The following is a 144179-nucleotide window of genomic DNA, read 5'->3' on the forward strand; positions in this document are numbered from 1 at the left end:
AGAGTTAAGGCAAAAGGGCCAACAAGTGCTAAGCATCTCTGGGAACTCCTTCAAGACTGTTGGAAGACCATTTCAGGAGACTACCTCTTGAAGCTCATCAAGAGAATGCCAAGAGTGTGCAAAGCAGTAATCAAAGCAAAAGGTGGCTACTTTGAAGAACCTAGAATATGACATATTTTCAGTTGCTTCACACTTGTTTGTAATGTATATAATTCCACATGTGTTAATTTATAGTTTTGATGCCTTCATAGTCATGAAAAAAAAGAAAACTCTTTGAATGAGAAGGTGTGTCCAAACTTTTGGTCTGTACTGTACCTTCCTTCTTTAGTTTTTAATTTTGTAATTCCTTGTTTTAGTTTCCTTTTTTCATTTATGTATCTGAAGAATACCTTATCGTCTTTTTTCCCTGACTGAGCTAATTTCTCTTCTGCCTGTGCTTCAGAAGCTCTTATAACTTGTTTGGCCTCTCTCTGTCTAATCTTATAAATTTGCCTGTCATCCTCGTTTTTTTATAATTCCTAAATGCTATCTTTTTGTTTTTAATGATTTTGGCCACTTCTGCTGGGTACCACAGTGGTCTCTTCCTTTTTTTGCTTTTACTGACAAGCCTAATGCAATTTTCTGTTGCCTTCAATAGTGTCTCTTTTAAGTAGTCCCATTTCTCCTGGACTCCAATAAAACTGTTCCAATCTGATAGGGACTCGTATACCACTAATCTAATTTTAGAAAAGTCTGTTTTTCTAAAATCTAAAACTTTTGTTTTTGTGTGGTGTGACTCAGTCACTGTACTTATAGTAAACCACACTGACTGGTGATCACTAGATCCCAAGCTTTCCCCTACAGTAATATCATATACCAAATTCCCATTTGTGAATACTAAATCTAAAATGGCCTCCTTCCGGGTTGGCTCCTCAACTACTTGCTGTAGAGATAATCCCAGTAGGGAATTTAGAATATCTGTACTCCTGGCAGAACTAGCTATTTTGGTTTTCCAGTTTACATCTGGAAGATTGAAGTCTCCCATAATGATAACTTCCCCCTTCAATGTCATTTTAGCTATTTCCTCAACTAGTAGATCATCTAATTCTTTGACTTGGCTAGGTGGTCTATATATCACACCTACACGAGTTACCTTATGATTATCAAGCTGCAAGGTAACCCAAACTGACTCTAAATTGTTCTCGCTAACGTGTATCAAATTAGATTTTATGCTGTCTTTCACATACAGGGCCACCCCTCCCCCCTTTTTGCCTTCTCTGTCTTTCCTGTATAGAGAGAACCCTGGTATTGATATATCCCAGTCATTACTCCCCTTGAACCACGTCTCAGTAACAGCCACTACATCTATATTCTCAGATGCCATTATAGCCTCAAGTTCATTGATCTTATTCCCTAAACTGCGAGCATTTGTAGATAAGAATCTGAGCTTGTCATTTCTTAACCTTTGTGCTACTGGCATCTTCTGGCATTGTTCCGGGGGGCAGTCGGACTGCTGGATTATCACTCTTTTGTCCCCCTTTCCTAGTTTAAATGCTCCTTAGCAAATACTTGGAACTGTTCACCGAGGACATTCGTTCCTTTGAGAGAAAGATGCAAACCATCTTTCTTGTACAGTTCTTTTCCATTCCAACATGAGACACAAAGCCAAGCCCTTGGTTCCGACACCATTCACCAAGCCATACATTGAATTCCTTAATGCGCATCTTCCTGTCATGCTGAAGGTTATGCACAGGCAAAACTGCAGAGAATGAAATGGTTGATGCAACCTCCCGTATATCCTTTCCAAGTATGTGAAAAGCTTCTTTCACCTTTGAAACCTCATTACAAGCCAGATCGTTTGTCCCAAGATGGACAATAACATCCACTTCCCTTTCCTGCTTTGCTTGCCTAACAATATTAAGGATCCGTCGTCTATCCCTGCTAGCGGTAGCACCAGGGAGACATCTCACAACACCATTCTCCTCAAACTTCACACCTCTTATGATGGAATCGCCCACCAACAGCTGCTTACTATCAGTCCTCACCTTCTCCTTTTTGTCTTTGGCTGCAGTCTTGCATACTTTAGGCATGGGAGATGATTGTTTCTCACCTACTGTGCTTGAGCCATCCTCCATGTTGCTCTTGCACTCTGAAAGTGCTGCAAATGAATTATGGAGAGCCACAGACTGTGGGACATGTTTTCTATCCACAACTCTCAGTCTGCCAGAACCTACAGTAACCCATCTTCCATTTCTAGGGGGCCTCTGTGGCAGTGGCATTGCAATGTTCTCAGCCTGAGTTTGTTTAATGGTTAATTTACAAATCTCATATTTCAAAAAGGTAATTTCCTGTTGCATTATGGAGAGCTGTCTACAGATCAGACAGTATCCAAACCTCTGAAGAGTGGAACCTGAAATAAAAGCACAACAATTCCTGCACAGAACCAGGTCTGCCATTGTAAAGAGGGGATAGATTTTAAACATACAAATCTTACTTGTTTAGATTGTATCCACCTCCAGATTACCTCCTGAGTATCTCCTGAATATCTCCAATGCACTTGCAGACCAGCACTTGATTAGACCAGCACTTGATTAGCAGCAAAGATTTCCATAGACTTTGAATGAAGCAGCATTCATGAATTCAAACTAAGGATGAATGAACTGGTTTGGGATTCGTTCCAAGTTTCTCAAAAAGTTTGAATTCACAACCAGCAGAATTTTTGCTAGTTTGTTCTGGGCAAATGACAGAGAGACTGGTATACTGACCAGAGTTTCTCAGCTTTATATGTGCGTTGTCTAAGGGGTGCTCTTTCTCATTATGGAGAGCCTCTAGTATGCAGACTATGTTTGCGCAGTATCAAAGGTCAGACGATGTCCTTATCGGTTTCTGGGAAAGATATTCAAATTAGTTTTATTAAGCCTATTTAGTGCCAGCAGATGTTGGACATGATAATTTGCATATATTTTCCCCAGAAATCAAGACAAGTGATTTGCATATACTCTTCCTAGCAACCGAGAGTATTGTCACCTGGCATACAATACTCATGCATATTTTTTACTCTCCCTAATCAGAGTTTAACTCTCCCTATAGAGCATTGTGAAGAAAAGCCCACAAGGCCAGTTAACCAAGTAAGGCACATTTCACTTGAGAGAAGGTTGAAAGTACCTATAGGGAGGAGGACCTCCAATAGGAATTTCCAAAAAAGTGTTTGTATTTAGCACCAGTACTCTAATAAGGTTAAATACATTATTTAGGCAATGTGAGCCCCAAGTTTGTTTCCTTTTGAATATGTCAAAAAGGTAACCCCAATAAGTGTTGGGAGAATAAAGAAAATCAAGTATAAACACAGGCACCCCAAAAGGTCATAGTAAATAGGGTATAACAATTTAGAAGCCGCTGATGGTAGTAAAAACCTTAAGAAACGTAATAAAATAAACCATAAGGCCCCTTTCACACGGGCGAGAATTCCGCGCGGGTGCAAGTCGTGAGGTGAACGCATTGCACCCGCACTGAATCCGGACCCATTCACTTCAATGGGGCTCTGCAGATGAGCGGTGATTTTCACGCATCACTTGTGCGTTGCATGAGAATCGCAGCATGTTCTATATTCTGCGTTCTTCACGCAACGCAGGCCCCAAAGAAATGAATGGGCTGCGTGAAAATCGCAAGCATCAGCAAGGAAGTGCAGATGCAGTGCTATTTTCACGCATGGTTGCTAGGAGATGATAGGGATGAGCAACCCCGGACCCCATTAAAGTCTATTCACTGTATTATTTTCCCTTATAACATTGTTATAAGGGAAAATAATAGCATTCTTAGAACAAAATGCTTAGTAAAATGTGACTTGATCGCGCAGCCGGCATCGTCTTCTTTCTTCTTCTGTCAGGTCCTGCAAAAGGACCTTTGATAATATAATCGCGCTCACCACGTGGTGAAGATCCTTCTATCTTCATTCAGCAGAACCTGCGCTGACGTCACCACGCTCACCATCAAAGGTCCTTTTGCAGGTCCTGAAAGAAGAAGAAAGAAGACAATGCCGGCTGCGCGAACAAGTGGATGAGGTGAGTTATGTTTTTATTATTTTTTAAACCTCAATTGACATTATACTTAGCATTCTGTACTAAAGAATGCTATTATTTTCCATTATAACCATGTTATAATGGAAAATAATAAAATCTACAGAACACCTAACCCAAACCCGAACTTCAGTGAAGAAGTCCGGGTTCGGGTCTGGGTACCACATTCAGTTTTTTCTCACACGCGTCCAAAATGCATTGCACTCGGGTGGAAAAAACTGAACAACGGAACGCAATCGCAGACAAAACTGACTGCAATTGCGTGCCTACTCGCGCGGGTTTCCCGCAATGCATCCTGAACGCATCCGGCCCTCACCCGCGACGCTCGTGTGAAGGGGGCCTAAAAGTATGCACTCACTTTACTGGGGAGGAGGCCTGAAGGATAAATTCAAGACACCAACAGGTCCACCCCTCCCCCGACGAGATCGCATATAGAGTGTCAGAAACTGAAGTCACCCAGAAACAGTTTTTTGTTATTTTATCTTACTGTATTGCTCCTGAAAAAGGGGGATTTTGTTTGTAACCCCCGAAACGCGTTATTAAAGGAATCTAAAAAGAAGCATACTCAGGACAGTGATACAGTTGAATACTGGGGAGCAGATCACGGTATTTTGTGCTGCACTGTGGTATTTGGTTCAGCTGGGGAAGTATATTGCTCTGCACTATGGTATTGATGGCCCTGCTTACATATGGTGGCCCTGCCTACATATGGTAGCCCTGCCTAATTGTGTTGCCCCTTCTTCTGTCAGTTTGGACCCATTGTTACATGGGGCCCCTTCTACCTTTTTTCCAGGGCCACTTTTAGTTCCCAGTCAGCCCCTGTGCTACCAGTAGTTATTACTTCCTTTCCAAGTATGAAGGTGGCGATATTCATAAACTACTGTATCCTCCTACTAAACTCCACCCAGGAGGAGCAACTGTTGGCTGGTGGTTGAAAATGATGCATACTGAGATGAAATCTTTAAAATAAAAGCTTTACACATTTTGATTTGGCAATTCTCAGCCCTGTTATGACTGGCAGCCAACAAGGTAATCATCAGTGTATAGTGGTGCGATGAGTGGAGATGTGCCTCAACATAACTTTATGTTCTGTCCAGTTTTGAGAGCTTTGTCATACATTTTAATAAGCTTCATCAACCTTCCCAGGCCACTGGCATCTCTCATGTATGCAAGAGTTGATTTCCTAATCTATGAGAAGCTGGATTTTAGTGGTGTGAAAATATGCAGTGGTTAATGTTTATTTCATTGCACGTGAACAATTATAGAGTGTGATGCAACCATTATATTATCATTGTACCGTATTTTATAATCACATCTAATGTTTATCTGCTCCTCCTATATCATTATTAAATGGGCACGGCTGGGATTCTACACATCGACGTGTATTTAACACTTGCCTAATATGGGTAGAGATGGTTGGTCAGTAAGAGGCATGAGACATCATGATTGCAGAGATTTCATCACATTTGGATATTTCACATAGCACTGTACTCTGTATACACAACATTATATCATCTATTATCAGTAAATCTAAATTCCTTAGCATATGGTAAATTATTTTCCTTTGACATTTGTAAGAAATATGTTCTCTTTTGGCAGAGACACCGAATTTCCTGGATAATTTGCTTGTTTTGAGATACATAAAGTGACAATAGCACAGTTGAAATTGTGCTAGGACTTCCTTCTGGGAGAGGTGGAGAGAGAGCTGCTCCATTTGCAGTACGGACACAGAGCTGTTCATATTGTTACTACATCTATATCCACAAAATAAAACCAATGGGACTAACATGTAAAAATAATTACACACTTTATTAATCAAAAATAAATAGATAATCAATCAGAGGACAGAATACGACATGATGGAAAAAAGATACAAAGAGCGTAACCAGGGGCATAATACCAGGTACAGCGATATATGTCCAAAATGATCTATTATGCAGGTGGTACTAAGGTAAGCACAGTACCTATATATACCATATTGTAAAGCTATTCACTAATCCCTAATGCCTCGCAGAAGGGATCTGATTCAACTAATATATAAGAGCACTGCCAATGCCGAAGATATCAGAAATAACTGTACACACTGTCTCTCATTAACGATATCGCTAAACCATGTATTAATAAGGTTAATAATACTACACAAACAAAAAATAACTAGTTTGCATAGTTCACTTAATAGCCATGGTACTACAGCCACATCGCAGACATAGAGTGGCATATATATTGATGATAAATCAAACACCTGCACTATAAAGAGGGTATGTCTTAAAAATAACAAGAGTAACCATTATAATTCTTATAGGACACACCCAAAGACATGATCCTCTGACAAAACTGGAATGCTGCCCCCAGCACAGACACCTCGATGCACATTTCCCCTCAAAGGCTTTGTCAGGATTGTTACTACAGACATCACACATTTTCAAATGCAGGTAAGTGGAAAAGGAAAACAGTGCAGAACTAAGAAGCGCTGAGCACAGTTCCCCTAAAATTAACCATTACTGGGTTTGTCAATATAGTAGTGCTTTTACAGAGACAGCTAATGAACCCGCTAGATCACTATTGGATCAGGACAGACTTAACTGAGTCCTTGTCTATACCATGAACACCCTCATCGAGGTATGGTATTTTCTGCAGGGTACTCCCCTGATCACAATCATTGTGGCAATCATACTACAAGAGCCAGCAAGCAAAGGCAAGGTGGAAGCAAGCCAAGGCTCAAGTGGTAGGTGAGATGGCAGTGGTGCCAGGATGCAGACAGAAACACAGGCATGGCCAAAGGTCAGGATCGAAAGTCAGGATCCCAAACATCAATACCAAGAAGAGGAAGTCAGCATACAGGACATCAAAGCCAGAAACAGGAAGTCAACGTCCAAGACTTCAAAATCAAATAGAAGACATCAGTGTCCAAGGCATCAAAATAGAAATCACAGTTATCATAGCTGTCTTATCAATCTGATACCAGACAGCTATGATAACCTCCCGAGGAGTGTTCACAAAGCATAAGTCACAGAAAGAAACCACCCATAAAATGTAATATTTAATCAATGAAAATGAAAAATTGACATTAAAACCAGGAAGAGAATGTCAGCATTCAAGACATCAAAACCTTGAAGGGGAAGTCAGCATCAATTACATCAAAACCAGGAAGAGGAAGTCAGCATCCAATATATTAAAACCAAAAAAAAAAAGGTAAGTGTCCAAAATATCAGAGCCAGAAAAAAGAAATTAACATTCAAGACTTCAAAACCAGGAAGAGGAAGTCAGTGTCTAAGACAGGGGTCCTCAAACTACGGCCCGCGGGCCACATGCGGCCCGCCGAGGAATCTGATCCGGCCCGCCGGGTCTGTTTAACAGTTAACCTTTAAGCATGCTCAGGCTCTGCTCTCCTCCTCCTGCACCCTGGCCTCCGATGTCAGCTCTGCTCCGGCGGTACGTGACTGCTCACTGACGTCACTCGCCTGCTCCTCTCAGGCGACGCAGGTGACGCTGGTGCGTGACCTACAGTGAGCGAGTTAGCGCCGCCGCCGCCCGCCCGCTGTCTGCTTCTCATATCACCGCCCGGAGCAGAGAGAAGAAGCCTCAGGCTCAGGGACAGCCTGGACAACTGTGGGTGCGTCAGTGTGGCACTTAACATTTTAATATTAACAATGGGGAGACAGTGTGTGGTGGGCATTTTTTACAATGGGGGGGGTGGGTGGCGGGGCCGATGCGTGGGACATGAAAATGGCGGCCACTTGTCTGTGGGGGACATGAAAATGGTGGCCACTGTGACAGGGAAAAAAAAAAAAAACGGGCAGTTAGCTGGGTTGGCATGCTCTCATTTCATGCTCAAAGAGACTTGGATAACAAAATGCCAGTCTGCCTGTCAACAGGTGGGGGGGGGCAGAGGCCTGTAAGTGGGGGGTTCTGGTTTGGAATGGCTATATAAGCAGGAAGATCCTATTTTAGTGTCATGGTTGTCCCATGGAAAGGATCTTCCTGCTTATATAGCTATTCCAAACCAGAACGTCAACTGAAGTGTAAAATAGATTACTGATTAAAGGGGTCTCCTTGATAGAAATACTAAGATTTGATAAGCGTTTCCTTTTCAGTGTTCGGATTTAGAACGTATCAATTTGGCCCGTTATATAGGGAGATATAACAGAACCCCATCAGGGACTGAGCTGGTCTGCATAGAAAAGCCTGCAAGAGGTAACTGTCCACACTGCCCCCATTGTCCTATAGGTGCAGGTCCCACCGCTGGGACCCGCACTGATATAGAGAACAGAGCCCCGAAAGTGAAGGAGGGCGCACTGCGCATAAGCAGCTGCCGTCCATTCATTTCTATGGGGCTGCCGAAAATAGCTCGGCTATTTCCGCCAGCCTCATAGAAATGAATGGGAGCATGGGCAGTGCATGCGCAGTACACTCCCATTCACTTTCGGGGCTCCGTTCTCTATATAGGTGCGGGTCCCAGCAGTGGGACCTGCACCTAACGATATTCCCCTATTGTCCAAGATGGGAATACCCCTTTAAAAAATATAGTCCGGCCCTCCAATGGTCTGAGAGACAGTGAAGTGGCCCCCGGTTTAAAAAGTTTGAGGACCCCTGGTCTAAGACATTAAAACCAGGGAAAGGAAGCTGGTGTCCAAGACTTCAAAGCTAGGAAAAGGAAGTCATCTTCCAAGACACCAAAATTAGGAAGGATAAGTCAGTGTCCAAGACATCAAAATCAGAAAGAGCAAGTCAGTGCCCAATACATGAAAAAGAGAAGGAGGAAGTTAGCGTCCAATTCATCAAAACCAGGAGGTGGAAGTCAGCATCCAAGACATTCAAACCAGGAAGAGGAAGTCAGCATCCAAGATATCAAAATCAGGAGATGGAAGTCAGCATCCAATACATCAAAACCAGGAAGAGGAAATTAGCATCCAAGACATCAAAACCAGGAAAAGAATGTCAGCATCCAAGATGTCAAAACCAGGAAGAAAGAGTCAGTGTCCAAGATATCAAAACCAGGAGGTGGAAGTCAGCATCCAAGACATCAAAAGCTCAAAGAGGACGTCAGCATCAATGACATCAAAACCAGGAAGAGAAAGTAAGCATCCAATATATTAAAATCAAGAAAAAGAAGTCAGTGTCCAATATTTTAATGCCAGGCAGAAGAAGTTAGCATTCAAGACTTCAAAACCAGGAAGAGGAAATCAGTGTCCGAGACATTAAAACAAGGGATATGAAGCCGGTGTCTAAGACTTCAAAGCCAGGAAAAGTAAGTCAGCTTTCAAGATACCAAAACTAGGAAGAGGAATCAGGAACAGGAAGTCAGCATCTAACATATCAAAACCAGGGAAGACCAATTTAATGTCCAATACATCAGGACCATCAACGAGAAGTCAGCATCTAACATATCAAAACCAGGAAAAGGAAGTCAGCATCCAAAATATTAAAAACAAGAAAAAGAAGTCAATATCCAAGATATTAAAATCAGAGAAAGGAAGCTGGTGTCTAAAACTTCAAAGCTAGAAAAAGGAAGTCACCTTACATGACATAAAATCCTGGAAGAGGAAGTCAGCATCCAAGAGATCAATACCAGTAAGAGGAAGTCCAAGGCATTAAAGCCAGCGAGAGGAGGTCAGTGTCTAAGACATTAAAACCAGAGATAAGTACAGTAATGGAAACCAGGAATCAGGGCAAGAGGTTGGCCACAAAGACACTCAGGCAATGAGTGTCATGAACTGTAGGATTTAAATCCCTGCTGGGGTGAGTCACTGGGGAAGTATTTGTTGAAGTGAGCAGCTGGAAAAGCATGGAGCAGAGAGACATGGATAACAAGTGTGAGAGGAGAAAAGGACATGTGCAGCTTCCCAACAGCCATGAGTTCAGTGGAGTAGATATACAGTCAGGTCCATAAATATTGGGACATCGACACAATTCTAACATTTTTGGCTCTATACACCACCACAATGGATTTGAAATTAAACGAACAAGATGTCCTTTAACTGCAGACTGTCAGCTTTAATTTGAGGGTATTTACATCCAAATCAGGTGAACGGTGTAGGAATTACAACAGTTTGCATATGTGCCTCACACTTGTTAAGGGACCAAAAGTAATGGGACAATTGTCTTCTCAGCTGTTCCATGGCCAGGTGTGTGTTATTCCCTCATTATCCCAATTATAATGAGCAGATAAAAGGTCCAGAGTTCATTTCAAGTGTGCTATTTGCATTTGGAATCTGTTGCTGACAACTCTCAAGATGAGATCCAAAGAGCTGTCACTATCAGTGAAGCAAGCCATCATTAGGCTGAAAAAACAAAACAAATCCATCAGAGAGATAGCAAAAACATTAGGCCTGGCCAAAACAACTGTTTGGAACATTCTTAAAAAGAAGGAACGCACCGGTGAGCTCAGCAACACCAAAAGACCCGGAAGACCATGGAAAACAACTGTGGTGGATGACCGAAGAATTATTTCCCTGGTGAAGAAAACACCCTTTACAACAGTTTTCCAGATCTAGAACACTCTCCAGGAGGTAGGTGTATGTGTGTCAAAGTCAACAATCAAGAGAAGACTTCACCAGAGTGAATACAGAGGGTTCACCACAAGATGTAAACCATTGGTGAGCCTCAAAAACAGGAAGGCCAGATTAGAGTTTGCCAAACGACATCTAAAAAAGCCTTCACAGTTCTGGAACAACATCCTATGGACAGATGAGACCAAGATCAACTTGTACCAGAGTGATGGGAAGAGAAGAGTATGGAGAAGAAAAGGAACTGCTCATGATCCTAAGCATACCACCTCATCAGTGAAGCATGGTGGTGGTAGTGTCATGGCGTGGGCATGTATGGCTGCCAATGGAACTGGTTCTCCTGTATTTATTGATGATGTGACTGCTGACAAAAGCAGCAGGATGAATTCTGAAGTGTTTCGGGCAATATTATCTGCTCATATTCAGCCAAATGCTTCAGAACTCATTGGACAGCGCTTCACAATGCAGATGGACATTGACCCAAAGCATACTGCAAAAGCAACCAAAGAGTTTTTTAAGGGAAAGAAGTGGAATGTTATGCAATGGCCAAGTCAATCACCTGACCTGAATCCGATTGAGCATGCATTTCACTTGCTGAAGACAAAACTGAAGGGAAAATGCCCAAAGAACAAGCAGGAACTGAAGACAGTTGCAGTAGAGGCCTGGCAGAGCATCACCAGGGATGAAACCCAGCATCTGGTGATGTCTATGCGTTCCAGACTTCAGGCTGTAATAGACTGCAAAGGATTTCCAACCAAGTATTAAAAAGTGAAAGTTTGATTTCTGATAATTATTCTGTCCCATTACTTTTGGTCCCTTAACAAGTGGGAGGCACATATGCAAACTGTTGTAATTCCTGCACCGTTCACCTGATTTGGATGTAAATACCCTCAAATTAAAGCTGACAGTCTGCAGGTAAAGCACATCTTGTTTGTTTCATTTCAAATCCATTGTGGTGGTGTATAGAGCCAAAAATGTTAGAATTGTGTCGATGTCCCAATATTTATGGACCTGACTGTATATGGGGTGAGGAGGAGCAGATGCCTGAGAGGACCCCAAAGGTCTTATTACCATATAAGAAGACATGAAGGATATAAATGCCCCACTGCATGAGGCAGTTGTGTAAAGTAAGGGGTGTAACTTGAGTCAGTCCTTGCTATGGGTACCCTTGCAGCTATGCACCCATAGAATGTCCTTTAATGATACCATCTACTAGGACATCCCAGAAGTCACCATTTCCCTACGTATATTATATATTTCAGATGGTTGCTCAAGCGTAAATAGATGGGAAAACAACAACTAAGAAGTTTCACAATTACATTGGCAAATAATTGATTTTGTCAAAGGTCATCAAACGCTCAATGCAGGTTAGAAAAATAAGGGGAAATGAGGTGGCGACAGGAGGAAAGTGGAACAAGGTTTAGGGCCATACATTAGTGGGGGTCATACTGTCTCTTGTACTAATGGAAGCTTTGCCTAAAGTGCCATTATGCACATGGCAGAAACGTGTGCATGGACTTTCAAACAATGAACCACAAGGCTAGCGCTACTAAGCAACCTGGATTTCTTGCGACTGTCGTGGCGATCCTATTCATTTCCATGGGATCACCGCTACTCATGATCCTGTCTGCGACAGCTGTCGCACCACCAGTATCGCCGTTTAGTCCTTCTTTGACTGTCCAAAAAGTTGGGAGGTATGTATTCCTATCCTATATGTTGAGAAATCCAACACGCCAGATTCTTCCTTCTTCTTTACATCGTCTGCCATTCCCACCAAAATAAGCAGGTCCAGCTGACATCTAATCTGTATGGGCGCCCTGAAGATGTTTTCCAGCATTAAAAAAAATTGGTGGTGGCAGACTCAGACTGATATAAAAGCATAAAGGGACCGATATTCACCTGACCGATCCCCTGCTGCTGCCTATACAACAATGCCAGGCAGAACCTACTGTCAGCACTGAAACATGTCTTTCAGGCCTGAGAGGCCTTGGTGGGATGGAAGGGTGGAGGTATTCAGGTAACTGCCCCCATTGCTCATGCTTTGATCTGACCTGGGTGAACATGCTCACAGCAGAGCTTCAAGTTATACAGAAGACCATGTGTTTCACATTAATATGTGCTCTTCTAAACCAAGTGACTCATCTACCAATGTCAAACTCTATTATCTCTGCCAATTATTTTCTCACAATGGTCTGTCTGCAATCAGCACACAACTTCCCAGCCACGACTATAATATATGATAACAAGCGAACATTTCCAACTCCACCTACAAACTTTCCAGAACGGTTACCGGCTAGGACTGCAGCCATTTTATGTGAATTGTTGTTGTCATTGCTCTGCCCTGTTATCAGAATAAGGGTGTGTCCACCCAATGGATTTTGAAAATCCACTTACAAAATTTTTGCGTGGAATCTGGGATAGTTTTTTATGCTTTTTTTTCTGCATTTCTAGTTTGTAGTTTTTGGCCAAAAACAGTGTAGAAAATGCGTGAAAAACTTGTGGACACATACAGGGTAATTTTTGACACGTTCTTTTCATTTTAATAGGAGATTCAGAGTGGATTCTGCTCCAACATAGGGCATGCAGATTCTTTTTTCCACGTGGTTTTTTTAGTGCATTTTTTGACAAGTTTTTGATGCCGTTTTTTAACGTGCTGTTTTTTTTTCCTTTCAACGAATGGGTGTTTACTTCAACACAAGACTGTATTTCCAGCTTGTGGTTTTTAGACAAAAAATTGTGCACATACGGGGCGGTTTTTGACACTTCTCATTTCAATAAGAGATTCAGCGCAAATTACATCCCAAGAAAGAGCGTGCTGCTTCCTTTTTCCATGTAAAAAAAAAAACTGCTTCCTTTAGGAGCGTGCTGCTTCCTTTAAAATGAACGGGGTTAGTTTTGAAATGTTTTTGAGCTGATTTTGAAGCAGAAACATGCCAAAATCAGTGCCCAAGACCTTTGTGTGAACTGGGACATACATAATATTGAATGCTCTGAAGTCTACTTTGCTTGCCTGCAGTGAACAGTAGAACCACTTCACGACCCATTAGTACCATCAACATCAGGCTCCAGTTTGATATATAAACAGTTTTGAAAAAAAAAATATGATTTTATGATACTCAGTCAGGAGATGTCTATGCCATATGTGTCCTATGTGGTCACCTAGTGGTTGTAATGTGTGTTGCACCCTGTCAATGTGTTTTTTTTTTATGTCATGATAATGTATTGTGAGAAACTGAAATCTTTAAATAAATTTGTGGAATGGTAAGCCAGTAGGTTATGTAGCCCATCGCCACCCTAAAAACAGCTAGCAGCTTCCTACCCTCTATAAGATTGCACGTAAGAGGCTGAGCTAACGCATTTCACAGCTCACAATTACTGGCAAATTATTAGACAGCACTTTTTTAATGCAGTGTATCTTCTTGAAATTGATGTACCAAGGAATTAAAAAGGTTGTCTCAACATAGACAATGGGAGCATATCGCTAGGATATGCCCCCATTGTCTTATAGGTGCGGGTACCACCGCTGGGACCCACACCTATATCGGGAAAGGAGCCCCGCAAGGTGGTGGCTGGAGGATTCCGGTACGGCCACCACCAAGCTGGCTCCCCATAGAAGTGAATGGGACTGCACCGTGCATGACCGGCCACCGCTCCCATTCACATTTATGGGCTCAACGGAAATAGCCGAGCCAGCGCTCGGCTATTTTCGCCAGCCCCATAGAAAATGAATGTAGGGCGGCTGCACATGCTCAGTGCGCCCTCCTTCACTTTCAGGGCTTCGATCTCTATATACCGTAGGTGCCGGTCCCACACCTATAAGACAATGGGGGCATATCCTAGCAATATGCCCCCATTGTCTATGATGAGACAACCCCTTTAAGAGAAAAAAATACATAAGCCATTCGCAATAATGATCCAATGGAATTCAGGCCAGGACGACCGCCATGGTTATATGAAACAGGTCAGAGCACAACATAAACATCTGAAATCCTGAGTAGGCAAAGCCCTGGCTGTCAAATATTTCTGGAAAGATGTGTGAATACATTACTCTCTATTACAACATATGCTGTGGCTTAATGAGAAAAACTCTTGGGTGTGTCTGTATTTTCTTTCCAGCGGTAACAATTCAATTGGCTCCATCACTAGTGCAGTCAGCGCATGATTCATACAGCATATTATGGGGTCATTTATGAACTGCAAGGTATTCCAATGTATGCAAACAAACGAAAAGCTGATTTTATATGTAGGTATGTAAGATAATATCTACTATATAGTTTTTTAGGATTGGCTCGCAAAACATGCAGATTGTTACAGAATCTGTAGTACAGATGTGTCTTTCCTTACCTTTACTCTAGGCTCAGCATATCCCAAGATCCAAAGAAAACACAATTTTGTAGTTTTCAATGGTTTTTATAGCAGGTTGTGATATTGTGTTGAATTGGTTTACTGAGAAACCGTAGTCCTGAACCAAATTTTAGGTAAAGGTGGACACATCTTTATATCATTTTGAAGGACAGGGGGTACAGTAGAAGGCATAAAAAATTGATGTAATTTGATGTTTTCCCTAATGTGTCTACACAATTTAGCGTCAGACCGAGGTTCCTTTGGCCCACCAGAGGACATGACTCTGATGCCCACTCTCCATCTATACAGAATATGTACCCATTCTTTATAATCATGTAATCTTTTTAGCTATCATTGTACACACAAGACAGGCGTATCCTCGATAACATCTACTAGAAATAGACCCTAGTGGTAAGTGATTGCTCCAAAGTCACCTCCAAATGGGGTTGTCTACTGCTCAGGCCCATTATGGTGTGAGAGACTAGATCCAATGAAAGAGCATCTGGTGCTCTGGTGGCTCCATTTCCACGATCAGCTAGAGCAGATAGACAACGGCTGCTCTAGTCTCTTTTTCCATTAGAAACATTTACAGATCAGTCCAGATACAACATAAGCGCTACAAAGAGACCCAAAACTGTTCGACCCTGCTATATAAGGTGTAGCGATAGTAGTCTTACCCGGGCCCTGGTGTCTGAGAGGGCCCTACTGCCTCTCCACCACATGAGACCAGTATTATAAATGATACATAGGTGGGGGCCCTGAGATATTATTCGCTGAAAACTAATGGAAGTCAAATGTTAAGTTGAATTCTTAATGGGGAAAAATTGTCAGCTTGGTCAACATTGCTTGCCTTGTTGCCAATGGCCTTGTAATATATTGGGCCACCCAGAATGGGAAGATTGGTTGGCCCAAAGTGCCCTCTTGTTTTATTGTGTTTTTTTGCCATGAATCATGACAAAAAAACACAATAAAGCTACTTTGTGCAATGAGGCAAAGGACCTGCAGAAAGACCTGCACATGGTCACATGACCTCTGCTGGTCCTGAAGCCATAGGGATAGTAGCAAGGAGGCTGAATAGGAAAGTGTGAGCTGCATACAGTAAGTGTACGAGGTCTGGCCTTACTGTAGGTTAGCGTCTGTATTTAGAGAGCCTGGGGTCTGAATTATTTTAGGGGGTCTGCCCTGGTTCAACATTAAGAGGTCTGCATTTATTTAGGGGGTATGATATTTGTATCACTTTAGGTAGTCTGCATGGTTTTGTATTTAGCATGTCTTGTTTAGATGGGTCTGTATCTATTTAGGGGTTCTGCCCAGGGTATGTATTTAGGGGATCTGTGTTGGGGGTCTGTAATTATTTTGGGGGAACAATCAATGTCAGGGGTCAGGAACTGGGGACTGTAATAGTTTAGGGGGTTTGGAGCCTGAGTTTTTTTCAGGGGTCTGACCTGATTCTATAGAGGGTCTGAATTTATTTTGGGTGTCTGGGTCTGTATTTAGGGGATTTAGGGTCTATATTTGCTTGGGGCATCTGTCTTGGGTCTGTTTTGAAAACTGTGATAGTTTGGGGTTTGGAAATCTGTATTTGCTTGGGGGTCTGGGGTCTGTATTTGTTTAGTGGGGTGTATTTATTACTAGGTCTGTATTTTTTATGGGGTCTAATCTGGGGTCTGAATTTATTTGTGTTGCTATAGAAGTTAGGGATGGCTAAAAAAACAAGGAGCCAATGATGTCCCTGCAGCAAACTCGTCTGTATTCAGGAGAAGTTGCCATGGTGGTCTGTTCCAGAAGGAGAAGAAAAGTAAAGAGAATGCCTACAATCAGAGACAATATCACCTCTGAGGAGGAGCTGTTACTTTATACTTACAAGTGTGTCCATATAGCCCAGGCCTTATTGACAGCTGGATTATAGAATTTCCCTGTTCAAAAAGATGTGTCCCTACAGTTTGATATGGTCAGCATTGACTGAACACTGCCAGTATGTAGGAACAAAAGGGGTTGATGAATCTGAATGGGTACATTTCTGCAGCTAAGCATATATTTTTGCAAATGTATGGGGCAGTTGCTGACATTTCTGCAACAAATTTGGTGTGGGTGAGGAAGCTTTTTGATATTTCGGCAACAATAGTAGAAAAATAAAAAAATTTCAATAATATGAATTATCTGCACCATATAATAACTCAACCAAACCAAATTAGAACTGGAGGTTGTATCATGGTGTATACAGTATATTTTTATATATAATGTGTGCAGATGGCCTTCAGTCTAATGACATATGATGTGTTCATGTCTATAAGTAATCGCAAGGAATCACACATGGATGAATCACGCTTTCTTGCTCAAAGTAATGTAAAGGCTTCGCCCAGGGATGAATCATATGGGATTTTATGCATATACAATGCAGTGACAGATGGTGGAGATTAAAGACTGAACGAGCGAGACAAAGAAATGTGAATAGATCATCTCTTTATATTTATTATATTTCTCAAATTTCTCAAAATGGTGAATGTGGTGTAATGTATTTGGCACAGTTCCATAGGCATGCTATACACATTGCTCTCCAATTGTATTTTGCCCCTAAAATGTAACTTTTCGAAACTATCTAAGGCCATGGTCACAGGGTGGATTTTCCACTTGAATTTTGGCACCTTTTCCACACCAAAGTCCATGTGTATTCTGCTCTAAGGTTGCCTACAATTTTTTTGAATGGGAAATCCATGCTGTAGTTCATATAGAGCTTTTTTTTTGCTCACTGGTTGAAAATCAACATTGTGGAGGGAACAAATACTCTAAAGGTATAAAAACAAAAATAAACAATGCAACGGCACTCTGCAAACACAAATAATCAAGCAAATATAATCGTGCCAAACTCACTATAGAAAATATACTGATGCTAATGCTACATTATAAAGGTGAGACTCCTAGCAAATACATTTTGTCCAAAATTATTTGTGCCTGTCCTCCAACGACAAGGCGATCTCTGTAGGACAGGAACCAACACTAAATACTACCTCCGTTGGTGACGTACTGGCCTCCATTAAATTCAGGGAATCCAGGTTCCACTTGCATGCTAAGCCCACATTATATTAAACCTCTTTTGGTGCCACACTGGCCTCCATTATGATCAGGGAATGCAGGCTCCACATGCATGCCAAGCCCACTTTGTATTCCACCACTCCTGGTGCCAAATTGCCTCCAATAAATGCAGGGAGAGCAGGAGGACACAGCTTTATACTATAGGACAGACAGATTAGTTAGGCGTGCAAGACCAATGGAGTCCGCCACACCTCCAATGCAGACTGCAAAGGGTATTTTTACATGCTTATATTACCACACTGCAAATTTAGGCACAGAATCTGCATCAAAATTCAATTTTTTCTTTTGCCTTTTTGCATTTGAGACAGTTTTTGGTGCGGAATTTAACTCCGATTTTGATGTGGTTTTTAGGTCTCTCATTGAAGAATGAACATGCTGCTTTTTTCTGTAACACAGATTATCAATCAGTAGCTCCCTTCAGATATATGCAGGGGTGGGATTGGAATTTTTCATAACAGGTTCCCTACTCAATGGCGGACACACGGCGTCCTGACACGTTTACATATACATACACCATATATACATTACACACACATACCACCCAACTTTTAGAAAGCCTAAGGAGCTAAACTATGGAATGGAAGCGCTCATCTCCAGCTGCCGCCGCCAGAGCACCAGATCCTGATTCAGGCGGTAACATGGTTCTCCGATCCGGCTGTAATTTTAACAACGGTATCTGGAGAACCTGAGAGAACTGGCTGAATCCCATGCCTGGATATATGCCCCTACTACTTGAAAATGTAATTATTAACATCGCTCCTTAAAAGAGTCTTCCCATCTTCTAAAGCAATGGCATATCGATCTTAAGAACAATCAGGATCGATTTGGCAACATTTCCTTTGTAATGAAAGCATGAAGGCTGTGAGATTAGAGAGAAGGCCCATATTAGGCTGAGAGCGGTACCACCCTGGTTTGCTGGAATAAGGAACGTGCATCCCGCCTGAGTGTAGCCTGTCAAAATGTACTTTAGGCTGCCCTTTTCCTGGAGTCAATGGAATCTCTGGGGATGGTGCTAGCTGTAAGCTCTGCCCAGAGTGTTTTGGTGCACGGTGCAAATGAAGAGCATCAGAGAACAGCTCCTCATATTTACTGAAGGAGCCCTGCATTGTGCCCCGTCAAGTGAGACAACCTAGAGGATAAGGGGACCAACTAGATATCACCGAAGCTTACAAGTACCGGTTGATTGTACTGTAAATTTAGAAGTCTGTGCCTCTATTTTCGAGAAGAGGTTTGGTCATTGCTGTCTCCAGTAGCAGAGCAAGGTGCTAGTTTAGCTTGGGTGACAGCCCTGGGGGAATAAGATTTCTCTTTGTGGCCCATGGCCCATGTTGACCGGAGAAATTGCTGGGCCCTATAAGCAAACTTTTGAATCCACCCCAGAACATTGACCAGCCACATGTGAAATTTAGGATGTGGGCACAAGTGTCAACCTAGTCACATTAAAGAAGAGTATAAATGCATCATAGACAAGTCTAACAATTAATCCTACTGCAGTCCTATGTGCGCATAGAAATATACCATACCGACCCACATGTGCTCAATATAGTCTGTAGACCTTCAAAATTAAACCACACCCTAGACTCAGACCTCCAATATTCAGACTCCAAACTCAAAATTCTAATGTAATGTAGACCAGTGGCAGAAACCCCAAAGTATTTAAAATTCTGAACCACAAACAAGAGCCTAAAATTTATTCAGACCTCAGACAAGACACAAACAATGTTCTGGAGGTGCTGGCTTTAGAACCCTGTGTGATTCAGGAATCTGAAGGTGAAGAGCATCCAGAAGCGAGGGGGGGGGGGGGGGGCAGTGATACTAACCATTATATATTGGATCACATCCAATAGGTAATGGCCGCAACCTTGGATAAGTAGGTGATATTGCTGCTGTATTGACTGAGATGGCAGAACCTGCACCCTTGATCTTGGCTTTACTGTCTGAAAGAGCATGAGTCTCAACTGCCTTAGATACATAACGACTGTTGACAGATGCATAATTTCATCCTCTTATAAGGGTCTAAATTGCGTCTTTGTCACATGGGGAAAATGTTGTTCATCCAAGGAGGATGAGTCTTCTTCATGCGACTGGCGTCATAATAAACGATGGCAAGGATTTTCCATGTTTATACCGTGGATTAAAAGGAGCTCCGGGGAACCGGCATTCTTGGCATGCCTTTGGTTTATATCATCTTGAGAGCTCAATGTGAGGATGACTTTAATTCCTAGCAGTAAAGAGTGTCTTTCTTTAGCTATGGGAAAGTCAGATTTTACAGCCAGGGTTTCACAGCCCAGATTCTCGTAACCTGAACACATCAATTGTGCATGGGTAGAGTAAGGACAAATTGAATCGCAGACTTTAAAAGTCTGATAGACACAACTAAAACAAGTGTTGAATTCCCAAATGGAGGTAAATGATGATAGTGATAGCACAGAATTTTTGGAACGCATGGACGACCACAGAAAGTGTGCGCAGCCAGGAAAAAGGAGTGCCCCGACCTCAAAGATCCAACATTTATAGGAACAACTAAATATTTTCTTGGGTAGATCTCCAAACCAGAGAAACAAAATAACAAGGAGATTGTAAAAATTACAAAATGGACCTTTCACGCTATTTATCTTTTTCTCTGTTTGTGTGCAGGTGCAATTATCATGTTGCATGCACTTGTGCCATCTACAATGCCACTGGTTGTCAGTTTTTGCAGGTTTCCCTCATAACTGACAATTTTCAATTGTAGACTTGATTTGTGCTGTAAATTTGGCAAGTGTTGCAATCCTTAGATGGACTAATATGTCTATGTGCAGTCTGCTGGTTTCTAGGCAATTTGAACTAAAATAGAATCATGACAAAATCATGCACACATCCATATTATGGCTCCATATGTTACGGTGGATCCTCTAAGACTTCTAAGTCATAATCAGAATGATACCGCAGACTAAACTGGGGAGTAGAGTCTAAGGGTTTATGCATTCTTCACTCTATTTTATCATAGTGAATCTCCAGGTTGCACTCACCTGGAGCAGTCTTGGATTGGTGGTGGTGAAGTAGCATGGGTAGAAGAGTAGTCCAGAGGCAGAAATCAGCAAAAGGTAGATGACAGAATAACCAGGGACAAAGACATAAGTGAAGTCAGAAGTCAGAACCATAAAAGAACATGTACCAGGCAGAGTCTAAGAGGTAATTCAGAGGAGCAGTCAGAGGCAAATCCAGATCAATGACAGTAGTGAAGGAAGATCGAGCAGAATCACAATTAGCCATGCTTAAGTATATTGATATTTTACAAGTGAGACGCATGTTTTTTTTAAACATTTTTCACCTATAAAAATTGCCCAGCCAAAGCCTATTGCAAAACTGCAGTAAGCACATGTGTTTTCCATGCGGTAACTGTCCATGTGGCACACTAGTGCAGCGTCTAAACCTAACCTTAGGGTATAGCCACACAGCATGAAAGACTTATACAGCTATGGGTGGGCTTGGCTTTTGTCCGGTCAGGTGCGCCACGTGGCTATTCCTTTATACCTGGGCAAATGAACTCCGAACATCTGCTTAGCACAAAGCACAGAATCTAGGGGCACCCTACCACCTTCGAGTGGTACAGATCTATAATGTGGTGTAGATAGAAGTTAATAGGGCCCTACTGTTATGTACGAATAAACCTAAAATAATGCCGTGCTCCACTGGACACCATAATTGTTGAGCTATTCTCCCCTAGAAGGATTGCCTATTATACGGCACCATGCAGACGTACAGTAAAGTACCTATGGCTCTGCAGTATGGAACTGCAGGGATAATGTGTCCCTGTAATGAGAACCTGAATCAGAAAAGCTGATATCAGAAGTATGTAGATAATTAGGTAACTTCATGTAAGTTCTGACTGATGGCAGCATGTGCTAAGCACCATTTTCCATGCCCTATGTGTGCCCACAACATTTTGCAACAAAATGCTGGTTGTTAAGTGAAGTATGCTCTCGTAATGAAGTGGTTAAATAGGAACTGGTTCTAAATAATTTCTTAATCATTTATTAACAGAATCCATGTGCTTCCCAGTATGAGAAACAAATAACACTGCTGTAGATCTGGCAGGAACAAATATCAAGATTCACAGTTCCTGGGACCCGCCCTGCCAGTTCCGCTAATAATTAGCAAAAACAATTGCATTCTTGGAGGATTAAGACAATACACTGAGATTTACTGTAAAGTGTAGGGCTGGCCTGGCCTGTTAAAGTACTAGATAATGCTCCTGTAGAGCTATATGCACCTTTTAAGATACAAGTGGCACTGGCACTGCAACTCTGTAGGGGAGGAAGATGCCACCCACCCTTGTGATGCCGCTAGCATGTCACTCGTTTATAGATGACTAGGAGGAGCCATAATAAAAGGCCCTATCATGATGATTGTAAGCACATGCCAAATAGGCAGAGCGGATCCTCCCACTGGGGGGTTTGCATCTATGAGGCCTGCTGCAGCAGAGAAGAAATATATTTTATTAAGAACCACTGTATAAAATGGGCTAATCCACCCTAATCTGTGTTCAACAGTAGAGATGGCCTTGCGGTTCGCCCGGCGGTCGTTTCGCCTCGAACTTGCCTCGTTGTCCACCTGCGCCATATTCTTTTACATTGTGAAGAACTTTGACCCATGACACATCCATCAGGTGGGACAGGACAGCCAATTGAGACGTTTCAGCACATGGACATACCCCCTACCTTATAAATAAACCCGATCTGGCTGCCATTTTACATTCAGTCTTTTGCCAGTGTAGGGAGAGTTTGCTGTGTGGAGCAGGGACAGGCTGTTAGGGACAAAAACGCTGGCTAATAGGGCCACAAAAGTCATTTTAAGGTAGCTATCGATAGGTGTGACTTACTGAGGGGTGTAATATACTTATAATATACTTTCTAACATAGAAAGTATATTATAGTGCATTTGTATTGTGCAGCAGTTGTGTGCGGTTCTGCTGCATTTCTGCAGTTATACAAAGTGACAAACGCTATTGGAACAAATAATTTCTACTGGTGCGATTTACCAGTTGCCCCCCCAAAAAACGAATTGAAGCAGGGGTGTGATATACCAATAATATACGTTCTATATGGTAAATTTAAATAGTGCAGCATTTGTTTGCGGTTTTGCTGCATTACCTCATCTACACACAGTGACAAACGTTATTGGAATAAATAATTTCTACTGGTGTGATATACCAGTTGCCCCCCAAAAAAAATGATTGTAGCAGGGGTGTTATATACCAATTATATACTTTCTATATAGTGCATTTGGGTCGAGCAGCATTTGCGGTTTTGCTGCGTTACCGGAGCTACACAGAGCGACAAACGCCATTGGAACTAAAAATTTCTACTGGTGTGATATACCAGTTGCCCCCCCCCCCAAAAAAAAACTGATTTAAGCAGGGGTGTTATATACCAATATTATACTTTCTATATAGTGCATTTGGGTAGTGCAACATTTGTTTGGAGTTTAGCTGCGTTACCACAGCTACAGATAGTGACAAACGTCATTGGAACAAATAATTTCTACTGGTGTGATTTACCTTCTTCCACAAATACTGCTCTTCTATAGGGACTTTTGTCACAGGGTCATTTTGAAAATGACAGACAGAGGAAGAGGCAGGCCGTTCTGCAGGGGTGGTAGGGGTCGGGCAGGTGCACCAGGCCGGAGCCTAAGTGGGAAGTTGGAGAAGGTGCTTGCGATGACGTCAAAGGACGCACCAGACTTGGTTGAGTGGCTCACTCAGCCTTCCGCTTCTGCACCCTCCTCATCCTCTCTATCTGCACCCCCAAAGACACCACCACCATATCCCCTCCTCTTGAGTCAGAGGAATTATTTTCCCATCCATTGCAAGACCTTACCGATGCGCAGCCATTCTTGGCATCGGATCAGGAAGAGGAGGTATCAACGGTCGCCACCCAGCAGTCTGACGACAGTACCCAGATCAGCCCAAAGAGGGTGGTCCCCGCTGTTGCTGCCTACCCCGAGATCTCCAAAGTCAGTGGTGGTGAAGGGGACGATGATGACGTGTCTATGTCACGTCACGTGGGTGCCCACAAGAGAGGCAGAGGAGGGGACTTCAGAGGGAGAGACAGAGCAGCAGATAGGGAGGAAAAAGAGGACAAGCAGGCAGAACTTACAGTGCACAGGAGGCAAAAAGCAGACTGCTAATGTACAGTATCTGGAACGAGCCATCCACCATGCACGGTTACATCTGGCCAGGGCTGGGACAAGGCCATTTGGTGCCCAGGGCGAAGATGGCAAACTGCCCCCCCCCCCCCCCCCCCCCCCCCGTTTTTAAGAAAGAATCAATGTTGTTTCAAAACAAGAATATACTTAAAGCAATAGAACAAAGGACTGTGGGACTTTGAAAGTCACAGACACTATAAAGTTCCCCCCCATCATCATGTGCCAGTATAAAGTCCCCCCCATCATCATGTGCCAGTTTTGTAATAAGCCCCCCCAATGTGCCAGTAACACTATTGTAAAAAAAAACAAAAAAAAAACACTTATACTTACCTAAGTGTCAGCGATGCGATGCAGCCTCTTCCTGTGTCCCACGCTGTAATGTAAGGCTCAGGCGGCACGATGACGTCATTGCGCCGGCCTCTGATAGGCTGCCGGCCTAGTGCCTGCAGCCAGGGGCGTACATAAAAATCACTGGGCCCCATAGCAGGAATCTAAATTGGGCCCCCATTCCCCTTTTATAGCCCCTCCCTTTGTTCCATGAACTATTCTTGCTGCTGCGTTTTATAATTTATGCCATCAGGGCCGGAATGGGATTACAAAACAGCCCTGGCACACAAAAGAGGTATAATAGATGCAGATGTATATTATATACAGCAGTGTACAGTTATGTGAGGTACGCGGTATAATAGATGCAGTGTGTACAGGTATATAGTATATTCCCTAGTGTTCTGATATGTGAGGTACAGGGTATAATAGATGCAGTGTGTACAGGTATATAGTAAATACAGCAGTGTATTGACACCTCGTACCTCACATATCAGTACACTGCTGTATATACTATATATCTGTACACACAGCATCTATTATACCTCATACCTCACATATCAGTGCACTGCGGTATATACTATATATCTGTACATATTGCATGTATAATACTGTGTAATATATGCAGTGTGTGTGCATGTATGTGTGTGTATATATATATATATATATACACAGTGCAGTGTATTGATGTGACACATAGAAGGTATAATACTGTAGATGCAGTGTTTATAGAAATATGTGGTCAGTTATGCATTATAGTCACTGTGAGGTACATGAGGTAGTGGTAACTGTCTGAAGTAGTATACATGAGTGAGCAATGAGTAAAAACAGGGCATGGAGGGGGGGGGGGGTAAATGATGAAAAGTGGAGGACCTCCTCTTACCTCTCCATTCCAGTCTGTATGGATCAATACAGAGCTGCTTGTGAACTTTTAATACTTGCTGTTAGGGGTTGAAGGACCTGTGATGATGTCATCACAGGTCCTGGCAGATGTACCTTTGAAACCTAGGAACTACACCATTTTTGGTGCAGTTCCTTTGCTAGATTCTGCAGGACCTGTGATGTTGAAGATGATGTCATCACAGGTCCTGGCAGATGCACTGTTCTAACCTGGGAACTACACTTTACACTGTGCAGTTCCCTTACAGGACCTGTGATGACATCATCAAAGGTCCTTTAGCTTTAGAAAGGTAAACAGGAGTAATTAGGGGGCGGGGCCTCTCCTCCACTTCGGTGCCTGCCTGCAGCCTATCAGAGGAAAGGGAAGGGACACGCCTCTCCCTCCCCTGCACCTCCGCTGGCACAGACAGTTTACAATGGAGATGAGCGCAATGGAAGCGCTCATCTCCCTGTGCCCGGCGGCGGCTGCTCACTTGGGGGGGGGGGGGTCATTTTAGTTGGGGGGGCACATGGGGGGGCACAGCATGATGTAGGGGGGGCCGTGGCTGGCACTTCACCTGCGCCCCCCTCCTGTCCGCAAATGGTAGCGCCCAGGGCACCCGCTCCTTCGGCCCCTGCCTTGTACCGGCCCTGCATCTGGCGCTCCCAGGACGCCGGCACATTTTTTTACGTGTCCGCTGCAGATAATAGTGTTGCCATCTGCAGCCTGTGCTGTCAACGCATAAGTCGCAGTAAGCCCAACACTCACCTGGGGATGACCGCCTTAAGAAGGCACCTGGCCTCCCATCACTGAGCCCAGTGGGAGCAACACCGTCAGAACCCACAAAGACACACTCCTGGTACTCCACGTCCTGCCTCTTCTCCTTCCCCTTCTCCTCTCTCCTCCCATTTGTCCTCCACTCCACCTTCCACCGTGCCGTTGTCGCATTCATCTGGCAAAAGGCAGGCTTCCGTGGCCCAAATGTTCAAGCGAAAAAAGATGACGCCGGATAACCCTCTTGCCCAACGGATGACTGCTGGCTTGTCGGAACTGCTAGCCCGCCAAATACTGCCATATAAACTGGTGGACTTGGAGGCCTTTAGAAAATTTTTGGCCATTGGCACACCACAATGATAGATACCCGGAAGGAAATATTTCTCCCAGAAGGGCATCCCAGAGCTATATAGCCATGTTTAGCGGCAAGTGAATGTATCTCTGGCTCACAGTGTCGGTTCCAAGATACATCTCACCACAGACAAGTGGTCTAGCAAACACGGGCAGGGAAGGTACATAACTTTTTCCTGCCCACTGGGTGAACCTTTTTACGTCCGTCAGGCATGCAACCCGTGACACCCGTGTGGATTTGGTGTTACCGCAACGGATTGCATGCAGGCCTACCTCTTCTTCTCCTCCTCCTACTCCATCCTCCGTCTCCTTCTTGGCTGACTCTTCCTTTTCCACTACCGCCTCTTCCGCTGCACCCCCCCCCAGCTCCCCAGAACCTATTCGACGTGCCAGGTGAGACATTGCCATGCTGTGCTGCGTCTGTTGTGCCTAGAAGCCAAGAGCCACACTGGTCCTGCACTCCTTTCAGCTTTGCGATCACAGGCCGATCAGTGGCTAACCCCGCTCAATTTGACAGTTGGTAAAGTGGTGTGCGACAACGGTGCCAATCTGCTGTGCGCGCTGAAACAGGGCACAATTACACACGTGCCGTCATGGCACACGTCCTGAACTTAGTCGTGCAGCAAATAACCCGGGGTTCAGGACGTCTTGCGGCAGACCAGGAAAATCTCTGGCCATTTTAGAATATCTTCCACGGCCATGGCTCGCCTGGCTGACGTTCAGCGGCGACACCACCTGTCCGTCAGACATCTGATTTGTGACTGCCCGACGCGCTGGAACTACACCTTGTATATGCTTGATAGGCTGCTTCAGCAGAAACCTGCAGTTAACGACTATCTGTACGAAATCTGCGGCAGGACAGGTTCTGGGAGCTTGTTTTTTTTTCACCGCGCCAGTGGCTGCTCATGCGCAATGCATGCAGACTTCTGCGGCCATTTGATGAGATCACCAAACTGGTCAGTCGCAGCCAGGGCGCCATCAGTGACATCGTACCTTACGCCTTCTTTCTGGAGCGTGCATTGCATTGATCAAGCCATCGAGGAGCAGGAGCAGAAAGAATGAGGAAGTTGCAATGCTGGATGAATTCCCAGGGGGGGGCTGCTCCTTCTGAGACAAGTCAACAGGAGTCTGAAGAGGAGTCAGAGGAGGATGGTGTCGGGGCGGAGGAGGAGCAAGAAGAGCAGGCTTTAAACATTTCTGGGATCCCTGGTGTTGTCCGTGGCTGGGGAGAGGAGACTGAGGACGACATTATCCTGGCCGATGAGCAGGAGCCAGGACACTCCACCGCTTCCAGTTTAGTGCAAATGGGTGCCTTCATGCTCCAGTGTTTGAAGAGGGACCCCCGTATAAAAAACATAAAGGGCAAGGACCAGTACTGGGTGGCAACGTACTTAGACCCCCGGTACAAACACAAAATGGCAGACACGTTACCAGCATCAAAGAGGGCTGTCAGAATGCAGCACTTCCAGGCCTTGCTTCGAGAAATGCTGCATTCTGCTTTTGCGGGCGCTGGCAGAGGAATTTCCACTCACAGAGAAATAGTTGCGGGTATCAATCTATTCAATCAAAGTCCCTTTTAGAGACCCTCGGGATATTTATATAATTGTAACAATGGTCTGTTGAGACCTGAAATCCCTGTAGGGGTCCCTAACTAATGTTAAAATTTTTGTCTTTATTATTTATTGGACAAAACGCACTGTAAAGAAAACAATTCACTTTAAAATTATCAGTGTACCAGTGTATATATGGGATTGTGCCGGAGTAGTGTGATTTCGTTCGCAAGGTGTGATTACATGCACAGTAATTTGATGGGATCCCTTTATAGGGTGTACCTCATCCCACCATCTGGTATGGGATGGTATCACCACTGGCAGTTCTAGTTCGGATTACTAACAGTGGATCACCTACGGAGCACTGGTGAATATGTCTCTCCTGCCAAGGTTCTCTGCTATCTGGTCCCTATATCAAGGTTACCAAGCAGCTAGCATGATTGCTATTCCTCTGTATTTAATGGCTGTTTATCTCAGCCGCAGGGCTATCATAATATCACCAGTCTCCCTTGCCACTGTTTACCTCCTCTCTCACACTGAATTCAGACTGCACTCCGTCCTCTATTACTGTCTCATAGAGGCATCAATTACCGCTGTAGTCAGATTCCTATACTGTCACACTCTCCTTGTCTAGTCGGCTGCTGAACGTCGCGTGCTAGTATCAATTTCCCTTTCACTGAACACTGTGCTAAAAGGTGTGCCGCTCTATACCACCCCTCCCGACATGTTTCGCCACTAGTTGTGGCTTCGTCAGGGGATGCGGGGTATATGAGCGGGCGCGCTTCATAAGACCTTCCTTTATACTTCACAGGTCCCGCCCACCTGTCAAAGCCATCACCGGCGACCAATCGCAATCGCCTCTTCCATCCAGTCCTCCGTATGCCGGCCACGTCACTCCACTGACGCACATCCTGTGCGCCTCCCTCTGCCTCCTCGTCATCTATACTACCAGGTAAACACGGCAAATAGTATGAATGGGAAGACATTTACGATCAACCTGGATGGGTTTAACCGTAAGGTGTCTCCACCCCCATTGTTGATAAACACTCATTCTTCCTTCTCCGTTGGATTTGGATCCACTTATTATTCTCCCTAGCTGTATCAGTCCATCCATACTTTATGTTGTTATATATTAGTTATCTACACATAAAGGAAAATTGGAGGTCAGTCCCAATTGAGAAGAAATTACAAACCTTATTGGGTTAGTTTCTTATCTTTTGTGTCAAAGTTACTTAATATTATCTTTTGTATCAACATTGTCAGTGTGTGGTGTATATCACCAAGCTTAATACTATCCCATGGTAGGGATTTGTTATCCTGATGTAAGAATTGCCAATATGCGATGCGTCCACCATGCTTTATACCACCATGCTTTATACCACCATGCTTTATACCATGGACTGGTATATATCGCAAAGGTTGGAAATCAATCACACAGCTTTTCTGTTGTTATTATCTATTTTCTATTATTTATTTATTGATTAATATTCGTTGTTGTTATTTATCAAGGATATCCGGATATATACCATCCACCATGCTTTATACTTTTCACTGACAATGACACTACACTCGGTTTCTTCACCATGGGGTAGACAAATTGACAAAATTCCTTTATATATGGAGGGAGGTGGAATAAAGGAGGGGAGTAGGATTATCTTGACCATCCTCCAGTGGTACGGATGGGAAAAAGGGAAGATTAATTTGGCTATCCTATAGTTATATGGCGGTAATTCTCTGTAGTCCAGCTAAGGTCTATATTGTCGTTTCTTATAGTTTATTGTTTTGGTATACAATTTATCTTTATTGTTTCTAATACTTATCACTATTGCGCTATATTGCATTTAGATAAAAGCCGTATATGAGAATCCCTCATTTAGGCCACCTGGACTCAGGGTCTGTAGTCTGTATATCCATCTGGCCTCTTCCTGTAGGAGTTTTGTGTCTAGATTGCCCCTCCTTGGTCCCAAAGTTTTTTTCTCAAGTCCCCAGAATTTGAGGACCGCCAAATTTCCACCATGTGCATAGGTTATATGTCTGTATAGTGACGTGTCTTTGCCCGTGTTTATGGCACTGATGTGACCAGAGATTCTACGCCTCAATTCCTGTGTGGTTTTGCCCACATATAATTTGGGACAATTTCATGAGGCGATGTAAATAATACCACTGCTCCGACAATTAAAGGACTCTCTGATCACATAGTCACGTCCATCCATAGGATTTTAAATTTTTTTTACTTTGGGTAAGTATTTGCAAAAAGTACACCCTCCACAGGGAAATGAGCCGGTAATACTGGATTTTAACCAATTCGTATTTATCATTTGTCTTTCAGGAAGGAAACTATGGACAAGCTTGTCCCTAAGATTTGGTCCTCTCCTATATGTGACGCTGGGATAAGATGGCAAAACAGCTCTCAGTTGGTCATCACCTTCCAGTGCTTCTTTAGTATCTTCATCACCTGTTGGTTTCCGCAGTCGAAAGTCCCTATGCACCTGATCCTTTTGTCTTTTCCTTCTTGACTCAAATTGCCTTTATAATTCTGAGATATTAATTCATCCCTATTTACCCCCTTGACACGGTTGAATGCCTTTTTGAGGCATTTACTTGGGTAACCCCTGTTCCTAAATCGGTTATAGAGCTCATCAGCCTCTTTCTTAAAAGTCTCTTCCGTGGCGCAGTTCCTTCTGGCCCTCAAGTATTGCCCCACTGGTATTCCTCTTTTCAATGCCACTGGATGCCAACTCGTCCAGTGGAGAAGACTATTGGTCGAAGTAGGTTTTCGAAATATTTCTGTTAGGATTTGCCCATCCGTGTTCTTCTGGATCAGGAGGTCAAGAAAGCATATCTGATTGGGATGAATTTCGGAAGTAAAGTGCACACCTATTTCATTCTGGTTTAAACAATCAACAAAGGTGACAAACTCATCTTCCCCCCCCCCTCCCAGAATAACAAAACATCGTCGATGAATCGACCCCAAAATAAAATGTGACTGGTGAATTGTGCCATATTGTCCGTAAAAACAATTGTGTCTTCCCACCACCCTAAAAACAAATTAGCAAAGGTCGGTGCACACGGAGTCCCCATCGCGGTACCCTTCATCTGTTGATAGAAGGTACCGTTGCAGAGGAAATAATTGTGAGTTAGGATAAATCTTAATAGTGATAGGATAAATAAACTGTGCTCGTAGAAATTGGTGCTCTTGGTGTCCAAAAAATACTTAATGGCCTGGATGCCCAGCTCATGATTTATATTACTATAGAGAGCTTCCACATCCAAGCTTGCCAGGAATGTAGATGAGGATAGAGAGATTCCCCTGATTCTCGTTAGTACATCCGTTGTATCTTTGATGTACGAGGGGAGAGAAGACACAAATGGCCTCAATATCTCATCAACATACTCACTGGCAGGTTGGCTTAGAGAGTCATTACCCGAAACTATCGGGCGCCCGGGTATCGGATGCTTCCTCTTATGCACTTTTGGTAGTGCATAAAAGGTAGGGATTGTGGGGCTTTTGTTATATAGAAAATCCAATTCATCTTTAGATATAAGATTATTTCTTCTAGCTGTTCCCAAGATATCTTTAAGGTCTTCCAGATATCTCTTAGTTGGGTTTTCTTGTAGGATCTGATACACTTCTTTATCCCTCAGCAGCCTATTCACCATACCTTCATAGTCATCCCTGTCCAGGATAACTATGTTGCCCCTCTTGTCACTCGGTTTCACTATTATATCTTTGTTGGCTCCCAATTCATCCAGGGACACAAGTTCTTCCTTGGTTAGATTCCCAGGGGTAGCTTCCCTGTTTATTCTTACTTTATTGATGTCCTGGGATACCAACTGTACAAAAGTGTCAATCTTTTGAAACTGTGAGAAGGGGGGAGTCCACTTGGACCTTGGTTTGAGACCTGTTAGTGGAGGTGTGATTTCTACACTAAAGCCCTCACTTTCCAACTGTAGGCTCTCCAAAATATCCAACGCTAATTGTTCTTTTTGGATAAGTTTTCCAGTCTCTGTATTTGTACTGGAAAATTGCTTGTGCAGTGCCAATTTGCGTGCAAAGAGGTTGATGTCTTTTATCCAGCTGAATTTGTCAAAATTCGGTACTGGTGTGAAAGTTAGTCCCTTGGTTAATAAGGTGACTTGTGTTTCTGTGAGAGACTGTGATGAGAGGTTTATAATTTGGGTAGATTCAATATTTCCACTTGGGACTATTTTATGTTGTACCCCCACTTGTCCCTGTCCCTCAATTGGACATTGCTCTGCCCTAAAAAAAGGGGGGCTATGGGTGGTGTACCAAACAAATTTGGTTGTCCTGGTGCAATGGGGCCTTGATTTTGTGATGCCACCACATTTGTGCCACTCATGCTTACATGTGTGGGTACTAATGATGTTGTTTCCAGAGGGATCGTTGTGGCAGAAGGTACCAATCTAACAGCGCATGCAAAAAGAGGGCTGTTTGAAGATGTGTTGGTCACTTCGGATATGAGATCATTCTTGCAGCCAACCGGGTCCAGCCTCATGGAACGCCTAGACCGACAGGTGTCTGACTACATCGGGTTAACGGCCGATGTGGACGCTCTGAGAAGCGAGGAACCCCTGGACTACTGGGTGTTCAGGCTTGACCTGTGGCCAGAGCTGGCACAATTTGCCATGGAACTCTTGGCTTGCCCCTCGCCCAGTGTCCTGTCCGAAAAGACGTTCAGCACAGCAGGAAGGATTGTGACCGATAAGCGCACTCTCCGAGCTCGCGACAGTGTGATCTACCTCACATTTCTAAAAATGAATGAGGCGTGGATTTCGGAGGAATTCAACACCTGTGACATCCACATTTAATTGAATTTCCTCATGCCAGCCCACAAGTATCCGCCACCACCCAGAACAAATATTGGTCCCTGTCTTAGGTAAATACAGCGGCATAAAAGGCCTTTTCTGTCCGCTGAATGCCTAATGTTTTGGGCCTCGGAGGAATTCAACACCTGTAACGACCACTTGTTTCAACTATTATCATTAGGGTTTTTTTCAAGAGGGGGGATTTTGTTAGCCATGTTTTTAATCCAATTTTATAGTTTTAGTTCTTTTAAACATATGTATTTGACCTGTATTTGTACTGGCCTTCAGTAAAATTTATATCCATTGACCATCTAATAGACCTCCAGCCACATAATTACTTTTTTGGGGCCTGTAGTACACTGGCCTGCTGGAAGATTGATATCCAATGACCATGTAATCTACCTTCAGCCACATACTTACTTGTTCTATTATGTATGCTGAATGCATAATTTTGGGGGCCTGTAGTACACTGGCCTGCTGGAAAATGTATATCCAATGACCGTGTAATCTACCTCCAGCCACATACTTACTTGTTCTATTATGTACGCTGAATGCATAATTTTGGGGGCCTGTAGTACACTGGCCTGCTTGAAAATTGCTATTCAATGACCGTGTAATCTACCTCCAGCCACATACTTACTTGATTTTTTATGTACGCTATATGCATAATTTTTGGGGCCTATAGTACACTGGCCTGCTGGAAAATGTATATCCAATGACCGTATAATCTACCTTCAGCCACTTACTTACTTGTTCTTTAATTTACACTGAATGCATAATTTTTGGGACCTGTAGTACACTGGCCTGCTGTAAAATTTATATCCAATGACCGTGTAATCTACCTCCAGCCACATACTTACTTGTTCTTTTATGTACGCTGAATAAATAATTATTGCAGCCTCAGAGGAATTCAACACCAGTGACGACCACGTGTTATCGAATTTCAACTATTATCATTAGGGTTTTTTCAAGAGGGGGGATTTCGTTAGCAATGTTCTTAATCCAATTTTATATTTTTAGTTCTTTTAAAAATATGTAGTTGACCTGTATTTGTACTGGCCTGCAGTAAAATTGATGTCCATTGACCGTGTAATATACATCCAGCCACATAATCACTTTATCTTTTCTGTCCGGTGAATGCCTAATGTTTGGGGCCTGTAGTCCAGTGGCCTACAGTAACATTTTTATCCATTGACCGCATGATGTACCTCGAGTCACATAATCAGAATTTCTTTTATGTCAGGTGAATGCCTAATTTTTAAGGCCCGTACTCCCGTGGCCTAAAATAAAAAATTTCTAGGATCCAACAGGGCACATTTCACAGAATTTCCCTTTAAGACGCATAAAAATGTCCCCTGATTAAGATACATATTTTCTGTTGGAATTTTTGTCATTGATCCCCCTCTAGTATGTCACTGTCCATGTTGTGGGACTATTTGTACACTACTACTTCCTATTTGGTGCCATAAAAGTGAATGGGGCCCATTAGGCAGCAGGTGGAGTGCAGGTGGAGTGCAAGAAGCAGCAGATGGCAGAAGTAGAGCGGGTCTCCTTCCCACATGTGTGCCCTTCAGAGAGTGTCCACGCTGGGAATGCACAATAGAGGAAGGTCCAAGTCGATTACACCACTGATGCCCCTGGCTGAGAACAAGGATTGGTTGTTACTATGGCTGTGGAGACCAGGAGATGACCACTATGATGGAAAGCAGCCCACAGTAAAATCAATGGTGGGTGTAGAGGGAGTCTCCCACATGCAAGAGTGACACTGTGAGATGGGGAAACGGCTCTCCTTGTCTGAACACTGTTTGTGTAAATTAAATTAAATGATCTAGACTGACATTCTGTGTTTGGCCACAAGATGCCACTGTTTCCTAAACACAGCTAACAGACTGCATATATTTCCATATTCATGAGAGGTGGAGCTACACAGAGCCTGGAGAGGAAGAGAAAGGGAGCAGCCATCTTAAAGGGAGCAGAGACTGAGGAACTGTGTAAACAAAGAACCTGACGACACCCAGGTGTGAGAGCATACCTCAGTGACCAGATCAGCACCTAAGTGAAGCTGATTGTGTCCAAGACCCTGATCCTGTCCAGAGGAACGAGGATTGCTTTCAGGAACGCTGATGAGAGATGAGGAGCAAAGCGACATACATTGCAGGACCGCATGCTTGTTGGAGAGGCATTTGTTCAGTTCAGAGTCACCATCGGATGCAGAGCAGACTCGGGTCGGTAAGATCGTGCACACACCTCATTACAGTGTTGGCGCCTAGAGACTGAGACCAGCCCTGTAGTTAGTTAGTTAGGGTCTCTGTTTGTGTCAGGCAAGAAATGTTACTACTGTTCATTGCAAGTACTCCATAACTTAAAGTGACATTTCCCATTGGAGAGCTGATAAACTTCCCACAAACTCAAGCCAGACTGGTGTTTTTCTCAGAAGGAATACTCTGCCAGTTATGGGAGGGGAAATCCTGTAGAGCTTTGTAAGATTGTGAGCTGTTGTGCTGCACCGCAGGCTAGCCCACACCACGCACCCATACAGATATTCTTGTTTTTTCAGGGTAATAACAGGTAATGTGTGGCGGTTTAGTCATGCCCGCCAATCGGTAAATTACCACGCTTTCCTCCTGCATCCATCGGAGGGCGCCGCCCTGTGCAGCACAAGGGTCTCAGCTTTCGGGCTAGGTGTATGTAAATCTATTGGAGGTTCCCAGCATTTTCGGTTGTGTTCATTACCACGTTTAAGTAAAATTCAGTTTTGGCAAAAGCTGGTGTTGGAGTTGTTTTCCTCATTCGTGACATCGCTGTATCCTGGGGAGTCCACCCCGGTACACGGTTTACAACACCATGGTAGTTGACAGGAAAGGTCACAGACCAGAGAAGTAGTCAGCTTCAGATGTGGAGGAGCTGCCAAAGAGTGTGAGGGGAAAGGGATTTGGGTTGCCATGATAGGTGAGTGACCAGGTAGGTGTCTGAAGATAGGAGGGGACTCTAGAGTCATGTGCTGCTGGTTGCAAGGCTGATATGGAAAGGAACCCTGCTGCTGACAGCGTAATGGAAGAAGCCGTCCTGGGGACCAAGTGTAAGAGATGCAGGGGAGAAGTCTGATAGGCTATAGGTGCAAGCTCGTAGTGAAGAAAACATCACCCCTGTACTAGGGAGGATCCCCAAGGGACTAGTGGAAACTGTTTAGCTGATTGTGCCACTGTATTGCAGTTGTTAAGCCACAAGCTGTGTACCCTCTTATTGATAGGCAGCCTACAACCAGTACGAGTTTAAGTAAAGTTTTATGCGGAAACGAGCCTCCACCTGCAATTATTTATTTCTTTATTTTACTCACTTATATAGCGCTAACATATTCCACAGTGCTGTACAGAGCTTATCATTGCTTGTGGTCCCCAATGGAGCTCACAGTCTAAGTTCCCTATCAGTATGTTTACCCGGAGGAAACCCACACAAACACAGGGAGAACATACATCCTGCATGCAGATGTTGTCCTTGGTCAGATTTGAACCAAGGACCCCAGTGCTGCTAAGCATTGAGCCACTGTGCTATTTCCCAACCCCCCGCACCCCATCCTACATAACCAGGCTATATGACTATAATGAATCCCCAAACGTGCAGCAGAACACAAGCCCATTATGAGGTGACTTTAGAACACTCACTGCCATTGCAGTGACCCAGGAAATGGGGAGCGGAGGATGACAGAAGTGGTAATGTCTATGGTGGTGGTGGTGATAGTAGTCACAGTTCACGTTGGCAATCCCCCTTTTGGTTCTCCCTGGGGCCATGCAGTAAATAGAGGGAGCACCCTTTCTTCCCTCGGGGCACAACCTGGGTGGTAGTTGGGGTGCCCTTGTTGGTAAACAGTAGGCTGAGTGCAAGGCAGGAGTGCGGATGCATGCTGACCAGGGGAGCCACCCAGGGGTGGATTGGCCATAGATGCTAGAGGGAAAATGTATTGTGCGCCAATGACCTCAGCCTGTTATTGGCTATGGGTTTGCCTCACACCAGTGTCTCTGACCCCATTGGGTCATCTGTCATCCACACAGAGACTACTTCAAGAGGTAGCAGCCTCCCTGCAGCATTGGCTCCTCTGCAGCAAACTCTAGATCCCTGTATAAGGGTTAAAGGATGACTACCAGGGGACTGCTAGGATAATGCTCTTAGGATTAGTCTAAGGTCAAACTGGTTTCCACTCCCACTGCTCATAACATTAGCAAGACTTAGAATAACCTTCCTCACAACATAGCACATTGTGGAAAATGTGAAATGTTGATACCTAGGCACAAAATAGGTCTAGAATTAAGTATTAATCAACATATTCCACTAAACAATGTTTTATTTGTAGCACTGACCACTATGGCTATAGTACATAATTGGCACCACCTCTTGGTATGTAGAGATCAATTTTCAGCAGTCATCTCATTATCATCACAGGCAGGATTACCACATCTGAAAAACTTCTATATAAATAAAGCACAGGATCCAACATTCACTATAGATGATTGTCTCAACTCTCTGTACATGCCCACAGCACTCGTATAGAAGTTACTGAGATCCCTTCCTGTATCTATGGCCCATGTGGCTGCTGTAAATGCTGTTCAGAAAAGCTCAGGCAAGATGGCCGCCCCTATAATCATATTCAGGAAATAGAATGAAAAAATATACTATTAGAAAATAAAACCAGATTAGAAAAAAAGAAAAGTTTTTTTAAAAAGGGGTTGTCCGAGTTCAAAGCTGAACCCGGATATACCCATAATTTCACCCAGGCAGGCCCCTGTTATGAGCATTAGAACATTTCATGCTCCGACGCTCTTCCCTGCACTGAATCGCGTAGGGAACAGGCTTTTTATGGACTTCCAGTGACGTACCGGGCTCTCCATAGGGCTGCCAGGCGGAGGCTTCCCTTAGCAGTGAGCCTGGTGACGTCACCAGCTCTGATGGGTGGGCTTTAGTGCTGCCCTAGCCAGTATAATGGCTAGGGCAGCGCTAAAACCTGCCCATCAGAGCCGGAGACGTCACCGGGAACACTGCTGGGTGGCATCCTCTGCCCAGCAGTGAGTTATTATAAATAAATAAAAAAGCCCTTCCCCCGCACGATTCAGCGCAGGGCAAGGGAGAGCATCAGAGCATGAAATGCTTTGATGCTCATAACAGGGGACTGTCTGGGTGAAATTCTGGGTATGTACCTGGACAACCCCTTTAAGTGGCAGAAAAATACATAGCTGATATATTCCTTTTAAAAAGGTTTTCCAGGACCCTGAAAAATTTTGCTAAAGGCCGCAAATGTTATAAAATAAGAAAAAGAGGCCTTGAGCATCTGCTGAATACCTTGCTGCTACCGCACTGCTGCTCCTGGTGTGTGTAGTGTTAATATTCTAGGTGTTATCTAGGCCTCCTGCAGTATGATAGAGCTGTCAGCATGGGCGTCCGCAGAAATTTTTCCAGGGGGGGGCATAATTTTATTGACATCCATGCTCTGCTTGTTTCTGAGAATGTAATGAAGGGGAGGGGCATATTCATTATCACAAAGTATAATAACTCATGAGCTGTGCAGTGGCGGATCCAGAGCCTGGTCTCGGGAGGGGCACTTCCAGATTATTTTCTGTCCGCCGCCACAAAACAATGGTGCTTATAGAACAGACTCCACAGTGTAGCGGTATACTGTATATTGTGGGGCACAGTGTAGCGGTATACTGTATATTGTGGGGCACAGTGTAGCGGTATACTGTATATTGTGGGGCACAGTGTAGGCTATATACTGTATGTATAACAAACATATTTCACATGAAAACTTACAATTACTTGGCTTGGCCCTTGGGGGTCTCGGACACCACTTCCACACTTTGGCCGGGGGCTCGGTGGAGCTGATGTTGTGCTTTATCCTAATGAGAAAGATTTCATAATAAGGATTTGGAGAAGGTGCAGAGGAATAGCAGAACAGGGAGAGGCTGGTGCTGCTACTAGGGGGTCATACCATGGGGGAGTAATAAAGCCCACCATAATGCCCCCCAGTAGTAATGATTCTCCTTATAATGTGACAGTGCAAAAAATACCCCCTTGTAATGCCCCCAGTTGAGCTAATGTCCCCATAGTGCCCCCATAATGTTCCAGTATAAAATACCCCTATATAGTGCCCCCAGTAAATGCCTCCATAGTGCTCCTCTCCCCCTTCCTCCTAGTGCCCCCATAATGTACCAGTATAAAATTCCCCAGTAGATGCCCTCAGTGTCCCCCATAATTTGCAATTATAAAATACCCCTTCTTAGTGCCCCCGTAGATGACCCCATAGTACTCCTCTCCCCCCTTCCTCATAGTACCCACCATAATGTGTCACAGTATAAAATTATACTGTACAGAGGCCCCCATATAAAACACCCCTTCTTTGTGGCCTCAGTAGATGCCCCTATAGTGCCCCAAATAATGTGCCAGTAATAACAGCCCCACCATCATGTGCCAGTAATAACGGCCCCCCATCATGTGCCAGTAATAACAGCCCCCCAATCATGTGTCAGTAATAACAGCCCCCCATCATGTGCCAGTAATGACAGCCCCCATTATGTGCCAGTAATGACAGCCCCCCCATTATGTGCCAGTAGCCAGAGACCCCCATTATGTGCCAGTAATGACAGCCCCCCCATTATGTGCCAGTAATGACAGCCCCCCATTATGTGCCAGTAATAACAGCCCCCCCATCATGTGCCAGTAATGACAGCCCCCATTATGTGCCAGTAATGACAGCCCCGCATTATCTGCCAGTAATGACAGCCCCCCATTATGTGCCAGTAATGACAGCCCCCCATTATGTGCCAGTAGCCAGAGACCCCCATTATGTGCCAGTAACCAGAGACCCCCATTATGTGCCAGTAGCCAGAGACCCCCATTATGTGCCAGTAGCCAGAGACCCCCATTATGTGCCAGTAGCCAGAGACCCCCATTATGTGCCAGTAGCCAGAGACCCCCATTATGTGGCAGTAGCCACCAGTATTGTACACAAAAATAAATAAACACTTATACTTACCTCCTTGGCAGCGATGCGATGCAGGCCTCTTCCGGCCTGTGTCCCGCGCTGTACGGCTCAGGCGGCGCAATGACGTCATCGCGCTGCCTGCGCCGGCCTCTGATAGGCTGCCGGCCTAGTGCCTGCAGCCTATCAGAGGAAAGGAAAGGGAGACGCCTCTCCCTCTCCTGCCTCAGCACAGTCATCTGTATCGCTGTCCTGAGGACGGCGATACAGATGACTATGGAGATGAACGCTTCCACAATGGAAGCGTTCATCTCCCTGTGCCGGCAGAACTCAGTTCACAGATTCCAGGGGGGGGGGCACTTGCCCCCTCCTGCGGACGCCCATGGCTGTCAGAGAGCTGTCTAATAATAATGACATGACTCTGCTTATTCTGTCCAATTCTATACAGCAACACAGAAGCTTAAAAAGAGCAGCAGAGAGCAAGGAGTGTCAGACTAGTGTCTATGATCTAGTGAGCAATATTCCAAATCTTTTCCAAAGGTTCTGTTCACATCTGTGCTGGAGGCTCTGTCAGGACCTTCTATCTCAGAATCTGTAATATTCATGAGAAAAAGGTGATATTTTCCCCATCAAAGCAGCCACCACTTCAGTGAAACTTGATAGACCCAAGTCAGTGGTTACATCAGGCAATATTGGTGTACTTTTTACCCCTTCCCGACCAGCGCCGTACACGTATGGCCCTGGTCAAGTCTTTAAAGATTTCACCCACTGGAGCAGAGAATATAGCAGCCAGGTTTTTGCTGTTTCACATTAGCAGAGGCCTGGGTCTACTTGTGTGATCACTCCTTGTGGTAGCCTCGGTCTCTCTGAAAGATTCGAGGCCAGCACAGTAGTAGTTCCTATGGAGGCCTACAGGTGAAAATAAATAAATAAATAAAAAATAAAAAAAATCATATTAACCCCCCCCCCATTTTTCCCCTAATAAAAAATAAATAAAAATAATAAAAAATAAAGATCATTTACCGCCGTGTCTCAAAATGCCTATACTGATAAAATATAAATATATTTATCCTGTACTGCGAATGCTGCAATAGAAAAAAAAGATTTAAAAAAAGAATAAAAAGTGATCAGAAATTAATACACACATCATAATGGTATCAATGAAAACTACAGATCATCCAGCAAAAAATTTGCCCTCACACAGCTCCTTAGACATAAATATAAAAAAAAAGTTTTGGGGGACAGCATAAAGCAATGGAAAGAAATAATTAATTGTTTCCAAAGTTTTTATTTTTTAAGTATTAAAACACAAAAAAAACTATATAAATGCGGTATCGCTGTAATCATATTGACCCAGACAATGAAGGTAACATGTCAGTTTTGTCTCATAGAGAAAAAAAAGAAAGACAATTCCACACCATTTCCATTTTCCCACTACATACAGTTGCAAGAAAAAGTATGTGAACCCTTTGGAATGATATGGATTTTTTCACAAATTGGTCAATAATTTGTGATCGCTTCATCTACGTCACAACAATAGACAATCACAGTCTGCTTAAACTAATAACACACAAAGAATTAAATGTTACCATGTTTTTATTGAACACACCATGTAAACATTCACAGTGCAGGTGGAAAAAGTATGTGAACCGTTAGACTACTGACATCTCCAAGAGCTAATCGGAGTGAGGTGTCAGCCAACTGGAGTCCAATCCATGAGATGAGATTGGAGGTGTTGGTTACAGCTGCCCTGCCCTATAAAAAACACACACCAGTTCTGGGTTTGCTTTTCACAAGAATCATTGCCTGATGTGAATGATCCAAAAAAAACATTGCTGCACGTTTACAGTTTGCACAAGAGCACCTGGATGTTCCACAGCAGTACTGGCAAAATATTCTGTGGACAGATGAAACCAAAGTTGAGTTGTTTGGAAGAAACACACACTATGTGTGGAGAAAAAGAGGCACAGCACACCAACATCAAAACCTCATCCCAACTGTGAAGTATGGTGGTGGGGGCATCATGGTTTGGGACTGCTTTGCTGTGTCAGGGCCTGGACGGATTGCTATCATCGAAGGAAAAATGAATTCCCAAGTTTATCAAGACATTTTGCAGGAGAAGTTAAGGCCATCTGTCCACCAGCTGAAGCTCAACAGAAGATGGGTGTTGCAACAGGACAACGACCCAAAGCATAGAAGTAAATCAACAACAGAATGGCTTAAACAGAAGAAAATACGCCTTCTGGAGTGGCCCAGTCAGAGTCCTGACCTCAACCCAATTGAGATGCTGTAGCATGACCTCAAGAAAGCGATTCACACCAGACATCTCAAGAATATTGCTGAACTGAAACAGTTCTGTAAAGAGGAATGGTCAAGAATTACTCCTGACCGTTGTGCACGTCTGATCTGCAACTACAGGAAACGTTTGGTCGAAGTTATTGCTGCCAAAAGAGGTTCAACCAGTTATTAAATCCAAGGGTTCACATACTTTTTCCACCTGCACTGTGAATGTTTACATGGTGTGTTCAATAAAAACATGGTAACATTTAATTATTTGTGTGTTATTAGTTTAAGCAGACTGTGATTGTCTATTGTGGTGACTTAGATGAAGATCAGATCTCATTTATGACCAATTTGTGCAGAAATTCATATCATTCCAAAGGGTTCACATACTTTTTCTTGCAACTGTAGTATGCAGTAGTAAATGGTGCCTGTCGACAGTGCAACTTGTCCCTCATATGGCTATGTGAAAGGAAAAATTAAAAAAAAGTTATGGCTCTGGGAAGGCAGGGTGATGGAAAACAAAAAGTTCCAAAAAAAAAGAAAAAATCGTCCAGGCCTGAAATAGTCAATACTAACAGAAAATGCTGTTGCCTCAGTGGAGATGTGAACAGATCCTAAAGCCTGTAGTACACAGGCCGATTGAGCAAGCGATTGTCGGGAGGGAAGCGCTCCTCGTTCGTCGGGCAATCGGCAGCAGTATTACACTGCAGGGTGATTGTTAATACAATTATCGGAGGTAAAATCGTCCAGTGTAATACAGCCTTAAGAAATCTATTCAAAGCCTTAGGTGTGATTGTCTTCAGGGAGCTGCTTTTTCCTTGTTGCCAGCCAGATCCTTCTGGGTTCTTCACCTTACTTATAAAAATGATCCCTCAACGCTTCTCATTTTCGATATCCGAAACGCCCTGATTATAAATAAAAGACTTACCGGGATGTCTGCAGCAGTTGCTTAAACTACTAATTTCATCACTTGACCTTTTCGTTTTATTTCCACTGCAGTATTTTTAGCCTTTTTATAAATCTGTTGCATAAATGACTTATAATTCAGCTTGCAGCTGGTTAGTATGAGTAATATGCATGACGGGATGTTCAAAGAAATAACATTTATGACAGAGGAGACATAGACATGGAGCAGACTGTCTTCTGGTTGTCTTCATCTAAAAAATACCTCTGCTTCTAGGCCACATATTGGAGTATACAGGCTCATCCTGAGGTTACACACTTGCCGAGAAGCCATATATAGCAATAACATCATCATTATTATTTATGAGAGGATTATTTCATTATTACTACTATTATATTTAGAATTATTATTATGTTATAGACGTAGCAATTATTAAGAGGAATCTGTCAGCAGTGATGACCATGATAAACTGCTGACATCACTAGGTAGGGCCCAGGGAGAGAACTACAGACATACTTTTTCTGGAGTAGTGAGAATATGAACATTTATTCTGTCAGATTCTGTGCCTTAAAGGGCTTCTGTCACCCACCTACAGTCATTTTTCATTTTTTGGCTACTTAAAATCCTTATACTGCGATTTATCAATATATAATGCTCTTACTCTTTTTCGTTCTGTAGTTTCTTCAAAAAACTGACTTTTATAGTATGTAAATTACCCCTCTACCAGCAAGTAGGGCGGCTACTTGCTAGTAGCAGCCGCATCCTCCTTTCATAAAGACGCCCCTCCTCACGTTGATTGACAGGGCCAGCGAGCGCTCTCGTCCTCTGGCTGGCCCTGTCTGCGTTTTAAATCTCGCGCCTTCGCCGTACCGGTCTTCAGTCGGCGCAGGCGCACTGATAGGAGGACGCTCGCTCGGCCGCTCCTTCCTCAGTGCGCCTGCGCCGGGTGTAGATATGATGTCATCGGCGCAGGCGCATTGAGGAAGGAGCGGCCGAGCAAGCGTCCTCCTCTCAGTGCGCCTGTGCTGACTGAAGACCGGTATGGCGCAGGCGCGAGATTTAGAACGCAGACAGGGCCAGCCAGAGGACGAGAGAGCTCTTTATGAAAGGAGGATGCGGCTGCTACCAGCAAGTAGCCGTCCTACTTGCTGGTAGAGGGGTCATTTACATATTATAAAAGTCAGTTTTTTGAAGAAACTGCTGAACGAAAAAGAGTAAGAGCACTATATATTGATCAATTTTAAGTAGCCAAAAAATGAAAAATGACTGTAGGGGGGTGACAGAAGCCCTTTAAAGGCTATGTACACCTTCGGATGGAATTTTTGCTTATGTTTGCATTTTGCTCATTTTTAGCTAAAAATCATATTTTCAGTTGGCCTTTATTAAAAATATTGAGCCGTTCTATCACAAAGAGTTAACTGTTTTTCTAACTGTGTGACTGGTACTTTCACTTTCACTTTGTGCCGATTATCTAATAAATCTTATCGCTAAACTACTAAGAGGTCCAAGTGAAGTAGGAGGTTGAGGAGGCGGCAGAGGTGTAGGTGGAAGAAGAGGAGGTAGCCAACACTGTTCTTGTGGTTTTTTTTTTAGTTTTTTTATTTAAAAAAAAATATATTCTTAATTTTTATATTTTTTATATTGGGAAATGGCAAACAGAACAAACTGTGCTGGAGTATAACAATGGCTGGGTGCGGCCGGTATACATGTCTATTCAGCACAAGGTACGGACAGGTCCTGTGGGATCCAGGCCTGGTTCATTTTAATTGTTGACATTTAATTTTAACGTTGGCTGTGGACAGGTGGATGCTCCTGTATGTGATGACGCCCCCTGCCGTGCTAAACACACGTTCGGAAAATACACTGGCCACATGGCAGGCCAGCACCTCCAAGGCGTAAAGGGCAAGCTCAGGCCATGTGACCAATTTGGAGACCCAGAAGTTAAATAGGGAAGAGCCATCAGTCAGTAGGTGCAGAAGTGTGGACACATACTGTTCCACCATGTTGCTGAAACGCTGCCTCCTGCTAAGACGTTCCGTATCAGATGGTAGTGCTGTATATTGTGGCGTGCTGAAAAGCTTTTCCATATTTCGGCCATGCTAACCCTCCCTTCTGTGGTGGTGCCAGTGCCCTAGCTGCGTTAGCAACTTCCTCCTAAGCCTCGTTCTTCCACTGCACCCCTGCTGTTAGGTGGGAACGCCATCAGTAGCGCCTCTAACAGCGTTCTCTTGTACTCGCGCATTTACGCTCACACTCCAGTGACGGAAGTAAGGACGGCACATTGTTCTTATAGCGGGGATCTAGCAGGGTGGCCACCCAGTAATCAGCACTGGTAACAATCATGGCAACTCGTCGGTCTTTGCGCAGGTACTGCAGCATGTAGTTGCTCACGTGTGCCAGGCTGGCCAGAAGTAACGACAAGCTGTCTTCTGTGGGATGTGTATCGTCTGTTCCCTCTGTATCACCCAAGCCACTCTCCAGTGATGGCCATGAGCTGCTTTGGGTGCCACCCTGCTGTGAACAGGGATCCTCATCATCATCATCCTCCTCCTCATAAATGACCCCATTTTGGAAAGGATTTATTTTAATCAACTTTTCCTGTAATGCAGAAAGGGTTAACAAACCTCAATATTTATTACCCTGATTCTCTAGTTTATATATGTGGTCATAAAGTACTGCATGGGCACATGACAGGGCTCAGAAAGGAAGGAGCGCCATATGGTTTCTGGAGGGCAGATTTTTTTTTTAATGATTTTCGAGCACCATGTCACGTTTGACAATGAGGGACCCCTACAATAGAAACCACCAAAGTGTGACCCCATTTTGGATACTACACCCTTTTTATAATTTTTGGAGGGGTGTAGTGAGTGTTTCGACACCACAGTTGTTTCATAGAATTTAGAAACAAGATGTTATATAAATTACAAATGACTAACCATTTCTTTAGTTCCAGATTTTTCCAGATTTTCACAAGAGGTAAAAGAAAAAAATAGCACCCCACAATTTGTTACTCATTTTCTCCTGAATATGGCAACACCCCATATGTGGTCATAAACCATATGTCTTTTAGAGGGCAGATTTCACTGGAATAATTTTCAGACACCATGTCACATTTGAAAACCCCCCGATGTATCTCTACAGTAGAAACCCCAAAAAAGTGATCCCATTTTGGAAACTACACCCCCCCAAGGAATTTTTAAAGGGGTGTAGTAAGCATCTTCGCCCAATATGTATTCAGAAACCTTTTGGCTGTGAAAATGGAAAATTAAATATTTTTTTTTAAAAGGAAGACCCACGTTTTTCATTTTTACAAGGGGTAACAGGAGAAAATCACACCACAATTTGTTACTCATTTTCTCTTGAATACAAGAACACCCGATATGTGGTTATAAAGTGCTGTATGGGCACACAGCAGGACTCAAAAGGAAAGCAGAATCATGTGGATTTGAGGCTTAGTTTGGTGATTTATAAAGCATTGACCAACAACTGCAGAGGCTTTGAGGTTAAATTTAAAATAGACAATCCCAAGAAGTGACCCAATTTTAGAAACCACATCCCTCACAGAATTTATCAATGGGTGTAGTGGGCATTTTGCCCCAACAGGTGTTTTGAAAAATTAAAGGTCATCTGTCAGCAGATTTATAGCTATGAACCTGGCTGACCTGTTACATGTGCACTTGGCAGCTGAAGCCATATGTTCATATGTGCCCGCATTGCTGGGAAAAATTAAGATTTAATATATTCAAATGAGTCTCCAAGAGCAATGGGGGCGTTGCCATTACACCTAGAGGCTCTTCTCTCTCTGCAACTGTTACACCCTCTGCACATTAATTGGCAGGTCCAGGCAGCGTAAACATCATCACACCGGGCCCTGTCAATCAATGTACGAAGGGGATGGCAGTTGCTGAGACAGTGGAGCTTCTAAGTGTAATGGTAATGCCCCCGTTGCTATTTTTCCATAAATATTCCATTTCAGTGCCCAATATGTTGCGCTCATTATATGCCAGTGTTAAAAAAGCAAGGCCTCCTAGGCCCGGTTCTATTCACCATTTAGTTTTTCGTTCTTATGAGCCATACGCGGTAGGATTCGCTGAGCTGTTGTGTTAGACACACATCTGGTGCCTCCTGGTTTATTTTGGCACTGAGCTGCTCCCCTGTAGTGGGTCAGTCCACCCTTGTGCACCTTCGTAGCCAACGTTCACCTCTCACATCAATGGCACGTGGTGCTCTGCAGTTTACACGTTGCTTATTCACAATGGTGCCATCTGTCCACTCACCATACACTTTCACCCAGCATGCAAACAGTTAACACTGCGCAGTGTCAAAAATACCAGCACCCGAGGCCTGAAAGCCAATAATCATCCATTTTTGCAACTCTGATAAATTGCCCCTTTTACCTATGACAGCAATGAGGGATATGTTTGCAGACAGCCTATCACACACCTTATGTACCCACCGAGCCAACCACACATGACTTCCTTCATCGCTGTCATTGTCTGCCTGTGCTGCTGATGGATGTGCCAAAGTTATGTGGAGGCGCAGGCGTGTACGTAACTTTGGTGCTTCCTCCAGCAGGAGGTGCGACAGACTTAAATCTACACCAACTCCCTTGCTGGCGCAGATTTAAGCCACTTTCTATGCCAAAAACTGGCATAGAAAATTATGAATGAGAAGGGCCTGCCTGCCCATGCCCTCTTCTGCCCCCGCAACAACCCCTTTTCTTGATCAGTCAAAAAAGTGGCATCATATGCACCCTTGAAAAATTATGATTGATGGCCTGCTGGTGACCCTCAAAAACATTATGAGCAAGGGCCTGCTGGTGACCCTCTAAAACATTAGGGTCGAGGGCCTGCTGCTGATCTGACCATCTAAAAAATTAGGGGTGAGGGTCTGATGCTGATCTGACCATCTAAAACATTACGGGTGAGAGTCTGCTGTTGAGCAGCTTATTGGGCAGACTAGATGGGCCAAATGGTTCTTATCTGCCGACACATTCTATGTTTCTATAAAACATTAGGGGCGAGGGCCTGCTGCTGATCTGACCATCTAAAACATTAGGGGTGAGGGTCTGCTGCTGAGCTCACCCTCTAAAACATTAGGGGCGAGAGCCTGCTGCTGATTCGTCCATCTAAAACATTAAGGGTGAGGGTCTGCTGCTGAGCTGCCTCTCTAAAACATTAGGGGTGAGTGCCTGCTGCTGATCTGACCATCTTAAAAATTAGGGGTGAGGGTCTGCTGCTGAGCTGACTATCTAAAAAGGTAGGGGTGAGGGTCTGCTGCTGAGCTGACCATCTAAAACATTAGGTGCTATGGCCTGGTGCTGATCTGACCATCTAAAAAATTTGGGGTGAGGGTCTGATGCTGAACTGACCTTCTAAAACATTAGGGGTGAGGGTCTGCTGCTGAGCTGACAATCTAAAGCACGGGTGTCAAACACAAGGCCCGCGGGCCGAATCCGGCCCGCCAGACCTCGTCATGTGGCCCGCGCAGCCGCCGCTGGCCGCCAGCCAGGGGCGGCCTTTGGGGTGTGCTATGCGGCAGGCGAGCGAGCTGGCGGCGGCGGCTGGGCACAGGGAGATGAGCGCTTCCATTGTGGAAGCGCTCATCTCTAGTCATCTGTATCGCCGTCCTCAGGACAGCGATACAGATGCCTGCCTGTGCTGCGGTAGGGGAGGGAGAGGCGTGTCCCTTTCCCTTCCTCTGATAGGCTGCCGGCCTAGTGCCTGCAGCCTATCAGAGGCCGGCGCAGGCGGCGCGATGACGTCATCGCGCCGCCTGAGCCATACAGCGTGAGACACAGGCCAGAAGAGGCCTGCATCGCATCACTGACATGGAGGTAAGTATGTGTTTTTTTATTTATTTTTTATTATGTACAATACTTTTACTCGCGGGGGCTGTTATTACTGGCAAAGGGGGGGCTGTTATTACTGGCAGGGGCTGTTATTACTGGCAAAGGGGGGGGCTGTTATTACTGGCGGGGGCTGTTATTACTGGCGGGGGCTGTTATTACTGGCACAGAGGGGCTGTTATTACTGGCACAGAGGGGCTCTTATTACTGGGGGCTGTTATTACTGATACAGAGGGGCTCTTATTACTGGGGGCTGTTATTACTGGCACAGAGGGGCTCTTATTATTGGGGGCTGTTATTACTGGCACAGAGGGGCTCTTATTACTGGGGGCTGTTATTACTGGGGGCTGTTATTACTGGTACAGGGGGGCTGCTATTACTGGCATAGGGGGCTATTATTACTGGCACAGGGGGGGCTGTTAATACTGGCACATGATTGGGGGCACTATAGGGGCATCTACTGAGGCCACAAAGAAGGGGTATTTTATATGGGCTCTCTGTACAGTACAATTTTATACTGGGACACATGGTGGGTACTATGGGGAAGGGGGAGAGGAGTACTATGGGGTAATCTACGGGGGACACTAAGAAGGGGTATTTTATACTTGCAAATTATGGGGGACACTGAGAGCATCTACTGGAGCATTTTATACTGGTACATTATGGGGGGCACTAGGAGGAAGGAGGGTGTGGAGCACTATGGGGTCATTTACTAGGGGCACTATATAGGGGTATTTTATACTGGCACATTATGGGGGCACTATGAGGACATTAGCTCAAATGGGGGCATTACAAGGGGGTATTTTTTGCACTGTCACATTATAAGGAGAATTATTACTACTGAGGGGGGCATTATGGTGGGCTTTATTACTCCCCCATGGTATGACCCCCTAGTAGCAGCACCAGCCTCTCCCTGCTCTGCTATCCCTCTGCCCCTTCTCCAAATCCTTATTATGAAATCTTTCTCATTAGGATAAAACACAACATCAGCTCCACCGAGCCCCCGGCCAAAGTGTTGAAGTGGCGTCCGAGATCCCCAAGGGCCAAGTCAAGTAACTGTAAGTTTTCATGTGAAATATGTTTGTTATACACATATAGCCTACACTGTGCCCCACAATATTTTATTTATTTTTTTATTACAAAAAACAGTAATAATTGAATGCAGTGACAATAATTTATGATAATAAAGAGTGGACACATAGTCCTACAGATACAACCGGCCCTTTGAGGGTGACCAAACTGCTGATGCGGCCCCCGATGAATTTGAGTTTGACACCCCTGATCTAAAGCATTAGGTGCTATTGCCTGCTGCTGAGCTGACCATCTAAAACATTAGGGGCGAGGGTCTGCTGCTGATCTGACCTTCTAAAACATTAGGGGTGAGGGTCTGCTGTTGAGCTGACCATCTAAAACATTTGGTGCTATGGCCTGCTGCTGATCTGACCATTTAAAAAATTAGGGGTGAGGGCCTGCTGCTAAGCTGACCCATCTAAAAAATTAGGGGTGAGGGTCTGCTGCTGATCTGACCATCTAAAACATTAGGGGCGAGGGTCTGCTGGTGATCTGACCATCTAAAAAATTAGGGGTGAGGGTCTTCTGCTGATCTGACCTTCTAAAACATTAGGGGTGAGGGTCTGCTGTTGAGCTGACCATCTAAAACATTAGGTGCTATGGCCTGCTGCTGATCTGACCATCTAGAAAATTAGGGGTGAGGGCCTGCTGCTAAGCTGACCATCTAAAAAAATTAGGGGTGAGGGTCTGCTGCTGATCTGACCATCTAAAACATTAGGGGTGAGGGTCTGCTGCTGAGCTGACCATCTAAAACATTAGGGGTGAGGGCCTGCTGGTGATCTGACCATCTAAAAAATTAGGTGTGAGGGTCTGCTGCTGATCTGACAATCTAAAAAAATAGGGGTGAGGGTCTACTGCTGAGCTGACCCTCTAAAACAGGCATCCTCAAACTGCGGCCCTCCAGCTGTTGTAAAACTACAACTCCCACAATGCCCTGCTGTAGGCTGATACCTGTATGCTGTTCGAGCATGCTGGGAGTTGTTGTTTTGTAACAGCTGGCGGGCCGCAGTTTGAGGATGCCTGCTCTAAAACATTAGGAACGAGGGCAGCCGAATAAGCATGTTGATATGATGGAGGAGGAGGACGAGAAAAGGAAGATTGAACCATATTCCCTGTTTTGTGGTGGAAGGGGTGCATGGGAATACAGTGTATTCAATACACCATAAAAGCCACAATTAAAGTGCCTTTATGTTCATCCACTTTCCTCTGGTGGAGAAGAGAAGTCCGGGGCAATCCAGGCCTTGTTCATTTTGATAAGAGTCAACCTGTCAGCATTTTCAGTTGACAGGCAGATGCGCTTATCAGTTATTATGCCCCCAGCAGCACTAAATACCCGCTCTGACAAAACGCTGGCGGCAGGGCAGCACCTCCAAGGCGTAGTTCATGCCACGTGTCCAGCTTGGACACCCAATAGTTGTAAGGCACAGCGGAATCATTGAGGACGCTGACACGGTCTGCTACGTACTCCTTCACCATCTTCCAAAAATTTTCTCTCCTTGTGACACTAGGCCGCACATCAGGGTGAGGGTGCTGGCGGCGTGTCATGAAACTGTCCCAGGCCTTGGAGAGTGTTGCCTTGCCTCTGTTGGAACTGCTGTGTGTTCCCCTCGTCTCCCCTCCTCGGTTGCCCAGGGAACTACATACTCTGCCGCCAGCTTTGTCAGCTGGAAATTTTTTGAGCAATTTTTCCACAAGGACCTTCTGGTATTGCACCATTCCTCAAAGTTGCATAAAACCTCACAGAGGTCAGACATCCATGCCCACTCGTCGCTTGTGAAGAGTGGAAGCTGACTGGAAAGGCGACGACCATGTTGCAGCTGTAGATGACTTGCGGAAATGGGCACACACGTGGCGCACCTTCACCAGTAGCTCAGGCAAATTAGGGTAGGTTTTGAGAAACCGCTGAACCACTAAGTTGAACACGTGGGCTAGGCATGGTATGTGTGTGAGCTTGCCGAGCTCCAAAGCCACCACCAAGTTACAACGATTATCAGACACAACCAGGCCTGGTTCTAAGTTGAGTGGTGAGAGCCACAGCTCAGTCTGGTCTCTTATCCCCTGCCACAGCTCTGCGGCGGTGTGCTGTTTGTCACCTAAGCATATTAGTTTCAGCACGGCCTGTTGCCGCTTCCCCACTGCAGTGCTACACTGCTTCCAGCTACTGACTGATGGCTGACTGGTGCTGCAAGATGAGAATTCAGAGGTGGAAGTGGAGGAGGAGGTGGAGGAGAAGGGGGGGGGGGGGGTGCAGCCACTAATGTAGGTGCAGCACGCCAGACCTGCAGGGTATTGCGAAGTGAGGTCACGGTTATGGGCAATCGAGGGTTGCTCACTGTATTGGAGAACCCTGGGCAGGCATGCGGCAGTGAAGGAGAGGTAGACACAAGTTCCTCTGGGGCACACAGGTGTTTTGAGTGCCTGGGGCAAGGTCCCTTTAAGGATCGTGACGCCAGTGCCTGTAACGGAGGTAAGTCTGAATTTTCTGTTTCAGGAGGCAGCCTGCAGGCACTTGATAAAAAATATCTTTAATACCAGAAAACCCCTTTAAATCTGCACAGATATCCCTCTGCAGGCTTTGTAAAACCCCGTTCACTTGCACTGTACTGTACTTCGCTACATAGTTTTGTCACCACACAAAACCTGCAGTAAATCCACCATATGTGAACATGAACCTAAAGGGGTTATCCAGGATTTTACTACTGAAGGTCTATCTTCAGGACAGGACATCACTCTCCGATTGGTGGGGGTCCAGCACCCTCATCTACCAGTAATTTCAGGATAGTTCCCTCCGTAATGTAGTAGACAGAGCTGGTTCAGTTCAATGACAGCAGCGCTGTAGTAACCAGCATCATCCATTACACAACAGATGGAGCCGGAGCTACTGCAGGACAGCTGATCAGTGTGGGGTGTCGGACCTAGGGTGGCCAGAGGTCCGGTTTTAGGCTCCCTGTCCTCCGTCCAGCGCAGGACCTGGACGGACACAGGGATGTCCACCCTTTCAGTAGCTCACACTCAGACAGCAGCACTGCGCTGTCTGAGTGTGAGCTGCGGCAACTGACTGAGGCTTCTCCCACCCCCAGTCTGTCAGTAGAGCCGCAGACATGGCTCCCTGTGGCTGACTGACGGGGAGAGAAGCGCCCCAGCTGCCCCCAGCTCACCTTCCCCTCAGAAGCTTCTTTCCTCTCCTCCCCCCGTTTTGCCCCCGGCGGTGATGGGGGCGTGGCTTCACGGAAGCGGGCATTGGTTTATCGGTTTGGGGGCGAGGCCGGTGAGGTCCGGCTTTCTCGGGTGAAGCCAGTGGCCCCCCCTAGTCGGACCCCCATCAATCAGATATTGATGGACTATCCTGAGGATAGGCCAACAATAGAAAAATCCTGGACAAGCCCTTTAAGGGTACACCCACATGGGACTGAAATGCAGCAAAGCGGATTCGATTTTCCGTACAGATTTTTACATCCAAAACGTTTCAATTTCAGCTGCTGGAGGGCAATGAAATCTGGCGCAAAACTGCAATGGATTCCGCCAGCGGATGTATCCTGGATTTTTTTTTTTCCCCCGTGTGGACCTACCCTCAAGGCGTTTTTTCGTTTTATGTTAATAAAGCTTAGTCATTGTACCAAATAAAAAATTCTGCATCCGTATAATATACTTGGGGACATTTATCAAACCAGATACGTCAGGTTTTTGGTGTAAAAATGTCGCACGACATGCCAATTGCTACTTTTGTGCGACATTTAGGAGACTCGCCACTTTTCAAAGTGGTCAATGTGTAGGGTAGAAAAGTGAGATTAGACCTGGATTATGGGACAGATGGTGCCTCGTGCGTTGGGGACCACAAATTGTGGTCCCCAATGCACGGAACAGTTGAACAACGGCCGTGTGCATGAGGCCTTATACAGTCAGATCGGTCCTCGGATATGCGGCCGACAAAAGGACAATGTTTCACGGGCCGATCACGCTTCCGTTAGGATAACACAACCGTCTGCATCCGTTATGAACAGATCCGGTTGTATCATCTCTAAAATGGCCATGACGATCCGGCACTAAAACCATTGTAAGTCAATGAGCGCCGGTTGAGAAAACGGATCCGGCACCATTGACTTGCATTGTGTGTCATGTCTGATCCGTCTTGCTCCGCATCCCATGACGTACCATACACAAAAAGGCTGCTTGCAGCGTTTTTGTGTGCAGCACGGGAACGCATTCTGGTGCACTCGTTCTGTTCCGTTCAGTTTTGTCCCCATTGACAATGAATGGGGACAAAACTGAAACGTTTTCCTCCAGTTTTGAGATCCTATGATGAATCTCAATACCGGAAAGTAGCCTAAGGCCTCATGCATGCGACCGTTGTTTTGGTCCGCATCCGAGCCTCAGTTTTTGCGGCTCGGGTGCGGACCCATTCACTTCAATGGGGCCGCAAAAGATGCGGACAGCACTCCGTGTGCTGTCTGCATTCGTTGCTCCGTTCCGTAGCTCCGCAAAAAAAAATAGAGCATGTCCTATTCTTGTCCGTTTTGCAGACAAGAATAGGCATTTCTGCAATGGGCCGCCCGTTCCCTTCCGCAAATTGCGGAAGGCACACTGGCGGTTTCCATTTTTTGCGGACCGCAAAAAAACGCAACGGTCGTGTGCATGAGGCATAAGACTGGTGGCAAACTACGAACTCAGGACTGCTACTTCTATATTTTTCACCCAGAAGCCAGAAATGATGGGTGTAAATGTCTACCGCCAGGTCCCCTCCCCCAATGTCCGCACATAAGTAATGCGTATCTGCTGCAAATACAGAAGAATAATTGACAGCGGCCGTGAATTACTTCCTTTCATCTGCCGTGACATATTGCTTTGTCTTCTCGGCCCTGTGAGTAATCTCTGTACCAGGCAGCCGTCTACTAAATTCTCAGAAACGCTGAATGACAATCGCTTCCAAGAGACATTTCGCTCTCATTTGTCACGAATCTGGAAAGAATGTTTCCCAGTGACTGTGATGGGCATCACGACTTTCCCTATCTGCAATGTACTAGGAAATGACTGGCACTGTGTACTGTACTGGGTCCTACTGTATGGCGTGTACTGCAACGTGTCAATTATCTCGCCTGACAGGAAAGAGAGAATTAAAATCATATAATTATTGCTTTATTTTACTCATGGCCTCAGGGGGAGTTTCTCACGACGCATCTAAGCCCGGGCCGGGCCTTTAATATACACTGTCTGGTGCTCTAGGAACCAAAGAGGTCAGAAGATTTCTCTAAGGTCCCAGCGACCTTCACATAAGGCTTCAAAGGGATTCGTTCACTCGTTTGAGCTAAAGTTGTGATTTTATAGCAAGGACAAAAATGACGTCCCTTTCAGGAGCTGCTTGACTCTAGTCCGCTCCTGCGGCAAGGCCAGGAGAGGAGTGGAAAGGATAGGAGTGATAGTAGCAAGAATGGTGATTGTAGTTGTCAATCTGACGCTACTTTACTAATTGGTAAGCAAATGAACAGTTAAGTGCACCGAAGGCGGTCACAAGCCACTCTGTGCACCCTTGCTCCTCCTGCTTCCTCTACTTCTCTAGGTTCCTGCATAGTTTTCCTGGGTGGCCTTGTCAATAAAGGAGAGGGATGGGCTGAGGAGAAAGCAGGAGGGGCACGGGTGCACTGAGTGGCTTGGGCCCACCCTCGGTGCACTTAACTGCTCATTTTCATACAGATTTAAAGTACTCTTTTCAGCTGAGCTAGTGAATTTCCTAGTGACAGACTCCCTTTACCCTTTCCTGATATGCGGCATACATCTACACCGCATGTCGAGTTTTTATAAAAGGTGTCTGCTCCGCACCATAGCCGCCAGGTTCTGCTGTTTTACTACACAGCAGACACCCGGAGCTAATGTCTGTGATCGGCGCGGTTGTCGATCACAGACAATTAAGCCATCAGGTGTCATGTTAAATTTTGACCACTGCATCTGAGGACGCTTTCCCCAGAGTTCTGCGTTGCTGGGGCCCAGACAAGCTATCCTCCATCTAATTTATCCCGCTCATGACATTAAGGCCGTGAACAAGGTCTAGGTTAGACCGAAACATTGGCCATTGTCTATGCACCACTTTGGATGGAATTAATAAATTACTGGTACCTATATTAATTAACTATTGGAGTGCCGTGGTTTTGATATATTTCATTTAATGAAATATTTACCACTGAGCATCACCATATCGACTAAGAGTGCCGGCCGACCCTTCACCTACCTGGGGCCCAAACAGCATCCCTGTACTAAAATCAGAGGAGCAGTTTGTTCACTGTGGTAGCCTCAAACCTTCTATGGAGCCCTATACATTCCTATGGAGCCCAGTCACAGGCAGGGCTCCATAGGAATGTGTTGAATCTACCATAGACTGCAATGGTAATTCATTACAGTCTATAGGAGAAGCAATCAGACAGTTGCATGTTCAAGTCCCCTAGGGGGACTTTAAAAAGTATTAAAAAAAAAAAGTTTTCAATAATTTTGGTTTATATATAAAAAATATAAAAATTCTAATCACCCTAATTTCCTCATAATAAAAATACACAGTAATAAAATAAAGATCACTTGCACCACTTCCTAAAACCCAAAATATTAGAATATACTGTAAATGTATTCATCCAGTGCAGTGAACGCTGTAACGAAAAAAAATAATCAAAATGGCCGATTTACTGTTTTTCGCTTCACTTCCCAAAGCAATTGAATAAAAAGTAATTAAAAGGGTATGCATACTCCAAAAGGATATCAATAAAAACTCACCCCACAAAAATGAGCCTTTACAAAGCTCCTTAAACAGTTATGGGGGTCAGAATATGGCGATGCAAAGAAAAAAAAAAAAATTTCCAAGGTTTTTATTTGTTTCACTATTAAAACACAAGAAAAACTATATAAAGAATGTGGTATCGCTGTAATCGTACTGACCCGGAGAATGAAGTTAACAGGTCATGTTTACCTCATAGGAAACACCGTAAAAATGAAGCCATAAAACCATGGCAGAACTGCATGTTTTTTCCCCACTATATCGTATGCAATATTAAATGGCCCCATTAGAAAGTACAACTTGTCCCGCAAAAAACAAGCCCTCCTATGGCTATAGGAACAGAAAAATAAAGAAAGTTATGGATTCGGGAAAGCAGGAATAAAAAAATTAAAATGCAAAAATGGAAAATCGAAGTGTCACAAGGAGGTTAAGGGGTTTGTATTTGGGTGTTTTGGTATCCCTATGTCGTGCTCCTCCCCCTCAGGCCCTGGACTGGCATAGCACACTGTATCCGTTCTACATAGAATTGATGATCCGAAAAAAGCAGCGGATGGAGTTCCCTGTCAGTGATGGCCAGTTCGCCGTGTTCGCCCACAAAAAAAAATTATTTTCTTTACCACCATAGAAATGCATTCTGCTACAGGGAACAGTAAAGGCCAGCTCGCATTGTTCGCCCGCGAACTCATGCGAGCTGCCATCTTTTCTCACAAGTCCGGCGAGGCACAGGTAAGTCCTTACCTGTGCCTGTGCGCGAGCCGGTCTGAAAACAAATGCGGTCAGCGGGAGCAGGCAGTTCCGAGAACAGCCCGATGAGGGCCCCCGGCGGCTGTTCTCGGAACTGCCTGCTCCAGGTGACCGCATTTGTTTTCAGACCGGTTCGCGCACAGGCACAGGTAAGACTTGTGAGAAAAGATGGCAGCTCGCATGAGTTCGCGGGCGAACAATGCGAGCTGGCCTTTACTGTTCCCTGTAGCAGAATGCATTTCTATGGTGGTAAAGAAAATAATTTTTTTTTGTTGCATCATGTAATTCCCATGGGAGTCCTCATGTGTGCTGTCTGCACAGTGTGTCAGCGCAGCTTAGGTACTGCTACAACAAGTCCGCTAAACAAAGGGGATGTTTCATCCGTTTACATTTAGGTAACAAACAGTGAGTCACCCAGGAGGACAGCGGTTTGTTAGCAGTAAATATTTTACTTTCGTTAGAGGAAAAGGACGGAGGAACGTTTCACAAAGAATGCAGAGACGCAGACGAGGATTTCATAAAGTAAGCAAGAGGTTGACCCGGGGAGCCAAGTGGGCACCCACTAGTGACGAGAGGCGTTCCATTTTTCTGCTACAGAGCACCAAGTTCCCTTCAAAGGCATAGATAACATGCGACCACCATTTATTTATTTTATTTTATTTTAACTGTTGAGTTCAATGTATTAATAGTATACAGTAGGCTCCCTCTAGTGGTGGCAGACAGAATGTTAGCTTTTAACCCATTAACACAAAATACCTTAAAGGTATATTATTTACTTTAAGGATATGTATGGAGCGGGATCACGAGCTTAGCTTACGCCATACGGCAGATACCAGGCAGCCCCTGTGGTTAGATAGTTGGAGGGCGATCCCTCTGTCCTCCTGATCAAGGCCCTTGCGGAAAAATCTCATGGCTCTGATCCATTGCTATGACAGCCTGGGGTCTTGTGAAGGCTCCCAGGGCTGTCATACTAAGCGCCCTGCTAAACCATGCCTGTGGCAGGGGTTGACAGGCAAGCTGTAAAAATCCCATAAACTGCAATAGTATTATATTGCAGTCTATGGTACTGGTGATCAGAGGATTGCATGTTCAAGTCCCCCCCAAGAGGACTGAAAATTATAGTATAACAAATGTATTTATAGTATTTCAAAATGTTATTTAAATAATAAAAAAGCACTAAAATATTAAAACCATTGCCTTTGCCATTTTTACATATAAAATAAACAATAAAAAATAAGCAGAATGGGTATTGTCATCTCCAAAAATGTCTGAACTATTAAAATATGAAAGTATTTTTCCTTCACAGTGAATGCCATAAAGGAAAAAAAATGCTTCAGTCACAATTTTTGGTCACTTGTGTCCCTTGGAAAACTGAACAAAAAGAGATCAAAAAAGTCATATGAACCCCAAAATGGTACCAATAGAAACTACAGCTCACTCCACAAAAACAAGCCCTTATACAGCACAGCATCGAAATATGAATGATTTATCGGTGTGAGAATAGGGCATTAAAAATAATTTGTTTTACTTTTTCAAAGGTTTTTAATTTTTTTTGAAAAGTAGTAAAACTTTATAAAAAACTATAAAAATTTGGTATCGTCATAATCGTACTGACCTGCAGAATAAGGTTGCCATGTCATTTTTAGTACATAGTGAACACCGTAGTAACAAAGTTCAAAAAGCTATTCTGAAACTGTGGGTTTTTTTTTCAATTTCACTCCACAAAGATTTTTTTCTTATTTTCCAATACAAGATAAGGTCAATCAAATGGTGCCATTAAAAATGCAACTTGTCTTACAAAAATAGGCCCTCATATGGCGATGTGAACAAAAGAACAAAAAATGTAAAAGGTTCTGGTTCTTGGAATGCAAGAATGCAGAAGAAAAAATTGGCCCAGTGACAGCCCTTACTTAAGTGGTAAAGGATTTTTCCGATCTGCATTGCGTCTGGGTGATTACAACATTGGATTACATCTTGCAATAGAAGGGCATGCACGCAGCTGTGAACAGAGGCAATGTCTGTTAAGGGGGAAAGGAATTATGGGAACTGTAGTCCTGGCAATCCCACTTAAAGCAAGCCCTGGCAGTATAAAAACAACTGTTCTTCACACAATTGTATAAGATAATGTCAATTAAAAAGAACCACAATTCTGAGCTATGGTGGCTTCATCTGGTGAAACTTTAGACATATATTCTCCAGTATTTTATATGATTATGACTAGATGACCAAGCACAGGATTTGGCTCACAGATGGTTCCGCAAAAACGGAACGGATACGGATGCATTTCCGTATGTGTTCAGTTTTTTTTGCGGACCCATTGACTTGAATGGAGGCACAGAACGTGATTTGCGGGCAATAATAGGACATGTTCTATCTTTCAACGGAACGTAAAAACTGAGAAACGGAAATGGAATGCATACTGTCACTAGTGCCTGCAACGTCTCACCCTGCACTAAGGCTACTTTCACACTTGCGTTTTTCTTTACCGGCATAGAGTTCCGTCCTAGGGGCTCAATACCAGAAAAGAACTGATCAGTTTTATCCTAATGCATTCTGAATGGAGAGCAATCCGTTCAGGATGCATCAGGATGTCTTCAGTTCAGTGTTTTTGACTTTTCAGGACGGAGATAATACCGCAGCATGCTGCGGTTTTAACTCCGGCCCAAAAAACGGAACACTTGCCTGGATGCATTTTTTTCCATAGGAATGTATTAGTGCCGGATCCGGCATTCAAATTGCCGCATTGAGAGATCCGGTATTCCGGTCTGCGCATGCGCAGACCTTTGAAAATGTGAAAAAAAGAAATAAACGGATCCGGTATTGCAATGCATTTTTCTGACTGATCAGGCATTTTTCAGACTGATAAGGATCCTGATTAGTCTGAAAAATGCCTGATCAGGCAGAAAAAATTACATGCGTTTGCATACAGTTTGCCTGATCAGGCAGGCAGTTCAGGCAACGGAACTGCCTGCCGGAATCAAACAACGCAAGTGTGAAAATATCCTAAATACACTGGAAAATGGCGGAGAATGGGCATGAGGAGACATTTTATAGCGCTGTGACATCACAGGGGCTGGCTATCTGCTGATTGGCTGTCTGCATGGCATTATGGGTGCTCCCTCGTTCCCGGGCTTCTTACTTTTAGAAAAAATGTGATTCGTTACCACGAAGCGCGAGGAAATTCGACTTCGGGACGAATCAAATTTTTCCCGAAATTCGGATCGAATTCCACTTCGTCAACTTCGATTCGCTCATCTCTAGTCATATTCATTCATGCACGTGTCACCACTGAGGCCATTGATTTGCCGGCAGTGGTCATGTGCATGTATACAGTACATCACCGCTTCTGATCCAGTGGGAACTGGAGGAGGCAGGAACAAGAACCAAGGCGCGGAAATTGGGACACACAAAGGACACATAAGATGAATGTTTCTTTTCTTTTTCCAGCCTCTTCAGCCCCCTGCTGAATTCTTTCTGGTGTCGAAAAACCCCTTTAAGAGGTTCACTCCACTTTTAGTCATCACTCATAAACAAGTTATTGTAAGTAACAGTAATTGTCCGGTAGTTATGATGTTGAAATAGCTATGACTCATCTCTGGATACTTCTTTAATCCAGTTATATTTCATTTTACTGAGCAAAAACAGGTTTCCAGTTGCAAACATTCACGGTATATAGATGTCTTAAAGGGGTTTTCTGGGAATTGATCAATATTGATCGCCAGGATAGATCACCCATATCTGATTGGTGGGGTTCTAACTCCAGAAACTCCCACAATCAGCCGTGTGAAGAGGCCGCAGGGCTCGGCTGAGAACTGTGACGTCACTTTTATCGGTCACATGGCCTTTCTGCAGCTTCAAGTGAATGGAACTGATCTGCAATACCAAGCATGGCCACTATGGAGTATAAGGTGCTGTGCTTGTTCGGGCTCATGCACACAACTAGGGTTGAGCATATCGAACCCAACAAAGTGGAATTCGATCCGAATTTCAGGGAAAATTCGATTTGCCGCGAAGCTGAATTTCCTCATGCTTCGTGGTAGCGAATCGATTTTCCCTGAATGGCGGTAAAAATAAAAAAAACTATTCTTGCCTCATCCATTGGAGCACGAAAAGCCAGCCGCCTCCATCTTGATTGAAGATCTCGCACTAATCCCGTGCGCGGTGACGAATGACGTGATAATGGGCCGCGTAAGATTCACCGCTAGATCTTCAATCAAGATGGCGGCGGCCGGCTCTTCGCAATCAAATGGATGAAGGCAAGTATGATTTTGTTCATTTTTTTTATTTTACACTGTATGAACGCGGCATTTGAGGGGTACAATGACGGGGGGGCGGCACAATCGCGGGTCCCGGTCATTGCGCCCACTACTTATAAAGAAATGCGCTTTGTGACAAAGTAACTTGTCACAAAGCAAATTTTTTTTGTAAGGTTCGGTGAAGTAGATACTACACACAACCATTGGCTGTTTTGCGGTCCCTAAATTGCAGATCCACTAAACATGGATGTGGACAAGAATGGGACATGTTCTATAATTTTGCGGACGGCATGGAACGGATGTGCGGATGTGGACAGCATACGGAGTGTTGTCCACATCTTCTGTGGCCCCATTGAAGTGAATGGGTCCGCATCCGTTCGTGTGCATGAGCCCTTATACTGTGCAATGGAAGAAAGCTGTGGCCCCTTTAAACAACTGATCAGCAATGGAATTGTTCCCCTCCAGGCAGATATTGACGACCTCTCCTGAAGATATGGCAGGTCATCAATACTGAATTCCCAGAAAACCACTTTATTCGACCAATCAGTGGAGGTGCACCCCCTAATAACCTCAGAAACCTGAGAATGTGCTCACTCCAAATGGACTGTAGGGGGGGGGAACATTTTATATAACAATTTAGACAATGTTGACAATGATCAGTAGCTATTAGCAGGGAACGTTACCAAATATTCATCCACTTCCCTCGGTCACCTGATCTTGAGTCACTCCTGTAGCTGAGTGTGAAAACATTCATTTAGCTGTTTGCACAGTTTTTTGGGTATTTGCACAGGATCAGAGAGAAACACTCAGCATTTGGACCTGACCACGGATTACAACAGCTCAATGATGTAGGAGAAATGTTTGCACAATTTTAATGTTGTTTGCATTTTGTAATATGTTCATGTCGATACAATCAGCAGTATCTAACTGCACTTTTACCTGTTTTTTTTTTCTGTCCCCATGACTATGTTTTCTATGTCCCTTGTTACCCAAGAGAAGCCTCAGCAGAAGCAGGGCAAGAACTACTGGTGGCTGACTCAGGCCAGATTTTCAAAATTTGCCTAGTCCATGGTCAGGCAAACAACTGCAGTGCCCTGGTTTGGGGTGGCCTCAACACTATGTTGGGTCTCCTGGACATTATTCATGTGTTGGGGCTCTCCAACAAGGAATGGTAAGGTGCTGTGCACCCAAATGCAAAATAAGTCTAGAGAGTCAGGATTTGCAGTAAACCAGTGTGCTTCTTTTTTTAAGGAACTTAAGTGAAGAACAATACAGGCAAGGCAATGAGCTGGCTTCTCCAGTCTCCTTCCGGGCAGAAGGCTCAGAAAGCTGTCTTTCTGGTCAAACACTGGTTGCCCAGGGTCTGTAGCTCAGTCATCTGGCAGGTTCCCTGGTCACAGGGCTTGGGACCTAGGATTTGTGGCAGAGTATCCCCATCCCAGTGCCTTCTCCTGGTCACTTGTGGAGCCTGGCAAAGTCTCTTCTACTAAAGACTGATCCCTATCTGCAGACAACTAGGGGCTCTGACTGCTCTCATTGTATACAATTTCTATCTGAAATATAACCTTATAGTGGGAGGGGTAGAGTGGAGAATCACAGCCTAAACAGAAACAATGTTACAATTTCTGCCTATCATGGACTTGTATAGAGCGTCAATGCAAGTCTATGGGAATGAATAAGCAGTTTTTTCAGACATAAACAAGTCTTCAGACATAAACAAGTTAAACCAGACAGTCAGAAGGTCAGTGTGTCTGGATTTTTCCTCCAAAACTTTGCATAGGTAGAAAATCATAAAGTCTCTCAGTGTTAGCCAGCTGTGCATTAACTCTTTCCACAGTGCAGTTCACATATAGTGTAATAACAATGCAAATGAACAGGATATATTACAGTAAACATATAAATGCAGTTCAACAATATGAAACCATATAAGTGCACACAACAGCATAAATCACAGTGAAAGTTAACCTTTCAAAGTGCAATAAAGTAGGGAGTTGATGGCTTTGCATAGTAGCCATAAAGGCATAATCCAAAGTACCCTTACTCCAGGGCACAACTCATTTATTCCCTGGGGTCCCCTTCTAAGTTTGCTCTACACAGTAGCTCTTTCAACCTCCCAATTTTGTAGGGAACTGCAGCATGGCCCCATTTACTAGTGCTTCATCCCCTTCACACACCCCTTAAATGGTGAACCAGGCCGTCTTGTCTCAGCTCTGGGTTGCTAGTGAACTGACAACTGTTCTGAACATATCTCTTTTGGTTATCACAAGGCCCATTGAGAAGAAGTCTTTGTGAAAACCAATAAGATGAGACCTTGAGAAATGGTTTGGTAAGTCCTTTGTGGAATGGGACATGTAGTGACTCTGGCTGTTACAGTCAATCACAGTGGCTTTTCTGACACTGTTGCTCCCTAGGTCTGTGCAGGAAAAGGAAGGTTCACCCTTTCTTCCCTTGGGGCACATCCTGGTTCGTGGGCTCCCCTCGTGATGGCAGTTGAGGTGCCCATGATGTTAAGTGTTTGTATGGGTACAATGCAGGAGTGTAGGGTGCAAAGGCCAGCGCATGGTGTAGGAGTCAGTGACCAGGCAAGAATTAACAGAATACCTGTAATGTACTTTAATGCAACAAGAGGGTTGTAGTACTTCCAACAGTTTCAGAACATGGTTCCAGCGGTAAGATAGGTGTGTCTAAGTGTGGATGGGGTCTTAGAAGTATTCCACTCACTATAGCCATGGACAGCAGTCTGCCATACTGACTTCAGAGCCGTTACAGATTAAGGAATTTTCTTTCTTTCTCCAGAATTATTTCAGTGTAGAGATGGTTCTCTCTTGGTAAGTCATGCAGAGATAGTGAGTCTCTGCTTGAAGCCTCATACTGAGGAGGGGGGCACATGGACTTTGCCTCCTCTTCCCTTGCCTGCTAAAACAAGACTCTCCTAGACTAGACTAAACTTGGGGTAGAGCTAACAGTACACACCTCAGCTTCCCTAGGGGCTGTGCCAGAGTTGGTTAACTCTGTCACTCCTATACAATACCATACTGGGTATACAGAGCATAAAATCACATAGCATAAATGAACAAAACAATATTTACAAGTACCCCCTGATTTGGGTTACTGCATATGGAATATGGACTCACCTCTGCTTCCCAGAGTGCAAGTTGAGGTACTCTCACCTCTCTTCTTTCATTTTCTCTTTCATCCTTCAGTTATGTGATATTGCCTGAAACTTGTCTTGAAGCTTGCATTGGGGGCAGTGCGCCCCCAACCCACTGGAACCATTCTTTGTTCTTATTGGCGGTTGGGCCGCCATAATTTGTAATGGATATTATTTATTATTTTGCAAAAAGTAAAATAAAATAATTTGAAAAATAAAAACAAAGATAACATCGAGCAGACATTTGTTTATCGGTCATTGAACAGGATCTTCTGCAAGCTCCAGAAACAACCAGTGTCGTGGGAAATCCACCATAGAAGCAAGAGACATTATCTTCTTGGTGACCTCCATTTTTAACTGTTGTGGTAAAAAGGGGTGGGGGTTAATTAAAAATAGGAAGAGCTTATTATTTCTTGGCATACATTGCAGCTATAGAGCTGTTTCTGTATATTTCAGCCAAGAAAAAGCAGCCTTTTCTTATAGACTAAGCTCAAGAGAGCGGAAAAGGAGGGGCGGGGGGGGGGGGGGGATAAAAATGAATTGCTCCAGTGCACATTTTACACTGTAGGATGAAATATTTTCACACTTCCACTTCACTCAATTATTCCTCCTGCCACTTGATCCTTCATTACAGTTGATTATTACTGATGACATGCTGGATACTGCTTGGGGTGAGACTAGTGTTGGGCGAGCATGCTCGGTCGTGATGCTCGAGTCTCCTCCCCGCACGTTTGTTGGCTGCTACGCAGTCAATAAACATGTGGGGTAGTACTGGCACTCACTGTAATGCCGTAGCCATGTTGGTTACTGGCATTACAGTGATTGGCTGGCCAGAACGCGTCATCGGGTGTTATATAGCACCCGATGACATGTGGTTCGGTTCAGACTTAGTCAGGGCGAGCTGCAGCAGAAGGGACAGATAGTGTAGGGACAGGAATTGTGTTTATTTTTTTAGGGAGTTTTGAGTGTTGAAAGGTGTTAGAGACCCAACAGTCCTTTTAAGGACTATTGTTTTATCTGGCTGCGAAAAATATTAGCGCAACGTGCGCTAAATTGCGTGCAATTGTTTGGCTGCTGATGACAGCAGCGACATAACCTGCGCTACATCGCCTGTATAACATTTGCGCATTATAAATATCTGTGACATTCAGTTTATTTATTTGCGCATACACTTACAAAACCTGCGCTACTGTACGTGTGAGATACTTGCAAGCATATATACCATTTAATATGCTCATGGCAAGAAGTAAGGGACGGGGAAGTGGCCGTGCTGCTGATGGGACACACAGAGTTCGTGGCCCTGGGCGCGGTGAAACTGTGCCTGCTGCCAGAGCACAAGAAACACACTCATCCACGATACCTAGCTTCATGTCCCAGTTTGCAGGGCAGCGCAGGACACCACTCTCGAGGTCACACCAATGCGACCAGGTGGTTGGTTGGATTGCAGCAGATAATGCTTCCCATCGGTTAAGCACCACCCTGTCTTCCGCAAAGTCCAGTCTCAGTAGCCAAGAGTCTGGTCAACAGAATCCTCACCCTGATCCTCCTTTCTCCCACCATGGAGAGTCTTGGCAAACAAGTGATCCCACACTCGGATATTCCGAGGAGCTCTTTTTATCTCCATTCCTTCATTTGGCCCTCTTGACAAGCCCGCTTGAAGAGGGACATGAGAAGATCCTGTGCACTGATTCCCAAACTCTTGAGTATCCACAGTCAGAAAAAGATGACGGTAGGAAACGACAATTAGTGTTTCACGAGGTGGATGATGATGATGAGACATAGTTGCCAATAAGTCAACCGCAATTAGTGTCTCAAGAGGTTCATGATGAGGATGAGACACAGTTGTCAATAAGTGAGGTTCTTGTTAGGTCAACAAGTCAGGAGGATGACCAGAGTGAGGAAGTGGAAGAGGAGGTGGTGGACGATGAAATCACTGACCCAACCTGGGAGGGTGGCAAGCCGAGCGAGGACAGCAGTACAGAAGGGGAGAGATCCGCAGCACCGCAACAGACTGGAAGAGGCAGTGGGGTGGCAAAAGGGAGAAGGCGGGCCACACCAAACAGGCCCACAACTGTTCCCCGGAGCACCCCCTTGCAACAATCTCCCTTGCCAAGGGGTAGTTGTTCCGCAGTCTGTCGCTTTTTTGAGAAAAGTGCGGACGATAAAAGAATTGTCATTTGCAACCTGTGCCGTACCAAAATGAGAGGGGCGTAAACACTAGCAACCTCACCACCACAAGCATGAACCTCCACATGGCATCAAAGCACCCTAATAGGTGGGTCGAACGCCTGGGTCCACAATCAGTGTCTGCGGGTCACACCACTTCCTCCTCTTCCCCTGTGTTACGTGCTGGCCAATCCCCTGTCTAAGACGCAAAGCCGCATGCCTCCCGCCCTGCACCTGGACCTTCTCTAGCACCAAAAGCTAGCACATCCACTTCTGTGTCCCAGTGCAGCGTACAGCTGTCCATACCCCAGACCTTTGAACGAAAGCGCAAATACCCAGCCACCCACCCACAGGCCATAGCACTAAATGCGCACCTTTCCAAATTGCTGGCCGCGGAAATTTAGCCATTTAGGCTTGTGGACACTGAGGCTTTCCGCGGCCTGATGGTGGCGGCTGTCCCGCGGTACTCTGTCCCCAGCCACCCCTATTTTTCCTGGTGTGCCGTCCCCGCCTTACACCAGCATGTGTTCCATAACATCACCCATGCCCTGACCAATGCAGTTATTGGGAAGGTCCAAATTAACGACTGACACATGGACAAGTGCTTGTGGCCAGGGACGCTACATTTCCCCGACGGCACACTGGGTAAACATTGTGGAGGCCGGGAGCGAGTTGTACCCTGGGATGGCACAGGTGCTACCGACGTCAAGAATTGCGGGCCCTACTTCCATCAGGATTTCTGCCTACATTAGTGGCTGCAACCCCTCCTTCTCCTCCTCCACCTCCTCCTCCACTTCCACCTCTGAATTCTCATCTTGCAGCACCAGTCAGCCATCAGTCAGTAGCTGGAAGCAATGTAGCACTGCAGTGGGGAAGCGGCAACAGGCCGTGCTGAAACTAATTTGCTTAGGTGACAAACAGCACACCGCCGCAGAGCTGTGGCAGGGTATAATAGACAAGACTGTTTTGTGGCCCTCGCCACTCAACCTACAACCAGGCTTGGTTGTGTCTGATAATGGCCGTAACTTGGTGGCGGCTTTGGAGCTCGGCAAGCTGACACACATACCATGCTCAGCCCATGTGTTCAACTTAGTGGTTCAGCGGTTTCTCAAAACCTACCCCAATTTGCCTGAGCTACTGGTGAAGGTGCACTGTGTGTGTTCCCATTTCCGAAAGTCATCTATAGCTGCCGCCAGTCTGGCAATGCTGCAGCAGCTCTTGCAATTGCCAGCTCACCGACTGTTGTGTAACGTGAGCACGCTCTGGGACTCCACATTCCACATGTTGGCTAGGCTTTATGAGCAGCAGAGGGCAGTAGTGGAATAACAGCTAAAACATGGTTGTCACCTTTACAGTCAGCTTCCGCTCTTGACAAGCGATGAGTGGGCATGGTTGTCTGACCTCTGTGGAATTGAGGAATCAACACAGATCGTGAGCGACAATGCCGCTATTATCCACCTAACCATCCCACTTCTGTGTCTACTGAAACGCTTGCTGCTCACAATGAAGTCGGATGCTTTGCATGTGGAAGAGGTGGAAATGGGGGAAGACAGTACAGAGGGTGATAGCCAGACCACCCTCAGTTCATCTTCTCAGCGTGAATTGGATCATGATGAGGAGGAGGAGCAGGAGACGGTTGCCTCCGCTACAGAGGGTAGTACCCATAGCAGGTTTATTCCATCGGTTCAGCGTGGTTAGGCAAAAGAGGAGGAAGAGGATGAGGAGATTGAGAGTCATTCTCCTGATAAGGACAGCAAAGTCTTGTCTGTTGGGACTCTGGCACACATGGCTGACTTTATGTTATGCTGCCTTGCCCGTGACCCTCGCGTTATACGCATTTTGGCCAACACCGATTACTGGTTGTTCACCCTTCTTGACCCCTGCTACAAAGAGAACTTCTCATCTCTCATTCCTGTGGTGGAGAGGACTAGCAAAATGGTGCAATACCAGAAGGTCCTTGTGGAAAAATTGCTGCAAAAAATTTCCAGCTGACAACGCTGGCGGCAGAGTACGTAGTTCCTTGGGCAACCAAGGAGGGGAAACGAGGGGAACACACAGCAGTCCAAACAGAGGCAAGGCAGCACTCTCCAAGGCCTGGGACAGTTTCATGACACCCCGCTAGCACCCTTACCCTGATGCACGGCCTAGTGTCACAAAGAGGGAAAAGTTTTGGAAGATGGTGAAGCAGTCCGTAGCAGACCGTGTAAGCGTCCTCAATGATCCCTCAGTGCCTTACAACTATTGGGTGTCCAAGCTGGACACGTGGCACGAACTGGCGCTCTACGCCTTGGAGGTGCTGGCCAGCTTTATGCCAGAGCGGGTATTTAGTGCTGCTGGGGGCATAATAACTGATAAGCGCTTCCGCCTGTCAACTGAAAATTCTGACAGGTTGACTCTTATCAAAATGAACAAGGCCTGGATTTCCCCTGACTTCCCTACTCCACCAGAGGAAAGCGGCTGAACATAATGTGGCTTTTATGGTGTATTGAATACACTGTATTCCCATGCACCCCTTCCACCACAAAAAAGGGTATATGGTTCAATCTTCCTTTTCTTGTCCTCCTACTCCATCATATCAACATGCTTATTAGGCTGCCCTCGCCCATAATGGTTTAGATGGTCAGATCAGCAGCAGACCCTCACCCCTAATTTTTTAGATGGTCAGCTCAGCAGCAGGCCCTCACCCCTAATTTTTTAGATAGTCAGATCAGCAGCAGACCCTCACCCCTAATTTTTTAGATTGTCAAATCAGCAGCAGGCCCTCGCCCCAAAATGTTTTAGAGGGTCACCAGAAGGCCCTTACTCCTTTTGTTTTTGAGGGTCACCAGCAGGCCATCAATTATAATTTTTCAAGGGTGTGTATGATGCCCTCCTTTATGTGTAATAAAGGGTGTATTGGAGTGCCGATTTCTTGTAATTTCTGGCAGCCCTTTCACTTAGTGCATAGGCTTTATGAATGTAGTCCCACTACCTGAACAATTGTATCACAATGTGAAGGAGGCCCTCCTTTATGTGATATACAGGTTGTATCGGAGTGCCTCTTTCTTGTAATTTTTGGCAGCACTTGCACTTTATATACAAGTAAATATACAGGAAAAAACAGGGCCGGTTATAAATGAAATGGGGCCCTGGGGCGAAAAACAATAAGGCCCCCCCCCCCCCCCCCATGACACTTGCTGACTTCAACGTCCCGTATTGATTCTGGAGATTTAATTTGTGGATGTTCATACAGAAGAAACTGTATATTGTGTGGCACAGTGTAGGCTATATGTGTATAACAAACATATTTCACATGAAAACGTACAGTTACTTGGCTTGGCCCTTGGGGATCTCGGACACCACTTCAACACTTTGGCCGGGGGCTCGGCGGAGCTGATGTTGTGTTTTATCCTAATGAGAAATATTTCATAATAAGGATTTGGAGAAGGGGCAGAGGAATAGCAGAGCAGGGAGAGGCTGGTGCTGCTACTAGGGGGTCATACCATGGGGGAGTAATAAAGCCCACCATAATGCCCCCCCAGTAGAAATAATTCTACTTATAATGTGACAGTGCAAAAAATACCCCCTTGTAATGCCCCCAGTTGAGCTAATGTTCCAAATAGTGCCCCCATAATGTGCCACTATTAAATACCCCTATATAGTGCCCCCAGTAAATGCCCCCATAGTGCTCCTCTCCCCCCTCCCTCCTAGTGCCCCCCATAATGTACCAGTATAAAATGCCCCATATATAGTGCCCCAGTAGATGCCCTCAGTGTCCCCCATAATTTGTAAGTATAAAATACCCCTTCTTAGTGCCCCCCGTAGATGAACCCATAGTACTCCTCTCCCCCCTTCCCCACAGTACCCACCATAATGTGTCACAGTATAAACTGCTACTGTACAGAGCCCCCCATATAAAATACCCTTTCTTTGTGGCCTCAGTAGATGCCCCTATAGTGCCCACCAATAAATTAATGTGCCAGTAAGAAGTGCCCCCATAGTGCCACCCAATAATGTGCCAGTAAAATGTGCCCCCATAGATGCCCCCCAATCATGTGCCAGTAATAAGAGCCCCTCCATCTTGTGCCAGTAACAAGAGCCCCCCCATATCATATGCCAGTAGCCAGAGGCCCCCCATATCATGTGCCAGTAGGCAGAGCTCACCATATCATGTGCCAGTAGCCAGAGGCCCCTTCATCATGTGCCAGTAGCCAGATCCCCCCCATATCATGTGTCAGTAGCCAGAGCCCCATGTGCCAGTAGCCAGAGGCCCCCCATCATGTGCCAGTAGCAAGAGCCCCCCATATCATGTGCCAGTAGCCAGAGCCACCCCATATCATGTGCCAGTAGCCAGAGGCCCCCCCATCATGTGCCAGTAGCCAGAGCCCCCCCCATCATGTGCCAGTAGCCAGAGCCCCCCCATCATGTGCCAGTAGCCAGAACCCCCCCATATCATGTGCCAGTAGCCAGAACCCCCCATATCATGTGCCAATAGCAAGAGGCCCCCCATCATCTGCCAGTAGCCAGAGCCCCGCCATCATGTGCCAGTAGCCAGAACCCCCCATCATGTGCCAGTAGCCAGAACCCCCCCATATCATGTGCCAGTAGCCAGAGCCCCCCCATGTCATGTGCCAGTAGCAAGAGGCCCCCCATCATGTGACAGTAGCCAGAGCCCCCCCATCATGTGCCAGTAGCCAGAACCCCCCCCATATCATGTGCCAGTAGCCAGAACCCCCCATATCATGTGCCAATAGCAAGAGGCCCCCCATCATCTGCCAGTAGCCAGAGCCCCGCCATCATGTGCCAGTAGCCAGAACCCCCCATCATGTGCCAGTAGCCAGAACCCCCCCATATCATGTGCTAGTAGCCAGAGCCCCTCCCCCCATATTATGTGCCAGTAGTCAGAGGCCCCCACATCATGCCAGTACTAAGAGCCCCACCATCTTGTGCCAGTAACAAGAGCCCCCCCATATCATATGCCAGTAGCCAGAGGCCCCCCCATATCATGTGCCAGTAGGCAGAGCCCCCCCATCATGTGCCAGTAGCCAGAGCCCACCCATGTCATGTGCCAGTAGCCAGATCCCCCCCATATCATGTGCCAGTAGCCAGAGCCCCATGTGCCAGTAGCCAGAGGCCCCCCATCATGTGCCAGTAGCAAGAGCCCCCCCATATCATGTGCCAGTAGCCAGAGCCACCCCCATATCATATGCCAGTAGCCAGAGGCCCCCCCATCATGTGCCAGTAGCCAAAGCCCCCCATCATGTGCCAGTAGCCAGAATCCCCCCATATCATGTGCCAGTAGCCAGAGCCCCCCCATCTCATGTGCCAGTAGCCAGAGCCCCATGTGCCAGTAGCCAGAGGCCCCCCATCATGTGCCAGTAGCAAGAGCCCCCCCATATCATGTGCCAGTAGCCAGAGCCACCCCCATATCATATGCCAGTAGCCAGAGGCCCCCCCATCATGTGCCAGTAGCCAAAGCCCCCCATCATGTGCCAGTAGCCAGAATCCCCCCATATCATGTGCCAGTAGCCAGAGCCCCCCCATCTCATGTGCCAGTAGCCAGAACCCCCCCATATCATGTGCCAGTAGCCAGAACCCCCCATATCATGTGCCAATAGCAAGAGGCCCCCCATCATCTGCCAGTAGCCAGAGCCCCGCCATCATGTGCCAGTAGCCAGAACCCCCCATCATGTGCCAGTAGCCAGAACCCCCCCATATCATGTGCCAGTAGCCAGAGCCCCCCCATGTCATGTGCCAGTAGCAAGAGGCCCCCCATCATGTGACAGTAGCCAGAGCCCCCCCATCATGTGCCAGTAGCCAGAACCCCCCCCATATCATGTGCCAGTAGCCAGAACCCCCCATATCATGTGCCAATAGCAAGAGGCCCCCCATCATCTGCCAGTAGCCAGAGCCCCGCCATCATGTGCCAGTAGCCAGAACCCCCCATCATGTGCCAGTAGCCAGAACCCCCCCATATCATGTGCTAGTAGCCAGAGCCCCTCCCCCCATATTATGTGCCAGTAGTCAGAGGCCCCCACATCATGCCAGTACTAAGAGCCCCACCATCTTGTGCCAGTAACAAGAGCCCCCCCATATCATATGCCAGTAGCCAGAGGCCCCCCCATATCATGTGCCAGTAGGCAGAGCCCCCCCATCATGTGCCAGTAGCCAGAGCCCACCCATGTCATGTGCCAGTAGCCAGATCCCCCCCATATCATGTGCCAGTAGCCAGAGCCCCATGTGCCAGTAGCCAGAGGCCCCCCATCATGTGCCAGTAGCAAGAGCCCCCCCATATCATGTGCCAGTAGCCAGAGCCACCCCCATATCATATGCCAGTAGCCAGAGGCCCCCCCATCATGTGCCAGTAGCCAAAGCCCCCCATCATGTGCCAGTAGCCAGAATCCCCCCATATCATGTGCCAGTAGCCAGAGCCCCCCCATCTCATGTGCCAGTAGCCAGAGCCCCCCCCCCCCCCCCCCCCTTTTGCCTTAATGGAAGCGCCGGCCCTGGGAAAGAATGTTTCCTAACAATGTTTCCTCTAAAATCTATTTTATCTTCGGTTTGGTGCGCATTATTGTCAGTCTGTAAAAGTGGCGCACTACTCGGACAACATCGCTGCCAACAGCGACCTGGGAGTCCAAGATGCATCCAGACGTCCTCTCCATGCTGTTCCAGAACCATTTCAGTGGTGTTTCTATCAATTTCTGACCTTTTCCTATGAACCAGACACCAGGGGCGTTGCTAGGTTAAAACATTCGGGACCTGGGCCCCTGATGTTTTGTCCCAGGCCCCGAATGTCCTGCCTGCCTGTTAGATATAACTGTATTGCTGTCCTCAGGACAGCAATATAATTAAATCTAATACACTGCAAGAGCTGAAGGACCTGCGATGACATCACAGGTCATGTAATCAGTTCTAAATGCAGTAGCTGAAAAGGACCTGCGATGATCTCACCATCATGTGATCAGTGCAGCAGAGGACGGCTCAGCAGTGAAGAGAAGTCCTGGGAAGAGGCTGAGGTGAGATCTGCTACATGAGAAAGGGGTAGATTACTCAGTGTGAGATGCAGAGCAATGTTGGGAGTTGTAGTTATTTAACTGGGACTGTATGTTGGGGCTGAAGGGAGGGAAATTATTTACATGGGACAGTGACGTGGAGTGATGTTAATTACATGGGACTGAAATTTGGAAGTGTCTGGGGTAGGGTGATGTTATTTACATGGGACGGTATGTTGAGGGGTAATGTTATTTATATGGGACTGTATGTTGAAGGCAGCTGTGGGAGGGAGTGATATCATTTACATGGGATTGAATGTTAAGGGGTAATGTTATTTACTTGGGACTGCATGTTGGAGGTGGCTGGGGAGGGGGTGATTTTATTTACATGGGACTGTATGTTGAAGATGTCTGGGGGAGAGAGTGATGTTATTTATATGCGACTGAATATTCAGGAGGTGATATTTACATGGGACTGTATGTTGAAGGTGGCCGGGGAGGGGGTGATGTTATTTACATGAGACTGTATTTTGGAGGGGGCTATAGATAGAGAGGGATGCTGTTTACATGGGACTGTATATTGGAGGGGGCCGGAGAGATGGTGTGATGGTATTTATATGGGACTCTATTATGGAGGGAGGGAAATAATATTATTTACATGGGACTATATGGCGGAGGTGCTGAGGAATTATAATTTCTGAGGACACTAAATGGAGGAATATAACTACAGGGAATACTGCAGGCGGCATTATAAATACTTGGGGCGCTTCAGGGCGAGCATTATAACAGTAGGGGGCAGTATAAATACTAGGGGCACTGCAGGCGGCATTATAAATACTTGGGGCACTTCAGGGGAATTATAACAGTAGGGGGGCGATATAAATACTGGGGGCACTGTGGGGGCATTTTAAATCCAGGGGACATTAGGCGTTCCTATTACTACTGGGAGCTCTATAGGAGGGATCCGCATTATTTCTACTAAGAGCACTATGGGGGCCTTATTACTACTGAGGGGTTTGTAGAGAGCTTTATTACCACTGGGGGAACAATAGGAGGCCTTATTTCTACAGGGGGCTGAGTGAGGGTATTATTAATACTGGAGGGCTCTTCTACTAATGGAGGCACTCTTGGGGAGCACTATCACTGTTGGGTCCAGTAGGGGGCAGTATTACTAATGAGAGCATTCTAGAAGGGAATTACTATTGGTGGGACTATGAGGACTACTGTTACTATGGGGGGCATTTATTTTTCTTCAGGATAGTATTTGGGGGTACAGAAAAGTAAGGAAGCTAAGATGTCCGTTTGTCACACTCTGCAGAGACGAGGCGTCTGAGAGAAGTGTCCGGACCGAATGGAGAAGATGATGACAGAGAAGATCTACATCAGAGGAGACCTCACCTGGGAGGCCCTGGATGTGACAGGTATGTGCTGCTTTATAGCAAGTACAGTAAAATGTTCTACTCGAGCACTCGTGCACAGGCCCGTCGCTAACCGACAGGCAAAGCAAGCAATTGCTTGGGGCCCCGAGCTGGCCTGGGGCCCAGTGGCGGATTTCAATAGGGACGTTCGGGTCGGCAGCCCCGGGCCCAGCGCCGCTGGGGGGCCCAACGCTGACCCGAACGCCCACATACTGCGGCGGGGCACGGGAGCGCATAGCTCCCTGTCCGGTCACCGATCACCGCCATAGGCTTCAGGCCTTGTAGGCCTGAGGCCTATGCGGTAGTGAAATCCCGGCGCAGGCGTGCGTGATGACGTCATCACGCGTCTGTGCCGGGACGCAGCACTGTGATGCGCCTACCTCATCCCGCCTTCCTCTGCAAGCAAGCGCCTGGCCCTGGACATAGGTGAGTATTTATCTTTTCATTTTTTGTTCATTTTTTATTTTTTTATTTCATGTGCCTACTTTGGGGGACATGGGGGGGGACACACAGGAGGACATATTAGGGAAGATAAATCGAGTACATGGGGGGGAGAATGTGGGGGCTGTATGGGGCCAAATTATTATGGGAGGATATACTATGTGGGGGCAAATTACTAGATGGGGCAGTGTGGGGGCAAATTTCTGTGTGGGGGCAAATTATTATGAGAGGGACTACTATGTGGGGGCAAATTACTAGATGGGGCAGTGTGGGGGCAAATTGCTATGTGGGGGCTGTGTGGGGGCAAATTATTATGGGAGGGAATACTATGTGGGGGCAAATTACTAGATGGGGCAGTGTGGGGGCAAATTGCTGTGTGGGGGCAAATTATTATGAGAGGGACTACTATGTGGGGGCAAATTACTAGATGGGGCAGTGTGGGGGAAAATTGCTATGTGGGGGCAGTGTGGGGGCAAATTATTATGGGAGGGAATACTATGTGGGGGCAAATTACTAGATGGGGCAGTGTGGGGGCAAATTGCTGTTTGGGGCAAATTATTATGAGAGGGACTACTATGTGGGGGCAAATTACTAGATGGGGCAGTGTGGGGGCAAATTGCTATGTGGGGGCAGAGTGGGGGCAAATTATTATGAGAGGGACTACTATGTGGGGGCAAATTACTAGATGGGGCAGTGTAGGGGCAAATTTCTATGTGGGGGCAGTGTGGGGAAAACTATTGTGTGGGGAAGTTGCTATGTGGGAACAGTGTGGGGCAAATTACTATGTGGGGGCAGTGTGGTGGAAATTACTATGTGGGGGCAGTGTGGGGCAAATTACTGTGTGGGGGCAAACTACTAAATGGGGGCAGTTTGGGGGAAATTACTGTGTGGGGGCAAATTACTATGGGGGATTACTATGTGGGGGCAGTGTGGTGGAAATTACTATATGGGGGTGTTGCTATTGGGGAGGCACTGTAGGAGTAATTATATTATTTCTGGGGACACTATACAGGATGACACTGTGGGGACACCAGGATGAGGAGGTTGATGGAAAAATTGAGAAATCTAACGTGTCTGTGTTACAAACTGTAGAGACGAGATGCGGCTGAAAGAATTTGCCATGGTGGTCTGGGTCAAATGGAGCAGAAGAGGAAAGAGAAGGTCAACATGACAGGAGAAGTCACTGGATGTAAGAGGTATGTGGTGCTGTATTCTCCTCCATGTCTTTTTCATAAAAAAAAACAACTGTGGTTCCTGTAGGCTTTGCGTGCGTAAGGTGGGGAGGGCGTGGAGGGGGGGGGGGGCCTCCATGTCTATTTTGCTTGGGGCCCCCAAATTCCTTCAAACGGCCCTGCTCGTGCACTTTGGTGCTCGATCAACACTAGGTGAGACCACAAATACAGGGCTGCATTGACACAGCTTAGATGTGGGTGTATTCTGCATCAGCATCCAACCCCTACAGTGGTCTTACCCCCACAATGACTTCTAATTATTAATGCAAAGAAAATGTAGCAATCAGAAAATGAGAAGCAGTTGCTTTTCAGCTTATTTCATGTCAATCTCCAGAGATGTGCATTCAGAAAGTCTTCAGACCCTATCACTTTTTCACATTTTATGTTCGGTCTTGTGCTAAAATTTTTAAAAAATAAAAGTTTTCACCATCATTCTGCACTCAATACCCCATAGTGAGAAAGTGAAGAATTTTTTAGAAATTTTTTCTAACTTATTAAAAAGAAAAAGCTAAAATCTCACATTGGCATAAATATTCAGATCCTTTACTCAGGACTTAGTTGAAGCCCCTTTGGCAGTGATTACAGCCTCCAGTCTTCTTGGGTATGATGCTACAAGGTTTGCACACCTGTATTTGGGGATTTCCTGCCATTCAGGTTGTGTCAGGTTGGATGGAGACCGTTGGTGGACAGCCAATTTCAGGTCTTTTTAGAGATGTTCGATTGGGTTCAAGTCAGGGCTCTGACTGGGTTCTCCCTAAGTCACTCCTGTGTTGTCTTGGCTGTGTGCTTAGGGTCATTGTCTTGTTGGAATGTGAACCTTCAGCCCAGTCTGAGGTCCAGAGCACTCTGGATCAGGTTGAATAAACACCCTCACAGCATGATGCTGTCACCACCATGCTTCACTGTAGGGATGGTATTGGGCAAGTGATCAGCAGTGCCTGGTTCTTGAGGCCAAAAAGGTTCAATCTTGGGTTCATCAGACCAGAGAATCTTGTTTCTCACAGTCTGAGAGTCCTTCAGGTGTTTTCTTTTTTTTTTGCACACTAAGTAACTTTCTTGTGTCTTTCTGAGCACTTTGACATAAAGCGGAGATTGATGGAGTGCTGCAGTGGTGGTTGACCTTCAGGAAGTTTCTCCCATCTGCACACAGGATCTTTGGAGCTAAGCCAGAGTGTCCATTGGGTTCTTGGTCACCTCTCTTACCAAGGCCCTTCTCCCCTGATTACTTAGATTTGAATGGCCAGATCTAGGAAGAGTCCTGGTTGTTCCAAAATTATGGAGGCCACTGTGCTTTTGAGAACTTTCTGTGCAGCAGACATTTTTTTGTCCCCTTCTCCAGATCTGTACCTCCACACAATCCTGTCTCTAAGCTCTACAGGCAGTTCTTTCCACCTCATGGCTTGGTTTTTGCTCTCATATGCACTGTCATTTCTGAGATCTTATACAGTCCTGATCAAAAGTTTAAGACCACTTGAAAAATGGCAAGAAAATCATATTTAGCATTGTTGGATCTTAACAAGGTTCCAAGTAGAGCTTCAACATGCAACAATAAGAAATTCAATTTAATGAAAACAACGAATAAACTGAAACAGGCTGTTTTTCAGCTGATCAAAAGTTTAGGACCACACCTCCAAAAAAAAAAAAAAAAAAACAGAAATCCAACTTCCAAACATGAACTCTGTAATGAGTAGCTCCGCCGTTATTGTTTATGACTTCAAAAATTTGTTTCGGCATGCTTGATGCAAGCGTTTCCATGAGGTGAGTGGGAACATTTCTCCAAGTGGTGAAGACAGCCACACAAAGACCATCTACTGTCTGGAACTGTTGTCCATTTTTGTAAACTTCCCTTGCCATCCATCCCCAAAGGTTCTCAATTGGATTTAGATCAGGGGAACACGCAGGATGGGCAAAAAGAGTGATGTTATTCTCCTGGAAGAAGTCCCTTGTCCTGCGGGCATTGTGTACTGTAGTGTTGTCCTGTTGAAAAACCCAGTCGTTACCACACAGACGAGGGCCCTCAGTCATGAGGAATGCTCTCTGCAACATCTGGACATAGCCAGCGGCCGTTTGACGCCCCTGCACTTCCTGAAGCTCCATTGTTCCACTGAAGGAAAAAGCACCCCAGACCATTATGGCGCCCCCTCCACTGTGGAGCGTAGAAAACATCTCAGGTGGGATCTGCTCGTCATGCCAGTAACGTTGGAAACCATCAGGACCATCAAGGTTAAATTTTTCTCATCAGAGAATAAAACTTTCTTCCACCTTTGAATGTCCCATGTTTGGTGCTCTCTTGAAAAGTCCAAACGAGCAGTTCTATTGGCGTTCAAGGAGACGAGGTCTTTGAAGACGTTTTTTGTTTTTGAAGCCCTTCAGTCTCAGATGCCGTCTGATGGTTATGGGGCTGCAGTCAGCACCAGTAAGGGCCTTAATTTGGGTCGAGGATCGTCCAGTGTCTTGACGGACAGCCAATTAGATCCTCCGGCTCAGTGCTGATGAAAATTTTTTGGGTCTTCCACTTTGCTTTTTTGTTCCAAAACCCACAGGATGATTTAAGAAATTCCAAATGACTGTCTTACTGCGTCCCACCTCAGCAGCGATGGCGCGCTGAGAGACCCTGCTTATGCAGTTCAACAACCCGACCACGTTCAAAAAGGGAGAGCTTTTTTGCCTTTGCCATCACAACGTGTGACTACCTGACAGAAAATGACAATGAATCCACATCTTTGCACAGATTTGTCCTTTTAAAGGCATGTGGTCCTAAAATTTGGATCAGCTGAAAAACAGGCTGTTTCAGTTTAATCGTTATTTTCATTAAATTGAATGCTCAAAATGTTTTGTCTCACTCTCATTTCTTCTTGTTGCATGTTGAAGCTCTACTTGGAACCTTGTTAAGATCCAACAATGTAAATAGGATTTTTAGCCATTTTTTCAAGTGGTCTTAAACTTTTGATCAGGACTGTATAGACAGGTATGTGTCTTTCCAAATCATGTCCAATCAACTGACTGTAACACATGTAGACTCCAATGAAGGTCTAGAAACATCTCAAAGATGATCAAGAGAAATGGGAGGCCCCACAGCTAAATGTTAAGTGTCATAGCAAAGGGTTTTAGTTTTTCCATTTAAACAAATTAGCAAAAATTTCTAAAAGTCCTTTTTTCACTTTCTCATTATGGGGTACTGAGTGCAGATTGATGGGGAAAGTGAATTTTATACATTTTAGCACAAGGCCGCAAAATAACAAAATGTGAAAAAGTGAAAGGGTCTGAAAGCCAAATGCATTTTGTACACGTAGCACTTCATTCCTACAATATGGACCTTTCTTGGACACGGATTGCAACAGCAGATCATATAGCAATGTGCGGCTGCGCTGTGAGGAGTGGTCACCTCAGCTACAGAGAATGCACAGCGCTATTCACGCTGGACAGAGCTGCAGTAACCCAATATGGCCACTACACAGAGAATGGAGCTCTCTGCCTTCAGCTCCATACACCATGTTAGACCTCTTTCACACATCTGCGTCCGTGATGACATCAGTGACAGGATGATCCGTGAAGATGTCCTTGAAGAATCCATGTTTGGTCCGTGTGTTCGTTTTTTGCTCTCCATGTGTCATCTGTATTACATCGGCATTGTTACACCGAAAATTAGTTTCCAGAGCATCTCCTACCAATGGTCCGTGAAACCACAGACCAAACACGGATGGCTTATGTTTTGGGTCTGTGATTTTCATGGACCCATAGACTATAATGTTCTTGAGGGATCCGTGGTAAACCACTGTGTGAATACACACATTAAAGTCAATGGTCCGGGGAGACCACATTCAGCACATGTATGTGAATGACTTACGTGTGAAAGAGGCCTTAGTTCCAGCAGCTGTGGCTGATGCAAGCAGCTGATCATGGGGGAGCCAGGAGTCAGACCCCCACCGAGCTGATACTGATGACCTATCCTAATGAGTATCAAAGTCCTGGAAAATCCCTTTATTTCCAGTCTCTGACATCTTACCATGGTCAAATATTATAAAAATAGTTCAAAGCAGATGAACTTGAACAAGCAGTGCTGCACTGTAAAGAATGGGGAATTAATAGTATGTTAGCATTAGCTTACACTAAGGAGGTCATTTATGAAGACCGGCATTTAAGACATCAGTCTTAAAAACCCTTATGTTGGGCAGTGGATCCGCCGAAGTTATGAAAAGGCGCCGGCCTCTCCATAACTTCGGCGTATCCAGCACCGATTCTAAATGTAAGGCAGCTTCCTTGTTGTCTTACATTCAGACCATTTTCTAACCTAAAACAGGCGTGGAAAATGGTAAATGAGATGGGCCTGCCGGCCTGTCCCCCTCCCCGGCCACGCCATGCCCACAATTTTAGACCTGGCGTGATCGGGAAAAAGTCGCAGACTGCGGCGCGACTACCGTAACCAATCTGCACCAGAAATACGCCTAAGGCCCCATTCACACGACCGTATGAACGGATCCGCATCCGTTCCGCATTTTAGCGGATGGTATGCGGATCCATTCATTTCTATGGGCTCTGAAAAGATGCGGACAGCACACCGTGTGCTGTCCGCTTCCGTAGTTCCGTTCCGCGGATCCGCTAAAATAAACTCACATGTCCTATAGTTGTCCGCATTAAACGTTCCGTAGCCCCATTCAAGTCTATGGTTCCGCAAAAAAAACGGATCATACGGAAGTGCTATTATATATAAGTGCACGTGCATCATGTCATTTGCTTTTAGTGTACTTGCAGGTACTTTATTTAATACATTTTGAAATTGTACTGTGACATTAAAAAATTCGCACTATATTAATTTTTTTCTTTAATTAATTTTATTTAAATACAGTCAAAAACTTGAAAACAAGATGGCACTCTTGCCGTGATCAATTTCGGCGGGAGGAGACGTCAAAAAAAGGACGTAGTGGCGATAGTGGTAAAAAAAAAACATATCTATACACCCAGCAACTTCAGTTCCTGAAGCCCATTTTTGAAATGCGGCCGTAAGTTTATTTATGGTATTTAAAAAAAAAAATTATATATATATATAAATTTGAAATTATTATTTAAAAATTCTTATTTTATTCCTTATTAAGAACTGTCGACAGTCTGGATGAAGGCCCATCTGAAACACGGTCTGTGGATAGTAATCAGGTGATGTCACCTCCGGACCCCTGCTCTCCAGCGCGTACACCACCGCAGCCTTCTACTCCACCAGCTGACCTTCCGGATGAACCCCAGACTAGCAGAGCATCCAGGAAGAGGAGACGACAGAGTCCCACTCAGCAGCCTATTTCGGGATCAAATACTCGAGAACTGGTGGATACTCACGTTCTCGAGTATTTATCCCGAAACAGGCCGGAGTGCCAGGAGGACTCTATAATGCTAGGACTGGGACCATTTCTACAAAGAGTACCACGGTCAAGGCAGCATATGTGCGTGTCGTCATTGACTGCTGTCCTAGAATTATTTGCTGGGCCAATAATGCCCATGAATATTTTCAATTCTTTAAATGAGGCGAGAAAAAACCTTCATGTAACGTCTGACCAGGCAACGTTTGAGCCAGTATTGAGCCAGCCTCAAAGGGTCACACGAGTTTACCCATCCCCCCCCCCCCCCCCGGCTCTAGCTCCTCAACATGGGAGGGTTACTCTTTTACCCAAGACCTGTATGAGTTATGATTTTTTTTTTTTTTTATAAAATTTTTTTGATTCAAACACATTTATGTCTTTTTCATATTGTTTTATTAATTCAGGTAAGGCTCCATTCACACGTCCGCAAAATGTGTCCGCATGCTTTCCGCAATTTTGCGGAAAGGGTGCGGACCCATTCATTCTCTATGGGGACGGAATGTGCTGTCCGCATCCACATTTGCGGATCCGCACTCCCGCATCCGTGCTTCCGTTTCCGCAAAAAAATAGAACATGTCCTATTCTTGTCCGCAATTGCGGACAAGAACAGGCATATTCTATTATGTCGGCAATGTGCGGTCCGCAAAATGCGGAACACACATTGCCGCTTTCCGTGTTTTGCGGATCCGTGTCTCCGTGTATCCGCAAAACACATTGCGGACGTGTGAATGAAGCCTAACTAGATGAAATACACAACTAGATTGGAAGAGGTTGCACCTTACACACTTTAGTTTCGTTAATAACACGATTTATCTAACTGCGGCCCTTCAGCTGTTGGAAAACTACAACTCCCACCATGCCAAGTAGTAGGCTGATAGCTGTAGGCAGTATGGGAGTTGTAGTTTAGAAACAGCTGGAGGGTCGAGTTTGGCCATCCCTGGTAGCCATTCAATAATTTCATGGCCTCTCATTACACACGCCTATTGGGCTGCCATGGCTGTGCCTGACTACATTCAGCCGTGATATAGCATAAAGTTTGTTTCTATATCCCAATGAGGTATTAGTCCGTTTTTGGATAAATCATTGATTAAATGTTTTAATGATTCTCCAAAATACCTTAGCTCGCAAGCCAACGTCAAGGCTCCTAATTATATTGCGAGTCCCTAATCTAATCTAACAATATGGGAACTAAGGCTACTTTCACACTAGCGTTCGGAGCGGGTCCGTCTGATGTTTCATCAGACGGATCCGCTCCGATAATGCAGACGTTTGTATCCGTTCAGAACGGATCCGTCTGCATTATAACTTAGAAAAATTTCTAAGTCTGAAAGTAGCCTGAGCGGATCCGTTCAGACTTTACATTGAAAGTCAATGGGGGACGGATCCGCTTGAAGATTGAGCCATATGGTGTCATCTTCAAGCGGATCCGTCTCCCAATTAACTTACATTGTAAGTCTGGACGGATCCGCTCGCCTCCGCACAGCCAGGCGGACACCCGAACGCTGCAAGCAGCGGAGCGGAGGCTGAACGCTGCCAGACTGATGCAGTCTGAGCGGATCCGCCTCCATTGAGAATGCATTAGGGCTGGACGGCTGCGTTCGGGACCGCTCGTGAGCCCCTTCAAACGGAGCTCACGAGCGGACACCTGAACGCAGGTGTGAAAGTAGCCTTACTTGAAAATTATTTTAAATTAATTTAGATAACCATAACCCAAAAATTAAGGACGAGTACCACGGATGCTGTTCAGCTGCCATGATAATGCACCCTCTCTACTAATGAAGTAATCGGCAAAGAGTTCTCGAACTGCTAGTCCAGCAGATCCAGGTCTTCCTTGCGGATTATGGTCTAATCCAACAGATGTGGTTGTTGGAAAAGGGGCCACTTCAGGTTCAGAGGGTGCATCATGAATCCTGGTGAAGTTGTGCAAAATCACACCGGCCTGTATCACCAGGGTGGCATTTTGCGGACTCATTTGCAATGATGACAAGAAGACTCTCCATTTATTGGACAGTATCCCAAAAGCACATTCTACATATCGACGTGCACGAGACAGACGATAATTTAATACGCGTTTTCGGTCATCCAAATCGCGTCTAGGAAAAGGTCGCATTACATGTGGAGATAATGCAAACCCTTCGTCTGCCACGATTACAAATGGAGCGGCTGAAGCAGAAGATCCGGGTAGTCGTCTGGGCTCATTCGGGAAGAACAGAAGATGCGGGCGTCTGCTGTGCTTCCATAGGCCCCAATATCAACAATAATAAATCTATAATTACTGTCAACTAAGGCCAACAGCACTATAGAAAAATATTGTTTAAAATTAAACTACTGGGACCCTGAGTGAGGCGGTTTCTTAACACGTATGTGTTTGCCATCCAATGCCCCTAGACAGTTTGGAAACTGCGCAGATTGATAAAACCCATCAGCAATTCTAAGCCAATCTTCTGCCTTGGGTTGGGGCATCACCGCATCTCTGAGTCGCTGCCAGATAAGTTGACATGTGTGACAGACGATCCCAGATATCGTTGAGATTCCCAGCAGATACTCATAATGCAAAGATGCAAAAGAGTTCCCAGTTGCAAGGAATCTGTGAAGAGAAAAATGACATTATTAAGTTTCTGGTTTTTTATTTTATTTAATTTCAATAAATAATAAAGGATAGACTAATAAACTTACCTCAACGTGACTAGAAGTCTTTCTTCAGGTGAGATGCTGCGCCTCATGTTGGTGTCCTGGAAGGTGAGCCCAGAACGGAGAGACGCGAGCAACATATCAAATGTCTGTACAGACATACGGCAGTAACCCTGGAATTTATCAGGGTGCTGCCGTAAGTCAAAGTATAATTTGGGAAAGTGGCCCTTCTGTAGACGCTGCGAGACAATGGGATGAACCCACCGCCTCCTCCTCGGTTCTTCAGACAGCATTGCTGGCTGCTGTCCAAATCTGCGAGAAATTAGCCAGTACAGAAGAACCTCTCGATGATTAGCCATGATAGACCAGAAATATAGCGCGAAACAGATGCCGACCAAGCACAAGTCTCACACTGAGCTCTCGGTGCAATCAAAGCCAGACAAAATGGCTCTCAAGCTATCTGACAGGAATTATTTATATAACTTTTTTTTTTTTCTGCACAGATATCTTTATATAAAAATTACAAAGACACATCATCCGTTCCGGTTTTTCACGGAAGAACGGATCCGCATATTTGCGGATCCGCAAAACACACACGGTCGTGTGAATGGGGCCTAATATAGACGTATTTCTAGCTAATAAATGACTTCCTACGTTTCTGGAGCTCTTTGGGTGTCATTGATTTTATACATAGAGATCCATATGTAATCCATGAGAAAGCAGTATTTCCATACAGCACATTATGGAGGTACTCTATTGCTTCTAGTGCAGAACACAAGTCACCACCTGTATTTCCAACCCTCAGATTTTTACCACGCGTTTTAAGCCCCCAGCTGAACATCACACGCACTACAGCTAAACTCCTTGACAACAATTCTTGACAGGGTACTGGTTACTTACACTCGACCCCTTCTTCAGGCTGCTTTCCACCCCATCCCTCCTCTACTTCACCTCCAACCTTCCTCCAAATAACACACCGACACCTGGATGGATAAATTGGCCACAGCAGCCTTTTATTAAACAAAACATACATATATAGTTGTCACATTAACCTAACCCAGGGGGAGGTCCTTGAGGCCCGGAAACCTTGGAAACCATGCCGGGGTGGCCAACCTTACCTCCAGCCGTTGCACCTTAGCTCGGAAGCACCACGGTTGACACACCCCAACAATCCCGCCACAGCCGCCAAGCAACCATGGGAGTCCAGCCCCCACCGTGGGGCCCTCCCATCCTCGTCCTCTGATAAACCCACCGACTCCAAGGACCTCCCACCGCCAAACTAAGCCGCCGCGACAATAACCTTCCTTCTTCTTCCTTCTTCATTCTTCGCCTTTTCTTCTTCCCTTCTTTATTCTTCCCCCTTTTCCATTTTTTTTATTTTTTTTTAATTTAATTCTTTTTTTTTTTTTTTTTAAAGAACCCTCAATATGCAGACAGCACGCAACCCCAACCCATACCAACAGCTATTTCCAAAGGGGGGCCCAGCCCCCTCTCTCCCCCCCCCAAAACAAGGGTGGGTGGGCGGGGGTCAGTACGCACAAAATGGCCCCTGTCTCCTACCACGCATCCCCTCTTAACCCCTTTGTTCCCCTCCCACCAACTCAAACCTACCAATCCCTAACCATGACCAGGGAGGGGTCTCCTTAAACCACCCCCTGTCATGTTCGCCTCCCCCTATGCTACGCCCTCAGTCCGGCTTCTTCTTCACCACTGATATGCTGGTGAGAGAGCTGAGGACTTGGGGTCCCCAAACCTCTAATTAGGGGGTCCTTTGGTTCTAGCATTTCTCACCTATGATACTTTTAAAGGTACTTTCACACTTGCGGCAGAGAATTCCGGTAGGCAGTTCCGTCGCAGTCAAGTGATCAGTATTTTTGGCCGGAGAGAAAACTGCAGCATGTTGTAAGAGGGACTGAACTGATGCATCCTGAACGGGTTTCTCTCCATTCAGAATGCATTAGGATAAAACTGATCAGTTTTTTTCCAGTATTGAGCTCCTAGGACGGAACTCAATACCGGAAAAGAAAAACGCTAGTGTGAAAGTACCCGAACTTATTTGAAACATGGACTAGCAGGAAAAACTCGTTAAAAGGGTTGGTCACCTTTTAGGCTTCTTTCACACGGGCGAGATTTCCGCGCGGGTGCAATGCGTGAGGTGAACGCATTGCACCCGCACTGAATCCGGACCCATTCATTTCTATGGGGCTGTGCACATGAGCGGTGATTTTCACGCATCACTTGTGCGTTGCGTGAAAATCGCAGCATGCTCTATTTTGTGCGTTTTTCACGCAACGCAGGCGCCATAGAAGTGAATGGGGCTGCGTGAAAATCGCAAGCAAGTGTGGATGCGGTGCGATTTTCACGCATGGTTGCTAGCAGATGATCGGTATGGGGACCCGATCTTTATTTTTTTCCCTTATAACATGGTTATATGGGGAAATAATAGCATTCTGAATACAGAATGCATAGTACAATAGGGCTGGAGGGGTTAAAAATTTTTTAACTCACCTTAATCTACTTGTTCATGCAGCCCGGCTTCTCTTCTGTCTTCTTCTTTAAGGAATAGGACCTTTGATGACGTCACTACGCTCATCACATGGTCCGTCACATGATGAATCACCATGGTAAAAGACCATGTGATGGACCATGTGATGAGCGCAGTGACGTCATCAAAGGTCCTATTCCTCAAAGAAGAAGACAGAAGAGATGCCGGCTGCGCAAACAAGTTTATTAAGGTGAGTTAAATATTTATTTTATTTTCTTAACCCCTCCAGCCCTATTGTACTATGCATTCTGTATTCAGAATGCTATTATTTTCCCATATAACCATGTTATAAGGGAAAAAAATAAAGATCGGGTCCCCATACCGATCGTCTCCTAGCAACCGTGCGTGAAAATCGCACCGCATCCGCACTTGCTTGCGGATGCGAATACAGCGCTATTTTACTAAGCATTCAGTATTCAGAATGCTATTATATTCCCTTATAACCATGTTATAAGGGGAAATAATACAATCTACAGAAGACCGAACCCAAACCTGAACTTCTGTGAAGAAGTTCGGGTCTGGGTACCACATTCAGTTTTTTATCACGCGCGTGCAAAACACATTGCACCCGCGCGATAAAAACTGAACAACGGAACGCAATCGCAGTCAAAACTGACTGCAATTGCGTACCTACTCGCGCGGGTTTGCCGCACCGCATCCGGACCTTATCCGGACACGCTCGTGTGAAAGAGGCCTTAGGGTGTTTTAAAAAGTAACCCTCCTGGCCAAACCTGCAAAAGGGAAGCATACTTTCTCCATGCTGCTTGGTCCTTTAATGCCGCTGCAGTCAGTGACTTGGCTGCAGTGGTGACCTGATGCGACTAATTGACATGACGCAAAGGGGTCAGGTCACCGCTGCAGCAGCATCAAAGAAAATGTTTAATACGGGGGACCCAAGCGAGGCAACCGAGGGCAGGAGGTGGGGTGAAGGAGTCGTGACCGAGCAGTGGGGAGCAGGTAAGTAATCTTTCTTTTGGCTGGTCTGGCCAGGAGAGGGGGTTTGCCAAAACCCACCCAAAAGGTGGCCAACCCCCTTTAATTCATCTTACAGAAGAGAGTTTGTTATAACTGTGTCCAACCGAGGTAACAGATTGTTACCATGTAGACAAAATGTATCCACCTGTTCAACGATTGTCTAGACTGGACGCAGAATTTTGACAATGCTGTTTGTAAACAAGAATGTTTCTATTCACTGACTGCAAGCAGACATCTGTGCAATGTATATTTTAAAAAACATAATAATTTTGCAGAACGTTCCCTTTCAATCCCCATCATGGAAGCTAAGTTCCTGGTGTTCGCACAGCGCACCAGAGGACAGAAGCTCGCCGCGTACAGAATGCAAGCAGCATATAAATGAGGAATAATTATTTTACTCCGCGCCGCCTTTTTTTGCTCAGCAGCTTGGGCGAGAAAAACAATCTGTGCGCAGCAGCATCAATCATTTCACCAGCGCAGCAAACAATTCACAGAGAGCGATTGTGCTTGTGCAAGCGCTGCTGATTACATAGAATTACGAAACCTTTCCAAACATTAGAGCACAAAGGAACAAGGCCAGGATATAAATACATGATATTTTCTTTCTCAGGTAGGCTGATTTTGGAACTCGCCCTCCAGTGCGATGTGTCATGAATCCAGGAGCGGGGAGAGGTTTGCAGCTCTGTTGTGTCACAACACCACACCCCGTGTTTATCTGGATGTGACTCACCCCTCCACTTGGCAACTAGTACAAAAAAAAAAATCATCTTGTCTGACCTAAACTGCCCTTTGCCGATGCAGGATCCTATTTTCCCAGCGTCTGGTCCCATGGGTGCCAGTAGTAGGTATTGTAGAGGAAAGCACAGGTTGTGGGATGTTTATGTTACGCATTTCCTGGAAGTTTTTTTTTTTTTCTTACAGTGGAAAATCATGATTCTGAGAAACGAAGAGAATGCAAGCATGGCGTACTGCGCCAGGTCCAAGCGTATCATTCATCATAACCGAGATCTTAACAACTGAAATTGGACTTTAAAGGGGAACACCAATGCATTTTATGAAATAAAAAAAATAAAAAACAGGATCTGCCTTTTCTTCTAGAAACAGCGCCACTCTTGATCATAGGCTATATCTGGTATTGCAGCCCAACCCTGTTCATCTCATAAACCCCTTTAAAGGGGTCGTTCAGGGTTGGAAAAACATGGCTACTTTCTTTCAAAAACACCACCACCCCTGTCTGGAGGTCATGTGTGATATTGCAGCACTGTCCCATTGACTTCAATGGAGCTAAACTGCAATACTAGACACAACTCATGCACAGGGGTGGTGCATATTTTTCTAATTTTGGCCCTTTAACTCCTTAACCCCTTAAGGACTCAGCACTATTTCACTTTAAGGACCAGGCCATTTTTTTAGCAGTGGTGATAACTTTAAAACGCTTTGACTTATCCAGGCCATTCTGAGATTGTTTTTTCGTCACATATTGTACTTCATGACACTGGTAAAATGAAGTAAAAAAAAATATTTTTTATTTATAAAAAAAATACCAAATTTACCAACAATTTGTAAAAAATTGCAAATTTCCAAGTTTCAATTTCTCTACTTCTATAATACATAGTAATACCTCCAAAAATAGTTATTACTTTACATTCCCCATATGACTACTTCATGTTTGGATCATTTTGGGAATGATATTTTAGTTTTTGGGGATGTTACATAGCTTAGGGCTCTTTCACACCTGCGTTCTTTTCTTCCGGCATAGAGTTCCGTCGTCGGGGCTCTATGCCGGAAGAATCCTGATCAGTTTTATCCTAATGCATTCTGAATGGAGAGAAATCCGTTCAGGATGCATCAGGATGTCTTCAGTTCCGGAACGGAACGTTTTTTGGCAGGAGAAAATACCGCAGCATGCTGCGCTTTTTGCTCCGGCCAAAAATCCTGAAGACTTGCCGCAAGGCCGGATCCGGAATTAATGCCCATTGAAAGGCATTGATCCGGTTCCGGCCTTAAGCTAAACGTCGTTTCGGCGCATTGCCGGAACCGACGTTTAGCTTTTTCAGAGTGGTTACCATGGCTGCCGGGACGCTAAAGTCCTGTTTGCCATGGTAAAGTGTAGTGGGGAGCGGGGGAGCAGTATACTTACCGTCCGTGCGGCTCCCCGGGCGCTCCAGAGTGACGTCAGGGCGCCCCAAGCGCATGGATCACGTGATCACATGGATCACGTCATCCATGCGCATGGGGCGCTCTGACGTCATTCTGGAGCGCCCCGGGAGCCGCACGGACGGTAAGTATACTGCTCCCCCGCTCCCCACTACTACTATGGCAGCAAGGACTTTAATAGCGTCCTGGCTGCCATAGTAACACTGAACGCATTTTGAAGACGCATCCGTCTTCAAATGCTTTCAGTTCACTTGCGTTTTTCCGGATACGACGTGTAATTCCGGCAAGTGGAGTACACGCCGGATCCGGACAACGCAAGTGTGAAAGAGGCCTTAGAAGTTTAGAAGCAAATCTTGAAATTTTTCAGAAATTTTCAAAAACCCAATATTTAGGGACCAGTTCAGGTCTGAAGTCACTTTGCGAGGCTTACATAATAGAAACCACCCAAAAATGACCCCATTCTATAAACTTCACCCCTCAAGGTATTCAAAACTGATTTTACAAACTTTGTTAACCCTTAAGGTGTTTCACAAGAATTAATGGAAAATAGAGATACAATTTCAAAATTTCACTTTTTTGGCAGATTTGCCATTTTAATAATTGTTTTCCAGTTACAAAGCAAGGGTTAACAGCCAAACCAAACTCAATATTTATGGCCCAGATTCTGTAGTTTACAGAAACACCCCATATGTGGTCGTAAACTGCTGTACGGGCACACGGCAGGGCGCAGAAGGAAAGGAATGCCATATGGTTTTTGGAAGGCAGGTTTTGCTGGACTTTTTTTTTTACACCATGTCCCATTTGAAGCCCCCCTGATGCAACCCTAGAGTAGAAACTCTATAAAAGTGGCCCCATTTTAGAAACTACGGGATAGGGTGGCAGTATTGTTGGTACTAGTTTAGGGTACATATGATTTTTGGTTGCTCTATATTATACTTTTTGTGAGGCAAGGTAACAAGAAATAGCTGTTTTGGCACCGTTTTTATTTTTTGTTATTTACAACATTCATCTGACAGGTTAGATCATGTGATATTTTTATAGACCAGGTTGTCACGGATGCGGCGATACCTAATATGTATACTTTTATTTATTTATATAAGTTTTACACAATGATTTCATTTTTGAAGCAAAAAAAAATCATGTTTTAGTGTTTCCATAGTCTGAGAGCCATAATTTTTTCAGTTTTGGGCGATTACCTTGGGTAGGGTATGATTTTTGCGGGATGAGATGACAGTTTTATTGGCACTATTTTGGGGTGCGTGTGACTTTTTGATCGCTTGCTATTACACTTTTTGTGATGTAAGGTGACCAAAAATTGTTTATTTAGCACAGTTTTTATTTTACATTTTTTACGGTGTTCATCTGAGAGGTTAGGTCATGTGATATTTTTATAGAGCCGGTTGATACGGACGCGGCGATACCTAATATGTATACTTTTTTTTATTTATGTAAGTTTTACACAATAATATCATTTAAGAAACAAAAAAAAAATCCTGTTTTAGTGTCTCCATTTTCTGAGAGCCATAGTTTTTTCAGTTTTTGTGCGATTATCTTAGGTAGGGTCTCATTTTTTGCGGGATGAGATGATGGTTTGATTGGCACTATTTTGGGGTGCATATGACTTTTTGATCGCTTGCTATTACACATTTTTGTGATGTAAGGTGACAAAAAATGGTTTATTTAGCACAGTTTCTATTTTTTACGGTGTTAATCTGAGGGGTTAGGTCATGTGATATTTTTATATAGCCGGTCGATATGGATGCGGCGATACCAAATATGTATACTTTTTTTTTATTTATGTAAGTTTTACACAATAACAGCTTTTTTAAAACCAAAAAAATGATGTTTTAATGTCTCCATATTCTGAGCCATAGTTTTATTATTTTTTGGGCGATTGTCTCAGGTAGGGGTTCATTTTTTGCGGGATGAGGTTACAGTTAGATTGTTACTATTTTGGTGGGCAAACGCCTTTTTGATCGCTTGCTGTTGTACTTTTTGTGATGTAAGGTGACAAAAAAATTGTTTATTTAGCACAGTTTTTATTTTTTATTTTTTACGGTGTTCATCTGAGGGGTTAGGTCATGTGATATGTTTATAGAGCTGGTCGATACGGACGAGGCGATACCTAATATGTATACTTTTTTTCCCCCCTATTTTTTACCTTTTTTTTTTTTACTTTATTTGGGGAAAATGACGTTTTTGTTTATTTTTACTTGAAACTTTTAATTTTTTGGGGGGAAAACTTAATTTTTTCAACTTTTTTTTTCCACTTTATTTTTTGTCCCACTTTGGGACTTGAACTTTTGGGGGTCTAATCCTTTACAATGCATTCCAATACTTCTGTATTGGAATGCATTGGCTGTATGAGTAATACAGTGAGTATTACTCATACTTCTTCCGGCCTGTGAGATCCAGGGGGCTGGATCTCACAGGCTCGTCACCGGAAGGCAGCGCAATGCCTTCCTTAGGCATCGCGCTGCCTTCCATGCCATCGGGTCCCCCCTACAGCCCCACGGGGACCCGATGGCACCGCCCGCCACCGCCGCAACCGCAGGTAAAAGCCGCAAACCGCAGGTCTGAATTGACCTGCGGTTTGCGGCGATCGCTGACACGGGGGGGTCACGGGACCCCCCCGCGCATTTAGCCAAGGTGCCTGCTCAATGATTTGAGCAGGCACCGGGTTCCGATCACCGCCCGCCGGGCAGCGGTGATTGGAAATACACAGGACGTACCGGTACGTCGTGGGTCCTTAAGGACTCGGGAAACATGCCGTACCGGTATGTCCTAAGTCCTTAAGGGGGTTAAGGACACAGCCTTATTTCACTTTAAGGACCAGGCCATTTTTTGCAAATCTGACCAGTGTCACTTTAAATGGTGATAACTTTAAAACGCTTTTACTTATCCAGGCCATTCTGAGATAGTTTTTTCATCACATATTGTACTTCATGACACTGGTAAAATGAAGTAAAAAAAAATTCATTTTTATTTATAAAAAAAATACCAATTTTACCAAAAATGTGGAAAAATTAGCAAATTTCCAAGTTTCAATTTCTCTACTTCTATAATACATAGTAATACCTCCAAAAATGGTTATTACTTTACATTCCCCATATGTCTACTTCATGTTTGGATCATTTTGGGGAGGATATTTTATTTTTTGGGGATGTTACAAGGCTTAGAAGTTTAGAAGCAAATCTTGAAATTTTTCTGAAATAATTTTCCAGTAACAAAGCAAGGGTTAACAGCCAAACAAAATGCTATATTTATTGCCCCGATTCTGTAGTTTGCAGAAACACCCCATATGTGGCCTTAAACTACTGTACGGGCACACAGTAGGGTGTAGAGGGAAAGGTGCGCCATATTGTTGTTGGAAGGCAGATTTTGCTGGACTGGTTTATTTACACCATGTGCCATTTGAAGCCCCCCTGATGCACCCCTAGAGTAGAAACTCCATAAAAGTGACCCCATCTAAGAAACTTCACCCCTCAAGGTATTCAAAACTGATTTTTACAAACTTTGTTAACCCTTTAGGTGTTGCACAAGAGTTATTGGCAAATGGGGATGAAATTTGAGAATTAAAGTTTTTTGGCAAATTTTCCATTTTAATCCATTTTTTCCAGTAACAAAGCAAGGGTTAACAGCCAAACAAAATGCTATATTTATTGCCCCGATTCTGTAGTTTGCAGAAACACCCTATATGTGGCCTTAAACTACTGTACGGGCACACAGTAGGGTGTAGAGGGAAAGGTGCGCCGTATGGTTTTTGGAAGGCAGATTTTGCTGGACTGGTTTATTTACACCATGTCCCATTTGAAGCCCCCCTGATGCACCCCTAGAGTAGAAACTCCATAAAAGTGACCCCATCTAAGAAACTACACCCCTCAAGGTATTCAAAACTGATTTTACAAACTTTGTTAACCCTTTAGGTGTTCATCTCAGGGGTTAAGAGGGGGTTATTTTTATAGAGCAGATTATTACGCGGCGATACCTAATATGTTTTATTTATTTTAGTTTTACTAAATAATATTTTTGCTTTTTTTTTTTAAAGAGGACCTTTCACCGATTATTACACTATGAACTAACTATACAGACATGTAGAGCGGCGCCCGGGGATCTCACTGCACTTACTATTATCCCTGGGCGCCGCTCCGTTCTCCTGCTATGCCCTCCGGTATCTTCGGTCACAAAGTTATGGTAGGCGGAGTCTGCCCTTGTTCTGCTGCAGCGCTGGCCAATCGCATTGCAGAGCTCACAGCCTGGTAAAAATGAACCTCCCAGGCTGTGAGCTCTGCGCTGCGATTGGCCAGCGCTACAGCAGAACAAGGGCTGACTCCGCCTACCATAACTTAGTGACTGAAATCTCCGCCTACCATAACTTAGTGAGCGAAGATACCGGAGGGCATAGCGGGAGAACGGAGCGGCGCCCGGGGATAATAGTAAGTGCAGTGAGATCCCCGGGCGCCGCTCTACATGTCTGTATACTTAGTTCACATTGTCATAATTGGTGAAAGGTCCTCTTTAAGTTTTAGTGTCTCAAGTCTGAGAACCATTTTTTTTTATCCGATGTCAGTGCTAAATTGGGATATAAATTTAGTACTCCATGGAAGTGTGGTACTCCCTGAAGCAACCAATAATGCAGAGGCCCGGATGATCGGGGCACGTGTCACATTGAGTAGTGGTGTCCTTTGTATCCCCCTCCTGTGACACACTCTGCACCTTTTTTGGGTCCGTCTCTTCTTTCCAGTATGGGGGACCACACCTGGAAAGTGTTGGCCAGGGACGATCCGGGCGCCTCCAGTTCCCGAGCTACTTCGGCCTTCTCTTTCCCGGTCAGAAAAGATCTGGGCCTTGAGGACTGCCTCATAGAACTGAAGGAATTTACCTGTGTTGCCAGCGCTCCGGGACAGCACATAAGAGTTGTACAAGGCAACCTGCACCAAGTAGACCGCAACTTTTTTGTACCATGCCCGGGTTTTGCGCATGGCGTTATATGGCTTGAGAACTTGATCAAAGAGATCAACTCCTCCAATATACCGATTGTAGTCGACGATACATTCGGGCTTGAGGACCGTTGCGCGGTACCTCCACAGGGACGGGGGTGATGCCATAACCATGAATTGTGGACAGTACAAGGACATCCCTCTTGTCCTTATATCTGACCAGCAACAGGTTTCCAGTGGTAAGGGCACGGGTCTCACCCCTGGGGATAGGTACCTGGAGGGGTTAGGTAGGGAGGCCGCGCTGATTTTTTCACACAGTCCCACAAGCGGACGTGGATCTGGCGGCGAGGGACTGGAACAAGGGGATACTAGTATAAAAGTTATCCACGTATAGGTGGTAACCCTTATCTAGCAGTGGGTACATAAGGTCCCACACAAGTTTCCCGCTAACACCCAGAGTGGGGAGACATTCTGGGGGTTGAATACGGGAATCTCGCCCCTCGTACACACGAAACTTGTAAGTGTACTCCCACAAAGTTTGTACAGCTTCACGCCATACTTCGCCCGCTTAGAGGGAACATACTGGCGGAAAAGGAGTCTCCCCTTGAACGCAATGAGAGACTCATCAACCGCGACCTCCTTTCCAGGTACATAGTGCAGTACGCAGCCCTGCCGGGTGAGCGAATGTGAAGTCACGGGGGTAGTTAACAAACCGAGGGTTGCTCTTGGTACTCACAGTTTTTATATACCCTGGGCAGGCGTACAGCAGTGATGGAGAGGTTGGCACATGGATCCTCTGGGGCACTCTCTGTGTATAGGGACCAGGCCAGGTGGTAGGTGAGGTGCCCTGGGTGTTGCAGGTTTAATGTGCCGGTGGCAAGATCCCTTTAAGTTCGTGACGCCAGTGCCGGTAACGGTGACACTCCGATTTCTTGCAGTAATAAGTGAGGAACACACGTTGCAGTGAACCAAAACTTCCTTTTACTGAACAGGTTAACTATTTACAGTCTTTGGTCAGTTCCACATGTATAAGATGGTGACAGGCAGGCTTTACATCAAATGGCAGGCACAATGTTATTGCAAGATACTCAGAGGGTTAAACACTTACAGATCAGGCTGAACTTTTCCTCAGAATCCTGTCTGTCTTTATCGCAAGGCCCGTATGCCCTATTGCTGGCTTTATCCTTGGTTAGGGAAAACTTCCTCTCGTATATAACTCCTTGCTGTGAATATATCCTTCTGCCCTTCAGCTCTCTGTTTGGCTGGAATAACCTTGGCTCTGCACTGTACTTCTATGGGAACTTGGTTTCTCAGGAGGCAAACTAGAAGCCTGGGCTATCTAGCTGCATGTCAGAAGCTGCTCCTCAACTCCTCTCTGGCTAAGGTGACTCTTGGCTTCTGAACACTCAACAACTACCTCTCTCTGGTCTGGACCTGGCTATTTATACTAGGGGGTTCCCTAGTTCCCTCTACTGACTAGGAGGAGGAACTACACCCCTACAGGCCTGGTACACAGGAGATAAACATAAATAACATGACAATACTCATTAAAATGCCATATAAAATACAATGACCATGTTCCACAGGAGGTGGAGAACAACGTGACCCAATTGACCCTTGTGTAGTGCCCACCCTTACGTAGTGGGACACTACATACACCGTTGCTTTGAAGTTGCCCGTCCTCGGCGCAACACAAGTGGCCCGCCCAGCTGGACACTGTGACCTGAAAGAGAAAAATGCAAAGCAGGCACATACATCTACATTTGCAATGAAAATATCAGGCAGCTCCGCTGGCAAAGGAACAAGTGCGGTGAAAAGGGGCGTCGTTCTCTTCACTCAGGATAGTATAGGGAACAGGGGCGCTGACCTGGTACAGCGTATCAGGAATAACCAGGATAGTCCATAATAAAATACAGTAGTCCCATAAAACAGCATCTCAGAGGCCCCCATGCATTGGGGTCATCTCTGGGCACAGTTCTTGAATTAAGATTGCACATAAAAAGTCACAATACAGAACTCTACATTTCAGGAACACTTTCTCCTGATAAGTCCTGGTAGATAAAAGTTGTGCTGTAAAATCCCTGATCAACCTGAAAAGGGGGTTAAAAAGGGTAAAGGTGCAAAAACAGAAAAAGCAGGCACAACTTGGATTTGGCACTTTAAGGCAGGCAGGATGTCCTGAAAAACAATATGGCAGTAGAGCACTTGTTATTCTCAGTGTTTTTTTTCAACTACCACTGGGCCGTGGGTAACTGGCAGCAGCTCATTGAGCCAAAACATAGGACTCCTGTCCTGAAACAGTTAAGTTCACTGTACAGGGAGTGCAGAATTATTAGGCAAGTTGTATTTTTGAGGATTAATTTTATTATTGAACAACAACCATGTTCTCAATGAACCCAAAAAACTCATTAATATCAAAGCTGAATATTTTTGGAAGTAGTTTTTAGTTTGTTTTTAGTTTTAGCTATTTTAGGGGGATATCTGTGTGTGTAGGTGACTATTACTGTGCATAATTATTAGGCAACTTAACAAAAAACAAATATATACCCATTTCAATTATTTATTTTTACCAGTGAAACCAATATAACATCTCAACATTCACAAATATACATTTCTGACATTCAAAAACAAAACAAAAACAAATCAGTGACCAATATAGCCACCTTTCTTTGCAAGGACACTCAAAAGCCTGCCATCCATGGATTCTGTCAGTGTTTTGATCTGTTCACCATCAACATTGCGTGCAGCAGCAACCACAGCCTCCCAGACACTGTTCAGAGAGGTGTACTATTTTCCCTCCTTGTAAATCTCACATTTGATGATGGACCACAGGTTCTCAATGGGGTTCAGATCAGGTGAACAAGGAGGCCATGTCATTAGATTTTCTTCTTTTATACCCTTTCTTGCCAGCCACGCTGTGGAGTACTTGGACGCGTGTGATGGAGCATTGTCCTGCATGAAAATCATGTTTTTCTTGAAGGATGCAGACTTCTTCCTGTACCACTGCTTGAAGAAGGTGTCTTCCAGAAACTGGCAGTAGGACTGGGAGTTGAGCTTGACTCCATCGTCAACCCGAAAAGGCCCCACAAGCTCATCTTTGATGATACCAGCCCAAACCAGTACTCCACCTCCACCTTGGCGTCTGAGTCGGACTGGAGCTCTCTGCCCTTTACCAATCCAGCCACGGGCCCATCCATCTGGCCCATCAAGACTCACTCTCATTTCATCAGTCCATAAAACCTTAGAAAAATCAGTCTTGAGATATTTCTTGGCCCAGTCTTGACGTTTCAGCTTGTGTGTCTTGTTCAGTGGTGGTCGTCTTTCAGCCTTTCTTACCTTGGCCATGTCTCTGAGTATTGCACACCTTGTGCTTTTGGGCACTCCAGTGATGTTGCAGCTCTGAAATATGGCCAAACTGGTGGCAAGTGGCATCTTGGCAGCTGCACGCTTGACTTTTCTCAGTTCATGGGCAGTTATTTTGCGCCTTGGTTTTTCCACACGCTTCTTGCGACCCTGTTGACTATTTTGAATGAAACGCTTGATTGTTCGATGATCACGCTTCAGAAGCTTTGCAATTTTAAGAGTGCTGCATCCCTCTGCAAGATATCTCACTATTTTTGACTTTTCTGAGCCTGTCAAGTCCTTCTTTTGACCCATTTTGCCAAAGGAAAGGAAGTTGCCTAATAATTATGCACACCTGATATAGGGTGTTGATGTCATTAGACCACACCCCTTCTCATTACAGAGATGCACATCACCTAATATGCTTGGAGTAAGACAACATGCATAAAGAGGATGATGTGGTCAAAATACTCATTTGCCTAATAATTCTGCACTCCCTGTATATGGGTCCATCAGCAAGAAAAACACGGCCTAGCAGGCCTACTTACAGGTACGTATCTAGTTCACACTGGTCATCAGTTGTGGTACATCCTGGCTCTGCTCCGAGTCTTGGCCTGGAACGGGGATCCATGCATGGCTGGGACCACAAAATAGTGTTGGCAGGCAATTGCAAAATGAATGGGCCTGTCACTGGTATAGGCTCCGCAAGCCTGGGGGTTAACACTACAGGAGGGGTTAACACTGCAGGAGGCTCCACGGGTCTGGGTGTCGCTGGCTTCAAGCGACAGACCCGACTCCTCGTATAACAGAGTTTCTCTTGTGCCGCAGCGGCGGGCACAGCTATGGAGGTCGCCGAGCTGGTAGGGACGGGAACTCTGACTGCAGGCTCGGGGACATTAGAGTACATTGGGGGATCACAATCGTCTGGTGGTATCGGTGCCACTCTGGACGCGACAAGCTGACGCAGGCCATGAAGGTGGATCTCTTGGTACTCACAGTTTTTATATACCCTGGGCAGGCGTACAGCAGTGATGGAGAGGTTGGCACATGGATCCTCTGGGGCACTCTCTGTGTATAGGGACCAGGCCAGGTGGTAGGTGAGGTGCCCTGGGTGTTGCAGGTTTAATGTGCCGGTGGCAAGATCCCTTTAAGTTCGTGACGCCAGTGCCGGTAACAGTGGCACGCCGATTTCTTGCAGTAATAAGTGAGGAACACACGTTGCAGTGAACCAAAACTTCCTTTTACTGAACAGGTTAACTATTTACAGTCTTTGGTCAGTTCCACATGTATAAGATGGTGACAGGCAGGCTTTACATCAAATGGCAGGCACAATGTTCTTGCAAGATACTCAGAGGGTTAAACACTTACAGATCAGACTGCACTTTTCCTCAGAATCCTGTCTGTCTTTATCCCAAGGCCCGTATGCCCTATTGCTGGCTTTATCCTTGGTTAGGGAAAACTTCCTCTCGTATATGACTCCTTGCTGTGAATATATCCTTCTGCCGTTCAGCTCTCTGTTTGCTGGAATAACCTTGGCTCTGCACTGTACTTCTATGGGAACTTGGTTTCTCAGGAGGCAGACTCTTCTCCTGGTGGCAAACTAGAAGCCTGGGCTATCTAGCTGCATGTCAGAAGCTGCTCCTCAACTCCTCTCTGGCTAAGGTGACTCTTGGCTTCTGAACACTCAACAACTACCTCTCTCTGGTCTAGACCTGGCTATTTATACTAGGGGGTTCCCTAGTTCCCTCTACTGACTAGGAGGAGGAACTACACCCCTACAGGCCTGGTACACAGAAGATAAACATAAATAACATGACAATACTCATTAAAATGCCATATAAAATACAATGACCATGTTCCACAGGAGGTGGAGAACAACGTGACCCAATTGACCCTTGTGTAGTGCCCACCCTTACGTAGTGGGACACTACAATAGGCCTGTACAAATTTGGTCCCAAAGTGATCGATGACCGGCCTGATTTTGTACAGGCGGTCATAGGCAGGATGACCTTGAGGGGGACATGCTGCATTATCTGCATAATGCAGGCATTTCCGGATGGCCTCAAACCTGGTACGTGTCATGGCCATACTGTAAAGTGGGGCCTGGTAGAGGACGTCCCCACTCCAGTAATGCCTGACACTAGGTTTCTTGACTAGGCCCATATGCAGCACGAGGCCAAAATGTCCTCATCTCGGCTGCACTGACCGGAGTCCAGCCACCGGGCCTAGCCAAAAAGGAGCCCAGGTGTTGAGGAACAAACTGTTGGGCGTACAGGTTTGTTTGCTCCACCATTAGATTTACAAAGTGGTCACTGAAAAAAAGACTAAAAAATTCATATTCAGTGAAGCCCACTGTGGGAATCTGGATTCCTGATTGGCCTTCAAAATCAGGAATCGCTCTGGGGTACACCAGACAAGTTCACCCGCAGGGGGCTCCGGTGGATTTAACTGGTGGGCCGGAAAACTAGTACGAGCCCCAGAGCTGCTCGTACTAGGGTGGGCCACAGGGTCCCTAGCATGGCGGTCCCCTTGCTCCGCCGCCTTGGGGTCTCATCATCATCACTAGAGGATGCGTGTGTGTGTGCGTGCGTGTAAATCTTTATTTGGTGTGCGTGTGTGTGGGGGCAGAAAACCTAACAGACAAAAAAAAAAAAAAAGACTAACTAAAAAAAGGGGAAAAAATGTGAAAAAAAATTCTAAATCGCTGATCAACCGTCCGCTAAGAGTGCCAGCCACAGTCAGCGTACGCACAAGAAAAAAAAAACTGCCTGCACCCCAAAAAAGTTGTTTCACAGTGCCCCCCTTCCTGCTCTAAGTGACATCAGTAGTGGTCTCCTGGTTGGAATGCTAAAGGTATGTTCCTGCTCTCCCCAGCCAGGTTTTCATGACGTAGGATTAATTTAGTACTTACAGTATCTGTACCTAGACTCTAACACAGCATATAGACATTTATGACCTAAGCCCAAAAAAGACTACCATTGTACATTTGGTAATGGTCACACCCATGTTAGCCCAATGATCAGCAGAAATGTACTACGCAAAGTGCAACTCTCATCCATTTGGCTGTTTTTGGTAGTGCAGCTCAACCTTAGTACCCCATTCACTTTGAGGGGGCTGAGCTGCAGTACTAGACATAGCCACACGAACATGGGTGGCACTACAACAGTAAAGGAGCCTTAGCAATCGCTTCTTTCTTCTGTTGGGTTGGTCAACAGAGGTCAGGACTTTCACCAAAAGTGTATTCGAAGGATAGCCCAATTTCAAATATCCTTTTAACAAAATGGAGAACATGGTTGATATGACTACACTTCCTTATGCCACTCGTGGCAGATTACAAAGGAACACATGGGCGTCCTTAGCACAGAGGGACAGAAATGAGTAAGCCATTTGGCAAACAAATTGCAGGGTTTTCTCTGTAAATAAAGACTCCCAATACAGATGAATCATCCAGTCCCGGCACAAGGCAGCGTATTTAGGAGGAAAACACGTGAGGTTGTCAGTATACATACTGTGTGTAACCAGAAGCTTGAAACAAAGGCTGGATAAGGACACCATGGAGATATATTGATTTTTGGTGTGTGCTCCTAGGTTTGGTTTTCAGTCTCCTTGACAATATATTCATTAGATCCAAGCCTAATGTTGGTTGTGGTCCATCACGGCTGGGGTTAAAATGCCAGAAGGCTTTGGAATTTTAGTTCATACTACCACACAACACCACCAGTGTTGGACTGAGTCCCACCAGAGAATATACGGTAGTTGAGGGTCTCATCCCAGCTATATAGAAGGTCAGATGTGTCCAGGAATCAACATTGAGTCCCAAAGGTCAAGAAGATGACAACCCGATTTGGAGGTGACTTTAGAGCCATCACTTACCACTTGGGTCTATTTGAGATGAGTCACAAATGATCTATTACAGGGATGGCCAACCGGTGGCTCTCCAGCTGTTGCAAAACTACAACTCCCAGCATGCCCAGTTTGCCTAGAGATATCAGCCTACAGCAGGACATGGTGGGAGTTGTAGTTTTACAGCTCGAGAGCGGCAGGTTGGCCAGCCCTGATCTATTAGATCTTATTGATGATATGTCCTATATTTACAATGATAGCTAGATTATGAAGCAAAAAAGTGGATCTGTACATGTTCTGTATAGCTGGAGAAGTGCACTTCAGAATTATCGGCTCTAGTGGTAGTGGGCCCAAGGAACACTAGATCAACAGGTTAGAAGTGCTCCCATCTGTTGAGCACAGATCTTCTGGTCTTCGAGTCGGCCAGTCCAACATTGAAAGTAACTGCTTTGTCAACACACCCTGGCCCCTTTTTTCACTTGTTGGGTAGGAGTGGATAAAAATGTTATGGGACCCAGGAATGGCCAAGCTCTGGTCCTAGATGATACTTTTACCACATATAGGCTACATGCACACGAACGTTGTTTGTTTCCGTGTTCGTTCTGTTTTTTTTGCGGATAGGACGCATACCCATTCATTTCAATGGGTCTGCAAAAATTGCGGACAACACACCGCGTGCTGTCCGCATCAGTATGTCCGTTCCGTAGCCCCGCAAAAAAGATAGAACATGTCCTATTCTTGTCCGTTTTAGGCATTGTTACAATGGATCCGCAAAAAAATCTGATGGCATACGGATGTCATCCTTTTTTTTTTGCGGATCCGCAAGTTGCGGACCGCAAAACACATATGAACGTGTGCATGTAGCCTAATAATGAGAGATTCAGGCTGGTGACACATCACTTTTTTCCAGAAGCAATCTTCATCGGTCCTGAATCTGCAGTGACCCAGTGGATCACAGCAGGGTTAATTTAATGCTAAGAGCTACAGTAATTTCCTGCTACAAAGTTAAATATAAATTTTTCTTGGTAAAGAATTTGTTTCCTTATGCGCCCCCAAATGATTATGTATGGGCAACAATTAGTTAACACTGGCAGTGTTAGCCCCCCCTTCCCCCAGTCAGAGAGTGTCTAGTCCTACAGGCAAGGTAAAACATTAAAGTTTTAACGAGCACACATTAGTAAAAAAGAGTGAAACCAGGCCTAGGTAACCTTTAACTCTGACCCTCAGTTCACACCTGAGCGTTTTACAGCGCGTTCCTACGCGCTGTAAAACGCACAACAAGGAGAAACCAATGCTTCCCTATGGGAATGGTTCACACCTGGGCGTTTTACAGCGCGTACGATCGCGCTGTAAAACGCCCGACGCTCAAACAAGTACTTGAGCTTCTTTGGGGCGTTTTGTCGCGCGTTTGTGGCCATAGGACACTGCTGTCAATCAAACAAACGCGCGTCAAACGCGCGTTTACGATTGCAAAAAACGCGCATAAAAACGCGCGTCTCAGAAACGCTCAGGTGTGAACCCAGGGTGAGGCTGCAAACTGCCAGAGAACATTAAGGCCTCATGCACACGACCGTTGTGTGCATCCGCGGCCGTTGTTCCATTTTCCGTTTTTTTTTCGCGGACCCATTGACTTTCAATGGGTCCGTGGAAAAATCGGAAAATGCACCGTTTGGCTTCCGCGTCCGTGATCCGTTTTTCCAGTCAGTGAAAAAAATAGGACCTGTCCTATTTTTTTCACGGACAACGGTTCACGGACCCATTCAAGTCAATGGGTCCGTGAAAAATCACGGATGCACACAAGAAAGTCATCCGCGTCCGTGATCCGTGTCCGTGATCCGTTTCCGTTTTTCCTATCATTTTCAATGCAAACTTGACTAAGGCTGGGTTCACACTTGAGCGTTTTACAGCGAGTTCAAACGCGCTGTAAAACGCTCAACACATGAAAACCAATGCTTCCCTATGGCCCTGGTTCTCACTTGAGCGTTTTACAGCGCTGAAAAACGCGCTGTAAAACGCCCTACGCTCAAACAAGTACTTGAGCTTCTTTGGGGCGTTTTGACGCGCGTTTGTGGCCATAGGACATTGCAGTCAATCACACAAACGCGCGTCAAACGCGCGTTTACTATTGCAAAAAACGCGCGGCAAAAACGCGCGTTAAACGCGCATATCAAAGACGCTCAGGTCTGAACCCAGCCTTAGTTTTTTTATTCACTTTTCATGTCCGTGGATCCTCTAAAAATCAAGGAAGATCCACGGAAGAAAAAACGGTCACGGAACAACGGAAATCCGTTTTGCGGACCGCAAAAAAAAACGTCCATGGCTACATGCACACGACCGTATGTGTTTTGCGGATGACGTTCCGTATGGCATCCGTTTTTTTTGCGGATCCGTTTTTTTTGCGGATCCATTGTAATAATGCCTATCCTTGTCCGCAAACTAGAAAAAAATAGGACATGCACTATTTTTTTTGCGGAGCAACGGAACGGACATACTGATGCGGACAGCACACAGTGTGCTGTCCGCGTTTTTTGCGGACCCATTGAAATGAATGGGTCCGCATCCTATCCGCAAAAAAAACAGATCGGACACGGAAACAAAATACGGTCGTGTGCATGAGGCCTAAGGCCTCATGCACACGACAGTTTTTTTTTGCGGTCCGCAAAACGGATTTCCGTTGTTCCGTGATCCGTGACCGTTTTTTCTTCCGTGGGTCTTCCTTGATTTTTGGAGGATCCACGGACATGAAAAGTGAAAAAAAAAACTAAGTCAAGTTTGCATTTAAAATGATAGGAAAAACGGACACGGATCACGGACACGGATTACGGACGCGGATGACTATCTTGTGTGCATCCGTGATTTTTCACTGACCCATTGACTTGAATGGGTCCGTGGACCGTTGTCCGTGAAAAAAATAGGACAGGTCATATTTTTTTCACGGACTGGAAAAACGGTTCACGGACGCGGAAGCCAAACGGTGCATTTTCCGATTTTTCCACTGACCCATTGAAAGTCAATGGGTCCGTGAAATAAAACGGAAAACGGAACAACGGCCGCGGATGCACACAACGGTCGTGTGCATGAGGCCTAACTCTGAGGCTGCAAACTGCCAGAGAACATCTTAAGGCCTCTTTCACACGACCGTATGGCTTTTTCAGTGTTTTGCAGTCTGTTTTTCACGGATCCGTGGTTCCGTTTTTTGTTTCCTTTGTTTCCTTTGTGTTCCCGTTTCTGTTCCGTTTTTCAGTTCCGTTTTTCCGTATGGCATATACAATATACAGTAATTAAATAGAAAAAATTGGGCTGGGCATAAAACTTTCAATAGATGGTTCTGCAAAAACGGAACGGATAAGGAAGACATACGGATGCAATTCCGTATGTGTTCCATTTTTTTTGCGGACCCATTGAATGGAGCCACGGAACGTGATTTGCGGGCAATAATAGGACATTTTCTATCTTTCAACGGAACGGAAAAACGGAATTACGGAAACGCAATGCATACGGGGTACATTCAGTTTTTTTTGCGGAACCATTGAAATGAATGGTTCCGTATATGGACCGTAAACGGAACGCAAAATACGGCCAGTAAACGGAAAATAAAAAAGGTTGTGTGAAAAAGGCCTTACTGAGAGAAAGAGAATGGATATTCATAGAAGGTTTAGAACCACGTCAGGGGCCGCGCTTGGAAAGACATTAAGGTACCGCACATTTATGGCAATAAGACTTTACTGCTGTGGAAATGATATACTGTATAGCTCTGGTGCCCACCACACTTTGAGATGGACTGGTCATCCAAACGTAAGATCTGCACCCTGCAGACTGGGAATTTCAGAACGAGTTCATGAGAACAGAATTGCATGCCTGTGGTTATTTGGGAAGATTGCAAAAGTTAACTTACAGAGAGACTCAGGGAGGATTACTAATATTATTGCTACTGCCTGTACACAACTATTGAGAAAAGACTACATTGTAATATAATTTGGAACTGTTCCTATTGCTGCTATATGTACTACTGCTACTTTCATCATTAGTGATGGACAAACATCGGCCGGGGCGGTTCGCGAACGCAATCAAATGTTCGCGAACTGCAAGTACGCGGCGGGCCCCATTCACTTTAAAGGCAGGCGAACTTGGAGTACCTTCAGGTCATATTTGCAGCCACCAAATAATTACTAGAAGTGCACAAATAGTCCCACAACATGGACAGTGACATACCAGATGTATTATTCGAATTTGCGATCTCCATTCATAATTTTTTTCAATGCGAAATTTCGGCAATGTAATTTGCGCAAAATATGCGTGGCCAGGGGCGTAGCTATAGGGGGTGCAGCGGTAGCAGTCGCTACCGGGCCCAGGAGCCTAAGGGGGCCCAAAGACCCTTGTGCCACATAAGACACTGGCATCATAGAAAGTGCATACTGGTCAATTTACACCTCTGGCTGGAGGGAAGGGGCTAGGTTAAGAATTTGGCATGAGGGGGTGCCCTTTCAAAGTTTGCCTCAGGCGGCAGGAAGGCTATGTGCTCCCCTGCCCCTTGGCAACAAGCACTGAGGGATGGGGGCCCAAGCTGAACTCTTGCACCAGGGCCCATGAGCTTTTAGCTACGCCCCTGTGCGTGGCCTACTACAGCAACTGGGTTTCCACCAGACCGAAGATGGATGCGATCATAAAAGATGGTTGGCAACAATTTTCGCGACTTTGAGGAAGAATTTCTGATCACTGTAAGTAATATGACATTAAAGGGCTTCTGTCACCCCACTAAAATCTTTATATTTTTTTTGTGTACTTATAATCCCTATCCTGCGATATATCTATACATTATGTTATTAATCATTTTCGCTCAGTAGATATGTCAAAAAACATACTTTTATAATATGCTAATTACCTGTCTACCAGCAAGTAGGGCGTCTACTTGCTGGTAGCAGCCACAAAAAAACGCCCCCTCGTCGTGTTGATTGACAGGGCCAGCAGCGATCTCCTCCTCCGGCTGGCTATGTCTGCATTTCAAAAATCGCGCGCCTGTGTTGATTCGGTGCAGGCGCTCTGAGATAAGGAGGCTCGCCTCCTCAGCACTCCCTCAGTGCGCCTGCGCCGATGACGTCACCGAAAGAGAATTAATTTTTTCGCGGTACACACACAACTTCACATTTTATAAGGTCTCATGAGATATTAGTGATTAGTGCACTAAGTATTGTTGTGAGAACTTGCCAGTACAGGCCCCAAAAATTAGCCAATAGGCATTCACCTGACAGCACACAACTTTGTAGGATTCTGTGGCTGGAGGTACCTTAGGCGGTCACAGGATAAAAATGTAACTGTCGGCCAACACAGGCCCCAATAATTTGCAAATTGGCGTTCACCTGACAGCAAAGAACTTTGGATTCTGTGGCTGGTGGTACATTAGGTGGTGACAGGATAAAAATGTAACTGTCGGCCAGTACAGGCCCCAAAAATGAGGCATTCAACTGACATAAAAGGCCTTTTTATGCCGCTGTATTTACCTAAGACAGGGACCATGATTTGTTCTGGGTGGTGGCGGATATTTGTGGGCTGTCATAAGGAATTTCAATCAAACATGGTCGACTCGTCACATGTGTTGAATTCCTCCGAGATCCATGCCTCGTTCATTTTTAGAAATGTGAGGTAGTCTACACTGTCGTGAGCTAGGCGAGTGCGCTTATCGGTCACGATCCCGCCTGCTGCGCTGAACGCCCTTTCGGACAGGACACTAGACCAGGGGCAATCTAAGAGTTCCATGGCAAATTGTGCCAGCTCTGGCCACAGGTCAAGCCTGCTCACCATGTAGTCCAGGGGTTCATCGCTTCTCAGAGCGTCCACATTGGCCGTTAACCCGATGTAGTCGGACACCTGTCAGTCTAGGCGTTCCCTGAGGCTGGATCCGGACTACGGCTGTCGATGGGTTGGCTGCAAGAATGATCTCATGTCCGAAGTGACCAACACATCTTCAAACCGCCCTCTTCTTCCATGTACTGTTGGATTGGTACCCGCAACTGTTTGTCTGTGAGTGTAAATTCCTCTGCCAGCGCCCGCAACAGCAGAATGCAGCATTTCTCGAAGCAAGGCCTGGAAGTGCTGGATTCTGACAGCCCTCTGTGATGGTGGTGTTGTGGAAATTTTATTAGGATGTGTATTTAATATATTGTGTATTGTCATCATGTCTCTCAGTGTCAGGGTAAACCATTGGAGTGGATATCTTCCCGTGTATGTCCTGTTACAGCTGCTGGGCGCAGAGGCCTCCGTCGGCGAATGGTCCATGTGCTAAGCACTGGGCTGTGGGCCGGGGGAGACTGATGTGTTCAGCAGAGCAGTGTTTTGTTGGCATTTGTTAAGAGAACAATATAACGAAAGCAACGTGCGTTTGTTGTCTCTTGTGCGCCTGATCACCCGCTGGAGATAATGACGTTGTCCTGTAAATAAACATGCATGAGGATCATAGTAATTTTATCTGGCATTGATCACTGAGCAAGGCTGGATAAAATTAGCTCCAGTGGTAATGGTAGGTTATAGTATACATGTGTTTGTTAGCTAGCTAGGTTATTCTAAATGATGGTGTCTTATCTTCCTATGACATCACTTCCTGTATCCTTGTCTTGGGCCAGCCCCTTTTTACACCTTTTGTTAGTAAATAAAGGTGAGCAGACTGAGAAGGGCGGAAGCAGTCTCTCAGGATTTTCAACCAAGATGGTAACATTGGTCTCTCTCTCTGACTGGGGCTGAGGGAGGGGGGACTCACCTTTTTCCTTACACAAACTTTGATGCAAGCTGATTACAACTATTAATATTTACCACAACAGTGGTAACATTTCCGCCATTTTGTGTTTGTACCGGGGGTCTAAGTACGTTGCCACCCAGTACTGGTTCTTGCCCTTTATGCTTTTTATACTGGGATCCCTCTTCAAACACTGGAGCATGAAGCCCCCCATTTGCACTAAACGGTGGAGTGGCCTGGCTCCTGCTCATCATCCAGGATAATGTCATCCTCATTCTCCTCCCCCCAGCCACGGACAACACCAGGGATCCCAGAAAGGTTTAAATCATGCTCTTCTTGCTCCTCCTCCGCCCCGGAACCATCCTCCTCTGACTCCTCTTCAGACTCCTGTTGTTGACTTGTCTCAGATGGAGTAGCCCCCCTGGGAATTCATCCAGCATTGCAACTTCCTTATCTTCCAGCTCCTGCTCCTCGACGGCTTGATCAATGACACGATGCAATGCACGCTCCAGAAAAAAGGCATAAGGTACGATGTCACTGATGGTGCCCTGGCTGCGACTGACCAATTTGGTGATCTCATCAGATGGCCGCAGAAGTTTGCATGCGTCGCGCATGAGCAGCCACTGGCGCGGTGAAAAAAAAAACAAGCTCCCCAGAACCTGTCCTCCTGCAGAGTTCGTACAGGTAGTCGTTAACTGCATGTTTCTGCAAGGTGAAGTTCCATCGCGTCGGGCAGTCACAAATCAGACGTCTGACTGGCAGGTAGTGTCGCCGCTAAATGTCAGCAAGGTGAGCCATGGCCGTGTAAGATCTTCTAAAATGGCCAGAGATTTTCCTGGCCTGCCGCAAGACGTCCTGGACCCCGGGGTATTTGGCAACAAATCGCTGCACGACTAAGTTCAGGACGTTTGTCATTTTGCCCTGTTTCAGCGCGCTCAGCAGATTGGCACCGTTGTCGCACATCCCTTTACCAACTGTCAAATTGAGCGGGGTTAGCCACTGATCGGCCTGTGACCGCAGAGCTGAAAGCAGTGCAGGACCGGTGTGGCTCTTGGCTTCCTGGCACAACAGACTCAGCACAGCTTGGCAACGTCTCACCTGGCACCGCGACTTATGCGTTGACAGCACAGGCTGCAGATGGCAACACTATTGTCAGCAGCGGACACATTTAAAAAAGCCCACACTGCGGAGCCTTGTGCCGGCATCATGGGAGCGCCAGATGTGACCGTGCATGGTTGATGTTTCGTTCCAGATACATTAGCAGTCTGCTTTTTGCCTCCTGTGCACTGTAAGTTCTGCCTCCTTCTCCTCCCTATCTGATGCTCCATCTCTCCCTCTGAACTCCCCTCCTCTTCCTCTCTTGTGGGCACCCACGTGACGTCCATCGACATGTCATCATCGGATTCGTCACCTTCACTACAACTGACTTTAGAGATCTCGGGGTAGGCAGCAACAGCGGGGACCACCCTCCTTGGGCTGATCTGGGTACTGTCTTCGGACTGCTGGGTGGCAATCGTTGATACCTCCTCTTCCTGATCCGATGCCAAGAATGGTTGCGCATCGGTAAGGTCTTGGAATGTATAGGAAAATAATTCCTTTGACTCGAGCGGAGGGGATATAGTGGTGTTGGTGGTGGTGGTGTCTTTGGGGGTGGACACAACAGAGAGTGAAGAGGGTGCAGATAGAGAGGATGAGGAGGGTGCAGAAGCGGAAGGCTGAGTGAGCTATTCAAACAAGTCTGGTGCGTCCTTTGACGTAATCACACGCACCTTCTGCAACTTCCCACTTAGGCTCCGGCCTGGTGCACCTGCCCGACCCATACCACCCCTGCTGAATGGCCTGCCTCTTCCTCTGCCGGTCATTTTCAAAATGACCTTGTGACAAAAGTCCCTTTAGAAGAGCAGTATTTGTGGAAGAAGGTATATCACACCCCTGCCTCAATCCGTTTTTTGGGGGGCAACTGGTAAATCACACCAGTAGAAATTATTGGTTCCAATAGTGTTTTTCACTCTGTGTAGATGTGGTAAAATGCAGCAGAACCGCAGACAAATGCTGCACTACCTAAATGCTCTCCATAGAACGTATATTATTGGTATATAACACCCCTGCTTCAATCAGTTTTTTGGGGGGGCAACTGGTAAATCGCAGCAGTAGAAATTATTTGTTCCAATAGCGTTTGTCCCTCTATATACCTGCAGTATCGCAGCAGACCTGCACACAACTGCTGCACAATACAATTGCACTATAATATACTTTCTAGTATCTTACACCCCTCCGTATGTCACACCTATCGATAGCACACCTATGCCAGTCCTTAATAGGACTTTTGTGGCCCTATTAGCTAGCGATTTGTGGCCCTAACAGTCTGTCCCTGCTCCACACAGCAACCTCTCCCTACACTGGCAAAAGACTGAATGTAAAATTGCTTATTTATAAGGTAGGGGGTATAATGGTTTATTTATAAGGTAGGGGGTATGTCCATGTGCTGAAATGTCTCAATTAGCTGTCCTCTACCACCTGATGGATGTGTCATGGGTCAAATTTCTTCACAATGTAAAAGAATATGGCGGGCTCAAATATCGCCATATGTTCGCATGTTCGGCGAATCGCGAACGCGCAAAGTTCCTCGCGAACTGCCCGCCAGGCAAACCGCAAGCTCATTTCTATTCATCATTAATTCAGTAAAGAGAGACTCTATTTATTGCAACCAAATGGGCCTGGTCACTGACTCCACCATCATCCACCGGTGCCTACCTACATTTGCCCTCCTTGCATCCATCTACCTAACATCAAGGGCCCCTCACTTAACACCAGGCAGGAGTCCTAAAGTGTCCAGGGTGTACCCCGAATTAAAAAATGGACAACTTCCGTTCAGTGCACAGCCCCAGGGAGCGTTGGAGTGAGGACAGCCAACGTAAACCACCGCCATTCCTATCAGTGCCACAACTACCCCTCCTCCTGCAGGTCGCTGTATAGCCCCTACAAAAGTGTGTATTTGACAGCATTCACGTTGAAAAAAGCATAGAGTGTAGTGTTGGGCGAGCATGCTAGGCCAAACACCAGTTTGGCTCGAGCATCGCGGTGTTTGGCCGAATATTGCGTGCCCTCGAGTCAGTGTATTTAACACTCGAATATAGCCTCTATTTCTGAAAGTTTCTGCCATGATTCGAACTCACAACCTTCTACATTACAGCCAAGAAAATTAACCACTACACTATACAGCTGCATGGCCAGTTACTTAAAAAAAAAATATGAGACTTCGGCCTCATGCACACGACCGTATTTTTTCACGGGGTTCCGTTGGTCCGTGATCCGTGGGTCTTCCTTGATTTTTGGAGTATCCACGGACATGAAAAAAAAGTTTTGGTGTCCGCCTGGCCATGCGGAGCCAAACAGATCCGTCCTGAATTACAATGCAAGTCAATGGGGACGGATCCGTTTGACGTTGATACAATATGGTGCAATTTCAAACGGATCCGTCCCCCATTGACTTTCAATGTAAAGTCAGGAGTTAATATGCCATAGGATCGGCGTTTTCTCCAATCCGATGGTATATTTTAACTTGAAGCATCCCCATCACCATGGGAACGCCTCTATGTTAGAATATACCATCGGATTTGAGTTACATTGTGAAACTCAGATCCGACAGTATATTCTAACACAGAGGCGTTCCCATAGTGATGGGGACGCTTCTAGTTAGAATATACTACGAACTGTGTACATGACTGCCCCCTGCTGCCTGGCAGCACCCGATCTTTTACAGGGGGCTGTGATCAGCACAATTAACCCTTCAGGTGCCGCACCAGTTTGAATATCATTGGTGGCCAGTGTGCGCCCCCCCCCCCCCCCCCCCTCTATTGTAATATCATTGGTGGCCAGTGTGCGGCCTCCCCCGGCCTCCCCTCCCTTTATTGTAATATCATTGGTGGCCAGTGTGCGGCCTCCCCTCTCCCCCCCCCCCTGCCCGATCATTGGTGGCAGCGGAGAGTTTCGATCGGAGTCCCAGTTTAATCGCTGGGGCTCCGATCGGTAACCATGGCAACCAGGATGCTACTGCAGGCCTGGTTGCAATGGTTACTTAGCAATATTACAATATTAGAAGCATCATACTTACCTGCTGCGCTGTCTGTGACCGGCCGGGAGCTCCTCCTACTGGTAAGTGACAGGTCTGTGCGGCGCATTGCTTAATGATCTGTCACTTACCAGTAGGAGGAGCTCCCGGCCGGTCACAGACAGCGCAGCAGGTAAGTATGATGCTTCTAATATTGTAATATTGCTAAGTAACCATGGCAACCAGGCCTGCAGTAGCGTCCTGGTTGCCATGGTTACCGATCGGAGCCCCATCGATTAAACTGGGACTCCGATCGGAACTCTCCGCTGCCACCAATGATCGGGCGGGGGGGGAGAGGGGAGGCCGCACACTGGCCACCAATGATATTACAATAGAGGGGGGGGGCCGCACACTGGCCACCAATGATATTACAATAAAGGGAGGGAGGGGGGGCCGACGGAGGCCGCACGCTGGCCACCAATGATATTACAATAAAGGGAGGGAGGGGGGCCGGGGGAGGCCACACACTGGCCACCAATGATATTACAATAGAGGGAGGGAGGGGGGGCCTCACACTAAATACCAATGATATTCAAACTGGGGAGGGAGGGGGATCTGCCCCCTGCTGCCTGGCAGCCCCTGATCTCTTATAGGGGGCTATGATATGCACAATTAACCCCTCAGGTGCAGCACCTGAGTGGTTAATTGTGCGGATCACAGCCCCCTGTAAGAGATCGGGTGCTGCCAGGCAGCAGTGGGCAGTCATGTACACAGTTCGTAGTATATTCTAACTAGAAGCGTCCCCATCACTATGGGAACGCCTCTGTGTTAGAATATACTGTCGGATATGAGTTTTCACGAAGTGAAAACTCATCTCTGAAAAAGCTTTTATGCAGACGGATCTTCGGATCCGTCTGTATGAAAGTAAGCTACGGCCACGGATCACGGACGCGGATGCCAATCTTGTGTGCATCCGTGTTCTTTCACGGACCCATTGACTTGAATGGGTCCGTGAACCGTTGTCCGTCAAAAAAATAGGACAGGTCATATTTTTTTGACGGACAGGAAACACGGATCACGGATGCGGCTGCAAAACGGTGCATTTTCTTGGCTCCAAAGGCAGCAACAAAGTTTTTTTTTTCTCCTGGATGTTTGGGGCCCACCAGAGGATCTTCTGGTACTCTGGTGGGCAAGTTCAACCCTGGATGGGATGAAGACAGATCTTGTTGGCACCAGACATGCAAACCATGCATGCATGATAAGTGATGTCCACCTCTTTATTGGTCGTGTGTTTTTGATCAAAACAAATTACATTGAAGTTATTGGAAACCCTTTTTGACATTGATTTCTGACCTTTTTGTATTAAACAGTAATGCGCCCAAATGAAAGATCAGTGTAAATACAGCCTATGAGCTCACACCAGTATAACAGGAAGCATTGTATAGATCCATCATGAATAAATTAAAGTTTGGTTAGCAGGCTATGGGCACCGCACAGTAGTACAGGATTGTAGTAAAGACATAAGATGTGACCCTGAGCCTCCACCACCTCGGGGAGTTAGTGGGCTTCCACTACTCTCAGAGAGTTGCACTGAGTGGAGATGTTGTAAAATTGAGGGGCCAAATAGGAACCTCACCTCTCAGGAAAGTGGGCTCCTCTGATGGCCATTCAGCTGTCCTATTTAACTGGGAAAAAGTGGAGAAATGTCCTCATAGATGTCTAAGGGCTCAACTATCTTCATATCTCCTATAGACTTCAGTAAAGAGGGCCACATTCATGCGTTGCCACCTCTTCTATATACAATATGGCCGTGATAGGAGCTCAGGTGGCGTTTAGGTCCCTGAGGAGGCAAAGATCCCCCACAAAATGTTGTGCCCAGGCACTGATCCTCTAGTCAAGAGATCAAAAAAGATATGTCTCAGTACCTCCAAAGGGTGATTAGCGGCTTATTTGATTTCCTCAGGTTATGCTTGGCTGTTTTTTAGCTCAGCTCTACTACTACATTGCTGTGATCTGTGCCTAACAGGGTGTCTGAGTGTTCTGTCCCCACATGAAGGCGAATGAAGGTGTAAATGATAATGACTTTGTGACTGGCCTACCTTCGTATCCAAGCAGTGGAGCAGACCGGACCGGCAGATGCTCAGGTTAGATGGATCCAGACGTAGACATGAGGATGCAATCAAACGTGGGTTTATTTGATCCAGAGCAGTGTCATACAGTGATACAATACAGGAATGCAGTAGATGCTGTGATGTGGATGTCTTTTCTGAGGCTAACTGCTGAGGCAACTGCTGGTCAAAAACTGATGCCTTCACAAGCCGAGGTGTGTGTCTCCAGTCACAAAGGATGCAGCACTGAAAAAGGCTACAGGAAGTGACCAGGCCCAAGGCTGCTAAAACCACGCCCAGAGATAAAACTTTATAGACAACGAACGAAGCGTGCAGCATACAAATTCCGGCCAGCAGATGGCAGCAGAGAACAATAGACTTAAACAACATAGGTAAAACAAGAAATAATACAGTGCAGAAATTCAATATGAAAGGAACAGCACACTCCCCGTCTGAAATTCACTTTGGGGATTTCACTATGACGAATGTCCATAAAATATAAACAACCTATAAAAGAAAACATGTTAGAATGCAAACAAAGATAGTCCTGTTTTCCAACTTGGAATGGAGAAGATCTGCGAAACTTGATACAGTTCTGTTCACCCGTCAGGGACGTTCTCGATGGGTCTCATCCAACTGGAGAAACGTTCAAAGCGCTGACAACTGAAGCTGGCGGTTTGCTTTGTTCCAGTGACTAATGCACTAACTTCAGTGCGGATTTCTGGATCATTATCCGGATCCTGGATGCTGAAAACTTCCTGTACACATTCGTCCGCCTCTCCAAGCAGAAACTCTGGACCAAAGACGAATCCAACGTGATTTTGGTTGTTGGGTTCTGTGACTTTCAGATAGGCAACCACTGCGATGGCCTCCATGGAGGCGTCCGAGAACACGTGAAGTTCTTTCTTTATGCTAGAGGAAAGTGAAGTTTTAATATAGCATCTCGGGATGTGGATCTCATCCAAGGCACACAAGGATCGCTTCCAGGTTTCCCATTTTTGCTCTTTCTCGGAGGGAAGTGGGGTATCCCAATCCTTGACTGTTTCAGAAAACTGTCTCAGTAGAGATTTACCTTGTATGGTGATGGGCGCTACAAATCCCAGCGGATCAAATAGGCTGTTTACCACTGATAGGACGCCTCGTTTTGTGAATGGTTTGTCTGCACAACTTATCTGAAAACCGAAGGAGTCAGCCGAGAGATCCCATCTGAGGCCCAAGCTCCTCTGCACAGGTGGACTGTCCAGTCCCAAGTTAATGTCCTTGAATCCTGGTGCGTGATCGCCTGATTCGAAGGCCCTCATAACGGCCAGGCTGTTTGAAGCAATTTTGTGTAGTCTAAGTTTAGCTTGGTACAACATACTTTGAGTCCTTTTAAGCAGATCGATAGCCGCTTCTTCAGTCGGTAGTGATTTGAGTCCATCGTCTACGTAGAAGTCCTTTTCTACAAAGTCTCTGGCGTCTTTACCGTACTTGGATTCTCCCTCTAATGCAGTTCGCCGAAGGCCGTAAGTTGCCACGGCAGGTGAAGGGCTGTTTCCAAATACGTGTACCCTCATTCGATATTCTGCCATCTCTGCGTTGGTGTCATTATTCTTGTACCACAGAAACCTGAGGAAATTCCGGTGGTCCTCTCTGACTACGAAACAGTGGAACATCTGTTCAATGTCGGCGGTGATGGCAACGAGCTCTTTTCTGAACCTCATCAGCACTCCAACTAGGTTATTCGTCAGATTAGGACCTGTGAGAAGGACATCATTAAGAGATACACCTTGATGTTTGGCACTTGAGTCGAAAACAACCCTAATTTGATTAGGTTTCCGTGGGTGATACACTCCAAATGAAGGCAAGTACCAGCACTCGTCGTTCTTCCCTAAGGATGGAGCTGGTTCTGCATGGTTGTTGCGGAATATTTTGTCGATAAAGGCAACGATGTGTTCTCTCATCTCAGGCTTACTGTTCATGGTACGCTGAAGAGAGTTAAATCTAGACAGAGCTTGTTCCCTATTGTTCGGGAGTCTCACCCTGGTAGCTCGGAAGGGTAATGGAGAAACCCAGTGATTGGTTTCGTCTTTAAGGAACTCATTGTCCATTATCTTGATAAATTCTCTGTCCTCTACTGACAAAGCTACTTTATCATCGTCCTTGCTTGTGTGAAAGACTAATCTTCCCAAGTTGTCAGCAAAGGGAGGAATGTCGTCAGGTGGTTGTATGAGGTCTGGAGGCTTCTCTTTCACCTCATAGTGATGAGGGCAAGGCTTAATGCAAGTCGTGCGTCCATCTCCACGCACATACGTTTTGAATGAGCGGATTTTTGGTTGATCCAAGCATACATTTCCTATGACTACCCATCCCAAGTCCAGTCTCTGGGCATATGGTGCATAGTCGGGACCATTACACTGTTGACGCACCTTGTGTACCCTTAGATTGTCTCTGCCAAGCAGGAGTAGAATCTCGGCGTTGTTGTCCATAGGTGGGATAACGTTGGCTAGGTGCCTTAGGTGTGGATGGTGAAATGCAGCTTCCGGGGTAGGAATTTCATCCCTATGGTTGGGTATTTGATCGCATTCGATCAGCGTCGGTAGAGGTATTTCTGTATTTCCACTGACGGAACAAGCGATGAATCCTTGTGCCCTCCTGCCGCTAGTCTCTATGCGACCCGAGCAGGTGTTTAAGATGTAGGGTTCTGACGGTCCCTTTATTCCAAAGGCTTCAAAGAATTTAGGTCCTGCTAGGGAGCGGTTGCTTTGGTCGTCAATGATGGCATACATTTTTACTGCCTTTTCTGGTAGCCCCTCCGGGTAGACCTTGATTAGGCATATGCGGGCACAACATTTCTCACTCTGGCCCTCCCCACATACGTCCAAGCATGAGCAGGAAACAGCAGTGGCTGTGTTAGCGTGGTTCTGGGGCTCCCCGCCATGACTTGGAGCAGGACTGGTGGTGACGGCAGCAGGTGAATCCCTTGTGAGTGGAGTTGGGTGCATAGCTGAGGCATGTCTATCACTATGACACTCCTCACACTTGATAATGGATTTGCAGTCCTTAGCCATGTGCTCCAATGAAGCGCAGCACTTGAAACATACCCCAAGCTCGGTCAGGACTTTCCTGCGCTCCTGTATTGTTTTGGATCTAAATCCTCTGCATTTGTTCAGTGAGTGTGGTTTTTTATGAATGGGACATTCACGATTGAAGGCCTTGTCTCCTGATGAGGTAGTGTACTGTCTACCAGTAGGTACTGCAGATGATGGTAGGTTAGTCTTTCTAACACTCACGCTGCTCTTAAAGTCTCTGTGTTTATGCACAATACTTTCATACCTTGATGATGGTGTCACTGAGGCTGTAGTATTGAACTCCAGGAAGTCGAGGCTGGGGTCATTCCTCATCTGGGACTGTTCATCGATGAATCTGCAGAAATGAATAAATGGGGGAAAAGTGACGTCATGCACTCTTTTGTACCTTGAGACTGATGCCGCCCACTTCTCTTGCAGGCTGTATGGTAACTTCACGACAATTGGGTTCACCCCATGGGCTGTATCCAGGTAGCACAGCCCGGACAGACGAGGGTCTCTTTTGGCAAGCTCCAGTTCCATGAGCAAATCACTTAAATCCTGAAGCTTATGGACATCCTTGAGACTGATCTTGGGGACGTTCTGCAGTCTCCTGAATAGTGCCTTCTCTATTGCTTCTGCGCTGCCAAAGGTGCGTTCGAGTCTCTGCCAGGCTGCAGCGAGACCTGCTTCTGCTTGTCCCACATAGACAGTTCTAAGGCTCTTGATGCGATTTGTGGAGCCTGGGCCCAGCCAGTTGATCAAGAGGTCGAGCTCCTGCTCTGCAGTTAGGTTGAGGTTGGCGATGGCAGCTTTGAAGGTTGCCTTCCAGGCTCTGTAGCTCTCCGCACGGTCATCAAATTTTGAGAGACTGGTGTTAATTAGCTCTCTGCTCACCATAAACCTGGCAAACTCAGACATATCTGATTTCTCACTGCTTGTTGCCATGACAACTTGTGATGCCCCTGGGGCGTATAGGCTGCGTGGCGTGAAAGGGTGAGATGCTTCCGGGTAGAATGATGTTGCTGCAGGGTTGAGCTGTGGTCTAGCCTCTGTAGATTCTGATGACTGCTGCTTGAGCTGTGGAGGTAGGCCAGGAAACACCTGGTAGCCATCTTGCTGTAATAACTGTCCTTGAGAGGGTGCGTCTGGGCGACTGTTATTGGATTGCTCAGGTGCTGTGGGTGTCACTGGCACTGCAGGTAGAGCTGACTTGGAGGTTTCAGTGTTGTTGGCTTGGACAGTACTGCACACTGGGGGTGGTGCAGGTAACTGTTTCAGTACGTAGTCGCTGGTGCGATCAGCTGGATCGTCTATCTCCTCTGGTGGTAAGCAGACTGAATCAGAGCCTTGGCTCAATGCTTGCTCAAGTAGTCTTACTCTTGCTAATGCGATTTCCTCTTCCCTCTCTGATTCAAGGATCTTTATTCGAGCCTCTGCTTCTGCTTCTGCCCTCTTGGCTTTTGCCTCCGCTTCTGCCCTCTTGGCTTCTGCCCTCTTGGCTTCTGCCTCCGCTTCTGCCCTCTTGGCTTCTGCCTCCGCTTCTGCCCTCTTGGCTTCTGCCTCCGCTTCTGCCCTCTTGGCTTCTGCTTCAGCCCTCGCAAGGACTTCTTTTTCGGTGAAGGAACGCCTCACTTTGGATTGCTCTGCATTTATGCGGGCCTCTAGTAATCTGTCGCTCAGGGTGGAGCTTCTAGAGCATGATGATCTGTAGGACCGCGAGGAATGTTTGGATGAATGCGATCTGTGTGATCTAGTTTCTTGCAAATGAGAGATACGGAGTTCCACTTTATCTTTAGCATCCAGCACCATGGCGTCTCTTTGTCTGTCTATTGATTCTGCCTTGCACAATTCTGACGGGGCTTCTTCAATATTAGAGTCTTTTAGAAAGGTTATATACCTTGTGGACAGTCTCTTGTATCTTTCATGGGCTGCGTTCAGCCGCCCAACGGCAACTTGTAAACTGGTGGCATCGCCTGAGGAGGACTTAAGTCCTGATATGAGGGAGGAAACTCGCTCCCATAGATCTTCCAGGTCGTCCCATAGCTCATCTTTCCTGGTGTGATAATTTTCTGTGATCTTTATTGTTGGTTTGAGAGAGCGCCTTGGTCGCGTGACTTGGTCTGCTGGAAGTGTGGGTTCTACCTCCAGCTCTTCATAATGATCAGTATCAGGTAGCATTTGCTTTGTTTCATCACTGGGGAACTGTACGAGGTCCTTTTCGGCCATTTTTATTTAAGGTGCGCTGTCTCTTTAAGAAAATGAACTTTTGAATTGGGGGCTGAAAATTGCAGTGCGGCTCAGATGAGGCACCCCGATGAGTTTCCCAAGGTGTCTTGAGTGAATTGCGGGGTTTTGGTTTAAGGGAGGCTCCACGTGTGTGAACAGTCCTTATATCGTGCGAGCAAGGGTTAACATAGGATGTAGAAAGTGGCTTGGCGAGTAGTGGAGGACTTCCAGGCGAGAGTATATCTACTGCGGACACGCCGTGCTTCCCCTTGGGCTTATGGGACGTGCACTGTTGCTGGGCAGATTTGCTGGGAGTGGGCCTGTTGCAGGGGAGGTTCCTGAGTGTGGCGCTGGGCTCTGAGGGAACCTGTAGCTGGGCATTGGACATTCAGACGGGTATTGACTGGGGTATAAGGCTTTAAGGCAGTTTTTGACTGTTCTGTCCCCACATGAAGGCGAATGAAGGTGTAAATGATAATGACTTTGTGACTGGCCTACCTTCGTATCCAAGCAGTGGAGCAGACCGGACCGGCAGATGCTCAGGTTAGATGGATCCAGACGTAGACATGAGGATGCAATCAAACGTGGGTTTATTTGATCCAGAGCAGTGTCATACAGTGATACAATACAGGAATGCAGTAGATGCTGTGATGTGGATGTCTTTTCTGAGGCTAACTGCTGAGGCAACTGCTGGTCAAAAACTGATGCCTTCACAAGCCGAGGTGTGTGTCTCCAGTCACAAAGGATGCAGCACTGAAAAAGGCTACAGGAAGTGACCAGGCCCAAGGCTGCTAAAACCACGCCCAGAGATAAAACTTTATAGACAACGAACGAAGCGTGCAGCATACAAATTCCGGCCAGCAGATGGCAGCAGAGAACAATAGACTTAAACAACATAGGTAAAACAAGAAATAATACAGTGCAGAAATTCAATATGAAAGGAACAGCACACTGAGGTAGTCTGAGACACACCCTTTGTCACATCATTGGTTCAGACTGCAGCAGAACAGCAGCCAATGATGAAATGGGGTCTGTAGCTATAGGGGGTGCAGAGGTAGCAGTTGCTACCAGGCGCAGGAGCCTGAGGGGGCCCAAAGACCCTTGTGCCACCTAAGAAAATACCGTTATTATAGAACGTGCATACTGGTCAAGTTACACCTCTGGCTGGAGGGAAGGGGTTAAGTCAAAAATTTGACATGGGGGGGGTGCTTTTTAAATTTTTGCCTCAAGCAGCATGAAGGCTATGTGCTTCCCTGCCCCTAGCCACAAAGCACTGAGGGAAGGGAGGCCCAAGCGGAACTCTTGCACCATGGTTCATGAGCCTTTAGCTACGCCCCTAGGTGTGTCTCAGACTACCTCAGACACCCTGTAGGCACAGTACCTAAACCATACCTCTCAACTTTCAAAGAATTCAAAGAGGGACAAAGTTGGCGGAGTGTGCCGCACGTCGCTGCATTTATTTTTATGTTAAACCAAGCTTCTAAACCTGCCATATTTTCTCATACATGCCCATTTTGCCCAATCCTGATTAGTCTCCTTTGTGCCCCCACATAGCTCAGTGTCCTCTTTGTGTAACATGCACAGTGATTAGGCCTCCTTTGTTCCCCCCCCCCCCCTGAGAATAATGATACCCCTTTAGTTCTCCCTCACATTAAAATGCCCTCTTTGTGCCCCACCACTGTAGTTATGACCCTTAGTGGCCGCTCACAGATGTCATGGCCCCTTAGTGCCCCTTACATTAGTGTTGCCTCTTAGTGCCCCCTCATAATACTGCTGCCTACTTAGTGCCCCCTCATAATAGTCCAATCTGTAGAAAAAAATATTTGGCACACGCCATGCATTGATCTGTTGTTTCTCAATGTAATTTATTAACATCTCCATTGAGGCACTTAGTATATGTTTTGATGAAAATGCACAGGCCCACCCACCACGTCGAGGTGGCCTCTCATGGGTGGGTTCCTAGTTCCTAGCAGCCTCACATGGTGACCACCTCTGTCGCAACAAAGCACCTGCAGACAGTGAGACCCAGCCACCCAACAGCACCCCTTCACAATATTGTTGCCCCTCAGTGACCCCTCACAATAGTGTCCCTTAAAGGGGTTCTCTGGGAATTAATTAAAATGGCCACCAGTATGTGAGCAGAAATGGTTGCCTCCACTTGCAGAGCTTCTTGGGGGAGGTGAGAGTACAGGGCCTTACTACATTCTAAGACAGGTTGCTGGCGGCCATTGTAAATAATTCCCGGAGAACCACTTTAATGCAACCACAGGATGCAAATACAGTTGAATTTGGGACATGCTGCAGCCCCCCCCCCCCCCCCCGGGACTGCGGAACAGCTGCTGAAATGCAGGACTGTCCTTCTGGATCTGTGATGGCTGGGAGGTATGCCTTAAACTGCAGTCACAGATCACAGCTTAGTTGCCCATAGCAACCAATCAGATTCCACCTTTCATTTTTCAGAGCTCCTTTGGAAAGTGAAAGGATCGATCTGATTGGTTGCTAGGGGCAAATTAGTCAAGTTTCCTTTGCACCAGTTTTGATAAATGTCCCCCTTCCAGGATAGCAAGCAGAGATGCATATAAACCTCAGTAATATCAGATAGCCGTCTCTTCCTCGGTTGTGTTTTTCGGCGCCCCTCTGCGTGTAAAAGAGAAGTTTAGTGACATGAAGTCTCCATTGTTGCGATAAACCTGAATTTCAGCATTTTCTTTCACAGTTTAATTTCAGCAAAGCTTCATTTCTTCACCTGCGGTTACTTCACTGTGATTTCACGTTCTTTACCTCACATGTTTACATAAATCCGTATATTACCGGCGTCACCCGCGCTGTTTCACGCCCCCCACACAACCTGACATCGGGGTTCTCATAATGATAGAGGGGTCTCTTTCTGGAGACATGTAGGTAGACGTGTGACAGAGTCAGATACACGGGGCCGAAAGTGGCTGCCAAATCTTCTCCAGCATCTCCCCTGATGTAAGACATTGCACAGGGTTACAACAATCCTCTGCCGGGTTAGGTCACAGCACGGCCGTGGTGTAATGGTGGAAGGAACAGACGGGCACGGGGGGCAGAAATGTCATGAGCTGTGAACGGACAAGGGATCTCAAAGATCAGCACGTTTCCCTCAAGGATGATGAAATGGCATCACCTTTAAAGGGGCAGAGCACCATTTTCCATATTGTAAAAGGCCATCACAAAGTGCAGGCTAACGGGCCTTTTACATAAAGCCATTGTCCAAATGCAATGGTCATTGGAGCTATTGTTACTGCGGTCAAAGGCATTTTCCAACTCTCAAAACTGACCCTGAAATGGCCAGTGTTGAATCGTACTATTTTGGCGTGGGCCATTTTGACCTCTTTACAGCATTTTTCGTGAAATGGGGAATTTTTTAAATAATTTTTTATTTTTTTTTGTGAAAGCGATGACGTGAAGTGCAGGTATATTGGTGGTTCCTATTTAGCCATACTTGCCAACTCTTCCAGAAAAAGAGGAGACCCTTCTGGCAAATCTCACAGTTTGGGTGCATTCACACGTCAGTATTTTTACCTTTCCAGATAAACGTTCCTGTTTTTGGCGGATCCGAAAATCTGGATGACATGAGGATGCTTTTAGCATGTCTTCTGCATTTTTGAAGGATCTATTGACTAGAATGGGATGACGGAACGCAAAATCGGACAAATAGTAGGACAGGGTATATTTTTTTTCAGGATCCGAATAACGGAACCCACGGAACGGAATTACGGAATCGGAGAGCACCATGAGTGCTGTCCGAATATTTGCGGATTCCATTGAAAATGAATGGATCCGCATAACGTTCCGTTTTTAATCGGAACGGATGCGGAACACCAAAACGGACGTGTGAATGGACCCTAAATAGGGGGCTCCCAGAAAACAGCACTCCATGAGCAGTAATTGTATATAACGCTGGGATACTACAGCCTCGACATCCATACGTGATTAAGAAGGGCGTGGCACATCTTGGAAATGAGCGTTGCGCGTCTCAAAAGGAGGTGTAGCTATGTAGGGAAGCGGTGGGGTTTCTGCGTTTTCTATTCTTCCACAATCCGACTGTGAAAAGTTGGCAAGTTTATTTTTAACATAGGAGTATACGTTTTAGGCCTCATGCACACGACCGTTGTTGTGTTCCATTCCGCAAAATGGGGTTCCGTTGTTCCGTGATCCGTTTTTGTTTCCGTGTGTCTTCCTTTATTTATTTATTTAGGACCACCAGACATAAAGGAAAGTAAAAAAAAGTCTAAATCAAGTTTGCCATGCAAATGATAGGAAAAAAAACGGACGCGGACGCGGATGACAATCTTGTTTGCCTCCGCGTTTTTTCACGGTCCCATTGACTTGAATGGGTCCGCGAACTGTTTTCCGTGAAAAAAATAGGACAGGTTATATTTTTTTGACGGACTGGAACCACGGATCACGGATGCGGATGACAAACGGTGCATTAGCCGAGTTTTCAACGGACCCATTGAAAGTCAATGGGTCCGCAGAAAATCACGAAAAACGGCACAACGGACACGGAATAAAACAACGGTCGTGTGCATGAGGCCTTAGACACATTTTCAGGAACATAAGTACAGACCCCTTTAAAGGCAGCCAAAGTGCCTCTATTAGCTATGCAATCATAGTGCCCCCATAAACCGTATCAGAACAGAGCTAGTAAAGTGTCCCTGACCAGCACAGGGCACTGAATAAACCATGTCACCAGCAGAATGCCAATACCGCCTCATTCACTGTAGACAGATGCAAAATTATATGCCCCCATTCACACCACTATAAAATTAAAGGGCATCTGTCAGCAGTTTTGTACCTATGACACTGGCTGACCTGTGACATGTGCGCTCGGCAGGTGAAGACATCTGTGTTGGTCCCATGTCCATATGTGCCCGCACTCCTGAGAAAAATGATGTTTTAATATATGCAAATGAGCCTCTAGGAGCAACGGGGGCGTTGTCATTGCACGTAAAGGCTCCGCTCTGTCTACAACTGCACTTTGATTGACTGAACCAGGCAGTGAAAAAGTGATCACACCTGGCCCTGTCAATCACAGTGGAAAGGGAGCGGCAGTTGCAGAGAGAGCAGAGCCTCTAGGTGTAACGGTAACGCCCCCATTGCTCCTAGAGGCTCATTTACATATATTAAAACATCATATTTCACATATGAACATGGGACCAACACAGATGTCTTCAGCTGCCGAGCGAACATGTAACAGGTCAGCCGGTGTCATAGGTACAAAACTGCTGACAGATGCCCTTTAAAAGATAACTGTCTGTCTGCAGCCACCACTAGGGGGAGCAAACTGTATACATAACTATATAGTTCCCATTAACATCAAGCTCCCCATAGTAACAGGTGTTGGTGGCTTGCCTTATTTCCCAAAAAGTGTGGACGATCTTTATTCGTTTTGGAGACACCCTGACATACAGGTAGAGTAGGCAAGTATACTATTTACTTCTGAATTACTAAAAAAGCATATTTTTAAACACTGTATAGCAAGCCAAGCAAACTCTTGGGGCCACAGAGATCCAGAGAACATCTGCTGTCTACAAGTGTTTGGCTTGAGGAAAGCCAACCAGCTGCACAGGGGCCCAGGGAAGGTGGGGGTCCTCCCCAGCTGTAGAGCAGAAGTCCCCAGTGTGGGGCTTAGCGGGCTTATGAAGGCGGAGCATATGGCTGTGATGGGAGGAGCTTGGCTGTGCAGCAGGATGGATTTTAGCAGTGTGCCAGGCAGAGCTCAGGCTACTTTCACACTTGCGGCAGTGTCATCTGGCAAGCAGTTCCGTCGTCGGAACTGCCTGCCGTATCCGCCGATCTCACAAATGCATTGCAAGAATGGATCTGTCTCTCCGCTTGTCATGCGGACAGACGGATGCGTCTTGTATCTGTCTTCACATTTTTACCGGTCTGCGCATGCGGTCTGCGTATTTTGAATGCCGGCATTCAGGCAAGTCTTCTGTTTTTTTTCCGCCGGAGATAAAACCGTAGCATGCTACGGTTTTCTCTTTTGCCTGATCAGTCAAAAAAACTGAACTGAAGACATCCTGATGCATCCTGAACGGATTACTCTCCATTCAGAATGCATGGGGATAAAACTGATCAGTTCTTTTCCGGTATAGAGCCCCTAGGACGGAACTCTATGCCGGAAAAGAAAAACACAAGTGTGAAAGTACCCTTAGGCCTCTTTCACACTTGCGTTGTCCGGATCCGGCGTGTACTCCACTTGCCGGAATTACACGCCGGATCCGGAAAAACGCAAGTGTACTGAAAGCATTTGAAGACGGAACGCTATTAAAGTCCTTGCTGCCATAGTAGTAGTGGGGAGCGGGGGAGCGGTATACTTACAGTCCGTGCGGCTCCCGGGGCGCTCCAGAATGACGTCAGAGCGCCCCATGCGCATGGATGACGTGATCCATGTGATCACATGATCCATGCGCTTGGAGCGCCCTGACGTCACACTGGAGCGCCCGGGGAGCCGCACGGACGGTAAGTATACTGCTCCCCCGCTCCCCGCTACACTTTACCATGGCTGCCAGGACTTTAGCGTCCCGGCAGCCATGGTAACCACTCTGAAAAAGCTAAATGTCGGCTCCGGCAATGCGCCGAAACGACGTTTAGCTTAAGGCCGGATCCGGATCAATGCCTTTCAATGGGCATTAATTCCGGATCCGGCCTTGCGGCAAGTGTTCCGGATTTTTGGCCGGAGCAAAAAGCGCAGCATGCTGCGGTATTTTCTCCGGCCAAAAAATGTTCCGTTCCGGAACTGAAGACATCCTGATGCATCCTGAACGGATTTCTCTCCATTCAGAATGCATTAGGATAATCCTGATCACGATTCTTCCGGCATAGAGCCCCGACGACGGAACTCTATGCCGGAAGACAAGAACGCAAGTGTGAAAGAGCCCTTAGCGGTGCTTGAGACCACCCAAGCAAACCTGCTCCTGTATGCAGGACATATATAGTCAACGAAAAAGTGCTCAGTTCCTCTTTGTCCAGTATCTGGGATATTGCTTGGCCAACTACTCGGACCAGGACCCCTTTTTACCATGCACCACTAGGAAACAGCTAGCTTCACTAACCCTCTCCTAGGGGTACAGCCACACGGTCAGGTTTCTGGAGCCCAAAATCAGGAGTAGTTCCTAATAGGGAAGAAAGTATAAAGGGCAGATAAGGTTCCTCTTCATTTTTTAATTCATTCCTGGTTTTGGCTTCCACAACTGCATCCAGGAACCTGATCACGTGGCCGTACCCTAAGGTCCACGGTGACGGCAGAATAATTTTATATAACCGGTGCAGTGCTGCACATAGAGGCTGAGGGATTATCTGGATTCAGGGCCAAAACATTTCTAAATTCTGTATATTTGTCATGGTTCTGAAATTTGGAACAATGTTGCGTGAAGGTAGAACACCATGTTCTGCACCAGACCTGGAATCCTACGGACACCTGACAATATTCATGTGATGTTTCTGCAGGAAACAGACTGTTCTTCACACTACACACATTTCCATTTATACAAAGCTGCTAGTACAAGATGATCCTTCCCCTGCTCGGCTGACAGCGACACATTGCAGCACAGGACTCGTGAGTCATACAACAGAAGGAACTGCGATGCAAAACGAATGCAAAGTATAATAATAAAATAATATTCGACAGCAGCCATGCCGCCTCCCTGTCAGTCATGGCATGCACGGTCAGTGTAGATCGTGTACTGAAGGGGGCGTCTCCTCCCTAATGTTTTCCTGCCTGTAACAACCGTATGTCCCTAATATTTTTTAGCTTCTATGGTTAATGTTTATTTATTTATTTGTTTATTTATTTTATAGATTCAGATTTATATCAGTTTTCTAAAGGTGCAAAAGTAGAAGCAATGGGATAGACAGGCGTGTGGGTATCTGTGCTTCATTGGATGGGAGGGTGCTGGACATTAAACAAAAGTTCCAGTAGGTAGCGCCAGTGAGCAGATATGATGTTGTCTTGCAGCACTGGAGTCCTGGGTTCAAATCTGACCACGGTCAACATCTGTATGGAGTTTGTATGTACTCATCGCGTTCGAATGGATTTCCTCCAGCATCCTTCCACATGCTGATAGGGTAACTAGCTCCTGATGAAATCGACCTAGTCGTTGTGTGTGAAGTTAGATTGCACTGATGTAATGTGGCAGAACATGTTGATGCTATAGATAAAGCGTAAGTAATTACAATATACAGGCATGGCCGTAAATGTTGGCACCCCTGAAATTTTTCAAGAAAATTAAGTATTTCTCGCAGAAAAGTATTGCAGTAACACATGTTTTGCTATACACGTGTTTATTCCCTTTGTGTGTATTTTGGAACAAAAAGGGAGGAAAAACAAACAAATTGGACATAATGTCACACCAAACTCCAAAAATGGGCTGGACAAAATTATTGGCACCCTTTCAAAATTGTGGATAAATAAGATTGTTTCAAGCATGTGATGCTCCTTTAAACTGTGCTCATAAGTAAAAAAAAAGTTCGAGCTCACCATATGTATTGGGTGCACGGAGTTTTTCCTTTAAACTTACCTGGGGCAAGTAACAGGTGTGGACAATATAAAAATCACACATGAAAGCAGATAAAAAGGAGAGAAGTTCACTCAGGCCCCTTTCACACGGGCGAGTATTCCGCGCGGATGCGATGCGTGAGTTGAACGCATTGCACCCGCACTGAATCCCGACCCATTCATTTCTATGGGGCTGTGCACACGAGCGGTGATTTTCACGCATCACTTGTGCGTTGTGTGAAAATCGCAGCATGCTCTATATTCTGCGTTTTTCACGCAACGCAGGCCCCATAGAAGTGAATGGGGTTGCGTGAAAATCGCAAGCATCCGCAAGCAAGTGCGGATGCGGTGCGATTTTCACGCACGGTTGCTAGGAGACGATCGGGATGGAGACCCGATCATTATTATTTCCCCTTATAACATGGTTATAAGGGAAAATAATAGCATTCTGAATACAGAATGCATAGTAAAATAGCGCTGGAGGGGTTAAAAAAAATAAAAAAATAATTTAACTCACCTTAATCCACTTGATCGCGCAGCCCGGCATCTCCTTCTGTCTTCATCTTAGCTGTGTGCAGGAACAGGACCTGTGGTGACGTCACTCCGGTCATCACATGATCTTTTACCATGGTGATGGATCTTGTGATGGACCATGTGACCACCGGAGTGATGTCACCACAGGTCCTGTTCCTACAATCAGCAAAGAAGGAAACAGAAGAGAAGCCGGGCTGCGCGATCAAGGGGACTAAGGTGAGTTAAATTTTTTAATTTTATTTTTTAACCCCTCCAGCGATATTTTACTATGCATTCTGTATTCAGAATGCTATTATTTTCCCTTATAACCATGTTATAAGGGAAAATAATACAATCTACAGAACACCGAACCCAAACCTGAACTCCTGTGAAGAAGTTCGGGTTTGTGTACCAAACATGCGCGATTTTTCTCACGCGAGTGCAAAACGCATTACAATGTTTTGCACTCGCACGGAAAAATTGCGCTTGTTCCCGCAACACACCCGCACATTTTCCCGCAACGCCCGTGTGAAAGAGACCTTAGTCTTTGCATTGTGTGTCTATGTGCGCCACACTAAGCATGGACAACAGAAAGAGGAGAAGAGAACCGTCTGAGGACTTGAGAACCAAAATTGTGGAAAAATATCAACAATCTCAAGGTACAAGTCCATCTCCAGAGATCTAGATTTGCCTTTGTCCACAGTGCGCAACATTAATCAAGAAGTTTACAATCCATGGCCCTGTGGCTAATCTCCCTGGACTTAGACGGAAGAGAAAAATTGATGAAAGGTGTCAACGCAGGATAGTCCCGATGGTGGCTAAGCAGCCCCAAACAAGTTCCAAAGATATTTAAGCTGGGAGCATCAGTGTCAGCGCGAACTATCCGTCGACATTTAAATGAAACGCTATGGCAGGAGACCCAGGAGGACCCCACTGCTGACACAGAGACATAAAAAAGCTAGACTACATTTTGCAAAAATGAACTTGAGTAAGCCAAAATCCTTCTGGGAAAACATCTTGTAGACAGATGAGACCAAGATAGAGCTTTTTGGTAAAGCACATCATTCTACTGTTTACCGAAAACGGAATGAGGCCTACAAAGAAAAGAACACAGTACCTACAGTGAAATATGGTGGAGGTTCATTGATGTTTTGGGGTTGTTTTGCTGCCTCTGTCACTGGGTGCCTTGAATGTGTGCAAGGCACCATGAAATCTGAGGATTACCAACGGATTTTGGGTCGCACTGTAGAGCCCAGTGTCAGAAAGCTGGGTTTGCGTCTGAGATCTTGGGTCCTCCAGCAGGACAATGAGCCCAAACATACGTCAAAAAGCACCCAGAAATGGGTGGCAACAAAGTGCTGGAGAGTTCTGAAGTGGCCAGCAATGAGTCCAGATCTAAATCCCATTGAACACCTGTGGAGAGATCTTAAAATTGCTGTTGGGAAAAAGCGCCCAATAAGAGAGACCTGGAACAGTCTGCTAAGGAAGAGTGGTCCAAAATTCCGGGTGAGAGGAGTCAGAAGCTTATTGATGGTTATAGGAAGCGACTGATTTCAGTTATTTTTTCCAAAGAGTGTGCAACCAAGGGTGCCAATAATTTTGTCCAGCCCATTTTCGGAGTTTGGTGTGACATTATGTCCAATTAGCTTTTTTTCCTCCCTTTTTTGGTTTTGTTCCAATACACACAAAGGGAATAAACATGTGTATAGCAAAACATGTTACTACAATACTTTTCTGTGAGAAATACTTCATTTTCTTGAAAAATTTCAGGGGTGCCAACATTTACAGCCATGACTGTACATAGTGCAACAAGTCTAGAGCTTTTTCCAGTAGGAGAGTCATAAAAAAAACTGTTGCAGTGGGCAGGGGTGGACTGGGAACTTAAAGTGGCCCTTGAAAAAATACTAAAAGTGGCCCCGTTTTGTAGTCGGGTCTAAATTGATGGAAGGCAGGGCCAGCAGTACCATGTGGCACATTATACCATCCCAACAGAGCCAAATACCACAGTCCATCACAAAATACTGCCGCCAGAAAATACATCCCCAAAAACTTCCACTGGCTAGCTGTGAGGAAGACTACCTGGGCATCACCGGGAAGTCCCCCTGTAAGGTCTATGGCCAAATGCCCCTGGCAGTGGGCCTTGATAGTCACCTGGTGTGGGTGCCAGCCACCAGGAACATCAAGGTTTAGGAGGGGGTGCAAAACAATAAATGACTAGGTGAAAAGCATTCTAAGGTTGCTTTAGTCCATAAATGTAAACCAGCTCACCTTGCAATCCACAGCCCTGTGCACGGAACGAGCCAAGCCGATCACTGTTGTAAAACATGAGAAGAAAAGATGGTTCCAGCACTTGTAATAACTCAGTTGCCTTTATTTATTTCTTGTAGCATGTAACTCACATGGACACAAACCTTCACCCCAGTATGGTTGACGCGTTTCGAACACAGGTATGTTCCTAGTCGTAACCTAATGAGAGGTTCACTGCAGGGCTTCAGATATACTACCCCCTTCCAATCACTTCCGGGGCAGGGAATAGTCCAGTGCAGGTAATCTCTCATTAACTTGCCACACACCAACAATATATGTCAATAACATACAAGAAAAATAAATGGACAAAAATCCTTATATATACAAAACAAAATACACCTATAAAATTACATTAGTAATGCATCTTCGTGTATTATGCTATGAAGACCCATATGCAAATATCATCATTAATTTAGCTCTGCTACACAAAAAAGATGCAACGTGTGAATAAGATAAAAGGGGAAAGTTTTTTTTTTTAAATTGCATTTCCTGATTAGCATTGTCGAAAGCAAGATTCTATCCCCCTTAACAAAACCATGTTTGCGTTCGCTTCAATTTTTCATGGGATAAGCATGAAAAATTAAAAGGGTTGCTTTAGTTTGAAAAAAATAAAATCAAAAATAGAGCTGGGAGCGCTGTTACATTTGTCACTATGGAAAACATATGACAACAGTAGTGGTGACAAGTGGTACTGCAAGTATTATGATTTGGACCGCATTAGAATTTTAGACAAGAAAGGAAAAGGTCAGTTTATCGAATACTATTTCTGATTGTTTCTGACAGAACAGAACCATGACATGATAGGATGGCACTGGAAATCTGGGTCTGTCTTGTTATAGCCAGTAATTATGGTCAAAAGATGCATTTTGAGTCTTGAGTCCAGCTATTAAACTTCCACCCGTATGGAAATAATGTCAGTCACTTTTTGACAGGGGAAGGTCTCCAACCCATACAAAATGTAAAACTCCTACTCCACACAATTGTATGCGACCCACACTTAAGTGTGTATTGATATATGATTACGGTGTGCCTTATGCCACAGTGAGACATCTACAAGATCATATTTGCCCTACTGTGGGTTGAATGCCCTGCGTTCTGACATCATATTAAAGATGTATTTATAGGGCGGTGACTTCACAGGTAGCATGTTATTTGGAAAATGTGGGTCATATGGGAGTCATACATGTTCAAGCAGGAGGTCAATAGCTGCTGCATATAAGTGCGAAATTCACCATATGTATTGAGGACCCTTAGGTTACAGCCAGAGGCGTAGCTAAAGGCACATGGGCCCTGGTGCAAGAGTTCAGCTTGGGCCCCCCTTCTCTCAGTGCTTTGTGGACAGGGGCAGAGAAGCATATAGCCTTCGTGCTGCCTGAGGCAAAAATTAAAATGGCACCCCCCTTTCCCCATGCCTAACTCCTTTCCTCCAGCCAAAGGTGTAACTTGACCAGCAAGCACTTTCTATAATACCGGTGTCTTCTTATGCAGCACAAGGGTCTTTGGGCCCCCTCAGGCTCCTAGGCCTGGTAGCATCTGCTACCTCTGCACCCCCTATGCCCCTGGGTACAGCCACACGGTCACATTCCTGGTGCAAGTTGTATCTTTTCTTTATACTTTCTCTCGTTTTATAATCCACTTCTGGTTTTGGCTTCCAAAACTACATCAGGCAATAGGACTGTGTTCCCGTATCCTTAGTGTTCGCTAGGAAGCAGTTAATGCCAGGTACACTGCAATGCTAGGCTAAGTCAGAGGTGGGTGTATGGCAATGCAAGAGGCATCTTTATGCTAGCGACAGGACCTAGAGTTCAGGCAGCAAAGAGAGAGCACAGGGAGAGAGCTGCGTGTTTGTTAGCTAGCAAGTAGAGGTGAGTGGCGCTTTCAAATTGGCGTACCACCACGGGGCCTAGACAGTGGCGTAACTACCGGGGAAGCGGCTGCGTCGGGGCCCGGGCTGCCAAGGGGCCCAGCGCCCCGGCAGCGTGTGTGACAGTTTATTTTCAAGTTAGTTAAATAGCCGCAGCGGACCAGGCCCCCTCGCTAATGTGATCTAATCTTACTGTCTCCTGATGTGTCCACAACCTCCATGTACCATGTACCATGTATCAGAGGCAAAGCATTTACCCTCACAGCCATAAGGGCTGCATTGCTACTGATTGAAAAAATATACTCAGCTCTACTATATCTCTATATATGACAGCTGCCCCAGCAAACCCAGATCTGCTACATCTATACACATGACAGCTGCCCAAACACACCAAGCACTGCTACATCAAAACACATGACAGCTGCCCCAGCACACTCAGCTTTGCTATATCTCTATATATCTATCTACTGTATAGCAATACTTAGAGATATATAGATGTAGCAGAGCTGGGTGTGCTGGGGCAGCTGTCATATATAGAGATATAGTAAAGCTGAGTGTGCTGGTGCAGCTGTCATGTATATTAGATGTAGCAGAGCTGGGTGTGCTGGGGCAGCTATCATATATAGAGATATAGCAGAGCTGAGTGTGCTGGGACAGCTGTCATATAGAGATATAGCAGTGCTGGGTGTGTTGGGGCAGCTGGGTGTGTTGTGTATAGATGTAGACTTAGCCAGCTATAACAGTAGAAGTCTCATATTTTTTCAGTAAGCAGCAAGGCAGCTCTTATGGCCGTGTGGTTAGGTGCTTTGTCTCTGATACAAAAGGTCGTGGGTTCGAATCCCAGCAGAAACTTTTCTGAAATACAAGCACTGACTCCATATATGGACATACAGGGCGGTATACTGTTATAGCTATAGTATACTGTTATACTGTTATAGCTGGCTAAGTATACTTACCTCCATGCATTGCTGACATGGAGGTGTGTATAAGTGTTTATTTTATTTTTTTTAATACCCGACTGTTACTGCCATGGGGGGGAGCGGGAGGCACATGGGGGAGGGGGGTTGGCACTTGGGGGGAGGGGGGTTGGCACCTGATACTGGCACATGGGGGGGGAGGGGGGTTGGCGCCTGATACTGGCACATGGGGGGGGGGGAAGGGTTGGCTGGCACCTGATACTGGCACATGGGGGGGGGGAGAGGCACTTGATACTGGCCATTTTTTTGATGGGGGGAGGAGATGGCACTATGATACTGGGACATGAGGGGGGGGGGAGAAGAGAGGCACTTGATACTGGCACATGGGAGGGGGGGTTTGGCACTTGATACTGGCACATGGGTGGGTTTGGCACTATGATACTGGCACATGGGGGGAGAGGCACTTGATACTGGCACTTTTTTGGGGGGAGTTGGCACTATGATACTGGGACATGGGGGGGGTTGGCACTTGATACTTGCACATGGGTGGGTTTGGCACTATGATACTGGCACATGGGGGGAGAGGCACTTGATATTGCCACTTTTTTTGGGGGGGGAGATGGCACTATGATACTGGGACATGGGGGGAAGAGAGAGGCACTTGATACTGGCACATGGGGGGGGGTTTGGGTCTATGATACTGGCACATGGGGGGTGGGAAGGAGAGAAGCACTTGATACTGGCACATTGGGGGGATGGGAGACGGCACTATGATACTGGGACATGTAGGGGGGAGCAGAGAGGCACTTGATACTGGCACATGATGGGGGGCATCTATGGGGACACTTACTGGCACATTATTGGGGGGCATTATGGGGGACACTAGGCCGGAAGCCTATCAGAGGCCGGACACTGAGGGGCATCTACTGGGGCACTATATATAGGGCATTTTATACTGGTACATTATGGGGGGCACTAGCAGGAAGGGGGAGAGGAGCACTATGGGGGAATTCACTGGGGGCACTATATAGGGGTATTTTATACTGGGACATTATGGGGGCACTATGGGGACATTAACTCAACTGGGGGCATTACAAGGGGGTATTTTTGCACTGTCACATTATAAGGAGAATTATTTCTACTGGGGGGGCATTATGGTGGGCTTTATTACTCCCCCATGGTATGACCCCCTAGTAGCAGCACCAGCCTCTCCCTGCTCTGCTATCCCTCTGACCCTTCTCCAAATCCTTATTATGAAATCTTTCTCATTAGGATAAAGCACAACATCAGCTCCACCGAGCCCCCAGCCAAAGTGTTGAAGTGGTGTCCGAGATCCCAAGGGCCAAGTCAAGTAATTTTAAGTTTTCATATGAAATATGTTTATGTTATACACATATAGCCTACACTGTGCCACACAATATACAGTATACCGCTACACTGTGCCCCACAATATACAGTATACCGCTACACTGTGCCAAAGGAGTGGGGTTTACACAGGAGGAGGGAGGTGCGAAGCGCGCTGGAGGAGCCCTTACAAATATTTGCTGTGGGGCCCAGTCACTTCTAGTTACGCCCCTGGGCCTAGAGAGGGTCTGAGCACTGAATGGTAACCTGGAGCAGGGATAGCCACATTGACTTTCCTAGTTCATATCCTGAAGCATCTGTGGTGACTAGCTAGGCTGCCACAACTAGATTGGACTGTAAATTGGCATAACAGGCTGAGAACATTGCATGTGTAGCCACCTATACAAGGCATGCTGCTCTAGCTACATCTGTGTTCACATCTTTCCTTCCATTATCCTTGAGTGGGGAGACACGTATACTGCTCATGTGCCAGAAAGATCATTTTTAAGGTCTGAGACACCCCCCCCTTACATGCACTTAGGTATAATTTCAGGTGAGCTGCTCATATAATTGTGCCCCTGGTGACATTTTCTCAACCTTTGCTGTACAGGGACGTTCCTTAGATTTCAGTTAGAGATACAGCAGGTTAGGGTTGAGCGCGCGGGGCTGAATGTAGACATCTGTATGATTCATGAGCTCATTTTGCAATCCTCCTCCTCCATCTAATTCTCTCTATGTATTTTTTAAACCCTGTGATCAAATTCTTTGAAGTTCAATGCTGACTTGAAATAAAACTTTCGGAGAATATTTTCCTGGAGGTTTAACAGTTGGGAAACCGTTTACTAAAAAAGGGTGAATCTATACAGCAACGATTTTTACATGTAAGGTCAACGAGTACTTGGCATCAATCACCCTTAGACTAGTGCACCTCTACCAGAGCGTCACTGCTGTTATATTGGAGCGCTCAAATGTCTTAGGCCACCTGCACACATTGCAGAATATGCAGGTTTTTTTCCCGCACAGATTCCCTTGCAGAAAAAACGCTGCGTATCACAGTACCAGCAAAATGTATGAGATTACGGAAATGTCAAGTGCACTTTGCAGATTTTTTCCGTGCGGAAATGGACGTGCCGTGTAGATTTCCAAATCTGCAGCATGTCAATCATGTTTGTGGTTTTAGCTGCGGATTTCACAATTTCCAACGGAAGGGTGAAATCTGCAGCAAAACCGCATCTAATCCGCACCAGAAACCGCAATTTAAAATTGCAGGTTTTGATGTGGATAAGGTGCAGAAATGCATATAAATCTGCACAGAAATTCGTGCAGATCTTATGTACGTTCACCCGCACTCGTGTGCAGGTGGCCTTACTGCTTTTATAGTAAAGAATACCCGTCTATGATGGTGAATGTTTTTTTTTGTTTTTACATGTAGTGGATGCCCATGTGTCATCATTACAGGCCATTAGACAACATCTGTATACCGGCCAGTGATGTTTATACATACGGTAATAATTAGGCTTGAGTGATCATAGATCCAAAGTCAATTCGTTAAAAAAACGTTGTTTGTAATCCTGTTTCTGTACAGCATTAAAATGTATGGGCTCCGTGTACCAAAACGTTGTCTTTGCCGAAGTTGCACGAGACTTACGGTGAATGAGTTTGGTATCTGCGTGTCAGATGAATGACTTCCTATCTGCATATTTATAAACCTTTTAAAATGAGAATCCAAATTGGGCTTCGGTACCGAGGTACCAGCCAGTACCAAAGAGCACTTCGGATTACTATTTTAAAATGTTTTTAAAATCCGCAGATAGGAAAACCGAAGTCATTTACCGAAGTCTCACGCAACTTACGAAACAGCATTGCAAACAAAGTTTTTTAACGACTCGACTTCAGATCTATGATCCGAAGCTCAATTCGCTCAAGACTATTAATAATAAAGCCATGTTTTATTTATCAATTTTTTATTAATTATACAATCTTTTGTATACATTTTTGTATCAATACTTGTGGCAGCAAATTAATTCCAGAAGAGGGACAGCAAGATGGCCGCTGCTCGCCTGTCCCATAGCAAGGAATATATAACTGTCTTCTCTTGAGTCGTTGAGGCTCCTTCTGCAAGTGTTCTTTAAAGGGGCCGTCTGGATTATAAAACCCATTAGGAAATTAGTTTATAATGGAGGCCTCTTTTTCAGGTCCATCATCTATTAGGCTAAGGCGACAGGATCTCAGAGTAGAGATGATCCCAACAGAAGTGAATGGGATCCTGGCCACGACCAGTGTTGCCGTGTAGCCCTATCCTTAACCAGGGCAGAGAACGGTTAGAAACAGCATTTTACATTCTGGAGGAATCGGCACTTCCACAGACAGAACAATGTCATATGTAATTTTACCTGCGGTGGCGCTATAGGGAAAGTGTACACTTGCTGCAAGGTTCTACTGGAGATTACAGAAGATCCTTGGAGTTCCCCGCAGCAGGACAGCCTGAAATCATATGGAACACAAAAAGTGGTCAACCCTTTTAATATACAGAACTGCGACATACCATAAAACGGGGCTTTCTAAGTAGTTCGATTCAGCATTGTATCTTTGGTTGCATAAATGCATTTCAGGTCTCGGTATTGAGTCACATGATGCAGAAGGCCTGAATCGGACCATAGACACCAAGTGAGAGGAGAACAGAGAGATGATTATTGTTCGCACGCTTGTGAAGGCAACGTGGGAACATTTGAATTTTTCTTTCATGCTCCTATGTGGTGAATGTCAGCCACAAGATGCTCTTCCCACTCATCCAGACACTCCATCCACATCATGTGTCCTTATACAAAAATTTATTATAGGGAGTTCAGTAAAGGGCGTGAAGAGGAATTTCCACTAAACCTCAAATTCTGCTACTGAGTGCTTTCTCTTATCATAGTGGTAGTCCTAAGGGGAAGACCTGCTTGGTGCACACTACAGCGCAGTAGGTACTCTTCCATCTCAAGAAGTGAAGTTCACATTCCTCATCCCAGCCACCCACACATGATGTGGACACCATGGGATTGTAGCAACTGAGTCTGAAGACACATCCCTGCAATCTCTCATCACAGACGGCGTGAAGTAATGTGCAATGGGGAAACTGCTTAGTTGATGTAATATAAACTGTAGTCATAGCAGAACGATAACCAGCCGGTGCCATAAGGAGGAGAGGTCCCTACATGCTGGGGATTCATTAACTCCTTAGTGCCCGGTGATGTAACTGAAGGTCATGGAGATTGCATGGGCCCAGCTGTCAGGAGAGCGTTTGTGACTGACAGCCACATTCCTTGACTAATGGTCAGGATCAGAGATAAAGTGGCCGTTTAACCTCTTCCACACCACGGTCCATTCTGCCTGCAGTGCTAACCAAGAGAGGTTTCCTTTGTCAAATATGTCACAGCAAGAGATGTTCTCCGTTTAGGTTCTTCGAGGGGGTCCAAGTGGGGCCCAAAAATTTATTGAGGCCTTTACCAACACAAAATGCAGTGTTGGCGTCAGTAAAAGGTCTCATGACTATCAAGTTCCACAACTGCATCATGTCCCCCAGAAGCTGTGGCCTTGTTGGGTTGAGTTTATACATCGAGTCATTTTTCAGCAGAAAAAAATCTGCATGAAATCTACAATCCTCAATTGTAAGCCTCCCAAAAGAAGCAGGTTATATGGTGGGGTCTGCTCATACACTAATGCCTTTTCAGAATGGAAGCCACAACAGTGACTGAGCCCAACGAAGCCCAACAATCCTCACTTACTCACAGTCGGATCCGTCCAGGTTCCATCGTGGTGCCCACTGTTATGCCCTGAAATGTGATGCCAGCAGAGGCTGCGAACAGTCTAGGACAGCAGAGCACACAGAGTCTTGCAGAGTATAGCTCATCATATGACAATAAGCTCAGCATCTATTTGGTGGTACAAAGGAATGTAAAGACAAAGCATTATTATACCCCCCCTCCCCCCCCCCTCCATGGCCACCTACTCCTTGACGATATTCTCAAATATGAAATATTAAAATAATATCCTGTAAAAGACACAATAGGGAAGATTTTATAAGCTGAATTTGACATAATTCTGGCCTAATTTGGAGACGTTTTTTCTACAACATTTATTGTGTTTAGGTAAATTATATAACTTATATAAGTAAAGATAGTACTAACTACCCGTCTGTTTCTGTCAATTGTATAAGTACAGATTGAACTGCCTCCAGTTCTCTTTGTGGAAATCATATAGGCACAGATAGCTCTACCCTCCTATTGCTACCTCTAAACGACATTGACACAGATAGTACTGCCTTTACTTTAAATCATGTAGGTACAGATAGTACTGCCTCTCTGTCTCACCCTGTAAATGATGTAGGTACAGATAGTACTGACTCCCTGTCTCACCCTGTAAATTATGTAGGTACAGATAGTACTGCCTCCTTGTCTCTTACTGTAAATGATGTAGGTACAGATAGTACTGCCTCCTTGTCTCTTACTGTAAATGATGTAGATACAGATAGTACTTATAGTACTGTCTCCCTATCATTACTGTAAATAATATAGGTGCAGATAGTACTGCCTCCCTGTTTCTCCTGGTAAATGATGTAGGTACAGATAGTACTGACTCCCTGTCTCTTACTGTAAATGATGTAGGTACAGATAGTACTGACTCCCTGTCTCACCCTGTAAATTATGTAGGTACAGATAGTACTGCCTCCCTGTCTCTTACTGTAAATGATGTAGATACAGATAGTACTTATAGTACTGCCTCCCTGTCTTTTACTGTAAATGATATAGGTGCAGATAGTACTGCCTCCCTTTCTCACCCTGTAAATAATATAGGTGCAGATGGTACTGCCTCCCTGTTTCTCCTGGTAAATGATGTAGGTACAGATAGTACTGACTCCCTGTCTCACCCTGTAAATGATGTAGGTACAGATAGTACTGACTCCCTGTCTCACCCTGTAAATGATGTAGGTACAGATAGTACTGCCTCCCTGTCTCTTACTGTAAATGATATAGGCACAGACAACTCTACCTCCCTTTCTATCTTTGTAAATGCCAGGCACAGATAGTACCAACCTCTTTCTTTTGATAAATTATATAGGTACATATAGTATTATCTGCCTGTCTGTTTTGTAAATGATATAGGTGCATAAAGTACCGTCTTGATGTTTCTTTTTTAAATTATATAGGTACAAATAACACTGCCTCCCTTTTTTTTACCTCTAAATGACATTGGCACAGATAGTGCTGCCTATCTTACTCTCACTTGTAAGTTTACGGCTACACAGCGATCTTGGCCACCCGATAGCTGTAACAGGACAGCCATAGAAATGAATAGGACCACATTTTTGAGTTACGAATTGCAAGTTACGCTATGACTCCCTTCATTTCTATGGCTGCCCTGCTACGTTGCGATACATGGGTGCAACAACTGTTGGGTGACCAAAGTCGCTGCATAGCCCTTTCCTAAATGATAGAAGTACAGGTAGTACTGCCTTTATGTCTCTCCTATAAATGATATCGGTACAGATAGGTCTGACCCAAAATCCCCCCCCCCCAAGTTTTCCAGATAAGAAAGTGCTGTCTCCTTGTCTTTTTATGTAAATTAAGATAGTATTGCTTCCATGTATGCACTGTAAATAGCACATGGAAAGATAGTGCTGCCTGCCTGACTCTCTGTGTAAAGTATAGAACAGGAAATATTATCTCTACATGTCTCCCTGCAAAGTATGAAGGCACAGATAGTGCTACCTACCTATCAGTGTACATAGTGAAAGGGGCAACAGAATGCAATATTGTACTGCGCCCATTACATAACATTATATGCCACCAGTCACCATGTACCATGTGATCATAAAATGTCAGAGTGCAATCTATGGTACCCTATTATCAGCCATCTAATATCAAGTTCCTCTTGCTGTCCCTACTTCTAACCACGCACTGATGCACTTCTCTTCTGTTGGGGCCCTTTGCTGAGATTGGAGCTTGCACGATCCTCTGCCTGCTGGCACGAGCCTGGAGCAGATTTGCCAAGCCTCAGCAGTTTGCACAGCGCGATATTTGCCTTTCATAAGTGAGCTCATTTCTTACTGCTTTGCACATTTCACTGGTAATATAGACTCCCGGGAGATGTTTTACTTTACACCTCCCACATTATTTTGATATGAAATCTATGTTTTTGTTCAGTCTCGGCAAATTTCTGTTTACACTGAAAGAAATTCTAAACCTACTCATTCTACCTGTTTATATCTCTAAAGCGAGAGGAAATATTTCTTATGACAGAATTTTCTTGCCTTTCTTTCCATGCACAGAACCTTGTTAATGTCCTAATGTATCATTGTAGCTGTCAGATCTCCAAATTCCCTGCATCGACATACATACATCAGCCCTTACATTAAAACTACTAAGAGTTAGGACTCATGCACACGACCGTTGTTTCAATGGGGCCGCAAAAGAAGCGGACAGCACTCCGTGTGCTGTCCGCTGCTCCATTACGTGGCCCCGTAAAAAATAAAAAAAAACATGTCCTATTTTCGTCCGTTTTGCGCTATAGGTTTCCTAGCATGCTAGTACCCTGCGAAGTTGTTTGTTTAGGTATCTGCCCATGTACTGAGTTTCTGCCTGTTTCTTGGATTGTGATCCTCCGCTGCCTGACCTGAGCCCGATCCATATTGACCCTTCATTGCCTGCCCAGACCTTGGACCGTTCACCAGGCTGCTCAGAATCTGCCTGCCCTAACTGACTTTTGCCTAACCCCTAGGTGCTCTGCAGAAGTTTCTCAGACCTCTTTGGGGAAGATGTCAATCATGCAGGGACTACTCCAGTAGGTAGCAGCTTCGTGGTTCCCCTGTAGTCCACATCCCTGTACAGGGGTTAGAGGGGGAATACATTAGCATTAGCCCAAGGCGGTCCATACCTACTGGTGTAACAGGACGTAAGCTACTTTGATAAAACCCAAATTGTGATGCCTAAACGATTTGGTCAGAGCATCTCCAAAACATCTGATTTTGTAGAGTGTTCCTGGTATGCAGTGACAAGTATGTAAAAAGGTTCTTCTTGTTTCTCTTCCAAAAAAATTCATCCTTTGTGGTTTGGCACTGCTATAGGTCAGCAGTTGCAGTGGTTTTTCCACCTACTTGGACTGTTAGACTAAGGTAAGATTGCCTGCGGGGTAGTTCTAAACTTTGGGCAGGAGGAAATTTACTTTGCCGCACTGGTGACAATGATAAATAGCAATGTCCTGCAGACCTTATGTAAGCTGGTAGATTGAAGAGTGAGTTGGGAGGCTGCTGGAAATATAGCCAGCAATATTCTTGTGTGTAGCAAGCTAGCAGTGGAGGTGATTGGCATTAGTCATAAGGTTACAACACCATAGGGTATAGGTAGGGCTACAGAGCAGCTGAGCATCATAGAGGATTTGAGGCTGGAGCTGAGAGATAGATAGAAGCTGCCAAGCCCAACCATCCTGGAAGCAACCAAGTCCTGTATAATAATAAGGCTTGTAACCAAGACTAGCCATCCTGCCACTCTGTGTCAGAAATAATGTGCAATACTGTATGTTGCAAGGAAATGCAAACAACTGTGACTGTACAAATTTTGCAGTACTATGCCATCTTCAATGGTGCCACTCTGAGGAGACCAGAGTCAGAAGGTTAAAAAC

The sequence above is a fragment of the Bufo bufo genome, chromosome 5 (genome assembly GCF_905171765.1).
Source record: "Bufo bufo chromosome 5, aBufBuf1.1, whole genome shotgun sequence".
NCBI classification, from domain to species: Eukaryota; Metazoa; Chordata; class Amphibia; order Anura; family Bufonidae; genus Bufo; species Bufo bufo.